This window comes from Lampris incognitus, chromosome 5 (assembly GCF_029633865.1).
Source record: "Lampris incognitus isolate fLamInc1 chromosome 5, fLamInc1.hap2, whole genome shotgun sequence".
NCBI lineage: Eukaryota > Metazoa > Chordata > Actinopteri > Lampriformes > Lampridae > Lampris > Lampris incognitus.
Window position 1 is genome coordinate 30,483,791 of NC_079215.1, and position 132,836 is coordinate 30,616,626.

The following is a 132,836-nucleotide window of genomic DNA, read 5'->3' on the forward strand; positions in this document are numbered from 1 at the left end:
TACTCTCCTCATGTAAACATTGAATAGCAATGACTCAGAGAAAGCGGCATTATCTGTTTTTGGTTTGCACAGTGACTGTTTTAAACATCATTACTGCATCATAGACTGTGCAGCCCAAGATCTCTCGCAGGTCTACCAAACAAATAGATAATCTATAGTCACTCATAAGACCATTGCATCCTGCAATGTGAACAAGTGTGTGTGTGTTCATGTGTGTGTGTGTGTGTGTGTGTGTGTGTGTGTGTGTATATGTACTGCTAGTATGAGTATAACTGCTTGTGCGCAGCACACCAGATTGCACATTTCAAAGGAAAGACAGCTCCTGGGCTCGCTGAACTTTTGCTTGTTATCAGGAGCTGGGAGTGAGATGGAGAGAATTGATCTTTTGTCTACTGGAGGTGCACTCCCTTGGGCTGGGCCGCTCACTTGCTTAGCTGCCATGCAAAGGGTTCTCCTTCTCTTCTCCCTCTCCCTCTCCCTCTCTCTCCGTCTCTCCATCTATCTATCTATCCCCCCCTTCTTTTGCCTCTCTCCTTGCCTTTCCTCTCTCTGCATGGCGGCTGCATCTCCTCCAGCTGACACTTGTCCTGCCGTTACTGGGAGAGTTGTACGCTAAGCTGCCGACACCAGGATTGATCTCTCTCCCTCTCCACATAAGCTCCATCTGAGGCTCCTGGAGACACTGAAGGAGACAAAGAATGGATAGAAGACGGGGGTGGTGGGCCAGGGGTGGGGGCGGGGGGTCTGTGTTGTCAATTCCCAACTCCACTTCACACTAACAATCTTTGGAGATGGCAGAAAGTTGACCATTTGATTGGTGGGAGAGGGCCGAAGTTATTTTCCAAGCTACTCAAATGGCAATTAAAGTAATACTAATATCAAATAAATAAATACATTTTTATAAAAGCCGACTGAGTTTTCTAACACCATCACATGGGTTTGTTCCAGCGAGTTTTAAATATTCAACCATCCATGTTTACGGCGAAAACTATTTTATTTTGTTTTATTGATTTTTTTTCTTCTTAAACCTAGGAAACCTCACGCAAAAGATACTAGCAAAACTACATAACATACATATCTTTCTTTCTGGCTGAAGCTAGGGATAGGGCAATTTAAATACCGGCCCTCTGTCGTCTTGCATGGTTGATGACTTAAACTTTGTTTGACGACCCAGGCGTCTGGTATATAAGAAAAAAAAATAATAACAAACACACACGCACACGCACACACAATGCACACATAACATCGCACAGGAGGTTGCCGTAAACCTTGGCTTCATACTTTTACTTGAAGCAACCTGTTCGTTCAAAGTCTCTTACTACTGATTCCAGCAGACATTTTTAAAATGATACGTAATATAAGAATAAACAACAATTACGCATTATGCATGGTACAGATATAAATAGATTTGATAAAAGCAATTATAGTATGAAATACATGATTTCATTAGGCATTGCGTTTTCATCATGTACCAAAAAAAAAAAAGTGACTGTAATGAAGACGGTTCAATGTCGCTCAGAAACTGTTGTAATGAAACCTCAGGGTGACTAATTGGCGTGTGAACGTTTTTTGGCTACATGACGTGTCATATGAGGTGACGGGATGTCTCCTCGGCTACCTTTGGCAGCGTCAAATCAAGTCAGCGCCTTGCAACATTGTGTCTGTTGGTGTTCTGCTCAATGAGGCACAGTACTGTACACAACAATGGTCGAATCAGAGCAGTTTACAATTTAATGCAACTTAAAAAGAACAAACGGTGCTATTTATGTTACTCAGCCCTAACAGTGAAGGGCTCGGTGCACGTGGCAGAAACAGATGCAGGACCTCCACGGGAGAAACAAGTTGTATTTTTGTGTTGTTTTTCCGTAGCAAGGTCCCACGCTGAGGCCTCGCAACCCAGTGTAGAGCCCTGACCTCTCCACCTCTTTCCAAAATTGAAACAAATTAAACCTTTGCCAAAGCCTACAGCTCATCAACGTCGTTTCTCCGCCAGCCAATAAGGGGTGAGATCAGAACCACGTCACGAACGCAGGGAGGAGAAACAAAACCAATCCAGCAAAAAATGAAGGAATCGACAGTGTCGATAACAGAAACCCCCGTTCGAGTTGACCTTTTTGTGTGTATTATCACAAAATTAATAAAGAGAAGACCTAAGGAACATTTCTTCTGCTGTGTAGCAACAACAGCAGTGTTTTTCACATTGCTGTCCACACAATCAAGCTCCCACAATGTTACTTTGAAAGAGGTTATCGAAGGACACAGGGTCTTTCTCTGTATATATATTTTTTTGGTAGACATGAGATTTATGAGGGCATATTTCACGAACATAGTAGGCGGGAAAATGGTGTGACCCATTTGAGGGGGCACGGCCGGGGGCTGAGCACTGAGTTGTTCATTTTTACAACTTGACATTGTTAAATATGCTCTTTGTAATTTATTTGTCTTCATTTTCAAGTTTTGGTGAGCAAATTTTTAACTTTAGAGCCCTATCTTTTTCTTTTTTCTTTTTTTTTGCCGCCCCCTAAAAAAATTATCTAGCTAACCGTCAGTAAGCAAATGAGTGAGTTCTTCTCCAGGTCAGTGTATTATTATGCATCTAAAAAGCAGATGTAACTCTAACAAACAAAGCATACAACACCACCGCTAACATAGTCTGGCGTCACACTTAAAAGCTAATTTTAAAAAATGATCAAATATACTGCCAGGGAAAATGTTGTTTACATAAACACTATATGATTATGATCTGAAATGTTTCTGTCCAAGGCAATTTGCAGACATCGGGGTTGCACAATATGTGCATCTTGAGGACCTCTGACTGTCAGGCCAGCCATTTGAATGAATCTGACTGGGGATCTTTACAGTTATTAGTGTTTGTTATTGGCATTGGGAAAAGGGCAATTTTGGGGATTAAGGCGTGGGGGCAGGGTGGGGAGGGGGTTTAGTCAATTTGAGGGGCAAGATGGCCTGATACTCTCAGTAAGCATCCAAGAGGAGTTGAGAGTGGAGAAGCGGGGCAGAGCGGGACGGGGATGAATCAAGTTTAATAACAAAGGGTGCTAATTGCCCCCTGCAACCCCACACCTCCACCTCAGAGCTGAGCTCTAATTACGGCGAGAGCACAATGCACTGTCACCCAATATTAAGTTGTTGAGAGGAGGGCCGAGATAATCAATAAACACTTAAGTTGTTGGGGGGGGGACTGTTGGAGGGGGCAGAGAGTAAGAGAAAGAGAGGGACCCCCCCTTCCATGCAGTGGGAACTAGCAACACCCGAAGCTCTCCCAGCTCATGAGAATGCCATTGGGATGGTCCAAGAGTGATTGCAGAGCAATAATCCTGAGCCCAGCCACCCACCCTCTGCCCCAAACATTCACTCTCACGCACACGCACACGCACACGCACACACACACACACACATACACACACACACACACACACACACACACACACACACACACACACACACACACACACACACACACACACACACACATCACAATGCAGAACAACCCCCCTCCCTCCTCATTCCCCGGTGGGCTCCCTAAGCACCGGTGCGTCTGAAAGGGAAAGGTGAACACGGTCACCCTAATTACAGGGGCCCCGGCTCTTTCACACACTCACACACACTCGCCAGGCATAACTAAAGACAGGCCAATTAGGGCGAGAGGGAGATAAGGGAAGTTTTATTTGTACACTAATTAAGCCCCTGATGAAATTCAAAAGGGAGGTGGCAAAGGGGATTGGGGGAGCAAGCGGACGGGTAATTGTGTGTTTGAGAAAAGGTTGCTTTAGGTGCGGTTATCTGAGAGGCCCAGCCTTGAGCTAGGTGCCCCCTAATCCTGTGCAGAGCCCCTGCGCCGCACCACAAGGTCTTTCATAATTTCATCTGGCACATGTGAAATTGCAAGCTTTGACGGCAGTATGATTCTCAGTGTTTATTGTCTCTTTAGTTCCCGTTTTAGTGAAAAATGAAAGGAGAAAAAAAAACAATCATAACAAGAGAAGCTGGCTTTCTATTTTTGCTGTTATTAAAGGCAAAAAAGAAAAAAGAAAAAGGAAGGATGTGAAGTGCCCCCTGATTTATACCACCTTGACTGACAATCTTTGTGTCATTTAAATTACAGTACAAATACTTTGTATTGTAAAAAGTATTCCAGTCACACTAACGACACAACAGTTTCAGCTGATAATAAAGTATGACGGCACTGATTCGACACCGATCAATTATTAAATTCACTGTTGTACAATGTAATAAATTATAAAACACATCATGTTGTCATGTACTAGTAAATCTGGACAGAGAAGAGTTTTGACCATCGACAAGAAATGGTTTGAGTGACAGCAGGCCATTCCTATTGGGTGAGAGGACTTTATCAACTTTTTTTTTTTGGGAACTGCGATCAAGGAAAATAAAGTATTCTGGTCTCTGTAGCTGGACTTCTGATACAGGAGAGGAAAGGAGGGAGTTGAAAAGCCTTGACTAGAACTGCTGCATAATAAAAAAATCCCTTTTTACCCAGCCAGATTGATCGGTGGGGTAATGGCATCATTAAACTGAACACTTTATCCCCTCAGATCAGAGAGCAGGGGGTATACTCAAGCGCGGAGGGTAGATCATTACCACTGCAACTACGCCCCATCTTTAAAGAATGTCATAAACAGCCAATCTTAAAGTAGTTCTCCAAAGATCAACCTGGCAGTCAAAAGCTTCATCAGAAGAAGCATGTCATCCCTCATTAGAGATTATCTTCACACAGACCCCCTGTGAGGCCTTGTCACAGCAAGCCATGTTGCCGGCAAATCAAAGTGGGTGTCCCCACAGAGCCCTGGTACAGCTCATGTAAAGAAGACCGTATGTGGCAGGAGCCTCAAAAAGTCACGTAATATTGAGGATGTGACAGCTCACGGCAGGAGGTCACAAGTCTCACAGAGTCCTCGATTATCCACTGTTTTGCAAAAAAAAATTTTCAAATTGAATGTGCTTGCAATATAAAAATATTCATGATGTAATAATGCAAGACCAAAACCTGTAGCGTGTGCTGCAAAGTGCATGTGCTTGTGATGCACAGCTGATAAAGAGAATAAGATATATAGATGGTGATATAGATATAGATATAGCTATAGACCCTAATCATTGAACAGGGGAGACAGAGGAGTTGTCGAACCGATGCAACGGCTCATGCCATGTAGAAGGCTGCAGAAACTTACGAAATTCATTATTTCGGTGTCGTCTATAATTCCTACAACAAAAGCACTGGGGGATCTTCAGATCTTGTTTTGCTGCAGAGCTTACTTTCAAGGCATCGTTCCAATCTAATGTAACAGTGTGGTCAGAAAGTAGACTTACATTTCCCATCAATTTAAATTTCGACTGACCCTCAACAGTCCAATTAAGTTAAAGAAATTATGGATCAACTTTCAAAAGACGGGGTGTCCTGAAAATTGATTTAAAGAATGATAACAAGACTGAATGATAACACTTAGCCATAACCAGCTGTGTGTTGTGAATTCACTTGGCTAGAGAGAGGCATTAGGGGAAGACCTGAATAATTCAGCCCAGTTAAACCCATTAAGAATATCTGTGTGGACACTTTTTTGATGTTACAGACAGTGTATGATCTCAGGGTGCTTTCAAACCAAATCTGGCTCTATTTATGGTATCTATTTTCCCCTGAAGCGACGAAGATCAACTGGTTCTTGTATTAATTCCTTAGAAGTGTACAGTAGAGAGGTCTGTGATACAGAGTTTGCAAGCTAATGTTCATTAGCATGTTACAGCTTTAAACATAGCTGCAAAATCTCTCTGAAAACCCACAGAATAACTAATAATTATGTATAATCTCTCCCCCCCGAAAACAAAACAGTAACGTGAAATTGTCAAATACTGTCGCTGACTTGCCCGAGTTGCCAGTTGGAAACTTTGATAAATATCCCATCATCTGAGAAAGCTCATGTGAGAATTGCCACCTCCCACATTTTAACTAATTCATTTGAAATTAATGTTGTTTACTGATTTTGTGCAAACACATCAGTCTAACCTTTATCCATCTGATGGCTTTCCTCTGTTGATTTAAATAAATAAATAAACACGTTTGGAGGTGATGCAAAACCCCAGCAACAGAAAGGGTCAGAACAGAGTTATGAGATCTTTGAGAAACAAAAATCACCAAAAATATCTCCAAATACTCCGCTGCGAGTACAAGACATAGAGCAGGAATATCAGTGTTTGAATGGATGGTAATTCAACACAGTATGTGTCCCCAAACCCCCCCCCCCCTCAAAAAACAAAAAACAATACAGTTGTTGCCTCCCACGACTGAAGAGCTATTAAAGCATGCTTTTCTTTTTCTTTTTTTTGGGGGGGGGGCGGGGGGTCCTCTTTTTCTCCCCAGTTGTATTTGGCCAATTACCCCTCTCTCCGAGCTGTCACGGTCGCTGCTCCACCCCCTCTGCCAATCCGGAGAGGGTTGCAGACTACCACATGCCTCCTATGATAATTGTGGGGTCGCCAGCCACTCTTTTTCACCTGACAATGAGGAGTTTTACCAGGGGGACGTAGCATGTGGGAGGATCACGCTATTGCCCCTAGTTCCCCCTCCCCCCGGAACAAGCGTCCCGATCGACCAGAGGAGGCGCTAGTGTAGTGACCAGGACACATACCCACATCCAGCTTCCCACCTGTAGACACGGCCAGTTGTGTCAATAGGGACGCCAGACCAAGCCGGAGGTAACACGGGGACTCGAACTGATGATCCCCATGTTGATAGGCAATGGAATAGACTGCTACACCTCCTGGATGCCCCACAAAGCTTTCTTTTGCCTTGTGTCCAGTGGCCACGTCTCTCCCCTAGGCAGAGGGTTTGTCTAGGAACCATACGGAGGTGCTGTAATAGGACAGACAGGGGTTTGGGGTGTGAACACATGGGTCAGACAGAGACTCCTCGGGCCCTGATGCCTGCCTTGAATATAGACTTTAGTTGTTCATGTCCCAATGTCAGTTTCCACACGATCCCAAAGAGCCCCACGGAAAAGCATCTTATAAAAAAGGCTTTACACCACCAGTAAGGCAACCCCATATGGCAGAACCCTTGATAACATCCATTCATTCATTATCCGAGCCGCTTATCCTGCTTTCAGGGTCGCGGGGATGCTGGAGCCTATCCAAGCAGTCCCTTGATAACAGTGTGTGTGAATTATTGCTATTATGGGTACTCAACTTAAACAGCAAGGAAGTTGGGTCCTTGTTTTGGGACTCAGCAAGCATTGATTCGAGGGGACGCAAACAATGCGGAGTCAACCTCTGTGACCTCCATGGTGACTTCTTCTTCATCTGTTATTAGCCACGGGCCTACAGGGAGGACTGTGCAGAGCTTCCCACACAAGAGCCAGCGACAGGCCCAGCAACCAAAAACTGCCAGGGCAGCACAATAAAGACTAATTAACAACAACACTATTGCCCCACGACCACTACTACATTCCCTGGATGCCCCCTGCCCCCTCCCATCTTAACTCACCCATCCCATTTCCTCTAATTCATTCAACCACGCATGGCGGCCTATCTCTAACACTGATCAGAGCCAGCAGCAGCCAGTTGTTTCACACTGAGAGAGTGGTAATAGAGGGTAAACACTGTAAGCAGGTGAGGTCTTCGGCTTTGTGGAAGGGCATATGAGCAACACACAGTATCAGACAGAAATCTCGGGCTTTCCAACTGCAGCACTTAATGTCAAGTCCCCAACCCAGGCTGGAAGGAGTGCGGGGGGGGGGGCATATGCAAAAAAAGCAAGCAACCCATTTCTGTAACCACCTCCACCTCATCTACTACCCCAGCCCTGTAGACATGTTACTTAGCTCTGAAAACAAGGCATTGTAATTTAGAATGCATTTCAGGGCAATTAAAATTTCTCAGGCACAATTACTTATTCCCCCAGTGGGGCTGCCTCAATCAGCCTTTGCTTGTAATGGGTTTATGGCCTTGACGTGGCAAACATGTCCTGCCTATCTGCCCGCGCTCTTCTCAAGGCTGTGGTTATTAATTGTGGCTAAAGTTGATAAATAAAATCACCAGTGCTGTTAATGCTAATTAGCATTTGAGATAAAATTTATGATTTCATAAGCACATATTTCTCCAAAGACCTGAAGCATTTTGCCCCCTATCCACTGGTCATAGGCTGTCTTGGATGAAATCTATCTTTGGGGAGGGGAGAGGCCGAAAGAGGGGCCTGTGGAAACACAGGTAGTAAATACTAATAGTACTTAGTGGGTACTTAGGGATCAGGAGAATTTCAGGCAATTTATTGAGCTGGGCTACTAAACCAAAGATACACACTCTTACAGAGGGTAAAACATGCTAAACAGACATAAAAAAAACCTCTTCAAAAGAAAAAAAACAGCTTTTTGTTAAAAAAAAAGTTAAAATACAAACCACATTTAAATTGTGTACATTTTGAATTACGAAAATATATGCATTTTGCAAATGTATAAATTTTGCATAAAATTTGAGCCACAAAAAGTGTTGTACAATTACAGACGTGATTGAGGGCTGTTCTTTTTGTACCTAAATTGATGTGCATCTGCCGTTTCCATCCTTTTATATAACATCGGTGCACGGCTTGATCCACTACTTTGGAGCCTGCAGAATGCTGTAGAGGGCATTTTGATGGGAGCCGCTTTCTCCCGAATCCCCAATGCACATGCATCAAGAAGCACATCAGCTACTTTTAACATCACAGCGTGCTGGTGCCATTGGCTCCCTGGTCTTACTATTGATCCAAGTCACCACATCAAGGTGTGCATCAGTGCAGGAGAGTCCACTGTGGGACCTCATCCTGAAAGAGCGGAGCTGTCCACAGCTCTAGGCGATGCCCAGAAGAGTGACAAGTGCTGAAACCACTTCAAGGGGGCCAACAGTGCCCTCAGCTCTTTCTAGTCCCTGCTTCAAAGCCAAGATCAGCCTCTGGCAGTTCATCCCTCTCTCCCTCCCTCCCTCCTACCACTTCTCCTCTTTCTCTCCTTCTCTATGGTCCTCTGGGGTGGCTGGTCCTTCTCTCCTCTCCGGGGCCCATCAATGTCAATGTCAAAGTCTGAGTGAGTCCAGTCAAAGCTAGCCCCCCTCTGTGACATCTTGCCCCCCCCAACCCCCTCATCCACCTTCAACCTGTTTTTTTTTCCTCTCTCTCCCTCCTGTTGTCTTTTTCTCTTTCCCTCTGATGCACTGGTCTCATCCCCTCTGCATGGCTGGCCCTTACTGACGAGTGTAAATCACAGTGATCCTACTGGCAAAAGATGGAGAACGAAGAAGACTTCAGAGACGTGTACCCTATAGCTATCAGTGTCCTGAGCTTAAGGAGGAAGACACCAAGTACATCTTCTTTGCCATGTACTTAAAAAACTAGCACAAAAACACCAAAGAATTTTTTTTAAAACCTCAAAACGGCTCACAAAAAAAGAAGGGTGTTCTGCTTGGTGATTTTTTTCCTTCAACTTTCTAAGATAAGCAAGTGAGGGGAAAAAAAAGAGGGAAGAGAGGGAGCTTTACTTTGCCAAAAGGGACCTTGAGTTTTACCCTCTGGGCATGGCAGCTTTCATTTTCCTCTTTCCTCCCTTCTTATTCCCAGTCGGTTTCTGGAGTTATGATTGAGTTTCACATATTGGAGTTATATCTGGCAGCCTGCCTTGTTTATCTGCTGGGGCTGATAACTGTTCTGGCCTGCGTGTGAAGCAGGCACAGAGATGAGAGCGAGAGCGAGAGAGAGAAAGACAGAGAGAGAGAGAGCAAGAGGGAGATATAGGTAGATGGTGAGGAAGATGGACCACTATAAATTCTCATCTCCTCCACTCTGCTCTAATTGATTTAGCACATATCCATTAACAGTCTGACCCAGGATCTGCTGCCTTTATCTCAGACTCCAGTTTGGACCGGTAGTATAGACTCTATGGAAGCACCTGCCAGGCCAGTGTCTGGCAAAACAGCCCTATTCTGACTAGTCAAGGCCAAGGAGATGATTCTTAGTGACATATCTCACCCTGTATAGAAACACATGTTGGTAGTTGTTGTTTTCAATTAAGACTATCTCCAAACCTGCACCTCTGATGTCTAAATTATTTTTGAGGGTTGGATTGCAATTCAATCTATTCAGTGTCTAAAATAGCCATCCATTTTTAACATGAGTAACAGGATTTTTTTTTTTTTACAACACAAAGCATGAATTTGGCTGAGGTGCAGCCCCTGTAGAGGCTGAAAGTAGAGGTGATGCTATGTTTTTTGTTTTTTTTGGGGAGGGGTTTTGGCATTGGCATTGGCTTGGGTGTAGGAGTTGAGTAGAGCATGAGGAGAGGCAGCTCGGTAATTATTTCACTAAGACTAGTGTGGCACAGCATCTCCAACACACACATTGTCAAGGACTGGCTGCTGAGTGCAGTTGGAGAGAAAAATCAGAGGGAAAGAGATTCAGGGAGGGTTGAAAGATGGAGACAGATAAAGATGAAGGACTGAGGGAAAGAGAAAGGGAGTGGGGGAGAGAGAGAGAGGGAGAGAGAGAGAGAGAGAGAGAGAGAGAGAGAGAGAGAGAGAGAGAGAGAGAGAGAGAGAGAGAGAGAGAGAGAGAGAGAGAGAGAGAGAGAGAGAGAGAGAGAGAGAGAGAGAGAGAGAGAGAGAGAGAGAGAGAGAGAGAGAGAAAGAGAAGCGCTTGCTGGACCCTGACTGCGTGCGAGACCTCAATTATTCATGCGGCAGTGCACATGTCAGGAGCTCACAGACGAGCACAACAGCAAGGCCGAGTGTAAATCAAACAGCGCATCTGTGAGCAATGCCCACAATGCACCTGGAGGTGCGCACTTAGGTTTATTTCTCTGTTGTTTTTGGATAAACAGAGAACAAGGCTACCTGAGCACTGGTTGATTCTCCTCAAGAGCCAAGAGCTGCTGGAATGTTATGTTTTGTTTTTCTTTTTTTTCACTTTTTTTTGGGGGGGGGGGTGTGGCAGAGGCATTGGTGCCAGTGGGTTCCATCTTTTCACAGCTCATTAGCTCACTGTTACATCCACTTTGTGTCTGTGGTTAGCTATCATTCCCTTAGTGATGTTTGAGGCCTCTGTTCCTGTTCACTGGTCCTCAAAATGTCTGCATTAAGTACAGGTGAGGTTAGCCTCTTCAGAAAGATGGAGCTGATAGCTAACTTCAGACTTTCATTATCATCCCATCTCGCTTTATCGTCCACCACCATGCTTTCTGCTTAATTTCCACTCTCCTCGCTATCCCAAATATGATCCCAGGGCCTTTTTAGAGAATTATTTCCCTACTAAGAGCCCTAAAGTGATATGGTAAATTTTAAATGAATCCTTGCCAAATCTGGCATTATTGGTTATTTTGTCACTGCACTATATAGCATGTTTAACTGTATAGTCCAACAAGTTCAATTGGTCAATGCATGAAATTAACAATTCTGTTAATATAAGATACCTGCTTTACCACTCCCAGGTAAAGCAGGAATTTTATGTGTCTGCTTAAGTCGTATGATAAACTAATATGTTACACCTGTTGTGTTGGGCCGCATCTTGATGTGAGTTAGTGGCTTAACGATAACCCATGGCCTGGTGAGGCCCACTAGCCTAATAGCTTATGTGGCGATATCCTCCACATCAAACTCACCCAGCTCACTGTACCAGCCCCCATCTGCCAGTCGAGTAAAAACTTCCTGACAAACAGGAGGCAGCTGGTGAGGCTGGAGAAAATCACATCCAGCACCCAGACAATCAGGACTGGCATCCACCAGGGATGTGTGCTCTCCCCTCTACTCTTCTCCCTCTACACAAATGACTGCACCGCTGGTGACCCGTCTGTTGAACTCCTGAAGTTTGTGGACGACACAACCCTCGTTGGCCTTCAAAGAAGGTTACATCAGTTCATCAGGATACAACGTTTACTGACAGATACATTTACGCTTCATCACTCAACTGAGTGGTGAAACGTATCTGTCAATAAACGTTGTATCCAGATGCACTGATTCAACCTTCTTTGATTCTCTTACCTGGATTTTTGAGCGTGCATCAAGATATCATTGGCCTTATCCGGGATGGTGATAAGTCTGCATATATGTAGATGGGAGGTTGATCAGCTGGCCCGCTGGTGCACCCATAACAACCTGGAGCTGAACACACTCAAAATAGTGGAGATGACATTAGACTTTAGGAGGAGTCCCCCAACACTGTCCCGTCTCACCATACTCAACAGCATGGCGTCTACAGTGAAAACCTACAGATTTCTGGGTTCCACAATCTTCCAGGACCTAAGGTGGACATCCAACATAGACACAATCATCAAAAGGCCCAACAGAGGATGTACTTTCTCTGCCAGCTCAAGAAGTTCAACCTGTCTCAGGAACTGCTGATTAAATTCTACACTGCAATATTCCAGTCTGTCCTCTGCACATCCATCATTGTCTGGTTTGGATCGGCCACCAAACAGGACAGGGATAGACTACAACAGACAGTTAAGTCTGCAGAGAAAATCACTGGTGCCAACTTGCCCTCCATTCAGGACTTATACACCTCCAGACTCAGGAAATGGGCAGGCAACATCACTGCAAAGTGCAGACCCATCACACCCTGGTCACAGCCTGTTCCAACGCCTCCCCTCTGGTAGGCGCTACAGAGCACTGTACCCCAAAACAACCAGATATAAAAACAGTTTCTTTCCATGGGCTGTCATTCAAATTAACACTTAACACTGTCAAATAAATCTATCCATTTTGTATATACTGTACTGTACATTGTACATATACTGGTACACTGTCATGTACATCTACCTCCGGAATGTTTGTAAGTAACCTACTAACATCTATTTCAGCATCTCTGATATATTCTCTGCACCATTGCACTTCAGCACCTCTTATTTCGCCTGTATAAGTCAATCCTTGTGTATGTATCTGAAGATTGTTGTGTTGTAGTATTGTTATTCTATGTTAAGTTCACTAAGAGGGCCACAAAACCGTAGTCAAATTCCATGTATGTGCAAACCTATATGGCCAATAAACATGATTCTAATTCTGATTCTACTAGCCTACTCTCATTAAATGTGAAATAAACATATGCATTAAACCAAACAATGTAACCAGTGTATCAGTGGTAGAGGGTAATACAAAGTCCAGCAGCAAACCAAGGTGAAAAGGCAGAGGAGAGGGTCTCAGATCCAAGTCGAAGAGGTAGACGATCTCAGTAAATCCAAGTCTCTATCTCACAGTTAACCAGCAAAGTGGCAAAGAAATCGGGTTCTCATGCTGTTTGTCCGTGCTTTCATTTTGTAGAGTCAAAGTCTTCCTTCACCTTAAAACGCTGTCTGTGCAGTGATCTTTCCCCACTCTTGGCCCTATTAGTATCAATCTCCCAAATTACATCTAGCACAGGGTGTCTTTCAGTGGCCTCTTTAAATTGCTTCCCTGACAATTGACATCTGTGACAAGGTGCACAGAGAAGTCACCCCTGGCCTGCCACAGGCACACTGGATTCTGGGATATCTGCCCACATGCTCACGAGGACCATGAGGCCTCAGTGCCAGCCATTCATAACTGCAATTCATATGTGTACTTGTGTGTGCTCACACGTATATTTATCCTAGTAGTGACAAATTTAATGCTAAATATGAACAGTTATACCCCATTATACAACACAGACACATGAGCTCACTACTACTACTACTACTACTACTACTACTACTACTACTACTTTCGACTGCTCCTGTTAGAGGTCGCCACAGCAGATCATCCGTTTCCATCTCTTCCTGTCCTCTGCATCTTCCTCTGTCACACCAGCCACTTGCTTGTCCTCTCTAGTGCCAACATTCAAAGTTCCGACTCTCACTTCCACACTCCTACCCTTCTTCCTTTCCCGCTGCCTCTGGACATGCCTTCTCCCTCACCTTCTCCTTCGCCCAACAGTAGCATAGTTTCCCCCTGCACCCTGCTGGCCAACAGTACCAGTGGTGATCTTTGGTAACCCAGGCCTCGACCGATCCAGTATGGAAATCAAATTTACGATCCGTGTGAGGGCAATTTGCATACGTATATTGCTTACTTTTAATCGTTGACCACAGATCAGCTATACCATGTTTACATTGTCTGAGTGGACGCCTGGAGGCTCATGTTTAGCAGGACAAAGGTGGTGTTAAAAGTGCCTCCTCATGTAAATATGGTAGGGGTCTGATAACAGAGGGAGGTGTGAAAGCCCTTTGAGTGTCATGGGAGGCGATCCTGGAGGGTCCTGGCAGAAGACAGGATGAGGGACAGACAGTATGCGCCATTGTGGTGGAAACCACCTCCTCTTAATGACAAAAGAGACTATGGGTACATATCATTGTAATCGAAACCATGAGCATTGTTCTACTGCATGGTATGAAGAGGGTGTGCTCCGAGATCGGGGCACGCACAAGCATCTGAGCTCGGGCGTCTGTCCATTTAACATATATAGAAATCATGTGACAACACTGTAAGAGATTTTTGTCTCACTCCTCATTTAATGTCAGAGTGAAATTAAATAATTACCACAACATCCGCATATTTGATTTGGCAAAGAGTTTTCGCCGGATGCCCTTCCTGACGCAACCCTTCCCATTTATCCGGGCTTGAGACCGGCACCAAGAATGCACTGGCTTGTACATCCTCATAAACTGAGGATAATCTGCTCAACATACAAACCAGTGATACAAGTAATAGCCTGCTACCCAAATTTGACAAGTATGGTTTCTTTCTCTTTTCCACAATATATTCTCATTTCCCCTCAGCATTAGCAGTTCTTTAAGCATGGCCTCACCTTGGCTCGAGCGCATTGCTCTGTAAGGTGGGGAGATATGTTGCCCTGAGAAAGAACGAGATGGGTCCTCCGTGCGTTGACTGGTTCTCAGGACATTGTGGGCTACACTTCTCCACCCCGCTGACAAATACATCATTGGCTCAATCCCTTGTGGGTTGTGCTCTAAACTGAATTTTCAATATCTTGACAGACATGAAATGTGTATTGCACAGGTTTAACAATATCTCTGATGTGTTCAAGATGAGAGCTAAGCAGCCCTGCGTGTACAAAAAAAAAAGTTCTTTCTTGAGACATCGTTTTACCGGTCAATGAATCCCATTTCATCCATAGTTGTGGATTCTGACCTGCAAAATGCAGCATGTATCCTTTGGACTTGCACTCCTCAACATCAATTTAAGAGTATTTGCAGGGGACAAGATACAGGCTGTCTACTCCATTCAATTCCCCTCTTTGTTTGCTGGGCCATGCACGATTCATTGTTTTGTTTTTTTGGGGGGTTGTTTTTTTGTGAGCGAAATGGGCTTTTATGTTAAAGGTTAGACTGTTGAGCAGCAACAAAAGGACAGTTGACATGGAGACTACCTGAGATTGTTAAAACTTGAAAACCACAGGAGATTTTTCTCTTTTATATTAAGTGCTTCTCGGCTGACCAAGTGTCAACTGCTAATATTACCCTCAGTGGAAATCACAAGCAATACGGTTCAATTCTGTGTGTGTGTGTGTGTGTGTGTGTACGTGCGTGTACGTGCGCATGTGGACTTTATCATCACCCTTCCAAAATGGATTTAGTGTTTGCTGAATGTTATAACAAACATCTGGGACTGGCTGAGGAATGTTTTTGAAAGCCGAAGGCTTCCAAGGACACAGTCACAGTCATGCTGGGTGCACCGGAGTGATGATCTGTCATCAGTCTTACAGTATATCAACATATGCGTTTGTCCAAACGTGCATATTGTGTGTTTGTATGCTTACGTGTGTTTGTCTGCATGTGTGTATTTCTATGCATATGTGTGCATGTGTGTGAGTGGATTGGTCAGACGTAAGATTTTACAGCACATCACAATCCATTTATTTTCTCTCACCGTCATTGTCAAAATTGCTCTCTGTCTCTGTCTGTTGGTGGTGCAAATTTTGTTTGATTCCATTTTGTTTTAGGCGTAAATTGATCCAGGGTTCAGTAATAACTATTTCTTTTCTCACAAATTTTTTCCGAGTAAATAGAAAATTAAACTCTTAATATTGGCAATATAAGCTACAGATAGAAGGATGGAAAGTTTGTGTTGAAATGATTGAAATGTATGGAAAAGCAATTAGGGTTTCTGCACCGCCAGGCTCGAGTTAATTACACTCCCACGGAGGTGGCATTGGCTGGGTACACACACACACACACACACACACACACACACACACACACACACACACACACACACACACACACAGCTCTTTTTCACATCCCTGCAAGCAAGGAAAGTAGACACAGACATAGACACACATACACACACAGCCCACAGTCCCCCACATTGGTCCGTTGTTTGGACAATGTAAAGCCAGTGCTGCCGCGGTCTGCCCTGAGATGGCTCCAGTGACTGCTTCATCAGCATCCCATAATTTATGTTGTGTTAATTAGGTCCCTGTGGCTAGGGCTGGCTGGTAGCAGTGGCTGGTTCAATGAAGGGGGAAAAGGATATAGAGAGAAAGAGGTGGGGGGTGGGGGGGACAAAAGGCGATCCACACAGACATCAGTCGCACTATCATGCCCTCAGCAATGGCACCAAACTGAGATATGGACAACTCATAATTAATGCTCGTGAATTATTGATGGGCCACTCCTCACTCTGTACATTTACTTGGTGTGCTAGGGTGCGTACGCGCACTTGTGTTTGTGTACATTAACTTCTGCTTCTGCTTCTGCTTTGAGACCAAATAAGACATCCCCTCCCATGCAGTGTCTCTCATATGTTTTCACACACCATACACATGCATTATTTTGCTGATAAGGACGAGTGTCGTCAACCGGATAAAGCAGGCCAACCACAGCTGCCGGGGCCCCAGCTCAGCCATCCTACCTGCTCATTAGCTCAGGCCGAGGTGAGGGGTCAGGAGAGGGGAAGAGCTGTGGTGCGCCGACGCCGCGGTGTACAGGGGCTGACACACAGGAAAGCCCAACAGGCCCTGCTGGCCTGTTATTAGCACAAGGTTGGCTGCCAGAAGCTGGCTCAGGTCGTGCACAATGGTCCACTGCAGCTCCTGTGAGTTTTTGACACGGACACAACCCCCCCCCCAAAAAAAAAACACACACACATGCACATGTGGTTACAAATGAGGACACTCTTTCATAAACAGATACAGCTGAAGGCATTAGAGCATGGGTGCAAATCAAGAAATGGAGAAAAATGTGTGCGTGTTCACGTGCACACACACACACACAACTTAAGATTTTCTCTTGTCTTTATTGTTGTCCAAGTGAAATACTGATTAACAAAATATTAACAAAATCCCCACGTGTGTTTTTAACAGTACCGAAAAACACATCAGGTCCAAGTCAAATCCGGAGAAACTGTTGACAACAACAGCATCATTAAATTTGCAGACAACCCCACAGTGGTTGGACTGATAAGTGACAGTGATGGAAGTGGAAGATTTAACCATATGGTGCCATAATAACAACCTCGCTCTAATGTAAAGAAGAAAAGAAATCATTGTTGACATTAGAAAGATCAGAGAGAATCACATTCCTATTTCCATCGATGGGTCCTCTGCTGAAATTGTGTTTTAGATTTCTTGGTTTACACATGACAGACACCCACACACGGTCTCTCAACACCAATTGCATCCTCGAGAAGGCACAGCAGAGACTTTATTTTCTGAGGCATCTCAAGAGCTTTGGTATGAGTACCAAAACTCTCATGAACTTTTATCGCGGTACCATGGAGAGTGTCTTGACAGGCTGTATCACAGTGTGTCCAAAGGAATTGAATCGAGTGCAACTGGACTTGGTTATATATCCGTGAAGATGTTTCGCCTCTCATCCAAGAGGCTTCCTCAGTTCGTGCCTTTCTGACTAGACCAAGCTAGTCTGACTGGCTGGTGATGAGACTCAGATATTTATCCTCTTTGGAGTCGTTATCAGAGCTAACAATGACCATGGCTGTTTGTGTTGCGATGTTTAGCAACGCCCGTCGCTACCAGATGTATTGATATCCGTGGCTCTTTGTGATCCGATGTTAATCAGCGACGGTCGTTGGGGGTTTCAGTTTCGACTTCATTATTCAGTGGTCATGAGAGTCGTTGGAGCCGTTAGTGACCGACTGTTGTTCTTGGAGGCTAGGCTTCTTGAGTCTCCTGGGTAGGGATGAAAGGACGGCATTGTAGGTGGGAGATAGGTGGTGTCGCAGACCTCCTCTTCTGTTGAGGGATGTTTTTTCCCGTTTCGCATAGATGGCTTCCTTCACCCCTCTTTCAAACCATCTATCTTCCCTGTCCAAAATGTGTACGTTGCTGTCCTCGAAGGAGTGTGTCTTCTCCTTTAGGTGTAGATAGACTGCTGAGTCTTGTCCTGAGGAGTTTGACCTTCTGTGTTGGGCCATCCGTTTGTGTAGTGGTTGTTTGGTTTCTCCAATGTATAGGTCAGTGCAATCCTCATTGCATTGTACAGCATACACCAGATTGCTTTTCCGGGTGTGTGGTACACGGTCTTTGGGATGAACCAGTCTTTGTCGGAGTGTGTTGCTGGGTTTGAAGTATACCGGGATGCGGTGTTTGTTGAAAATTCTCCTGAGTTTCTCGCCTGAGAACATCCACAGACACGTATCACAGTTTGGTTTGGCAGTCCGACTGCTCAGGACTGCAGACTGCTTCAAAGGTCTGTAAAGACAGCAGCAACAATCACTGGCATGGATCTACCGCAACTCCATTATATTTACACCACCCGCTGCAAAAGGAAAGCCCAAAACATCATTAAGGACACCAGCCACCCCGCTCATGTTCTGTTCTCGCTCCTTCCATTTAAAAAAACGCTACCGGAATGTGCGTCCGGGTAGCGTAGCGGTCTATTCCGTTGCCTATCAACGTGGGGAACGCCAGTACGAATCCTCGTGTTACCTCCGGCTTGGTCGGGCGTCCCTGCAGACACAATTGGCCGTGTCTGCGGTGGGAAACCGGATGTGGGTATGTGTTCTGGTCGCTGAACTAGCGCCTCCTCTGGTCGGTCGGGGCGCCTGTTCGGGGAACTGGGGGGAATAGCGTGATCCTCCCACATGCTACGTCCCCCTGGCGAAACTCCTCACTGTCAGGTGAGAAGAAGCGGCTGGCGACTCCACATACATCGGAAGAAGCATGTGGTAGTCCGCAGCCCTCCTCGGATCGGCAGAGGGGGGTGGAGCAGCGACCGGGACGGCTCGGAAGAGTGGAGTAATTGGTCGGATACAATTGGGGAGAAAAAAGGGGGGGGGGGGCCCAAAAAAATGCTACCTGAGCATCAAATCACACACACCCGTCTCAGTAATAATAGTTTCTTTCCAGACAGCTGACGCACCCATATACACCTTACATTGTTGTTATCGTGTACTGTGTGTGTGTGTGTGTGTGTGTGTGTGTGTGTGTGTGTGTGTGTGTGTGTGTGTGTATATATATATATATATATATATATATATATATATATATATATAATCCAGTGAGTCAAGTAAATTCAGTGAGTCAAGTAAATTCAGATGATTGCTTATGGCATGAAACAGACTTGTACTGTCTCATAAAGAATTTACTTGACTCACTGGATTAGTTTGCTCTTTCTTTGAGCACTTTCCCTACCGTTAAGTGTTTCTTTTAACAAAGTTTTATATATATATTGGTGGGGGGGTGGTATATTCTTAAGGCAGAGAGAGCCAGAGCACAAGAGTTTCATTGTATTCCCATACACATGGCAATAAAGTTGAACTTGCACAAAGGATCAACGGTCACTGGTGTGACGCTCTCAAGTTCTCGTCTACTTACATAAGTTCATTTGATCTTGTGCTCACTGTTGCAGCACTTATTTGCAGTGATGCAGTTCAGCAAATAAAACAGTTTCACACTCAGCTAAATGCATAATTAATGCATCCGAGGCAAGGGGGAATAAATATGCCTTTTTAACACACTCACACTAGAGAAGCATGTCCTGACAAGTAGCATTTTTTTACATATACGGCAAGCAATAAACTTCCCCTGTAGACATTTAAATTGCTAATCACTGCATAGCTTTAATATCATACAGACAATAAATAATTTAGACAAATGTCCACCCAGCATAGTTCATTAGTTCTTGCTCAAATTTTTCTTTTTTCCAATCTGTCGAACTGTGAATCACTTTAATCCAGAGATGTTAAATGAGATAAAATCCTAATTACGAAAGCAGTGCGTGTTATGTAAACCAGATCAAGGACAAGTAGGACCTCAGGGATGATGAGATGTACTGTGGACGACCCAGCGGGAGGAAGGAGCAGCTAAAGAGGGCAGCGACGCTATTCGCTTTAAATGGGTCACATGATCCACCACCCACCCACCCACCCCCAGCCCGAAGCCCCTTCTGAGGGTAGATTTTAAACCAGACAAGAAAAGGGAACAGAAGTTTTGTTTTGTTTTTTTTAAGAGAGACAGAAAAAGGAAAAGATGTCCCATCAAAAGCATAAAAGCAAACATCTGGCCTTTTAAATATACTAAGCTGAAAACAAAAGACAAGCACTTTTAAAACTGAAAAACCCATCAAAAGACTTTGTGGGGAGCTGTATAATGTGAACATACATTTTACTGTGGCAAAGACAGGCGTTAATCCACTGTGACGTTATCAGTGCCATTACTGATATGGGATTGGGTTTTTACAGCACTCGTTCTGTTTTTTAGGCAAGGGTTTGTTTGTTTGTTTGTTTGTTTTTCATCTGACAGTGAAGCGTTTCGCCGGGAGGACGTAGCGTGTGGGAGGATCACGCTACCCCCCCCCAACCAGGTGCCCCGACAGACCTGAGGAGGCCCTAGTGCAGCGACAAGGACACATACCCACGACCGGCTTCCTGCCCACAGACACGGCCAATACTGTCTCTAGAGACGCCCGGCCAGGCCGGAGTTAACGCGGGGATTCGAACCGGCAATCCCCAAGTTGGTATGCAACAGAACAGACTGGACACCCTTTAGGTAAGGCTTTTAATTCAATCTCGCTCTCCAGACCATCCACGCTGTCAGCCCCAAATACTTTGCACTCAGCTTTAACACCCATCATTTATCTGCAAGTATTACTTAAGTGTAATGTGGTTGTACACAAGTGTTTACCGTACTTATGTGCACTGGATGTTGATGCTGGGTAGGCACTGGGCAATTTTACTTCTCTCTTGCATCAGTAAGCTATGAATTAAAAATAGAATAAAGTTTTCCTCTCTCCCACGTGTGATGTGGCCTGAAGTGTAAGCATATAGGTGAAGCTGGGCTTTGACCATACACACACCATGCTGTTTTAATATTTATGATTCTGTTATCAGGGGTAACGTACTCATTGAAATGGAGAGAACACAGTGATTTGATAAGCAGGCTAACATGGGTCTAGATGATTTTGGCTCAGTTTGTGTGTGTGTGTGTGTGGTGAAGAATGATGGTCAGTATAGCTGTTGTCTGTGTTTATGTAGCAGTGCATGGGCCAAGAGGAGCCTGCCTGGGTCGTCATCAACCTTCAGCACCAAGCCTAGTCGCCGGCCCAGCAGTACATGCACAGGAAAACCACTGCAGGAATAACAAATCCAGGATGGCGGGGGAAATTGTGCAGAAAAAAAAAAAATCAAGGCTCTATCCACAAAAAAATCTAGAATCAACATGAAGAATATCAATGTTTGTGGAGAAAAAGAAAAAAGACATGTTAAAATATACATTTATTCAGAGCCTTGGCAAGATCAAACAGCAAAATTGATCTGCTCTTCCCTCAACCCTTCCTCTGCTCTCGTCTCTCAATCCCTTTTCTCCACAAGTATCGACTTTCTGCATGGGCCATCGCCATGCAGACTCCAGCCTGGCCTGCTGTCACCTCTCTTCAGCCCACAGCCTTTAATATTATGGGATAAGGTTCATTTTACGGCCTTGGGCAGACATGTGTTTCTAGCGGTGCACAGTGCCCTATTCATGCTCTCTCTCTCTCTCTCTCTCTCTCTCTCCCCTCTCTCTCTCTCTCTCTCTCTCTCTCTCTCTCTCTCTCTCTCTCTCTCTCTCTCTCTCTCTCTCTCTCTCTCTCTCTCTCTCTCTCTCTCTCTCTCTCTCCCTCTCTCTCTCTCTCTCTCTCTCTCTCTCTCTCACACGCACACGCACACACACACACACACGCACATGCACATGCACACACCAAAATATACATGTGATTGTCAGCTGGATTCTCTCAGAGACACAGAGGGTTCACAGGGTCTTGTGCACATCGTTAAATGATTCTCTCATCAGAATAAAGCCTGACTATAGATCTGAGTCGAACCAATATATTTACAACATTTCCCCAGTGTCTTCATACATTGACCCAACAGAAAAACAGATTACAGTCACTCACTTTGGCCCATCAAACGTGATTAGTGTGTTCTTCCGCATTAGTTAATTCCGGACCCTTTTTAGTATAGAAATGTCTCAAACCTTCCAAAGTGATGAAATATCTGTGAGGACAATTAACAAATTAAGATGCCACACTCAGTAAGAGATGGCAGCATGTCTTGCAGTTTGGTAATAAATGTGGCAGGACGATGAATGTGTTAATCAAATGGTTTCAGTTTGCATGCCCTTTGTGTTGAGTGTTCGGTCACAAATTTGCTTGTGTCAAATGACGCATTAGAAAAACATCTTAAAGTTATTATAATTCAAAATGAAATAAAGTCCTAAATCTCATGTGTGGCCCATCAACCATGAAACCACTCGTTTTCAAAACGGAAGATTATCATTTTTCCTCTGGTTAAACGAGAACACCCTTTTGGATCACTGGATCCATCAATAATGTGATGGCAAACATTTTGAGTTTAGTATTGCACTGAACCCATAGAAATCTGATCCGAATAGAAATATGTTTTCTCCCACACAAAGATGGATGTTGCACAGTACTACATTTTATATGGGGCAAGCCTGCAGACCAGATGTTTGTAATGACCGCTTAAAGAGTAGTATACAACTCGGGAATCGAAATCATAACTTGCTCACCTTCCTACTGTAGATATTTGCACTCTGATATGTTTGCACCAACGCCCTCGTATGGGCCTATACGGACGAGGAGCCGGCAGTCCACCAGTTAAGTATCAGATGCAAACACATTCCTACAAATGCCTGACAGTCTGAGGCACAATCCCCCTGTTACAGGGGCAAAACCATGCTCCTTGTGCTTTCACATTTGCATGCTCTTCACCACACTTCAGGGATCAGGAACATGTATTGTCATTTCTTTTGTGTACTTGCGTACACAAAAGAAACGACATTTCGTTTCTCCCAGCCCACAGCAGTGCAACACAAAAGACAAAAACACACATCCAAAATTTCCCAAAAATGACAACACCAAAAACATACAAAAACAGAGAGAACAAAGTAACAAAAAAAAGACAAACAGTTAAGAATACAGTCCACTCACCGCAACACAGTCCAAAAATTCCACTGTCCAGAGAACGAACTCCAGCCAGGATGACTGTCGGAACTGCCGGTCTGCATGGGCTAGCAGTTAGCTTAGCCTGCCCCGCTTCTGCATCCTGTCAGACCGCCCTGGGTGTTTTGTCTTCGGGCGGAGCTTCGGGCAGGGCCGTGGTCCTTGGGCCCACCGGATGAAACAGCAGCGCAAGCTCTCTCAGCCGATCCAGCACCAGCTCTCCCAGCCATTACACGAAAAAAAATCGACGATCAAAATAAAAACTTCACACGATGACACAAACTTAGATGCAGATGTAGACGTGGATAAAGACACTGCATAGTTGGTAGGGTGAGTTAGTGCCGCCATGTTGTTCACAGTTTTCACAAGGTTGTTTCAGTACTCGTTATAAGGATTAACTCTTGGTTAAGATGCAATGTAAAAAATTTTTTTTTTAAAAAGATAGTTGATGCAGAGAGTGAAGTCAAGTCAATTTTATTTGTAGAGCCCAATATCACAAATTACAAATTTGCCTCAAGGGGCTTTACAGCAACACAACATCCTGTCCTTAGACCCTCGCATCGGATAAAGAACAACTCCCTTAAAGAAACCCTTTAACAGGGAGGGGAAAAAAGGGAAGACACCTCAGGGAGAGCAACAGAGGAGCGATCTCTCTCCCAAGACGGACAGATGTGCAACGGATGTTGTGTTTACACAATTTACAGAATAGAACATTGAAAGATGATAACAGAATTATAATGGAATTTTAAGATATATGAAGAATATGATGAGCAGGGTGCCAAGCAGTGTCCAGACGCCACCGGAACAGCCCAGGACCTGAGCCACACAATCAGCTGACCATGTAAAAAAAATAAAAAAGAAACAGACAGAGAGACAGCTTCACATGGTGGTGCATTCAACTGTGCAACAAAGTACTTTTTGAATGCATACAGTGTGTTTATTTGTTACATTAAATGAAGGACTATTGTCTTAATGCAAGAAAAGCTTTGGACAAACAGTGCAGATACAGGTGCAACACCTGCAGTGGAGGTAAATCTAAAATGGGTCACAGAGGAGGATCGATGCACCAGGAAAACGATACAGAGAGGGCAGGCACTGCAGGCATCACTAAAGTAAATCACATTAGACATTGAATCATGATGAAAAAAAAGAGGACAGGACAAAAACACAGCCAGAGAGAGTTATTGTCAAGAGAAATTAACTGTAACATTTTTAAACCGAGAGCATGCAAGACATCAACCAGTCATTCATCTGAAAATTGTGTTTATGTCCTCAATAAAGGGCCACAGATTTGGGGGACCTTGAGCATGAAAATTTTAGGAAATGATCTTGTTTCTGTGGTTAAGCTGGAGAAAAAGAGGATAGGACACTTGAACTAAATTCCTTGGAGTCCACATCAGCGAGGAACTTTCCTGGACATCAAACACGCAGGCCCTTGTGAAAAAGGCCCAACAGTGCTTGCATTTCCTGTGGAGGCTGAGGAGCACCCGTCTATCCCCCAAAATTCTCACCAACTTCTACCACTGCACCATAGAGAGCATCCTGGCCAGCTGCATCTCAGTGTGTTACGGCAACTGCACATCAGTAGACCAGAAAGCTCCGCAGCGGGTCATCAAGGCAGCCCAGCATATCACTGGTACCCAGCTCCCAGCCATAAAAACATTTATTACAAATTCTGCCTTCGAAGGGGTCTGAGCATCAGCAGAGATCCCACCGACCCCAACCATAGACTATTCTCCCCCCCCCCTGCGCTCTGGGAGGCACTACAGGAGCCTCAGAGCCCGCACTACCAGGCTCAAAATCAGCTTCTTTCCCCAAGCTGTTGCCCACCTGAACCTGGCTACCCACTGAATGTCTGTGGATATTTTTAAATATTTTGTACTCGTGCTCTTTTTTAACTTATCTTTAGCTTTTGGTCTTCATCTGTGTATATCTTATACAGTGTTTGGTGTGTTTGTCTATGTCTGTCTTGTACTGTTTGGCAAAGCCGCAGCCCTTATTTCATTTTTAACATGTGCCTGCACATTGACAATTAATGAAAATAAATTGAATTAAATGTATTTGAAACATGCTTGAATCCTTAACTTCCAATGCATCCACATTAATGGATGTCACATTGGTGTGGTTAAATCTATCTGTGTTATGGAGCTGTAAATAGAAAGTTGATCAAATAAAACAATGGATCGGATAACTGAATATGTCAAAAAAAAAATTTTTTCAAATGATAGTCAACATATAGTCTATAAAATGCAACTCAACTCGAGGGTCAAAGCTTGGATGGCTGTGTAAATAAATTTGCAAAGACTTACCAACACACTCAGAAATAGAGGTACGAGAGGAGTACATGTTCGTACACAAAACTATGTCTTCCGCAGGCATACCATCGCAGGTATGTTTCAGTCACTGGCTCCTTAACTGTAGTTTTGGTGGTACAAATTGTAGGGGTGCAAAAAGGGACTTGCAATAAAGGATGTTGTACCTACTTAGGGTACAGCCCCAACTACAATATTTGCTCACCAAAAGGTAAAATTTTATTCTACCTTTTCTGAGTGAAGAAGTACTGAAACTAAAATTAAGTCCTCTGAAATCCATCCTCAATGGGTTTTTTTAAATATGGGCCATATCAAGTAAATATCTAGAGCGAGCAGAGGATGCCTGTACTTAAACCTCATGACCTGTGACTCTGCCTGTAGCCAGAGCCCATCAACCATCAACAACGATACTCCTTTTTAAAAGCTGTCTGTTGCTGACCATCATTTCTGGTCCCCTCCACTCCATCACCTGGGACAGATACAGTCCTGACCTGTCCTGTGATGTGACAGTGTAAATGTACATGTCCAGTGGGTGGTCCCACATGTGAGCCAGCCCAGAGGTCACTCAGTCACTGTCCCTACGAGGCAGTCCTGCCGTGGGTCACCTGCTGCCCGCTATCCCTCTCGTTATTTATCTCTCCCCGACAGTCCATTTCTCTTCCTGTCAGTTCCCCTCCTCTCTCATCCCCATTCTCACTTCTTCTCCAATGAGTTTGGCACTCATCCTCCCATCGTTGCGCCAGAACCTGCAACCCCCGGCCAAGTCCTGCTGAGTCGACCCTTTCCAACCGCCTTGGGCCGGGTCGTGGGACTTTCTGCTTCGGGGGCCTCCCTAACGATGGGGTCCGGGCCATGGGCCTATCAGTGAAAGTCCTCCATGTGTAAGTTGCTCTGACCGGCTGGCGGGGCTCCTCTCAGCGGCCCACCAGAGGGGTAATTACCTCCCTAGGTTGGGCTTGGAACTGGACTTCTTGGCCCCTGAAGTCTCCGTGGACTGGTCAGGATGCGGCACTCCCTTTCATTAGAAGAGAGGCTTACAGAGGCAGAGCCTCACTAGTGGACAAAGTGAAAGCCCTCCTTTTGCCAATGATAAATTGGTTTGGCTCGCAGACTGGGGGGGTACAGAATGACACTCAGAGGATATAAAGGGGATGAGGAAGTCACAAATACAGCACAAGAGAGGGATGATTTAGCAGATAAAAATAACTTAAGCTGAAGGTACAGCAAGAGACAAGACACTGGACCTCCATTGGTAGCTGCACAGTTTGGCCTCTATTCAAGTAATATCAGCCAAGGACCACACATCAAGGACAGAGCTCAAAGTGTGAGCAAGTGGTGGACATTAACATCATTAACATCAATGTAGACCACAGTAACGACAGGAAAATAATTGCTATCATCTCTACTAGGTCATTTAGATGGAATTCTCCCAAAGCCATTTACAGTTTTTTGCACCTTCCAATTACCTCACAGTGCTCATAGTCAGCTTAAAATGACATGGTGAGGAGAGAAAAGAGTGAATAGAACATGTAATTAGCAAGTGGTTTCATGTGAGTGCTCTTTGATTTATAATTCAGCATAGCGAGCACCCCTGCTACCCAAGGTTACTGCTCCTCTGAATTAGCTTTTGCGACTGGGAGAAACCAGTGTGTGTGTGTGTGTGTGTGTGTGTGTGTGTGTGTGTGTGTGTGTGTGTGTGTGTGTGTGTGTGTGTGTGTGTGTGTGTGTGTGTGTGTGTGTGTGTGTGTGTCCAAGGATAAGGGGTGCAACCTGACTAATTTGTGGTCTGTTTGAGGTGAGTTTAAAGAGGGAGGACGATGTGAAGCCCATACCTAGGCATGGCTATCTGCCTGCCAGCCATTAGATCTTTAAAAAAAAAAAAAGAAGTTTTGGCATATGGGTCGATGGGGAACTGTGATATGGTTTTCGCTCTTTCTCTTTTTCTCATGTGAAGCGATGAGACCAGATGATGGGTAAATCAGTCAGTCAGTTTGCAAAAGATCTGGAAAAAGGGCAGCTATCTTTGATGAAAACTTGCCAAACTCTAATAGTGGCGATAGCAGCGATACCACAGAATGGCTGTAGCTGATGAGCTGGGATAAAGTGACATACATAGAAGGAGAAAAAAATCTGAAAGCCATACAGATCAAACTTGTGTATGCAGTTACGTTCTTTGAAAATTCATTGGTGTTATTCTAACTCTAACAGTAAGTTTGAAGGGAAGGGTTTTGGGTTTTTTTCTGTCAGCAGTGGCCTCATTTTTCCTCAGCTCTGCCCAGTACATGCAGGATTCTTCCCACTTCCCCATGGGTCCAATGATCCCCTGATCATCTTATATTCTGACGCCCTTATAAAGCTAATGTGCTGATTTTACGTTTTCAACCTGCCATGATCCCCACAATCCCCTCTGTTGTCTCTGGTTCCGCTTTCGCGCGCAAGTGAGGATCCACTGCCGCTTTGATCACAGTCCCCCGTTAAAGGTTTAAAACGTCTCAATTCCTGACGATTGTTGGGGCCCCTGTGGTTTACTTTAAGCATTTCCCTATGCCCCCTGTCCAAATTCACAACTCCTAAATGAGGAACTTCTCTCCCAGCTTCCCATCCCAGCACCGCTTTCAAGTTCCCTCGATTGGGTGCCGTGGCAGTAAGCCCTAGATTTTGTCTCCTCCATCTTTGTCAAGCCCATTTGCCAAATACAAAAAAGGCCCAATAAGCTAGGTCTTCATTGCTGCTCTCAAAAGTAATCCCCAGCTCTACCACTCTTGTGAAAATCAATGCAAAGGTTGAGAGGAGGTGAAACTCCCTTCTTAACTCATCGAGCTGGGAAGTGATAGTCCTTGGATCATTCTTTTTTTCTCTTATTGTGGCTGAATGATGAAACTAATTGTCCAATTTCATGCAACCTTGCATGTTTTCTAGATGTCCTTTATTAACACTCCAAACCAAAATAACAGGCTAATGAAAGATTTGAGAAGATTTGAGGCTTTTCCTAGCAGTAGTAGTTGTCCGGATTGAGGACATTTTTTACATACTGTGCCAGAGCCCAGTTGTTTGTTGTGTTGCTGGAAGCACGTCCTCTGAATATTGTTGCGTTTCAGTTTATCCAAAGAGCTAGCTCTGCAGGACTGGTGTTTGTGTATAGAAAAGAGGGCGAGCGCTGGGCAAGCAGTAGATCTGCCAGCCACCTTGGCTAATGTCAGGCTAACGGAGGCTCCAAACCAGTGGGGTGGGATGTTCCACTACAACCCTCTGCCCTATGGTCTACCTTCATAATTAATATGTTGTTGTATCAAAGTTGAAGCATTTGCCTTCGAAATGTCCCGCGCCCAGCCCCCTTATTAAAGACCTGACCTCCAAGCAGCTGAAGGTTGCTCTACAAACTTGGCTCGCCCTCGAGTGAAAACATCTGCTTCCCTTGCAGGCAGGACAGCCACGGACCCCACGTCTCAGCTGGCTCCCACACCCCGGTGAGAGAGCCCTTCTCCTGTCCTCACACACTGACCCCGACATTTATAACCCAACTCCCCTGGACCCCTCGAGCCCCCAGGCTCAGGTCCGGTCCTCTCCGTCACCTCTCCTCTCCTCTGTCCACCACTGCGGTCACTTTACTGCTCAGAGGACCTCTCTTGTCTTGTTATCCCCACATCACAGCCTGTCTAGCGGAAGAGAGGGACGGGCGTAGGGAGGAGGGAGTGGAGGGAGGCAGACGGGGGAGGAGGCATCTGCGCTACTCCCACAAAGCGGCGACTGTTGGAAGGCTGACAGAAGCATCTGTCATCCCCTGCCTTCACACACTCACCTGCTGTCCGAGGGCCTGACTCTTTCTGTCTTGCTCCATCCCTCCCTCACACTTTTCACTCCTCCCTCCTCCCTCCATACGAGCGCTCTCAGCTATGATTCAATGCTCTCGTACGCCTCCTTTAGAGAACCCATTCACTTAAACCTTTCCCACCCTTGGCTTCATGTATTAGATTCCTCGGTGCCAACATACAGTCACAGAGCCTTCAACATTTAACACCGGTGCGTTTAATTTTCCAGTAATTTTATTGAAAACCGTTTCCTTATGCAAATCTAAAGGAAGAAAACATCTCTTTTCGTTTCAAAAGTGTGATCAACGGCTTGAATCGCTGTCCCTTTTCAAACGTGCTAATTCCAAAACATATATCAAACAATAAAAGTTGGCATCGGGGTTGTTCCTGCCAAACATCAATCAAGATGAACACGAGGTTGCACTTTGCTGAGTCCTTGGCACAAGAAGTAGTACTTCGTAAACAAATATTGCCATGGCGTTAATGAATATACTGACCTATCTGGTGACTACTTTATCATTCTCCAATGGCATCCTCACCCACCCCCAAATGGGCTGAAGGTTTGCCAGCAGTGAGGGGGAAAGATGCCAATCCATGCATATGATGACACACACACACACACACACACACACACACACACACACACACACACACACAACACACACACACACATGCACGCACAAACAAACAAGCTCAAGGACACCATTGCTCAACAAACTATGTGAAGGTGCCTTTCATTCAATGTCACACAGCTGTACCCACACCCAGAATCAACGATTCTGCTCATTTTCTAAAAGATTATTATTTGGTATCATGGTGGTCTTCCAGTTAGAGACTGCATAAAAGTTCTCTTCACCTCAGATGTGTCTTATCTACCTATAAGTGCGCATTTTCATTTCGATCAGAAATGACAGTGTAAAAGTTCTTTTGTAAATAAGTGCAACTGTGGGGGAAATGCTATTTCCACGTATTTACAAAAGCAGCTTTTTGATGAGCTGTAAATGACAAAAAAAAAAGAAAAGAAAGTAAAATAGAGCCTTTTTTGGTCCATACAATGCAATGCATTTGCAATTATGTGCATTAAGTATTGCTGCAACTGGAAAACTTGAAAAATCATTGTCAAAGGTTCATCCTGCATATACAGTCAATTGAAATATTGGAACACTAGTTGAAAAAACTTTGGTCATTTACTTTTGCTAACTGCTGGCATGATGAGCAGAGGGCATCACCAAAGTATAAACAGGTAATCTTGAATAGGACTGGATAAATATAAAATGGGTTGAATATAAAATAGAGTATGTGGGCAGGAGTGTTGCATAAAAGAGAGAGAGGTTAACAAATGAGTGAGGGAAGATGGCAGGACCTCGTTGGCTCTCAGGGACAGAGTGGGTTGGGGTTGTCTGCCAACACCTTGTCTGTAAGGGTGAAGGATAGTCACCACCACCACACACACATATACACACACCTACATATATCTATCTCTCCATTGCCCCATCCCTGGCTTCCACTCACCAAATGTCTTAACAAGAACCCCACTAAGCTGGCTGGAGTCCAACAGCAAGGTCTCTCACCTCACAGGCTGGACAGGGGGCCTGGTTGCTCCTGTGAGTTATTCCTGGGCATGGACCTGAGTTACTCCTCTCTCCCTTCTCCTTTTGTCTTGCTCATCCAAGTCTCCTCTTTTCCCAATTCCCCATCCTGGGACCCTGGGGTTGACAGGCCTGTCCTTCACATTCATCAGTACCTCCTCTTTGTGTATGTAACTCATGCACACACACACACACACACACACACACACACACACACACACACACACACTGGCATACAGTCACTTTTACCTATGTGTGTGAGGGAGTGTGCGTGTGTGTGTGTGTGTGTGTGTGTGTGTGTGTGTATGTGTGTCCTTGTGCCAGCTATGGGGGGGGGGCTAGAGTGTCCAAGCCCATGTGTGCGATCACATACTCTGCAATCACCTTCACATACCTCTGGCCTTTGTTTTTATTTGATGAGTTAGTCACATATTCAGTTATGTACTGAACAGTACAGTTTTACAAAAACACAAAGCAATTCAGTACACAGTTAATACAAAATCACAGTCAAAGTGGATCTTTTTTATGTCAGCTAATTTATTTCACATTTATTGTGATAAAATCTATAAATGATTTTGAAGTAAAGGAACAGATGGTAAGACTTGAAATTGTTGTTTTCGAATCTTTGTATCAAAGTAATTTGAAATGATGATGAAATAAAAAAGACTGAATCAGACTTGTCCGTAAACTTATGCTGCTGTGGAAGGAGAGCAAGCCCATCACTGGCGTTACAAGGTCCGAGTTATTGTGTTAGGTACGACAAAACCACCAGAGGACACTATAATCTACAATGTACAATGTATTGTACTGATCTCGGATAAAAGCTTAGGAATTTACAAGATTTCTCCACCAGATGCCCCCATTTGGTTACTGGTGAGGAAGTCTTGAACGCATCAGCCTAGAGACAAGAATACATTTCTTTTCATAGAACTAAATTACCGAAATTTTAACCATTAACAACTTCGGTTTATTGAATGGCATGCCACACTTTATCATCTACATACTAAGACCCCGTCTGTCGCTTTAAGTGTCTTTTTTTTCCCTCAAGCATAAAATGGAACGGGCCAGGTGCGATGAAAAGTTTGTATGATAACAAAACATAGCGATAAAACTATATTATCAATCAAGACAACAAACATTATGCGACTTTACAAAATCTAGCCTGTGGACCTTTTTTGTTGTTGGTTTTTTGGCCTGTGGACCTCCATCAGGGAAGTGCCGTAAGACTCGCATCAGTACCACCAAAGGGTCCCGACACGTTTGATTTAAAAGGAGGAGACACATATACCGCTTTGTCAACAAATGAACAAATTTAACCAGCTCTTCGTCCATCGAACAGTACGTGTTCCCTTTCAGGTCGAGTAAAATTGCCAGAACTAATAAACAACAGGCAAAACAGATGTATGCATGTATCGTAATTAAAACAAATACCTCCCCCTTCCCCTTGCTACCTCGACTTGGTATATTCCGGTGCGGCTCCGAGCGGGAGCGGAAAACGTGTGTACTGCGGGAAGAGCAGCGTGTCTCGCAGGTAAACTTTACAAAACTCTCCGTGTGTGAATCCACTACTGTTCCACACAAGTTAAGAATCAATATATGTGTTGTATGGGCTTCATTCAGTTGTAGCTGAGGTCGATACCCCGCAGTTGTTGCATTATGGATAACGTGGTATAGCTTCAAGCTAACTAGCATGTTCGCTGTCTCAGACGGATGTTGATTAGGTTAGGGGTCGATTTTGCTCCGTTTGTCGCCACGTAAGGCTCCAGGGGCTTCTTCGAGTGCATTTAGCTGGTTTAATCCATTTACATTTGTCATACTGAACATCGATAGTCGTGTTTGAATAGAGTAATAGTCGTTAAATGGAACTTGGTAGTGGGAGGGGCGCACACACACACTTACGGAATGTGTAAACTTGATTATGTATGACTGGATACTGCCCACCTTCGTTTAGGAAACACAAGATTCAGGGAGGCAGAACACTCAACATGGCTCGTGATTTCAAACCTGGAGATCTGATCTTTGCCAAGATGAAGGGCTATCCCCACTGGCCTGCCAGGGTGAGTCTTGGACATGGGAAGTCATTATCAAAACATATCCTGCTCATTGCAACCAAGCAACCTTTTTTCTCCTCTCTCTCTCTGCCAGATTGATGAAGTCCCAGATGGTGCTGTTAAACCATCCAATGTCAAGTTCCCCATCTTCTTCTTTGGCACCCACGAAACGTTAGTAACTGTTTAGGCCAGTCACATCAACTGCCATAGACCATACATACTTAAAGCCACCTAGAGTATTGGACTAGCTCTTACAGCGATTGATTGTACTGTCAGATTGGAATTTCATATTAAGGTTTGTCTGACTCTTCAGGTTATGAAACATTTTGTTGCTTGAACCATGGCTATTTAACCCAAGGTTGAATATTCAGGTTGATGGGAACACAGAAAAACACAATATAAAATAAGAATTTGGACAATTAGGGATTTAGACTATACTTTCAATTGAGTGATAATGATCTATTTAAACCTCAGTAGTTTGACATTTGAATTCTTAGCTTTCAGCTTTAAACTAACATAAGACATGTATTTCAGCATTGTACCCAAGTTCTCATGCACACAGCCCCAATGTAGTTTACTGTGCAGGACTGAAACAAGTAAAAGTGAATGGGGTAGTACTGTTCTTTCATTCTTGCTTTAATACAATCCACAAATCATCACACCACATGGTAGTATTGACAATAGGTTATATGAACAAAAATTCAGAACACTATCAAAAAATAACATCGAGTTTTTCTGGCTTTAGGAATTTGTTGCAAAACTGTCTTAAACGTTGCATGTGTACTACACATTCCATATCTTTTAAAACCGTGAAATAACTGGTTTTGTGGATTGAGCAGTGAGTCGGCCATAGCTACTAATTGTTTTAAATATGAAATTATTTCTTGTGTCATATTTTAGGATCATAGACAGGAAGTTCCCACAGGTGCACAATGTTTAAAAGATGTTCTTGTTGTAAGTTGCAGTGTTTCTTGACTCCTATGGGGGCTTTTCCAAGACTATATTTTCTGCTAGCTGTTTTTTGGCGATTGTCTCGCAGGAATGGCAGTGTTGCTCTACTGCAGTCTCTTTAAGTGAGTCTGCCCCAAATAATTGATTGATTTCCTGGATCATTCAGTAGTTCACTTCAAAATTCATAGATATTAAAATTTTAAACCTTTGTCTGTTTTGGTTCTGAAAGTAACAAATTGGCATGGTTTTGAAAAAAAAAAAACTTCTTTCTATCTACAGTGCATTCCTTGGTCCAAAAGACATCTTTCCTTACCTGCCCAACAAAGAGAAATATGCCAAACCCAACAAGAGGAAGGGTTTCAATGAAGGGCTTTGGGAAATTGAGAACAACCCAAAGGTTGAACTAACTGCACCCAAGGTACAACTTCCTCCTCCTTACCATCAAGATATTTGCAGGGTTTTATCGCCAGAAATTGACCTAAGCCTGGGATTGCTTTTGCCTCAAATATTGTGATACTGCCGCAGATTTAGGGGTTCTTGAAATTTGGTAATACAAATGAAAATTACAAAATGAGTTTCTGCTTTCTTACATTACCAATTTAAAATCTCTGAAAATTGACACAGTATCTGATTTGCAAGCCGTTCCATATATATATATATATATATATATATATATATATATATATATATATATATATATATATTGGAGCAGTATCTTTTCAAACATGAATTTTCCTTAGCTATTTATAGCTTATCTCTATTTCTAACACCCGTCAGTTGTACAAAATTACTGTAAGTGCATTCTGTGATAAAGGGACCAAAGTTATGTTGTTAAATAGTGTTGTTATGGTTTGAAGCCAATCTCCACAGAGGTTTTGACTGAAAAGGATTCGGACAGCAGCCCAGAAGGTGAAGAGGATGTAGAAGATAAGAGGATAAAATCCAAAGTAAGTAATGATTTTCCAAGTCAAACAGAAGTAACTACTTTCAAATATGTTGTCCTTTTGATAGCTTCCTCCTCCCTACATTGAGATACTACTGCTCTGTACTTGTGTTGTCTGTTTATGTTTCTACCTTTTGCTATGTTTGTGTAAGGTACTTTGCATCTCTGTTCTACACTGGAATTACTTACCATTGCATAGGGGGTTTGTCAAATTAATACCTATGCTTTTCAGACTCTGTATAACATAGATGTTTCTTAAGAAGATTTTTTTCAAGGCTTGTATGGCGATAGAAGTCTGTTAAAATGAAGGATAGATGCTAACTTTTGCCTCTTAAGTACCCTTTTAATGCCCCCCCTCCCCATTTCCTACTCTGGGTCCTATGCTATGTCTTGGGTGCATTCAGGTTCCAGGAAGTGAGGCTGAACATGACAATGAGGAAGAGGATGAAGGGTCTCTGGAGGTCACTGAACAGGGCTCTCAGAACCAGGATGTACGTACTTTGCATGATGAAGTATCATAGGAGGTTTATATAGGCTGGCCCAACTTGTACCAGGGGAGAGCATGTAGCTTTTGGTGGAGATTAGTTGGTGGTTTGTATCTGTTCCATCCAGCCTTGAGTGGAGATTCAAGGTTTGTTTTTTTATGTTTGTTGGTTTATCTCAATATTTTGTGCTAAGTCCCTGGTTTGAGCTTGCTATGCTAATAATGCTGGCATGATCACCGATTATAAAAAAGCGAGATAGAGTTTCTCAATTAATTTTCTCTTGAGTGAGGGAGATTAATGACTTGGACAGCAAGAATAATAAAACATTGAGGATAGACATTAAAAGTCAAATACATTTTGAAAATGGCACTAGATCCTACTGGTGTAGCTAAACTTTGCCAATTTCTGGTTACGTGTGATGTGTAAAAATCATAATGGGGTAGCATTTCTCTTATCTTCAATGTTAACCACCCTAACACCTCTTCAACGTGTTTACTGCTTTATGTTGACTATAACCATCATTTTCACCACGTAACTGCTGTACACGTTGGACTAACAAAGTGTGTTATGAACTGCATATGTTTTCTTTGCTTCACTTTGCAATCGGTTTGTTTGATTTTTATTTTTGCATGGCTTTCTGTGTACTCTGGAAAAAGGTAAGTTTTGTCTCTACTTTCACGGGTTTCCTTTTAATACAAGCTTGCACTTGAATACCTTGCTAAACTCAGGATAATTTTTGATGGGTGACTTTAACTGTTATTATTATTACTTGATATCACCCTATGCACCTTTGTAGTCAGACTAAAACTACTTTTGGATTTTGATATAACTTAATTTAAGTGCCGTGAATTTCTTTCCACTGTTATGCAGCAGGCAGGGCAAATGATCCAAAAATGGTTGTGTAAAAATTAAAGGAAGAATACGGTCGATAAAGAGAAGAATGAATGTCTGCTTTTGTATATACTGGGGTTTTTTTTCTTCCATTGAACGATATTAAAATAATACAGTTCCCTTTTTCATGTTTACTTTCACTGTTTATTTTCTTATTTAACTTTGCACCAACTACTACTACTACTTTTGGTTTCTCCCGTTAGGGGTCGCTACAGCGGATCATCCGTTTCCATTTCTCCCTGTCTTTTGCATCTTCCTCTGTCACATCAGCCACCTGCATGTCCTTCCTCACCATATCCATAAACCTCCTCTTTGACCTTCCTCTTTTCCTCTTCCCTGGCAGCTCCATATTCAGCGTCCTCCCAATATAACCAGCATCTCTCCTCCACACATGTCCAAACCATCTCAATCTTGCTTCTCTTGCTTTGTCTCCAAACTGTCCAACCTGAGCGGTCCCTCTAATATAATCGTTCCTAATCTTGTCCTTCTTCATCAGTCCCAATGAAAATCTTAGCATCTTCAACTCTGCCACCTCCAGCTCCACCTCCTGTCTTTTCGTCAGTGCCACTGTCTCCAAACCAGATAACATAGCTGTTCTCACAACCATCTTGTAAACCTTCTGTTTAACTCTTGCTGGTACCCTTCTGTCACAAGTCACTCCTGACACTCTTCTCCACCCACTCCACTGCACTCTGTTCTTCACCTCTCTTCTGCACTCCCTGTTACTTTGGACAATTGACCCCAAGTATTTAAACTCCTACACCTTCCTCACCATTCCACTGTTCTCTCTCTCATTCACGCATAGGTATTCCATCTTGCTCCTACTGACTTTCATTCCTCTTCTCTCCAGAACTTTGCACCAATTAATAATTCAAATATTCCAGAAGAGCTGTACTGGTAGTGAACTTGATTGGGGATGGGAGTATAATGAAATTGATAAAAAATGTCATGTTTTAGGACTCTGCACAGAAGGAATCTACAGATGCTCCTAAATCTAAAAGAGGGAGGAAGAAAAAGGTTGGTTATTTGAATTCATGAGTGTACAGGGGTATACTGGTCTTAAGAAAAACATAACCAGGAAAGTTATTTTGAAGTACAGTGAGTTGAAAACCTAACCAGATGACACAGTAACTTTCAGAAACAAGCATAATGTATTTGGAAATCATTCAACCTCATTAAACTGCATGCAAGTGCAGAGAAACATCAGCTAGATAAAGTGCAATATTTAATTCAGTGTAAGTGTTCAGAGAAAGCATTTGAGCCAACATAGTAGTCAATTGACCAGGAATACCCTGGCTAAGTTTATGCAATAATTTTGAATTTGGTTGTTGTTCCACCCCTTCCCCAGAGTGATGCTGAACAGGACTCTGATAAAGAGGATACCCCACCCAGTCCTACTAGTCCTTCAGGTATGCCCAGTGATATTATGGCTTGTCCATTATGTTGTTTATTATGCTTTGTGTACTAAGTAAGTAAAGTTTATTTAGTATAGCACCTTTTCATAGAGCAAGGTCACAAAGTGCTTCACAAGGGTCTTCTTCTTTTGGCTTCTTCCCTGTTTCTCAGGGGTCACCACAGCGGATTTTACAGTTTCCATCGATACCATGTGAATGTTTCACCATAGGTCCATAGGGTTAGTGGTTGTGTCAGGGAGGGCATCCGACATGACATTTTGCCAAATCAGTATGCGGATTGACAAGTGCTTCCCAAGAGTAAAATTTTTAAAAATAAGACCATAAAACAGGAAAAAAAAGACCTTAAAGCACAAAATTACAAATGCTAGGCAACACCAGGCAAGTTTGAATAAATTAGTCTTCAGCTACTTTTTAAAGGCGTCAACAGAAACTGAAGAGCGTATGTCTAAAGATAGCGTATTCCAGTGTCGGGGGCACAATCACCTTTTGTTTACAAACGAGAGTGAGGGATAACCAGTTAGCCCTGGTCAGCAGACCTAAGTGACCTACTGGTGATATAGGGATGGAGCAGGTTGCAGATGTATACAGGTGCCCGACTATGCAGGCCTCTTTGTGAAAACAAGAACCTTAAAATAAAACCTAAACTTAATGAGAAACCAGTGTAAAAAAAAATAAAATGGGTGTAATGTGAGTCGGCCTGCTGGAACTGGTCAACGGCCTTGCAGCAGCATTCTGGACCATCTGTAGACTGTCCAGGAATGACTTGCTGAGAAGGTGAAAAGGGAATTGCAGTAGTCTACCTGGGATGATATTAAAGCATGAAATGATCATTTCTAGCGCAGGTTGTGACACAACAGACCTGAGTTTGGCAATATTTCTTAAATGGAAAAAACGTGGGGGTCAGCAAATTACAAACCCCAATTCCAATGAAGTTGGGACGTTGTGTAAAACGTAAATAAAAATAGAATACAATGATTTGCAAATCCTTTTCGACCTAGTATATTCAATTGAATACACTACAAAGACAAGATATTTAATGTTCAAACTGATAAACTTTGTTTTTTTTTTTTTTTTTTTTGCAAATATTCACTCATTTTGAATTTGATGCCTGCAACACATTCCAAAAAAGCTGGGACAGGGGCATGTTTACCACTGTGTTACATCACCTTTCCTTTTAACAACACTCAATAAGCATTTGGGAACTGAGGACACTAATTGTTGAAGCTTTGTAGGTGGAATTCTTTCCCATTCTTGTTTGATGTACGACTTCAGTTGCTCAACAGTCCAGGGTCTCCGTTGTCGTATTTTGCGCTTCATAATGCACCACACATTTTCAATGGGAGACAGGTCTGGACTGCAGGCAGGCCAGTCTAGTACCCGCACTCTCTCTTACTACGAAGCCACGCTGTTATAACACGTGCAGAATGTGGCTTGGCATTGTCTTGCTGAAATAAGCAGGGACGTCCCTGAAAAAGACGTCGCTTGGATGGCAGCATATGTTGCTCCAAAACCTGTATGTACCTTTCAGCATTAATGTTGCCTTCACAGATGTGCAAGCTACCCATGCCATGGGCACTAACACACCCCCATACCATCACAGATGCTGGCTTTTGGACTTCCATGATTTCCAAAAACAATTTGAAATGTGGACTCGTCAGACCACAGCACACTTTTCCACTTTGCGTCAGTCCATCTCAGATGAGCTCGGGCCCAGAGAAGCCGGCGGCGTTTCTGGGTGTTGTTGTTATATGGCTTTCGCTTTGCATGGTAGTGTTTTAACTTGCACTTGTAGATGTAGCGACGAACTGTGTTAACTGACAATGGTTTTCCGAAGTGTTCCTGAGCCCATGTGGTAATATCCTTTACAGAATGTCATTTTTTAATGCAGTGCCACCTGAGGGATCGAAGGTCACGGGCATTCAATGTTGGTTTTCGGCCTTGCCGCTTACATGCAGAGATTTCTCCGGATTCTCTGAATCTTTTGATGATATTATGGACTGTAGATGATGAAATCCCTAAATTCCTTGTAATTGTACGTCGAGAAACGTTGTTCTTAAGCTGTTGGACTATTTGCTCACACAGTTGTTCACAAAGGGGTGACCCTCGCCCCATCCTTGCTTGTGAACGACTGAGCCTTTCGGGGATGCTCCTTTTATACCCAATCATGAGACTCACCTGTTTCCAATTAACCTTTCACTTGTGGAATGTTCCAAACAGGTGTTTTTTGAACATTCCTCAACTTTCCCAGTCTTTTGTTGCCCCTGTCCCAGCTTCGTTGGAACGTGTTGCAGGCATCAAATTCAAAATGAGTGAATATTTGCAAAAACAATAAAGTTTATCAGTTTGAACATTAAATATCTTGTCTTTGTAGTGTATTCAATTGAATATAGGTGGAAAAGGATTTGCAAATCATTGTGTTCTGTTTTTATTCACATTTTACACAACATCCCAACTTCATTGGAATTGGGGTTTGTAATATGTTGATCGAAGTACATAGCCTGATCAAAAATAACACCAAGATTTCTAAGATTAGACTGTACAGCTGAAGAAAAAGACCCAATACACTGAGCAACCTTAGAAGATATACTATCTGACGCAGTGATAAGGACCTCCATCTTATCTGCATTTAGCTTTAAAGAGTTGTTGGCCATCTAGTCCTTAATGGTGATCAGACAATTGTGCAAAACAGACAGTTTGTCATTCATTCATTCATTCATTCATTCATTCATTCATTCATCCATCTTCAGCCGTTTCTCCAGGGTAGGGTCACGGTGGCAGCAAGCTAAGTAGGGCACTCCAGACATCCCTCTCTCCAGCAACGCCCCCCCAGCTCCTGGGGATCCCAAGGCGTTCTCAGGCCAGATTGAACATGTAGTCCCTCCAGTGAGTTCTGGGTCTACCCCGGGGTCTCCTCCCAGTTGGCCATACCCAGTAAACCTCCAAAGGAAGGTGCCCAGGAGGTATCCTAATCAGATACCCTAACCACCTCAACTGGCTCCTTTCGACGTTAAGGAGCAGAAGCTCTACTCCGAGCTCCCTCTGGATGTCCTAGCTCCTCACCCTATCTCTAAGGCTGAGCCCAGACACCTCACAGAGGAAACTCATTTCAGCTGCTTGTATCCGCGGTCTGGTTTGTCAGTCATATCTGGCTTAAAAGAGATATAGCCGAATATCATCAGCGCAGTGAGATACCTTTACATTTGCAGATAATATAACCTAAGGGGAGCATATACAAAGGATGTAATATAGGACCGAAGACAGAACCATGAAGCACACTACAGGAAAGAGCAGCAGTTTCAGACATGTGGGACCAAGTGACACAGAAAAACTCCTATCCGAGAGATAGGAGGAGAACCAGTCCAGGGCGCTCCCAGAGACACCACCCACTGCCTAAGCCTTTCAGTCAGGATGCTATAATCAAAAGCTGTGCTTAGCTCCAGCAGTACCAAAACAGTGCATTCACTCGCATCAGAATACATAATTATGTCATTGCAGACTCTGAGAAGAGCTGTTCCTTCTGATGGAAGCCAGGTTGGACTTTATCTAAAATGTTGTGTGCAATAAAAACCGCAGCGAGCTGTTTGGCAATAACTTTCTCTAAAATATTTTGAGATAAATGCACCTTAGATAAGGGCCTATATATTTTTTGGGAAGGGATGGATCAAGGTTAATTTTTTTCAAAAGAGGCTGAACAACTGCATGTTTAAAATAAGCTAGGACACAACCAGACTACGGGGAGCTATTTATAATAGAGTCCACACATGGGCAATTAGACCGAGTACATTTTTGAGCAGGGAAGTTGGTAAAATGTCTACAGGGCTTGAGGAAGGTTTCATACTGCCCACCAAATCAGTGAGGTCTTGCAGAGAAATAGAAGGGAAACAGTCCAAAATTGACAGCCGAGTTGGATAAGTAAAAAAGGGAGTAGGAAGAGGGGATGATGCTAGCCCTAACATCTCTAATCTTATCCATAAAGAAAGAGAAAGTTGCAATCATTTGAAAAGACTGGCACATAAGGAGGTGTAGGAGTGACAATTTTATTGATGGTGTTTAACAGGACTTTGAGGTTGTGTTCACTGGAGGAAATTGGGTTGGCAAAGTAAGAAGCTCTCGCATCCTAAACCATGTTGCTAAAAACAGTTGAAAAAAATTGTAATAGAGATGGTGAACATGGAGCTTGGTGGATTTCCACAGTCGCCGGCTCTGCCCTCCGACATTTATGACGGAAACAACGAATAGTGTCGTTCAACCAGGGGGATGAACTGATGGAGGGAACAAGTCTCATTTTACTAGGAGGCACGTTATCCAAAACAGTGGAGCAATGTGTATTAAAGGAGTGGACCAGACAATTAACATCAGCATGAGAAGACAACACTGCACTTGGGTGAAAAGCTGCAGAAAACTTGGGTACCATTCACATTTGAACCAATACCTTTTTCAGTATTTTATTCTCTTTGTAATAACAAAGATGTAATTTCAGTTGTAAGAAAATAGGTAAACAGTCACAAAACCGTCCAGACCCACGGCACACCCACCAAGTGTGAAGTCGATTGGCTGAATGGTTGTCGAGCAAATCGAAGGACAGACAGACAGAGGCTCCTTACATTTTAGTTAGATTATTATTCCGAAAAATTTTGAACTGTATATAGTTAATGCACCAAAGATGAACAAGAACACATACTAAGGGTCCCTCTCAGGTTGTCCATTAGTGAGTGACCACAATTTGCAACACACAGCCCACGGCGGCACTTGCACGGTGCTCTGGGAAAAATAAGTCAGCTTTTCATTTCGCATCACAAATATTGCAGTGAGCATTGTTTCTGTCAAGTTTGGAAAAGTGTAACCACACTTGCAACTGTTTTTGGCTTGCCCTGACTGTATTGGACTTGAATAAGCTGTAAGTTTAGGTGAGGGGTAACGTAGTCTTGCTCTCTCTCTCTTTCTCTAACATATACTCTCTCACCAAAATGCGTACTTTCAACAAGTGGTAAATTCGGAGGAATTATTTAAAAGGCTCATAAGGAATCTTATCAGTATTTATTTTAATTCAGAACCCGCTCATTAGGTACCGAAATTTGGCACCGATTGATCTAACATGAATAGGTACTCGGTAGTACTGACGTAATTCGGTTGGTACCCTTTAAAGTATCAAGTTCGATACCCAACCCTCGTAAGCCAGTCAAGTTCTTCCACAGAAAACTCGGCAAACCATGTCTTTATGGACCTCGCTTTGGGCATGAGGATATTGTCACACTGAAAAAAGGGAAAAGGCCTTCCCCAAACTGTGTCCAGGAAGCTGGAAACATACAACTCTCTAGAATGTCATTGTCTGCTGTAGCATTAAGGTTTCCCTTCACTGGAACTAAGGGGCCAAGCCCAAACCATGAAAAACAGCCCCAGACCATTATTCCCACTTCACCATACTTTACAGTTGGCACTATACATTCAGGCAGGTAGCATTCCTCTGGCATCCACCAAATCCAAATTGGTACATCAGACTGCCAGATAGTTAAGTGTGATTCATCAATCCAGGGAATGTGTTTTCGCTTCTCCAGGGTCCAATGGCGGTGTGCTTTACACCACTCCAGCCGATGCTTGGCATTCCGCATGGTGATCTTAGGCTTGTGTGCAGCTGCTTGGCCATGGATACCCATTTCTTGAAGCGCCCATCAAAGTTCTTGGGCTGACATTGCTTCTAGAGGTAGTTTGGAACTTGTTAATGAGTGTTGGCAACCAAGGACAGGTGAGCTGTACGTGCGTCAGCACTCGGTAGTCCCATTCTGTGGTCTTGCATGACCTACTGCTTCACCGCTGAGCTGTTTCCAGTTCACAATAACAGACTTACGTTTGACCAGGGCAGAAATTTGACTAACTGACTTGTTAGAAAGGTGGCATCCTAATGACAGAGCTAACTTGAAAGTCACTGAGGTCTTCAGTGCAACCCATTATACTTTGTCTATGGAGATGATATGGCTTTGTGCTTGATTGTATGTACCTGTTTATAATGCGCGTAGCTGAAATAGCCGAACCCACTAATTAGAAGGGGTATCCACATTCTCTTGGCCAATAAAGAGAATAAAGCAAGAACATGAGTAGGGTAGCTGAAACCTACATGTGTGTGTGTGTGTGTGTGTGTGTGTGTGTGTGTGTGTGTGTGTGCGTGTGTGCGTGCGTGCGTGCGTGCGTGCGTGCGTGCGTGCGTGCGTGCGTGCGTGCGTGATCACATGTGTGCGTGCATGTGACCAGGTGGAGAGGGTCCCAAACGTCGAGGGAGGAGGCCCAAAACTGAGAAGATGCTGTTACTCCAGCAGTTGGAACACCAAGGCTCTGGCAGTGAAATGTAACTATATGAAAAACAACACATGCAAATACAGAAATGTTTTCAATTAATTTATGTGTTTGCACTACACAGGATAATCTCACATTTTTTAAAGCGAAAAAAAGGATATAAGCCTCCAGAGTGCTCAAAACCACAGTAGTAGTTGTACCTATTGTTTCGGTTTGTTTTAGTTTAAAGGGTGTCCTCCCTCCTTACATTTTCCTTTAAGGCTTTTGACAAACGATCTTTTTGTTTAGGGACTCTGGTGAATCTGAGAGGAAGAGAAAGAGGGCAGCAGAGGACAAATCCAAGAGTGGAGAGGAGGAAAAGAGGAAGAAAGATGAGAGCAAAGGAAAGGATGCAGATGGGAAGGAGCCAGAAGCCAAGAGGAAGAGACAGACTAAGGATGACAGCTCCTCTGGATCAGAGGATGAGGAGGTAGGTTGAGAGTCCACACAGAATTCTCCAAATTAAAATTTCTAACAAAGAATTGAATAAGGCCCTTCACTGATCAACTATTTATTCCATGATGTTGCAGTTTGGAAAAAAATTGGGTTCCTCCATATGTTGTTAGCATAGCCTGTCAGATTTTAATCAGGGTACCTCTTTTAAATTGTCTTATTTAAAGCTTCATCAAGCAATTTCCAACCACTAGAGGACAGATGGTAACTCTACAGAGATTCTAAAACAGACACTCACAACTAGGCCACTCCCCACCTCTCCCTCCATTTCTCTTGCAAGAAATTAAAGCCCATCACCTGATTGTGGCCGAACTCATTGTTTGTAACAGTTACAGCGGGCTGAGTAGAAAGGGAGGGACACAACCAGAGAGGGAAGGAGAACTACACGGGTGTTGTCTCTCAGTGGGAGCAGCAGTGCTACCAATCTTACACAGTACAGGGAGTAATTTGATTCACTTTTCTACTTCTACTACTACTTTTGGCCGCTCCCATTAGGAGTCGCCACAGTGGATCATACGTTTCCATCGCTTCCTGTCCTCTGCATCTTCCTCTGTCACACCAGCCACCTGCATGTCCTCTCTCACCACATCCATAAACCTCCTCTTTGGCCTTCCTCTCGTCCTCTTCCCTATCAGCTCCATATTCAGCGTCCTTCTCCCAATATACCCAACATCTCTCCTCCACACGTCCAAACCATCTCAATCTTGCCTGTCTTGCTTTGTCTCCAAACCGTCCAACCTGAGCAGTCCCTCTAATATACCCGTTCCTAATCCTGTCCTCCTTCGTCCCTCCCAATGAAAATCTTAGCATCTTCAACTCTGCCACCTCCAGCTCCACCTCCTGTCTTTTCATCAGTGCCACTGTCTCTAAACCATATAACATAGCTGGTCTCACAACCATCTTGTAAACCTTCGCTTTAACTCTTGCTGGTACTCTTCAGTCACAAATCACTCCTGACACTCTTCGCCACCCACTCCATCCTGCCTGCACTCTCTTCCACCCTACCCGTTACTTTGGACAGTCGACCCCAAGTATTTAAACTCATACGCCTTCGTCCTTGCATCCTCATCATTCCACTGTCCTCCCTCTCATTCGCGCATATATATATATATATATATATATATATATATATATATATATATATATATATATATATATATATATATATATAATATGCACACACACACACACGCATCACTGGATTATTTTGCTTCTTATTTGTTGAACACTTTCCCTACCATTGAATGTTTCTTTTAACAAAGTTATTTTTATATATATATCACATCACGCATATAGTCATTTGAGTCACTTTGAATATAAAAAATATTGGTTGATACAGCTGAAATGGCCAATGTTAGATTTTTTTATTTACTGATTTTCTCTTTAAATTACCAGTATTAATGTCTGTGGAATGTAATGTTTTATTAATTAATGAAATTAATCTAGTTCAATCTCAAGGTAGGTATATCCAAAAGTGTTTAAATTTTGTGTGAGGAGTGAGAAGAATACAATGTATGTTGGAACTTAAGCCCTCGTTCCTGAATTCTTACAGAGAAGCAGGGGTCGGAAGAGGCCTCAAAACTCCATGGAAACTGAAAAAGATGTGCGAAGACGTAAGGCAGAAGAATTTCGAGAGTAAGCGCATATACACACACACACACACACACACACACACACACACACACACACACACACACACATACACAAACAACCTGGTTGACAGTGATAACTTCATTTTGTGAACAAGGATAGAATTTCAAACACTTCAAGGCATATATACAATATTAGATTTCTCCACATACCACGGGATCTGTCTGCCCCTCACCCATAGGCCTCCGCTGTCCACCACTACTACTACTACTACTACGACTACTTTTGGCTTCTATCCCCCCTAAACCTAACACAGCCATGCTAGCTCCAAAGGAAAACATGTTGCATGTTGCTCTAAAGTCATTGATTTAAAAAAAAATGCTCATGAAAAAACCTTATGTAAACTGATTAGGTAGAGCATGGCAGATAATGACTACTCTGGCTTTTCATCAGCTAGATGCTGTCAGGCACTGCAAAATATCGTACAGTCAAGTCAGTTTTATTTGTATAGCACAAATTAGCCTCAAGGGGCTTTACAGCAACACAATATCCTGTCCTTAGACCCTCGCATCAAATAAAGAACAACTTCCTAAAAAAAAAAAAACCTTTAACAGGGAGAAAAAATAGGAAGAAACCTCAGGGAGAGCAAATGGGATCTCTCTCCCAAGACAGACAACGTGCAATGGATGTTGTTTTTACACAATTTACAGAATACAGCATTAAAAGAGGATAACAGAATTGTAATGGAATTATAAAATATATGAAGAATATGATGAGCAGGATGCCAAGCAGTGTCCAGACACCATCGGAACAGCCCAGGACCCAAGCCACGTTACCAGCATCACCATGTAAAAAAAAAAGTCACACATCTTAGTGAGAGAAGGATATAATGTTAAAAGAAAATGTGATGAGGGGGATGGCAAGCAGTGTCCAGGTGGCAACAACCATCACAATGGAGACCTGCGAGGAGGACAAGACTGCATGTGCACACAAGGGAGACTCACGTCACACCATTCACAAACACAAAAAGAGAAAGGGGAAAACATCATTTAGAGAGAGAGAAAAGAAATATGAGAGAAGAGAACAGTTTGCAATAGTCAATAATCTATACGCTGTAATGTCTATATAAGTATAGGACTATACCATAGTGGTAGCCAATGTCCATACTGGCCTGCTGTTTAACACACTTCCTAAATGCAATATGGAAATTATGATTATCACAATAATCATATTGAATTTTACACAATGATCTACATCATTCACATACATCATATATCATATACATCCGGGTGCTCCGGTTTCCTCCCACAGTCCAAAGACATGTAGGTCAGGTGAATCAGCCATACTAAAAACTTGTCCCTAGGTGTGGATGTGTGTGTTTGTGTCAGCCCTGTGATGGCCTGGCGGCCTGTCCAGGGTGTCTCCCCACCTGCTGCCCAATGACTGCTGGGATGGGCTCCAGCATCCCTGTGACACTGAGAGAAGGATGAGCAGTTTGGATAATGGATGGATATACATCATAGGGCATTCATGACTGCTGCATTTTAGTAGTTGTCAACTGCTCCCAAAAAGTAGTCGAGTAGTCAGTTAATCGCGGGAGAGATACCTTTTTCTTTTCCAATCATTTTTTTCACCCAATAACAACGATCAATTCTTGTCAAAAAGGGCTCACGATGGATCACTTTGTAAAAGTATCCAACTAAAGATGATTATGCAAAAATGCTGTTAATATGTGATTCCAAATAAAAAAAATTTAAAAAAAACAAAAAGGTCTCAACTTGGGGGTAGATGAAATAGCAGAGTCCTCGATTGGCTCTGAGAGGCTGTTTACAAATGAGCCGCAATCTGATTGGACTAAACCCCCAGCAAGCTTGTCTGAGCTGGAAATACTGTTTGACTGCAGTACAATTTAAAATTTTGTAAATTGTCCTACATTACGTAAATTGAACAGGGTCGCCAACAAGAAGCTTTCACATTTCTTGGAAGTTACTTTTAATGTGGGGGAAAACATAGATTAGCAGAGCCGCTAGCATCTAATGAGGATTTTAACATTTTAATGTTACCGGGTAAATGATTGAATGTGGGTCATTTTCCAGTTGAGGATAACGATATAAAATACAGCTGCACTGCCAACTGTGGTGTTTTTCCCACATTATAAGAAATGGTACAAGTGAATGAGTCTTGCTGAGCACAATTTAATTTGCATAAATGATTAGCATAAATATTAAACACAGATGAGTGTGTATTTAAAATTGATTAAAGTAAAATTAAAGGCTTTTAGGGCGACACTACGTGTTCTGTTAGTGTTTTCAATAACTGCTGTCACTAAATTCACAAGTTAATATGATCACTCGTTAAGCTGAAACACAGGGATAGTGGGAGTCCTTCCTTCTCTAAATACCTTAAATTCTGTTTATTTAACATGGCATAACATAGAAAATGATTCTGTTTATTTAACATGGCATAACATAGTTCCATCCATCTGTTATCCAAACCGCTTATCCTGCTCTCAGGGTCGCGGGATGCTGAAGCCTATCCCAGCAGTCATTGGGTGGCAGGCAGGGAGACACCCTGGACAGGCCGCCAGGCCATCACAGGGCCCACACACACACTTCCAAATAAAATCTATGTTGGAACCACAGCACCCCCCAGCTGCATATCTGCTGTAGATGCATTGCCACTGCTTTATTACTGCACAGTGCTATAACCACAGATGAACCATTAGTCTACATCTATGCACAGTGTCGACTAATGGTTCTGATAGTCGACTATTCTGTGAAACCCATAATACATCACAGTATTTTCTTATATATGCACAAATATAGTTAAGAATCCAGCTGATATTCATCACATGGAACTGTTCGTATGTAAAGTGTATCTACTTTACATACACCAGAATCACAGTCAGCCAATACCAATTGCAGATCACAGGGTGCATGGGGGGATGGGGATCTTCCATTTAAAGTGTTCTATTTACTGTGTAGCATTATTTATTTATTTACTATTTATAACAATAAAATTAACTATTCTTAAGAGCTGAGAAAATATCATAAATAACGACTTTGTTTATTGGAAGAACACATATACAACATATTCCATTCTCTTATTAAGTCATGTAGATTATGAAGAAACTGAAACAAATATAATAGCCTATGCTCGGCTAAAGAGTAGTTTAGCAAACATTTTAGCCTTCCTATGCAATAAAAGCTAAATGTGCTCAACACTATGCACTATGCTTCAAAGCATAAGAAAGCATTTATTCATTCATTCATCATCAGCTGCTTCTCTGGGGTCGGGTTGCGGTGGCAGCAAGATAAGTAGGGCACTCCAGACGTCCCTCTCCCCAACAACGCCCTCCAGCTCCTCCTCCTCCAGTTGGCCGTGCTCAGTAAACCGCCAAAGGAAGGCACCCAGGAGGCATCCTAATCAGATGCCCGAACCACATCAACTGGCTCCTTTCCACGCGAAGGATCAGCGGCTGTACTCTGAGTTCCCTCCGGATGTCCAAGCACCTCACCCTATCTCTAAGGCTGAGCCCAGACACCCTACGGAGGAAACTCATTTCAGCCGCTTGTATCCGCGATCTCACCCTTTTGGTCACTACCCAAAGCTCATGACCATAGGTGAGGGTTGGAACGAAGATTGACTGGTAAATTGAGACCTTTGCCTTCTGGCTGAGCTCCCTCTTCCCCACAGCGGTCCAGTACAACATCTGCATTACTGCTGATGCTGCGCCCATCTGCCTGTCAATCTCCCGCTCCATCCTACCCTCACTTGTGAACAAGACCCCGAGGTACTTGAACTCCTTCACTTGAGGCAACAACTCATCCCCAACACGGAGGGAGCAATCCACCGTTTTCTGGTAGGGAACCATGGCCTCTGACTTGGAAGTGCTGACTCTCATCCCAGCCATTTCACACTCAGCTGCAAACCACCCCAGTGCGCGCTGGAGGTCGTTTTCTGATGAAGCCAACAAAACCACATCATCTGCGAAGAGCAGAGATGCAATTCTGAAGTTCCCAAAACGGACACACTCCTTACCTTGGCTGCGCCTTGAGATCCTGTCCATGAATATCACAAACAGAATTGAAGACAAGGGACAACCTTGGCAGAGTCCGACACACACCGAAAACATGTTTGACTTTGTGCCAAGAATGCGGACACAGCTCTCACTTTGGTTATACAAGGACCGGATGGCTTGTAGCAACTGCCCCAGTACCCCATACTCCTGCAGTACCCTTCACAGAGTGCCCCAGGATATACGGTCGTAAGCCTTCTCCAAGTCCACAAAACACATGTAGACTGGCTGGTCAAACTCCCATTCCCCCCTCAGCACTGCCGCAAGGGTAAAGAGTTGGTCCGTTGTTCCACGGCCAGGACAAGAGCATAAGAAAGCATAAGAAACCATTATTGCCTATATAAGGCAATAAAAATCAATTCCAGTAGACGGAACAAAATACAGAGCCTTTCTAAATTTAGGCCTACTATAAATTTAGAAAGTATAAAATGGCAGCAAAGAAAAGCTACAGCCAAATACTGTATAAAGCATTTCTCAACATTTACATGTTTGTACAACCTGCCATGGCTACCATTTCTTTAGCTTAGCCTACTTCTCAAGTATGATGGCAAGTTTTTCCTTATAAACATAAGCATCTCCGCATGTTGAAAGTAAGCCTGTTCCTCTTCTCATCTACAACATTTGCCGCTGTGCTGAAAAGTCACTGCTATCTACACTTGTGCACGGAGCGCAGAGGTAGGCTCGTGCTGCTTCTGCGAGTGCAGGGAAGCGGCTTTTATTGTCCTGCTAGAAAGCAAGTGGCTGTCCACTACATGTGATAAGTGGTTCTGACAAGTAGAGGTTCATCTGTGATGCGGTTTGGTTGCTGGTGTCACCGCCATGTTCCACATCTTCATCCAGCAATTCAGCATACATAGGCTGCAAAAAGCCAGTTTGTGGTACTTTCTTTGGGGGCTCGGAGCCACTCGCCTCCGAACTGTTCTCATCAAACTGCCGTTCCTGGCCGGGGCCTGAACTGGCGGCCGGGGCCTGAATGGGCAGCCAGGATACCCAAAAGCAGAACACATAGCTGGGGCTCGAGTGTGTCTGGGAAATATCGGTCTTTATACCTTTTTATTAACAAAAAAGCAAACATTAGGTCTATTTTATGCATTTTCGTAGGTTAGGCTATTTGCGTTTTTATACCCTATCTTATTAAATTGCACAACTCTTACAAGTGTTTCTGCTTATTTTTAAAGCAAAGTTAGATTAATTTTAAGAAAATGACAGATAGCATTCCTTTTACCAATAGCCTACTTATTTTTTTATCAGTCACGTGGCCTACATAACAGAATTATTTACATAGTAGGTCTGTTTGTTTTCTCGGAATACGTATGTGTGAATAAGATCGAGGACAGTTGAATGGTGAGGATGTAAGGAGTTGAGGTGACAAAGGCGTATGCATTTAAATATTCGGGGTCAACTGTCCAAAGTAATGGGGAGTGTGGAAGAGAGGTGAAGAAGAGTGCAGGCAGGGTGGAATGGGTGGAGAAGAGTGTCGGGAGTGATTTGCGACAGAAGGGTACCAGCAAGAGATAAAGGGAAGGTTTACAAGATGGTTGTGAGACCAGCTGTGTTATATGGTTTGGAGACAGTGGCACTGATGAAAAGACAGGAGATGGAGCTGGAGGTGGCAGAGTTGAAGATGCTAAGATTTTCATTGGGAGTGACGAGGAAGAACAGGATTAGGAACGAGTACATTAGAGGGACAGTTCAGGTTGGACGGTTTGGAGACAAAGCAAGAGAGGCAAGATTGAGATGGTTTGGACATGTGTGGAGGAGAGATACTGGGTATATTCAGAGAAGAATGCAGAATATGGAGCTGCCAGGGAAGAGGAAAAGAGGAAAGCCAAAGAGGAGGTTTATGGATGTGGTGAGAGAGGACATACAGGTGGCTGGTGTGACAGAAGACAGAAAGAGATGGAATCGGATGATCGGCTGTGGCAACCCCTAATGGGAGCAGCCGAAAGCAGTAGTAGTAGTAGTAGTAGTAGGTCTGTTTGTTTTCTCATCTCGGATTGAGAATTGTAGCAACTGCATACAAGCGCTCAGATCCAGTGTCACTGAATTGCTTCTGGATCGCTTCCAGCAAAGCGGCTTATGACATTTTCTTGCCTTGGTCTGTCTCTGCTCTTTTCTCAACGCGTAAGAACTCTAATGGATGTTATAACATCTGCAGCCGATGCAGTTGATGAGCTGCTCTGTTGCGTGAGCTCTTCAAATGGTGCGAGCAGGGAAATCATATTTTCGATTAATTTCCACTGATTGCCGGAGAACGTTGAAGGCAAGTCATCGTCAGCTGCATAAGCAGATAGTGCCCGTTTCTGTTCTAGTAGGCTCTGTAGCATATACAAAGTACTATTCCACCTAGTAGATCCATCTTGCTGTAGTCTTTTTGTAGGCTGGCCCAGTTGTTGTTGAATATTTTGGAGTCGGAGTATGCTAACGGGGAATGTTTAAAATAACCAATGATCCGTCTCCCTGCAGCTATACTCCCTCAGCCACAACAAGCTGGAGTGTATGCGCTATACAGGGTAGGCTGGATAAATCCGCATCCTTCATGGCCTTCGCCATGTTCTTTGCGTTATCCCTCAGAATAGTGTGTACCTTTTCTCTTGAGATTCCCCAGGAGTGGAACATGTCACTGAATATGACAGCCAGAGCATCCGCTGTGTGTGACCCTGTGAATTCTTGACAATGAAGAACAATGTTGTGTTGTTTGAAGTTTTGATCTATAAAGTGCGCCGTTAAGTTTAACAGGGACATGGGACATGCACTCGAACTCCAGATGCCACTTGTAAAACTAATTGATGTGATGTCCTTTAAAATGCTGTCAATATGTGTATACACTGTTTGGTATAACTGCAGCAGGCATACGACCATGAAATATTTACGCCCTGGTAGGATATAGCATGGATCCAAGTAGGTAATAAGTCGTCAGAACCCTTCATCTTCCACTATAGAAAGAGGCTGCTGATCAAGGCCATTGAATTCCATTATCTTGGCTGATATTTCTTTTGACTTCTTACTGTCGCTGCTGTAGGGTTCCTGCCATTTAAATGTCTCCCTAACTGACAACTGAGTGACGGAAGACTGAGTTGCTAAATGGTTAATTCGCTTTACTGACTTTGCGCTGGCTTGTCTTTCATACTCGCCATATTCTTTGATGTGACGAATTCTCAAATGTCTAATGAGGTTTGTGGTATTAAAATGTTGTCATTGCATTCCACCGCGAGGGATTTCTGCTTCACACACATTGCATATAGCGATTTTATTGACTTTTTTGGACACGTTGTTGAACTGCCAGACTGATGAAGCCATTTTAGCGAGCTTCTTTTGCCACGCACAAAGAAATGTCTGACATATTTTGCATCCATCGTCTGATTGGCTCTTCTGATCGGCCATTATAGAGAGTTCAGGTCAAACTACTTAGAATGAAAATCGGCCGATAATGATCGGCAGCTGATCGATTGGGGCATCCCTAGCTATTGATGAAGTGTCTATTGCCAGCACATATCGTTCTATTGCCCAGGCCTACATTAAAGTGACAATCTTGCATAGTATTACTGTTAAGCAATGATTCTTTTGTGATTGGACTATACCCTTTCTCAAATGAAAATGCTCTTACTAATGGCAGAAAATCCCCTTGGCCCTATTTTCAAAGGGACATATTTGTAGGGACATGCTGTAGTTTTAACAAGTTTGATACAACGGAAGGTGTGGATTGAGGTTATAGAAGAAATAAATCGTGTCATAGATATGTATGTGATGTCAGCTCTTGCTGGGTGTCTCTCTCACAGACAAAACAAAGAAGATGGCAAGAAAAGTGAAGAGAGGAAAGGAGAAAAGAAAAAAGGTGAGCTCAAGATTTCACATTTTAGAATAAACAGTGTTTGAGAGTCTTTAATTCTCTAAAAACATATTTAAATTCCGTTTTAAGGTTGAATAAGTTTTCTTTCCTCAGTTGTAATCTCAGACTGTCAGTTATGTGAGTCTATATGAATGAGAAAACAGAAAACCAGTGTAGTGCAGAGTCATACTTTTTTGAAAGTGGACTACATGGGTCAATTAATGCCATATGTAATCTGCAGACAGAAAGGCATTCATGTAGGATTGTTGTTGTTAATTGCACAAGGAATCCTATTCATTTGCAACAGTAACTGTTTCAATACTGACCTTTCAAAAGTCTGAAGTGGGAGATATGAGAGTGTGGCTTCTCTTGTGGGCTGAGGCACATTCATCCTAAGGTCTTAGGCCACAACTTTCCACTTACAGATGCATATTTCATAATGATCAGATGATAGTCAGACCCTTGAGAAAACATGATCCATAACAGAAACATAACAGTTTTCTCTGACCGCTGAACCCAATTCTAGGTTTCACTGCCATGATAGACTAATTTGGATCTCAATGCTTATAGATCCTGAAAATATCTTTGCCTAATCAGCTTCCTACTCTTAAGTTCCTGGGTGCTGCGTGAACATATTACTGATTGCAAAAAGAAGATCAATTTTAGCCATTTAAATAAGAGATTTCTTCGCATTGTTTTTTTCTGTTATGCTCTCACTGGTTTGAGTTTTGTGGGATTGCATTTGAGGTTACTGACATCAGGTTAGTGGAGTCATAAAATGTATCATCAGAATTGAAGATGCCTATGTCTTTGCCGTGCACTATTGAGACACTTACCAATACTTGTACTGTTGATATACAAAGAAGGTCAGTGATGAACATTGTAAACATTCTAAAACAAAAGCATTACAAGCAAATGGTTATCAAAATTAGATATAAAAATAGTCTACAAGGAGGGGCCCTCAGATTTTGAGGTACCCCTACCCGAGTTAGAACAAAACACAACCATGTTTTTTCATATCCCATATGTGTCCCATTAATGAAATGGATGGTTGTGGAATATTTTTGTGGGAAATAAGTTTTTTGGACTATTCTTTAAACCTACCCTAATATCTGAAAAAGAGCCAAATTAGGCCAGTCCGGATAGGGGTGATGTGACAAAAAAGCCCATAATTTCATAATACTCACTCAAATTTGCATCGAATTTGCTGTGGTTTGACCTAAGTAACTGTCCAACAACACCAAAGAGTTAAAATGTAATTTTTCCAAAGAAATACTAGAATATTGTCCTGCAAACATGACTTTGGTGTAGGCAGAAATTGTTAGTCTAGCAGGAGGGGCCCTCAGACTTTGATGTACTGTACCCCAACCCAAGTTAGGACAAAACACAACAATGTTTTCTTTTTATCTTCAGGGTCTCCCATTCAAGAAATGCACTGTTGTGGAACTTTATTTTTGTGGGAAATTAGTGAAATCAACTGAAGAAGTGATGCACCCCATAGAGCCAATAAAGATCTTTCTGAGGGTGCAAGGGTTACAATGCACAGTCTAGTTTTCCAAAGGAAGCTCTGATCCACCTATAGTTTTGTGTGAGAGTAGTCAGGTATCTTGTGCACATGGATTACCTGAATTTATGTTGATAATTTGTTTTATTTATGTACTGTTGACCTCTAAACACAGTGATGAATAGGTGGAAAGCATAAGTAAATTATTTTTCATGGTGAATAACACAAAACCTTTTAATTTGAACAAAATCAGAAGGTTTTGGAAGTCAATATCCTTTTCATTTACCATAAGCTATCCCTTCCTGAAAGAGATATATTCATTGTTTAGTGTTAATTTGGGATATGCAATCCATATCACCCTCTGAAGTCAATAGGGTAATGAACAAAATACAGCACCACATTCCATTCACACTCTCAAACATGGATTGATTGCTCTTTGGTGTGCCTCCTTGTTTTTTCCCTTGTTTGTTAAATTCCAACTGCCATTTTTAAACTGCCTCATCCAGAGGATTGTCAATGTTATGTGGCAGAAATAAAAAAAGAAAGAAGAAACCATCACCACCAGTCTAATGACAGATCAGGTAACACAAATGTCTAATTCATTTTTATATATTCCTAAATTGAGTATAACATGTATTGTGTTGAAAGAATTATTATTATTTTAGCTAGCTTAGCCAGCTTACTATTCCTTTAGCTAGCTAGCATACCACTGCACAGTGCTAATGGCAGTTATGCACAAAGCTAACTCTTGACAGTGTGTGTGTGTGCATGTGTGTGTACGTGTCTGTGCGGCAAATATGTTAACTGTGTTTTCCGTATTCACCAGCTGTGTCTGAGTCCAGCTGTGCACTTATGGAACCAACAGAGCCAGCACAGTCAACAAGCCAAACACTGTCACTAAATGAAAAGCTATGCCTGATATGTGGAGAAGATCTGCGAGATGATAAAAAAAATCCATATATTAAGAACCCCAAATTGGAAGGACTAAAAACAACATTGAAAATTGCCCAGGAACGAAATGAAGAGGTTCACAAGAGACTCTCTCCCCACTCAAGTGACCTACTCTCTCTTCAAAGTGAAGGTGTCATACCACAAGTCATGCAGGGCAAATTACTCCAGCACAACCAACCTGGCCTATTGCACTACTTCCACCGTGACTGTGCAAGACCCAGACAAGGATCAGTCCCTAATCAAAAAACCAAGACTGAGCAGAGACACCGAATTTGACATCCGCAATCAGTGTTTCATTTGTGACGAGAAAGCCCACTACAAAAAAGGGCCATTGACCTCAATAAGTACTGGAACAGGTGAAAGCACAAGGTTAAAGGTCCTTAGTGCTGCCTCAGAGAGGCTTGATGAAAAAATACATCTTCGCATGCTGACACATCAAGATCTATTTGCTTATGATGCCAAGTACCACAGAAGCTGCCTCGGACACTACATTTCTTTTTTTTTTCTTTTTTTAATAAATTTATTTCTGATTTTCCCCTTTTTTCTCCCAATTTAGTGGCCAATTGATCCCTATTTTAATTCAAACACCCACCCTCGTATTGCATGCGTTCGCCAACTGCATCTCTCCGGCCGGCAGTCTCGAAGGAAAGCGCCTCCCCACTTTCGTGACAAGGCGAATCCAAGCCGAACCACTGTTTTTCCGACACACACAGAGACGCATTCACATGACGAACACAAGCCGACTCCGCCCCCCTCCCGAAGACAGCGTTGCCAATGATTGCTGCTTCATCGAGTCCGGCCATAGTCGGATCTGACGAGACCGGGGCGCGAACCCCAGTCCCCAGTGGGCAACTGCATCAACACCAAGCCGACGCTTAGACCGCTACGCCACCGCGGACCCTGGACACTACATTTCAGCAAATAATATTTCAGCAGCCAGAAACAAGCATCTGCCAGAAAAGAAGTTCACCGAACATCAAAGAGCTTTCATTGAGTTAACTGAAGAGTTAGATGAGACAGTCTTTTCAGATAATATGACTGTCACAACACTGAGTGCTGTAACTGAGAGCTATGGGAGAAAACTCGGTAAAGTGGAAAACTCAGTAAAGTCATGGAAACTAAAAAAAAAAGTTGGTCCAAAATTATGGAGACAGGCTAATTTTCATTAAACGTCCTGGAAAGTCAAATCTCATTTGTTCCAGCGGCATTACTGTTGGTCATGCTATGAAAGAAGCATCACTCCTCAAAGAAAAACTAGTGGAAGGCAGGGAAGCCAACATAAGAAAAGCCCACATACATTTCTGAATTATAACCGAGCATTTTGGGTTTACCTTACTTGGCACTTAATAGGTTGAAGAATTAACAATTTACAAGTAATTCCGTTGCGCACAACATCCAAGAGGGGTGCACATACACACACCATTCCTGTCTAATGCAACCCCCGAGGAAAACAAGAAAAACACTACATGGGGCAACCCTGCTTACTCCTACATCATGACTTTGCTGTCACGTTGAGTCTATCATATCAAGATAGCTAATGTAAGCTTAGCTGCCATGTATTTTCTGCCTTGTAATTCACCATTCAGCGATGTTTGAGTAGTGCACAGATTTTTTTTTGGGGGGGGGGGTTAGGGGGGTGACCGAACCTCTAGTTAAATGTGTGGCTGCACTATGCCAATCTAGCATGCTGCCAGCATTGCTAGCAGAGCACTAATTAGCTGTCACTGACCAACATGTAGCCAGGCTGTTTGTTTACATTACTGTCAATAATTATGTGATTGGACATAGAGTCCTGGAAGGTCAGTTAGAACCTATTAGTCTCAGAAAGTTGGATCAGTTCACCTGGACACAACGTTTAGTGGGAGAAACCTTTCATCACTCATCTAAGTGACTTCATCAGTCGTCAGACTGCATGTATCCCCAACCTTATAAACAGCACAGTTGCATTAACTGTAAAGCACTTTGTAACTATGTTTTTAAAAAGTGCTATATAAATAAAATGTTGCTTGCTTGCTTGCATAATGACCAAAACCGGCAAAATTGCATCACAACCGAAACCAGTTATCAGTTTTATATGCAAATTGTCGTGACCATTAACTAGCCTTACAATGGCCATGTGTACTATTCACACAGGATTAGGGAATAGTTGCAATCACAGCAAGAAGGTCACCTCAATAGGTCGCCTCACAGCAAGAAGGTCCTGGGTTCGAGCCCCAGGGTAGTCCAACCTTGGGGGTCATCTCGGTTCGTCCTCTGTGTGGAGTTTGCATGTTCTCCCCATGTCTGTGTGGGTTTCCTCCGGGGGCTCCAGTTTCATCCCACAGGCCAAAGACATGTAGGTCAGGTGAATCGGCCATACTAAATTGTCCCTGTGTGTGTGTGTGTGTGTGTGTGTGTGTGTGTGTGTGTGTGTGTGTGTGTGTGTGTGTGTGTGTGTGTGTGTGTGTGTGTGTGTGTGTGTGTGTGTGTGTGTGTGAGTGAGTGAGTGAGTGAGTGAGTGAGTGAGTGAGTGAGTGAGTGAGTGAGTGAGTGAGTGAGTGATGGACGGACTGGCGGCCTGTCCAGGATGTCTCCCCGCCTCTTGCCCAGTGAGTGCTGGGATAGGCTCCATCATCCCCGTGACCCTGACTAAGGATAAGCGGTTTTGATAATGAATGAATCACAGTATTGTAAGATGGTGACAGATGTACTCTTAGCCCCCCCCCCCCCCCCCGGTTCAGGGATGGTTGTTCCCTCTTCACATAGATGGCCTCTTTGACTGCCTGTTCAAACCAGCATTCCTCCCTATCAAGGATGTGCAGAAGATCCTCATCCTTGAAAGAGTGGCCACTGGCCTGTAGATGTGTGTAGACTGCGGATTCCTGGCCTGATGAGGTAGCTCATATGTGTTGTGCCATCCTCTTTGCCCAAGTCCGGTTGGTTTCCCCGATGTACAAGTCACGGCAATCCTCCTGACACATAACAGCGTACACTATATTGCTCTTTACCGGGAGACCCGATCCTTGGGGTCGACCAGTTTCTGATGCAGCATGTTTCGGGGTTTAAAAGCAACTGAAACATGGTGTTTGGAAAATATGCATCTCAACTGTTCCAACACTCCTGCTACATACGGAATCACACTGGTTTATGCTTAGGCAGCTGTTGTTCTCTCTTTGATCGGTGGGTGCACTGTTTGGGCATCTTCCTGGCTTTGACAAATGCCCAGTTAGGATAACCACACATAACCAGGGCATTTTTATTGTGGAATTTCTCCCGTTTCGTGGCTGCTGTGTTGGTGAGGACATTGTCAGCTCGTTGATCCAGGGTCCTGATGACTTTTAGTTTGTGCTCCAGTGGATGATGACAGTCAAACCTTAAGTACTGATCAGTATGTGTTGGTTTACAGTAAACATCAACAATCAAATGTCCCCCATCACCAATTGCAATTTTACAGTCTAAGAAGTCTAACCAGTCATTTTTCACATCCTCCCTGGTGATCTTTATGTGTTTGTCCACAGAGTGAGGAAACAACCATCCCTGGGAGTACATTTGTCACCATTTTACAGTGCTTACAATTCTGTGATTGCAATTATTCCCCAATCCTCTGTGAATAGTACACATGGCCACTGTAACTCTAACTCATGGTCATGGCAATTTGCATATGAAACCAATTGCTGGTTTTGGTTGTAACCCAACTGTGTCGGTTTCAGTCATTATGCAACTATGCTGTTTATAAGGTTGGGTATACCTGCAGTCAGCTGAGACAGATGAAGTCACTGAGATGAGTGATGAAACGTTTCCCCCACTAAAAGTTGTGTCCAGATGAACTGATTCAACTTTCTGGGATTTCTTTCCCTGGATTATTGGGCGTGCATCAAGACATAGAACCTGTTAGGCAGAGTTTTTTAGTGCATTTAATGCACTTTAAAGAAAATAACTTTTAGTCCTATTATCCAGATTGTACATCTCTTTAACTAAAAGATGGCTGGTTTGGGTTTTATTTAAACTTTGGATTAGAGTTGTCTGTGCTCACAACAGTTTACTTTTCAGTAAATATACAGTATGTGTGAATGACATTTAATATAGCCCAGCATACTCCCAGTATCTATTACATTTCATGTTTACTCATTTGCGTTTTTGTAAGTTTATCATTAATAATGTCATTAGTTTATATGTTAAAGTTGATGCTCATATTTTGAAAGGTTAATGTCACGCAGTGCCAGAAACCTGTTAAATGAACCGTAAAGGGGTGGAAAAGACGTAAACAAAAGAAAGGTGTACATATCGTCATGTGTCTGCATAAACCAGAGTTCTCAGCTAATCATGAAATAGCTTAAACGTTTAGCACCTGGCTGATAAGGGCACAAGGTTGTTCATTTCTTTGTTTACTGTTGTTTAATTATGAATTGTTTTGCAGTGTTTTTTGTTCATACGTTTAACGAAGGTATGCTGAAGCCCATAAGATCACAATATTAGCGCAATACTAAGCCATTCTGTCAATCTTGAAGGAGTAGGTATAAAGTTTAAGTTGCCTGCCAATATATTGAGATTACTCATGTGTTTTGCAGTAATATGGTCAAGGCTAAATATGTGTAGTTATTCTCTTTAAGTATGTTTTGTGTTGACTGCATATATTGTGTCCAAAGGAACGGTATGTGAAGTTAAACATGATTATAGCATTCTGGTAGAAATTGTCAAAGGTAAAGGGTTAAAAAGGGTGTAAATTCATGGAGTTAGTATAAAAACTGTAAAAAAGATTTAAGGTTAAAAAGATGATTCTATTTTTGATGATAATGAATATTGTAAGGCTACATTTTTTCTAAGGTTTTGACATAATGTAAAAGATGGTATGGATTTTCTTTATTTCTTTGTAGCTGTTACGGTGTGTTCACTAAGCAAAAAGAGATGAGGAAAGAAAAGGGCATTGTATAATGCAAATAAACTTCTGTGAACCATCAGTGGAAGAGTCAGACCATCATTCAGCTGGGAGTGCTACAGTATGTGTGAAGTTTTCAACTGCGGTATATAGTTGTCGTTTTATTGGGCACACCCGCCAGTTTCACACAAATGGTACATAATTGTATGTTGGAATTGGCAAAATGAGTGACCTTAGTGACTTTGAATGTGGCATGATCCCAAACCCCTGTCGTCCTGGGCTTTTCACACACAACCTACTACTGCTACTACTACTCTTGGCTACTCCCGTTAGGGGCCGCCACAGCGGATCATCCGTTTCCTGTCCTCTGCACCTTCGTCTGTCACACCAGCCACCTGCATGTCCTCCCTCACCACATCCATAAACCTCCTCTTTGGCCGTCCTCTTTTCCTCTTCCTTGGCAGCTCCATATTCAGCATCTTTCTCCCAATATATCCAGTATCTCTTCTCTGCACATGTCCAAACCTTGCCTCTCTTGCTTTGTCTCCAAACTGCCCAACCTGAGCTGTCCCACTAATATACTCGTTCCTAAACCTGTGCTTCTTCGTCACTCCCAATGAAAATCTATACAACTTCGACTCTGCCACCTCCAGCTCCGCCTCCTGTCTTACGTCAGTGCCACCATCTCCAAACCATAATAATAATAATAAATTAATCTCATATAGCGCTTTTCTAACACTCAAAGTCACTTTACAATAAACGGGGTGAAACAAGACAACAGGTAAACATAGCAAAGACTTACAGGGGTGGATGGGAAGGGGGGGGCTACAAGAGGGAGAAGCAGCAGCCACACACCACACCAGCAGTACTCTCCCAATTAGACAGATACAAAGGGGCAACAACAACAAAAAAACAGCACTGTAGACATTGATTTTCTGTAGGGGTTTACTCCTGTAGCCTATTCCTCTCCCGTGGTATCCACTAGGCAGTGGCACTATTTAACCCATAGCTGGGAGGCTGGTTCGTGGGCATCAGGGAATATCCACACACAGGTTGGCCTGGCTACCACACGTCTAGGGGCCAGACCCCCTCCGAGTCCCTTGTAGTTCAGCCAGGGTCCAAGGTGTACCCAGTTACCATGTGTCGCCATGAGGAGGCACTACATAGGGCTTGCTGTTGGAAAGGCTATGTACTGGCAAGGAGAGACTTACGTGCTCGGCTCTCCTCTTCGCATTTCTGCTAGCCAGCGGTGAAGGTTAAAAGTGAGACGTAACAGGCACAGAGCACTACACCAACACACTAAACGCTTCACAACCCGACTTCCTACACAAGAATGTCAGACACACACGACACACAACATAGTTGGTCTCACTACCATCTTGTAAACCTTCCCTTTAACTCTTGCTGGTACCCTTCTGTTGCAAATCACTCCTAACATTCTTCTCCACCCTACCTGCACTTTCTTCTTCACCTCTCTTCCGCACTCCCCATTGCTTTGAACAGTTATCCCCAACTATTTAAACTCATCCACCTTCGTCACCTCCACTCCTTGCATCCTCACCATTCTGCTGTCCTCATTCTTGTTCACGCATATGTATTCCGTCTTGCTCCCACTGACTTTCTCCACAGGTATGTCAGAGGCATGGAGGTGTTTAGGAGAGATGGCAGTGGAGTTTTTAACTAGATTGTTTTGCACATCTTGGAAAGTGAGAGGATGCTTGAGGAGTGGAGAGGAAGAATGCTGGTACCAATTTTCAAGAGTAAGGGTGATGTGCAGAGCTGTAGCAACTACAGAGGTATAAAGTTGATCAGCCACAGCATGAAAATATGGGAAAGAGTAGTGTGGCTTTTCACACACAACCATTTCATGGCTTTACCAAGTGTAGTGCTTAAGAAAAAAAAAACTACCAATGATCACCAATCCTATGGACAAAAATAGCTTGTGGATCAGAGAAGTCAAAGGAGATTGGCAAGAATTGTGTAAGCCAACAGATGGGCCACAACGACGGAAATCACATCTGAATTCAACATTGTTGTGCAGAATGCCATCTCAGAACACACCACTTTTCAGACTTGGTCTCAAATGAGCTACAACAGCCGAAGACCATGTCGGATGCCGATGTCATTAGCAAAGAACAAGAAAGTGCGTCTCCAGTGAGCACAGGAGCATCAAAACTGGACAGTTGAGGGGTGGGAAAAAATTGCCTGGTCAGATGAACCCAGGTTCCTTTTGCATCATGCTAATGGAAAGATCAGAATTTGGTGCAGGCAACATATGAGTCCATGGATCCATACTGTTTGGTGTCAACAGTACAGGCCGGTGGTAGCAGTATAATGGTGTGAGGAATGCTTTCCTGGCACATGTTAGGGACCCTAATACCCATTGAAGAACATCTGAAACAGCACAGCATATCTGAAATTGTTGCAGACCAAGTTCATCCCTTCGTGACTATCGTTTATCCACACTAAGACGGACACTTCCAGCCTGATAATGCACCACCACAAGACATGTATAGTTACGGAATGGTTCGAGGAACATTGACCACAAGTTTTAATTGCTTCAGTGACCTGTGCTGTTCCCAGATCTCAACCTCATTGAGCATCTCTAGGATGAGGGGGAAATGGCTGTTCACCTCAAGACTGCAGCCATCCAATTTGCAGCAAATGTGCAATTCAATCATTTCTGCATGTTGCAACATTCCTGCAAAACTCACCCAGCATCTTGTAGAATCCATGCCCAGACAAATTCATGCTGTTCTGAAGGCCAAAGCAAGTGCAACATGCTACTAGATAGGTACACCTAATAGACTGGCAACTCAGTGTACCGTAGAGGCCAATGTACTCCTTGTTACAATTCAGTATTTCTATATCAGTTCAATTTTTCCTCCATTTTTTTCAACTGAGAATAAGTGGTAGCTCCAAAGTGAGAATAAGTGGTAGCTTTTTTGATGGTCTGGCAGACAAACAACGGTTTATTCAATGACTTTGAAAGAAACGGAAATCTGCTGCTGTTTATGTTGAAAACTAAAATGTGTACATTTTTTTTTTAAATTTGACTTCTTGTTTTCACAGAAATCTCTACGGAATCAAAACTCCAACGGTTGCACAGCGAAATAAAAATCTCACTGAAAATTGACAACCCAGTAAGTTCAAACAAGATGTGAGTTGGTATGTCCAATTTACATGGTATAATGCCTACTGTCTGTACTGATGCTGTACACTGCATAACTCATGTCTTAATAGATTATTAATAGGGATACTTTGTCCTTTGTTAGCCTGCGTAAGGCTTGTAAGCCAGAAATTATTCTATCAAATTTCCTGATTTGAGACACCCAAGCAATCTATTCTTAACTTTCTTTACCAACCTCAGTGTTCTTCTGTTCTCATGCTCTTTCTTCCTACTCTGCCTTTATTAGGATGTGAAGAAAGCATTAGAAGCATTAGATGAGATTGGGACCCTTCAGGTTACTACCCAGCACCTGCAAAAACACAGTGAGCTAATTGCTACACTAAAAAAGGTAAGACTCCTGGTTTCAAGATACTCTGGAAATTTGATTCAGTTTCATTGTGAACACTTGTGATGCGATATGATTTAAATATAAGACTTATTGGCAGGAGTAGTGTGGAGATAATATAAGAGACCACAAAATGAATAGTTTCTGATTCATAAACATTTTTCATTCTGCCAGTTTGAACATTGGGGTTTTCCCCCCTTTTTTTTTCCTTTGCATATTTCTCAAGTGATAGATGTTCTGGTCTGGTCAAAATTTTACCAATATTTCTGAAATTAATCTTAATGCCATCTTTAACATTACAAATATCAAGATTTTCTCTCAAACAAGATCCTCAGATGAGGTTGGAAAACATTGATCAACATTGACATTGTAAAAATGGTACTGCTTATGGCGCCTTGCCAGGTACTTTGTCTCTGGTTGATAAACTGATGGCAGTTTTACAACTAGGTCCTAAATAACTTTTTAAATATTATTTTTATACTGTGTGACCTTCCAATAATAAGTTTCCAAATTGATACATAGTCTTATGTGCGAAGATTACATGGTTTGATGTCTGTATGTGAAACTGCCTGCCTGCCTCCGTTGTTCTGATGCCATGTTGGATTTTACAGCTTTCTGTAAATCAGGTCTTGACATTATTTGCAAAATAGCAAGCACAGGTTTAATCCTACCCTTGGGCTATATTTGAAAGCATATCCTACTCAAACTACTCGTACTAACAGTAAAATTAAATTAGAAACTAGCTTTTAAAAAAAAAACTTTTTAAGCTTTCTATTTTTACTATTCCTAGTTCAGACTAATTAGTTTAGAATTAAACAGATAACAGCTTTGTCAGAGGCATGCATCTTCATGAAATGAAAACAACACAAGTGAAACAATAGATTTTCAACACAAATCTTGGCTTATATCATGGTAACTTTTAAGGTTTTCCATGTGTGCATTTATTTTTATTATTTTTTTTCTATAAATGTATTTCTGATTTTTCCCCTTTTCTCCTAATTTAGTGGCCAGTCGATCCCTATTTTTAGTTCAAACACCCACCCTCGTACTGCATGCGTTCGCCAACTGCGTCTCTCCGGCCGGCAGTCTCGAAGGAGACGCCTCACCACTTTCGTGACAAGGCGACTCCAGGCTGAACCACTGCTTTTTCCGACACACACACAGACGCATTCATATGACGAACACAAGAAAACTCCACCCCCTCCCGAAGACAGCGTTGCCAATTATTGCTGCGTCATCGAGTCCGGCCATAGTCGGATCGGACGAGACCGAGGCGCGAACCCCGGTCCCCAGTGGGCAACTGCATCGACACAAAGCCGACGCTTAGACTGCTACACCACCACGGACCCCGATGTGTGCATTTATTAAGATATACACAAATAGCAGCTGTACTAAATGGAATTTTACTGACAAAATTCAAGCATCCCTTGTTTTATATAGTATAAGAAATCCGATAAATTGTTACATGTTAAAGCCTCGCTGTGTCTTTGTGTGTTTGGAACCATGATTGTGTCTTTGCGCAAAATGGTGAATACATGAAGAGTGCTTTTTATATGCCTGTGCATTCCAGATCCGCAGATTCAAAGCCAGCCAGGACATCATGGATAAAGCCACGATGCTATACAACAAGTTCAAGAGTATGTTTCTGGTTGGAGAAGGCGACTCAATCATCAGTCAGGTTCTCAACAAGTCTATTGCAGAACAAAGGCAGTATGAGGAGGCTAAGAAGGGTGCACTGAAGAAGGCTGAACAAGCCAGGGAACACAACTCAGGTATTTCTCATGGCCTTCTTTTTCTTATTTCAATTATTTCACAGTGCCTAGAAAATCAAATGGAGACATAAAGCTGAGGATTTGCATGCCATGCAGACAGATCATCTTTTTGTACTTTTTATCAAATTCAGTAGGTAATCTATGAATATCTAAATCATGAACGCTTCTTTCCTTGCTCATTTTAATGGTTACTGTCAGGTAGCACTTTCTTGAAAAAGTAATAAAACAAGGTTTTATGTCTTCACCATAGCAGTCAATTGTGGAAGGATAGGGCAGTTAGCAGAGTTTAAGGAAGAAAAGTTATGTCTAACAAGCAGATATGGTAGACCAAGCTCATAGAAGAACTTTATCAACAGATGACAATAATAACTAATAACCACATTATGCTAGTGTTAAACCAGTGCTTAAATATATCAGCCAGACTTGACAAAACAATAGACTTATGCTTTGGTAACTTCAGTAGAGCCTTTACAGCTAGAGCTCTGCCACCCCTTGGGTCTGTTGACCACAATATTGTTTTCCTACTTCTGGCCTACAAACAACTACTGAAACAGTATAGGCCCAAGACACACAGTGTCTGCTGGTGGTCAGAAGACACTACTGCAAATCTCCAAAGCTGTTTAGTGTACATCGACTGGAAGGATTTTAATTAGATAAGCAGATATTGGTTATTATGGGTCTTAGTTTTTGGGTTGATAGTAAGTAAATTGCTTTAATTATTGATTAATCGCTCTTCGGTTTGATTCAAAAGGAAATTTTGTAAACATAGAACAATTCTATTTGATATACTGAACAGTGATTTTATTTGATGTGGCCTTTGATCTTGTGGCGTTTTCAGGAAGTTGCTGGTCAAACAGTTTTGCCCTTGCTTATTCGGAGCTTGCACTAACAGTTAATGTAGTTGACAGCTGCTTCCATAGTAATACTGTGGCACCATTGCTGATGAAATATTTCAGAAATATTTCATCTTAACTTTATGTCTGCACACCTTCGATAATTTGTCAAGGTTACTTTTCTTTTTATTAAAGCCAAAGTGTTCCCATATATTTGACTTCATAGTCAGCAGTGCCTTGCAAATCTTTGTCTTTCTCCTGTCATAATCGCATTCATAGCTGCCTTGAGAATGCCATCTGCGAGCCACCAATGAACTGTTGTGGAATTTAACACTAGAACGACCAAGGCAGTCATTTTGACCATTTTGGATTTTCAAAGTTTAATAACTTTTGGGAAAAAAAGATATAGACCTGCCGCTCCCTAAATGATCCTAAAATTGCATATATTTGCATTAAAATTAGTTTAAGATCAATGTACAAAAAAGTTATAAGATCTACCTAAAACGACCATGAGCAGTCAAAATTACCGCTCATAATTTGCGCGTCATTGTGCACATCATGTCACTATTTATGACATGTGTCGGTCGCATAATTTCCTTTGCGAAGTTCATTGCTCTGTCCTAGAAACACACTAGCATTCTCCAGTGCAGAGTAATAGTCTCAACTTGATTTTTGATTATTGCAAACATGTCTGGTTACAGACACCGTTTCAGACGAACCATGACTACCACCAAGGCATTGCAGAATTTACAGGTGTTGAACAGCAGCGATTTTAAATTGTTTGAAGAATGGTATTAAAGTTGTTAAAATGTTAATTTTGGTGTCAGGCATTTCTTAACAGACATACTAACATATGCAATGCATTAATATCTCAATTGGGTATTTATCTTGACAGAATATAGATTTTAAAAACCATGGCAGTCATTTTGACCACCCATGGTCGTTCTAGTAGTTTTTAAGTTTCAGTCATTGTTTGGGACTGTTGCAATGGTTATTTTCAGTTCTTTTTTTTTTTAATATATTTCACGTTTTGTAGGCCTTGTTACGTTTGTTAGATTAGCAATATGTGTTTTCCACTTTGTTTTTCGGGTAATATTTTCCCTTTTTCAATTTTGCTATTATTGTAGTTGTTAAAAAGTTAATTTTGGTGTCAATTTTTTACTAACACACATACTAGCATATGCTATGCAGTAATACCTCAATTGGGTATTTATCTTGACAGAATATAGAGTTTAAAAACTGGCGGTCATTTTGACCCCATGGTCGTTTTAGGTAGGAGTGAAATACCAGTTGTTCTAGTGTTAAAGACCAAATACAGTCAAAATACTGATTTCCACAGCTTCTTTGTTGTATTTCTGCAATAATTTAGGTCAATAAACACTTCTCTATATAAAATGTCTTGATACACTGCCATGGGTAAAGGGCAAAATCCATGCTACACTTAAAGTGCAGACCACCAATTTTAATTCGGGGGGGGGGGGGAATTTGAACAAATACAGGAAAACTTGGTATGAACTCCATAAAACAATCAACACTGCTAAGGGACAATATAGGGACAAAGCTGAGTCACACTGCTGTGGCTCCACCTCCAGAGACATGTGGAATGGACTGAGAACTATCAGGGACTGTAAAAGGAATATCAAAATTGTTCTAGAAGTGTCTGCATCTCTCCCAAATAAACTGAACACTTTTTATCCACGCTTTGAGGACGTCACTTCTGCCTCTGCCACGGACACACAGATGGTCCAGGACTCCTGCCCAATGGAAATAACAAGGACAGTTGTGTGCTGTGTGCAAATCCGTCAAAAGGATTACTCTACGCAAGGTTTCTGGTCTAAGTGATATCCTGAGCCGAGTTCTCCAAGTGTGCGCAGACCAGCTGATGGGTGTGTTCAGACATTTTCAGTCTCTCCCTGTTCCAGTCTACAGTTCCCATGTGCCTCAAAAAAGACTATCATAGTCCGCGGTGGTGTAGCGGTCTAAGCATCGGCTTGGTGTCGATGCAGTTGCCCACTGGGGACTGGGGTTCGCGCCCGTCTCGTCAGATCCGACTATGGCCGGACTCGAGGAAGCAGCAATCATTGGCAACGCTGTCTTCGGGAGGGGGGCGGAGTCGGCTTGTGTTCGTCATGTGAATGCGTCTCTGTGTGTGTCGGAAAAACAGTGGTTCGGTTTGGATTCGCCTTGTCACGAAAGTGGGGAGGCGCTTTCCTTCGAGACTGCCGGCCGGAGAGATGCAGTTGGCGAACGCATGCAATACGAGGGTGGGTGTTTGAATTAAAATAGGGATCAATTGGCCACTAAATTGGGAGAAAAAAGGGAAAAATCAGAAATAAATTTATTAAAAAAAAATTTAAAAAAAAGACTATCATCATCCCTGCCCCGAAGAAGCCAAAGGTGTGCCGCCTAAATGACTACCGCCCGGTAGCACTCGCACCAGTCATCATGAAGTGCTTTGAATGGCAAGTCAAAACTCACATCACCTCACTGCTGTCTGACACCCTGGACCCACTACAGTTTGCCTAAAGGATTAATAGATTAACTGATAATAATAATAATAATAATAATAATTACTTAATTTGTATAGCACTTTTTTTAAAACAGTGTTACAAAGTGCTTTACAAAGAAATAAAATCAGACAAGGCAAAAATAATAAGACCAAATAAGAGTAAAAATAAAAACATTTGTAAAAGCTTTCATAGAAAGAAAAGTTTTTAGATGAGATTTAAAAGAAGGTAGAGACTTGGTTTGTCTTATTTCAACAGGAAGAGAGTTCCATAGTGTGAGGGCTCTAACAGCAAAAGCCCGATCACCCTTTATAACAAACCAAGACCTGGGAATAACCAGCAGAGCCTCATCTGTAGATCTTAATGGCCGAGAAGGCATATACCAGGTCAATAAATCACAAATTTAGGTAGCAGCAAGACCATTTAAAGCCTTAAACGTGAGCAATGAAATTTTAAAATCAAAATATAACAGGGAGCCATTGTAGGGAGGCAAACACAGGAGTGATATGGTCATGCCTCTTTGTCCCGGTAATGAGCCAAGCAGTGGCATTTTGTACCAACTGCAGACGGTGGAGGGAGCCCTTGCTGATAGCAGAATAAAGTGCATTACAATAGTATAGCTGAGAATAGATAAAAGCATGTACAACTTTTTGCAGATCGGCAATTGATAAAAATTGCCTAATTTTGGAGATTAGCTTGAGTTGGAGAAAGCATGACTGAACAACATGTTTGATTTCATTATCAAAAGTGAGGTTAGCATTGAATATTACCCAAGATTCCTAGCAGCCTGCTTAAGACTACCTGACAGACCACCAACAATAGTAATAATAAAAAAAAAAAAAAGGCTGGTGGAATTTTCAGGACTGAACAAAATGACCTCAGACTTATCATCATTAAATTGTAGAAAAATTTCAGACATCCAGGATTTAATGTTACCTCAGACTTATCATTAAATTTGAGAAAATCTTTGGACATCCAGGATTTAATGTTAGAGGGGCAAGTTGTGAGATTTGTTAGGGCGATGGGATCTGTGGGTTTTAGTTGCATGTATAACTGAGTGTCATTAGCATAAAAATGGTAGCGCACATAGTGATTTTTGAATGACCTGGCCAAGGGGCAGCGTGTATATAGAAAAGAGAAGGGGGCGAAAAATTGAGCCTTGAAGCACACCACAACTCAACTGAGCCACCGAGGAAGAAGAGTTACCCAGAACAGCAGAAAAGGTTATGTTGTTGAAGTAAGAGGGTAAAAAGCTAAGAGCCAAGCCCTTGATTAAATATTGTTAAATAAATACATTTATTTTATGCATTTATTCATATTTTGTGTATGCTGAATGTTATCAGCGCATATGCCCCGCAAGTTGGGTGTGAGACGGACGAGAAAGAAGAATTCTGGAGTGAGTTGGATGACATGGTGGAGAGGGTACCCAAGGAGGAGAGAGTGGTGATTGGAGCAGACTTCAATTGGACATGTTGGTGAAGGGAACAGAGGTGATGGGTAGATATGGAGTCAAGGAGAGAAATGTGGAAGGACAGATGGTGGTCAATTTTGCGAAAAGGATGGAAATGGCTGTGGTGAATACATATTTCAAAAAGAGGGAGGAACACAGGGTGACGTACAAGAGTTGAGGAAAGTGCACACGGGTGGACTATATCTTATGTAGAAGGTGCGATCTAAAAGGGATTGGAGACTGCAAGGTGGTGACAGAGGAGAATGTAGCTAGGCAGCACCGGATATTGGTCTGTAGGATGACATTGGAGACCAAGAAGAGGAAGCAAGTGAAGACACAGCCAAAGATCAAATGGTGGAAGTTGAAGAAGGAAGACTGTTGTGTGGAGTTCAGGCAGAAGTTAAGACACTGGGTGGTAGTGAAGAGTTGCCAGATGGCTGGGCAACCACTGCAGAAATAGTGAGGGAGACAGCTAGGAAGGTACTTGGTGTGTCATCAGGACAGAGGAAGGAAGACAAGGAGACTTGGTGGTGGAATGAGGAAGTACAGCAAAGTATACAGAGGAAGAGGTAGGCAAAGAAGAAGTGGGATAGTCCGAGAGATGAAGAAAGTAGACAGGAGTACAAGGAGATGCAGCGTAATGCGAAGAGCGAGGGGGCACAGGCAAAGGAAAAGGCATATGGTGAGTTGTATGACAGGTTAGACACTAAGGAAGGAGAAAAGAACTTGTACCGATTGGCTAGACAGAGGGACCGAGCTGCGAAGGATGTGCAGCAAGTTAGGGCGATCAAGGATAGAGATGGAAATGTGCTGACAAGCGAGGAGAGTGTGCGGAGAAGGTGGAAGGAGTACTTTGAGGGGCTGATGAATGAAGAAAATGAGAGAGAGAAGGTTGGATGATGTAGGAATAGTGAATCAGGAAGTTCAGTGGATTAGCAAGGAGGAAGTGAGGGCAGCTATGAAGAGGAGGAAGAATGGAAAGGCAGTTGGTCCTGATGACATACCTGTGGAGGCATGGAGATGTTTAGGAGAGATGGCAGTGGGGTTTTTAACTAGATTGTTTAACACAATCTTGGAAAGTGAGAGGATGCCTGAGGAGTGGAGAAGAAGCATACTGGTACCGATTTTCAAGAACAAGGGCGATGTGCAGAGCTGTAGCAACCACAGAGGTATAAAGTTGATCAGCCACAGCATGGAGATTTGGGAAAGAGTAATAGAAGCTAGGTTAAGAGGAGAGGCAACGATTAGCGAGCAGCAGTATGGTTTCATGCCACGAAAGAGCACCACAGATGCGATGTTTGCTTTGAGAATGTTGTTTGAGAAGTATAGAGAAGGCCAGAAAGAGTTGCATTGTGTATTTGTAGATTTAGAGAAAGCATACGACAGGGTGCCGTGAGAGGAGGTATGGTATTGTATGAGGAAGTCGGGAGTTGCAGAGAAGTATGCAGGAGTGGTGCAGGATATGTATGAGGGAAGTGTGACAATGGTGAGGTGTGTGGTTGGAATGACAGATGGGTTCAAGGTGGAGGTGGGAATACATCAAGGATCGACTCCGAGCCCTTTCTTGTTTGCAATAGTGATGGACAGGTTGACAGACAAGATCAGGCAGGAGTCTCCATGGACGATTGTGATCTGTAGCAAGAGTAGGGTGCAGGTTGAGGAGAGCCTGGAGAGGTGGAGGTATGCACTGGAGAGAAGAGGAATGAAAGTCAGTAGGAGCAAGAAGGAATACCTTTGCGTGAATGAGAGGGAGGACAGTGGAATGGTCAGGATGCAAGGAGTGGAGGTGACGAAGGCATATGAGTTTAAATACATGGGGTCAACTGTCCAAAGTAATGGGGAGTGCAGTAGAGAGGTGAAGAAGAGAGTGCAGGCAGGGTGGAGTGGGTGGAGAAGAGTGTTAGGAGTGATTTGCGACAGAAGGGTACCAGCAAGAGTTAAAGGGAAGGTTTACAAGATGGTTGTGAGAACAGCTATGTTATATGGTTTGGAGACAGTGGCACTGACGAAAAGACAGGAGACGGAGGTGGCAGAGTTGAAGATGTTAATATTTTCACTGGGAGTGATGAAGAAGGACAGGATTAGGAATGATTATATTAGAGGGACCGCTCAAGTTGGATGGTTTGGAGACAAAGCAAGAGAGGCAAGATTGAGATGGCTTGGACATGTGTGGAGGAGAGATGCTGGGTATATTGGAAGAAGGATGCTGAATATGGAGCTGCCACAAAAGAGGAAGGCCAAAGAGGAGGTTTATGGATGTGGTGAGGGAGGACATGCAGGTGGCTGGTGTGACGGAGGAAGACGCAGAAGACAGGAAGAAATGGAAACGGATGATCCGCTGTGGCGACCCTTAACGGGAGCAGTTGAAAGTAGTAGTAGATTCATATTTTGTGTATTGAGTGTAAAGCACTTTGTAATTGTATATTTTTAAGTGCTCTATAAGTAAAATTTTGCTTGCTTGCTTGATGCCAACCCAAGTCTCTAAGCGATGTAAGAGGATGTTGTGCTCGACCGTGTCAAAGGCAGCACTTCAGTCTATAAGAACTAAAATCGAGCGGTCACCTCTGTCTGCAGTCAGCAGTAGGTCGTTAGCAACCTTAACTAGAGATGTGTTGGTACTATGAAGTGCTCTAAAACCAGACTGGAAACTATTAAAAACGGTATTAGTGTTCATAAAAGGAATCAATTCAGAAGAAATTACTCCAGAACCTTAGATAAAAAAGACAATTTGAAGATTGGTCTGTAGTTACTAAGGGACAAGGGATCTAAGTTAGGTTTCTTCAGCAATGGGTGAAAAATGGCATGCTTAAAACTGTCTGGAAAAGAACCTGAATGAAGCCAGAGAATTATTAAGAATTTGCAGAATAACGGGACTGATAGTTGAAAATAAATACCTCCTTGAGCAGCTTAGTGGGAATGATGTCTAAGATCCAGGTGGAGAAGTTCGTATTGGAGATTGTACTTTCTAACACTGAAACTGTAATTGATTGAAACTGGGTAAAACAGGCAGAATTAACATGGGAAATGGAACGAATGCAAGAGCCTGGCTGGATTAGGGACCTAATATTCTCCACCTTGTTTACAAAATGAGTGAGAAATTTTTCCGACAACTCAACATCAGGTTCAAAAAGAGAAGTGGAGGGACCATTTATAACAGAATCAATTACCCTTAAGAGAACTTTAGGATTGTGGTTATTTCTTGATATTAATTCAGAGAAATATGCTGATCTTGCATCCTTAACTGCCAACTGCCTTCTGGTAAATTAACATTTGGTTTTTAAGGGTTTTATGTGCTAATTCGGACTTGTTGACCTTCCATTGTCGTTCTGATTTTCTAGAGTCTTCTAAGGGCACAAAGTGTGATCATTCCAGCGGAGGTTATTTGATTTTTGTTTCCTAGTTTGAAATGGTGCAATTTGGTTGAGAATGGATAGGCACCGATTATTGAATCAATTTAACAGTGCATCTGGATTGAGGGGGGATAAGAGGGATAAAAGGATGATGAATTAAAAGCAGCACAGAATTTAACTGCAGACTCAACGTTGCAAATGCGAGAGCATGTTTTAGGATAGTGACTAGGAATAGCAAGCTTTAGTGGGACTTAGAAAATGACAGCTTTATGGTCAGATACAGGCATATCCACCAGATTAAGACATTCGAGAGAGAAACCAGATGAGACAGCTTTATGGTCAGATACAGGCATATCTACCACATTAAGACATTCGAGAGAGAGACCAGATGAAAGTATAAGGTCTAAGATGGGGCCTTTGGAATGTGTGGCCCCTTTAACAGATTGAATGAGGTTAAAAGAGTATAAAATCCACACAAAAAAGTCAGGGAATGGGAAGGACAACACACATGAATATTAAAATCGACAAAAATAAGCACCCTGTCATAGTTTGGCATGACAATAGATAAAAGGTCAGAAAACTCAGAGATAAAACTAACTGAATTAGCTAGCGTATAAATTAAGATGCAGAGTAAAGGGGGAGGGACAATGATTAAAAAACATAAAACCTCCCTCTTGACTTCGGTAACAGAATTAGATCAGTCAAAATGAACATTCTTCCCAGATTACTATATCTTTTTCAATCACTTCCAGTAGAAATCCCTCAGAAACAATTTAGAGGATAGTATAAACATATTTCATGATTCATTTGGGACAAAAAGAGGCCAAGGGTGAAATGTTCTAATCTCCAACTACCGGAGGAGGGGGGGGGGCATGGCCCTCCCATCTTTAAGGGATTACTACTTATCAGCTCAGCTGAGACCCCTTATATACTGGTGTAACCCATTTTATGTGGCCAATTGGAAGACTATGGAGTTATCCTCAACTGATACACCAAAAGTCATTGCTTGGCTGTGTTGGCAAAGAGAAAGAAATATTACAGACAGCGAGTCAATGGGTGATTTTTTTCATTGAAAATATGAGGGGAAATGGTTAAACGTTTCCAACTCGAGAGAGAAGCTAACCTGCTCAGATGGCCAGCATATGATTCTGACTTTACACTGGCATCTTTAGATGGTAGATATAAACAATGAGTCTATTTTGGTATCACTTCCATATGCAAGATTGTTAAAACCTGGGCGCTTGACAGTTTTGATAATCTATGTCAGACATATCGGTTGGGGAGGCAGGACTTTTATAGGTATTAACAGCTCTGTGATTACTTTTCTAAAACGATAAAAGATATTAACCCAGAGAGATTCCAGCTGTTATTCATGTATTTATTGATGCATATAACTCAGAAAGCAACAAACATCTTATAAGTAAGTTATACTATGGCATCCCATCACTGAATAAGGACTCTACAGACCATGTGAAACAACAATGGGAAAAAGAGCTGGACACTGACATAACTAAGGACATGTGGTTGGATGCCTGGAAAACGCAATCGTCCTCCACCAACTCCCGGACCTGGAGAGACTTCTGCTGGAAAAACCTGATTCGCTTTTTTATCACCCCTAAACAGAAGTCCAAACAAACTGCCACTCAGCTGAGCTGTTGGAGGGACTGTGGAGAAATCATGGCTGACCATGCTCATGTTTTTTGGTCGTGTCCCACCATTCAGACTTTTTGGAATGAAGTATCAGTTATCATCTCAAAAACCCTGGGTTTTAGCATTAGTATGACATTCTCATCCTTGTTTCTTGGACATATCCCTAATGGACTAAATAAAACTAATGTCTATCTTTTGAATATCTTGCTGGCAGCAAGTAAAAAGGCCATTACAAAACACTGGCTTCAGAAAAATAGTCCTACTGTTGGACTTTTCATCAATATTGTCAAACAATTACAGCTTTCAGAACAGATGACTTACTCTATTCAGCTCCAAAAAGAACTGGGAGAAAAATGGAGGGAAAAATTGTGTATTTATTTGGCCAATGAGAAGGATAGCTCGCAGTTACTGTAAGTATACTGTATATGAGACATTCTACTTTGGCGGTTTTTTGATTGTCCCATGACCTCCCATTTTTTTTTCGTTTTTTTTTTCTGTTTGTTGTTGTTTTTTGTTTTTTTTTCTTGTTCCTGTAATGAAGAAAATACCCAGAAATAAAAGTTTAAAAACAAAAAAACATAAAACCTCAAATGAGATAAAATTACCAAAAGTAACAGGGCGGCACTTATAAAAAAAAAAACAGCTAGGCCACTCCCTCTATCAGAGAGCCTAGGAATATCAGGGGGCCTAGCCTCAATCAGGGGAACAGTGTCCCCTGAGGATGCCATGTCTCAGTAATCATAAAGTCCAGATTATTAGAAATAATGAAATCATTAATGATAAAGGTCTTATTACCCAGAGATCTCACACTCAAGAGGCCAAAATTGTTTGGCGTCAAAGCAGAATTAAAACCAATGGGAATAAAACAAATAAGACACAAATTGTGGATATTTGCTCCAGACAGACGCTCTAGACGGTTGTTGTTGTTCCTACTATTAGATATGTCGTGTGGATGAGAGGCACAGTGCCTGATAATAGTCTGTATGGGGAAAGGTAAAATTTAATAACTACATTTCTTACCCTAGAATCTGTAAATTTGAGTAAAAATGTCCTCAAATATTCTAATACTGGTGCCCATGGCTAATATATGTGGATTTGATTTGTTTTGTATTGAGGTGTAAATAGCTGAAGACAAAGGAAATGGCAAATCTTAAGAAACATTTTCACATGAGTAAAGAACTAGATTTATTACAATAACAACGTGAAAGTGTATAACAATTTGTGGGATATGGCTCAGTCAAGCTTTAAGATTATGTCAATGACATAGGACAAGTGTTGTGATTTTCACCGTGTAATGGATTATGGTCACTTATGTCACACATGTTGACCTAGATGGAAAAAGATTGACTGAGTCACTTGCCCTAAAATCACTTTCTCCTCTACTTCTCATGTTACAGGATTCCTGTGGTTGACAGAAATGTGTAGTAATGTGTGATCATTGGGCTGTGACCGTTTCATTTATTTGCATAGTAGCATGATAGGGTGTTAGAACCTCAACGTTTGTGACTTTGAAAAAGAGTGAGACAGTTGATTAACTGATTAAAATTTTTATTATCGGTGCATGAAATCTTGAAATGACTCACTTATGCCTGTAAAAATCGTTAAGCATTCTGCTAACTTGGCTGAATTCGAACCGGCGATGGTTGTGGCCATATGGTATGCACTGTAACAATTCAGACACGGAAGCATCCCCGCTGTTCACTTTCTTCCATACCACTCCTGCACTATGTAGATACAATTAACATAGTTATTACAATTACATACTGCTTTACATACTGTGACATTTAATAATAATAATAATGATTTTATTCATATAGTGTGGCAGGATGAGGAAAAACACAGGAGACGAAGGCGAGTTTGATGTTTATTCCTCAACTCCAAAAACCAAACTGCGGCAGGAGCAACCCTGCACCAGCGAGCCCGGGAACGTAAACCACACCCCCAGCTCACAGTCCTGCTGGGTGAGAGGCACAGCCCCCAGTGTCCGCCACAATAGCACTTTTCTAAAACAATGTTACAAAGTGCTTCACAAAAAAAAAAATCAAAAAAAAACATAAAACCAGACAAGGCAGGAATAAGAGTAAGATCAAATAGGAGTAAGAATAAAAACGGTAAAAATAGAAACAAATATCAAACATTTGTAAAAGCTTTCATAAAAAGAAAAGTTTTAAGATGAGATTTAAAAGAAGCTAAATACTTAGTTCGTCTTAGCTCAGCAGGAAGTGAGTTCCATAGTGTGGGGGCTCTAACAGCAAAAGCCCAATCACACTTTGTAACCAACTGAGACCCGGGAATAACTAGCAGGGCTCCATCTGCAGACCTTAATGGTTGAGGGAGGACATACCAAGTCAATAAATCACAAATGTATAAAGGAGCAATACTATTTAAAGCCTTAAAGGTGAGCAGTAACATTTTAAAATCAATTTGAAATATAGCAGGGGGCCAGTGTAGGGAGGCAAGCACAGGAGTGATATGGTCATGCCTCCTTGTCCCTGTAATGAGCCAAGCAGCGGCATTTTGTACCAACTGCAGACAGTGGAGTGAGCCCTTGCTGATACCAGAATAAAGTGCATTACAGTAGTCGAGTCGAGAAAAGATAAAAGTGTGTACAACTTTTTGCAAATCGGCAATTGATAAAAATGACCTCATTTTGGAAATTAGCTTGAGTTGGAAAAAGCATGACTGAGCAACATGTTTAATTTGATTGTCAAAACTGAGGTTAGCGTCAAATATTACCCCAAGATTCCTAGCAGCCTGTTTAAGACTACCTGACAGACCAACAAGATTAGTAGCAAATGGACTAATGGAATTTTCGGGACCAAACAGAATGACCTCAGACTTATCATCATTAAATTTAAGAAAATCTTTGGATATCCAGGAGTTAATGTCGGTGAGGCAAGCTGTGAGATTTAATAGGGCGCTAGGATCAGTGGGTTTTAGTGGCATGTATAACTGAGTGTCATCAGCATAAAAATGGTAGAGCACATCGTGATTTTGAATGACCTGGCCAAGGGGCAGCATGTATATAGAGAAGAGAAGGAGGCCAAGAACTGAGCCTTGAGGGACACCACAACTCAACTGAGCCACTAAGGAGTTAAAGTTACCCAGAACAACAGAAAAAGTTCTGTTGGTGAGGTAAGAGTGTAATAAGTTAAGAGCCGAGCCCTTGATGCCAACCCAAGTCTCTAAGCGATGTAGGAGGATGTTGTGATCAACTGTGTCAAAGGCAGCAATTAAGTCCAAAAGAACTCAAATTGAGCAGTCACCTCTGTCTGCATTCAGCAGTAGATCATTAGTGACCTTAAGTAGAACTTTCTCAGTATTATGAAGTGCTCTAAAATCAGACTGGAAACTATTAAAACAGTATTTGTGTTCATAAAAGAAATCAACTGAGAAGAAATTACTCTCTCCAGAACCTTAGATAAAAAAATACAATTTGGAGATTGGCCTGTAGTTACTTAGGGACAGGGGGGCTAAATTAGGTTTCTTCAGCAATGGGTGAATGATGTAATGCTTAAAAATGTCTGGAAAAGAACCGGAGGCCAGAGAATAATTAAGAATTTGAAGAATAATGGGGCTGATAGTGGAAAATATCTCCTTGACTAGCTTAGTGGGAATGATGTCTAGAATGCAGGAGGAGGAGCTCATATTGGAGACTGTAGTCTCCAACACTGAAATTGTAATTGGTTGAAATTGGGTGAAAGAGGCAGAATTAACATGGGGAATGGAACGAAAAGAGCCTGGCTGGATTTGGGACCTAATATTCTTCACCTTGTTTACAAAATGAGTGAGAAATTTTTCGGACAACTCAACATCGGGTTCAAAAAGAGAAGTGGAGGGACCATTAATAACAGAATCAATTACCCCGAAGAGAACTTTAGGATTGTGATTATTTCTCAGTATTAGTTCAGAGAAGTACGCTGATCTCGCATCCTTAACTGCCTTCTGGTAAATTAACATTTGGTTTTTAAGGGTGTTATGTGTTACTTCAGACTTGTTGGCCTTCCATTGTCTTTCTGTTTTTCTACAAAGTCTTCTAAGGGCACAGGTGTGATCATTCAGCCAGGGGAGATTATTTAATTTTGTTTCCTCGTTTTAAATGGTGCAATTTGGTCAAGGATGGATTGGCACTGATCATTGAATGAATTTAATAGTGCATCTGGATTGAGCGGTGATAAAGAGGGACTAAAGGATGATAAATTAAAAGCATCACAGAATTTAACTGCAGAGCCAGCGTTGAGAATGCAAGATCGTGTTTTAGGATAATGACTAGGAGCAGCGAGCTGTAGTGGGACTTTGAAAATGATAGTTTTATGGTCAGATACAGGCATAGCCACCAAATTGAGACATTCGAGAGAGAAACCAGAGGAGAGTACAAGGTCTAAAATGTGGCCTTTGGAGTGTTTGACCCCTTTAACAGAATGAGGTTAAAAGAATCTACAAGATCCAAAAATCTGAGGTGATGGGATGGGAAGGACAGCACACATGAATATTAAAATCGCCAAGAATAAGCACCCTGTCATATTTTGGCATGACAATAGATAAAAGATCAGAAAACTCAGAGATAAAACTAACTGAATTAGGGCGGCCTATAAATTAAGATGCAGACAAAAGCGGAAGGGCCAGTAATTAAAAAACATAAAACCTCAAATGAGATAAAATTACCAAAATTAACAGGATGGCACTTAAGACCTAACTTATAAAAAAACAGCTAGGCCACCCCCTCTACCAGAGGGCCTGGGAATATGAAAATATGCAAAATCAGGGGGGCTAGCCTCAATCAGGGGAACAGTGTCCCCTGGGGACAGCCATGTCTTAGTAATCATAAAAAAATCCAGATTATTGGAAACAATAACATCATTAATGATGAAGGATTTATTACCCAGAGATCTCACATTCAAGAGGCCAAAATTGTTTGGTGTCACAGCAGAATTAACACCAACAGGAGTACAATAAATAGGACACAAATTGCAGATATTTGCTCCAGATATTTGGTTGTTGTTGTTTCTGCTATTAGATACATCGTGTGGATGAGAGGCACAGTGTCTGATAATAGTCTGTATAGGGAAAATTCCCGGCGAGAGGATCAAAGAGAGATAAGGCCAGCGGAGGGAGACAGTGGGCGGAACAGTACCTTCAAGTGCCACCACAGACGGAAGCGGGGGCTCCGGGAGGGAAGAGTGAGATGTAAGTAGTCAGTCACATGGAGAGGACTGTATTGCGTGCTGCAAGTTGGCTGCAAGCATCTGGCAACCCAGACTGTTTGGGTGGACTCCGTCAGCTCTGAAGAAGGAGAGACGATCCCAAAACTGATTAAAATTATCAATAAAGCCAATATTGTGAACTCTGCGGGCAGAGATGAGCCATGTGTGCAGGCTGAGGATTCTGCTGAAACACCCCGCTCGGAATAGGGCCTGAGATAAAAACAGACTTTCCGCACGTACCTAAAAACCTCAAAAGATCAATAAAATCCTTTTTGGTTAGTTCAGACTGCTGACAAGCTGCATCATTAGTCCCAACATACACTATCACGCGGTTGGTAGAAGCTGGGAGCGAGCTAAGCAGCCCCGGCATGTCAACTGTTACATTTTAGATTTTAATGACTCAACACTGAATTTTTAGGTTTTTTTTTTTTTCTCATGCTGGACTGTAAATACTGCGCTTTTGTAATTTTATATTTTTTCGCTAATTTTTAGATTTTTTTTTTCTTTAGTTCTAATTTAATCTTGTGTCATATTCATTAGCTTTTTTGAGGTTGAACTGATGCCTAAGCTTTTCATTGCCAGCAATGCCTGCCACAGTGTATTGTTGTGCATTTGACGAATAAAAGAACTTGAACTTCAACTACTTTAGTTATGTCTTGACGTTAAGACCTGCAGACCAATAACATTCCAAACCGATATTCTGCAAATAATATTTTTTAATACACTTAAGGCAAAATGTATCCACTACATTTCTTCCCCTAGAATCTGTATATTTGAATACGAATGTCCTCTCGAATATTCTAATACCAGTGCCCATGGCTAATGTAGACTTTATTTGTTTTGTATTGAGGTGTAAATAGCTAAAGACATACAGAGGAAATGGCAAATCTAAGAAACATTTTCAACATGAGTAAAGAACTAGATTTATTACAATAAATGAACGTGGACGTGTATAACTGTTGGTGGGAGATGGATTAGTCAAGCTTTGCTGTAATGTCAATGTCATAGGACAAGCTTTGTGATTTTCACCATGTCATGAATTATGGTCACTTATGTCACACTTGATCTAGAGAGAAAAGGACTGACTGAGGCACTTGTGTTAAAGTCACTCTCTCCTCTACTTCCCACGTCATAGGATCCCTGTGGTTGAAAAAATGCATAGTAAAGTATGATCAGTGGGCCGTGATAACTGCGTCCTTCATCTGCGTAGTAGTATGGTAGGCTGTTAAAACTAGGGGTGGGTACTGAAACCCGGTATTAAACGGACACCGGTGCTGAATTATTAAAGACCATAGTATTGATAAGCTCCGATGTTAGCGGTTCTGCTATCAGTATTGGAGAAATGAAGAAAATAAATGTCCTATTTATTTAGGCTGCATAAACGTTATCTTGCACCTTTTATCTCACCAACTCTGTTTCTAATTTGCAATACGTTTAAGACATTTGACTATAATGCTTTTTTGCTATTCCCAAAAAAGAAGAGAGATCTCTGTCTCGAAGCCTGTCATTTGTGCGAGCCGAGGGGTGGGACCAGCTGTCTGCCTCTCTCAGACACACACACACACACACACACACACACACACACACACACACACACACACACACACACACACACACACACACACACACACACAGAGCCTGCTCTTAGTGGCAATGGCGGAGAGAGAACTAAACAATCAAAAGTCTGGTTATACTTCACTAAATTCAATGCTCGTTCCCACAAGTCTTTTGCATGTAAGGGCAGAAAAACAAGCAATCTTTTGAAACATCTAATGACAGTGCATCAAATACAGGCGGAGAAATGCAGTTTTTGACTGCCTAGCTCATAGTTCATCTCATGTTGGCCCATCCACCTCAGGTATGTTATGTATGCTAGTAGCCTAGAGCCCACACGGCGTTAACTACATTATATAAACATGGGTTAATGATTAAAAGTAATGCTCTTTCCAGATGGGAAAAAATAAAGCAATGTTAATTCAGTTCTTTTCTTTTAAAGAACCAAAAGAACTGATAAAAGTACTGTTAAAGTATCAGCTCAATAAGCAATTGTGGTAAGAGTAGTAATACCGTTAAAATCTTAACGATACCCATCCTTAGTTAGAACCTCAATGACTGTGAATTTGAAAAAGAGTGAGACAGTTGATTAACTGATTAAAATGTAAGCTTATTATTCAGGGTAGGACATGTTGAAATGACTCACTTATGCCTGTAAAAATGGTTCAGTGTTCAGCTAACTTGGCTGAACAGAATATCATGTCTTTACAGTTACAGATTAAGCATGAAACTGATTTACCATGAGTCATGGAAAGATGATTGCCTCATGGATCATAGCACGGTCAGTTGACAGGCTGGCAGGATCCATGCTTAAGTCACCTGTTTTGGGTGATGAGATTTCGGAGTCATCGCTGAAGATAGACTGGGCTTGACTCATTGTGTTAGGTTGACTTCCTGGACAAATTGTTTACTCCCAGCTACGTGCGTATCAAAAGCTTCTGGAGGTCAGAGAAACAACATCAGTCAGCCTCAAGAAGTGTTGGACTGTTTATCATTTAGGTCTGACAAATTATGGAGTGTAGTATTTAACAGTGGTTAGGTATGTATTATATACGGTGTGTTTATTTTGTTCATTGTAATTTTTAATTCTATAGAAATGTAAATGTTTTAAGGATTACAGAGAAAAGTAAATGAACATTGGGTAAATTTTTAAAAAGTATTATTTTTAGAGCTACTTAAAGTGTTAAAAAGATTCTCAGTGCCAAGTCTTAATCATGTGATAGATGAATTGGTCAGGGTTCAATATGGTGCTTGATGCCTGCGTCATGATTTTCTCCATGTTAATTATGATCAGTTAAGTCTCACATGGAAACTTTCAGAAATGGGTAGATTGAATCATTCTCCTCTGCTCCACAGGACGTCATAGGGTCCTTGAGGTTAACCTCAGCTGGGAACACACTAGATAATTTAAAAGCAGTTTATAACCACAATTTGACCATAATGACTAATTTTCACGATCATGGAAAATCTGCAACGGTCTGTGAAAAATCCAGCATGTCACCATGGACGATCACTTTATCTTGTAGGGCGCAGGGGTTTAAGATTCTCATTGCTCGCCAACTGATTGAGCCTTCAACCAGTTAGAACTGTCACGATGATACACTGATGAGCCAAAACATTATGACCACCTGCCTAATATGCTGTTGGTCCTCCATGTGCTGCTAATACAGCGCCAACCCACAGAGGCATGGACTCTACAAGATCCCTGAAGGTGTCTTGTGGTATTGGGCACCAAAACATTAGCACCAGATCCTTCAAGTCCTGTAAGTTGCGAGGTGGAGCTGTTGTGGATCAGACTTGTAGGTCCAGCACTTCCCACAAATGCTCAATCGGCTTGAGATCTGGAGAATTTGGAGGCCAGGCACTTCATCATGTTCCTCAAACCATTCCCGAACAATGTGTGCAGTACGGCGGGGTGCATTATCCTGCTGAAAGAGGCCATTGCTATGAAGGGGTCTACCTGGTCTGCAACGATGTTGACAGGTGTACGGCATTCATGACTGCTGCATTTTAGTAGCTGTCAACTACTCCCAAAAGCAATTGATTAATCATGGGACAGCTATCATTCTCGTCAAAAAGGTCTAAAGGGTTAACTAATGGAGGCGGGACCAACCTGGAGGTAGATGAAATAGCGGAGTCCTTGATTGGCTCTGAGAGGCTGTTTACATATGAGTCACAATCAAATTGGACTAAACCCCCAGCAAGCTTGTCTAAGCTGGAGAGTTTGACTGCAGTAACAAAGTGACTGCTTTCTTGCCGGTGTTTCAGTTTAACTAGTGACTGTGTTCTGATGACTTTCAGCCAAGTGCACCCATGGTTGTGGTAACAGCAGCTGTTGAACAGTCTTAAATTATCTTAAATTGAATGTTCAATACAGTATATATTTGTCTGGTCCTTTTTGTCCTACATTATGTAAATTTCGCCAACAAGAAACATTCACATTTCTTGAAGGTTTTTTTTTCTCCCTCTTTTTCTCCTTGATTGTACTTGGCCAATTATCCCACTCTTCCGCGCCATCCTGGTCACTATTCCACGCCCTCTGCCGATCCGGGTAGGGCTGCAGACTACCACATGCCTCCTCCAATACATGTGGAGTCACCAGCTGCTTCTTTTCACCAGACAGAGAGGAGTTTCGCCAGGGGGACGTAGCATGTGGGAGGATCACGCTATTCCCCCCAGTTCCCCCTCCCCCCAAACAGGTGCCCCGACCGACCAGAGGGGGCGCTAGTGCAGCGACCAGAACACATACCCACATTCGGCTTCCCACCCGCAGGCACTACCAGTTGTGTCTTTAGGGATGCCCGACCAAGCTGGAGGTAACACGGGGATTCGAACCGGTGAGCCTCGTGTTGGTAGGCAACGAAATAGACCACCATGCCACCCGGACGCCTGGGAAGTGGCAGCTGTTGAAAACACGAACAGAACACAATGTCCTCCTGAAAACCGATAATTTTACTTTAATCAATTTTAAATACACACTCATTTGTGTTTAATATCTACGCTAACCATTTATGTAAGTTAAATTGTGCTCGGCAAGCCTCATTCACCTCTCATAACATTTCTTATAATATGGAAAACAAACTGTAGCTGGCAGTGCAGCAGTATTTTATACCGTTATCCTCAATCAGAAAGTGACCCATATTCAGTCACTTAACCTGTAACGTTCTAATGTCCAATCCCTCATTAGATGCTAGCTGCTCTGCTAATCGGTGTTTTCCCCTACATTAAGTCACCAGTCACCATGTTCAGTTGTTAAACTGAAAAAAGGGATAGCATGAGTCTTTCCTTCTCTAAATACCTTTAAAAAAAATTTTTTTAGTTTGATATACTTTATCAATCCCTGTGGGGAAATTCTGCTCTACATTTAACTCATCCTAGCTATGTAGCTAGGAGCAGTGGGCAGCCGCCGTGCAGCGCCTGGGGACCAACTCCAGTTCATCTTGCTATGCCTCAGTCAGGGGCACAGACAGGAGTATTAACCCTAACATGCATGTTTCTTTTGACGGTGGGGGAAACCGGACCACCTGGAGAAAACCCACTGCAGACACGGGGAGAATATGTAAACTCCACAGAGAAGACAACCTGGGATGACCCCAAGGTTGGACAACCCCGGGGTTCGAACCCAGGACCTTCTTGCTGTGAAGGGACAGCGCTAACCACTGGGCCACCGTGCCGCAACATGGCATAACATAGATAGCATTACGTAGAAAATGATTGTTCCAACAAATCTATGTTGGATCACAGTGCCCCCAGTTGCATATCTGCTGTAAATGCATTGTCACTGCTTTATTACTGCACAGTGTTAAAACCAAAAAGGAACCAACACGGGGATCGGCAGTTCAAATCCCTGTGTTACCTCTGGCTTGATCGGGCATCCCTACAGACACAATTGGCCGTGTCTGCGGGTGGGAAGCCGGATGTATCCTGGTCACTGCACTAGTGCCTCCTCTTGTCGGTCAGGGTGCCTGTTCAGGGGGGAGGGGGAACTGATCCTTCCACACGCTACGTCCCCCTGGCAAAACACCTCACTGTCAGGGGAAAAGTAATAACTGACGACTCCACATATTGGAGGAGGCATGTGATAGTCTGCAGCCCTCTGCAACTCAGCACCCTGTCACCGGTTTGTTGTTTGTCCCTCCTTGGACCACTGTCGGTAGGGACTCACCACTGCTGACCGGGAGCACCCAATAAGCCTTGCCATTTCAGAGATGCTCTGACCCAGTCCTCTGGCTATAACAATTTGGCCCTTGTCAAAGTCGCTCGGGTCTTTACTCCTGCTCCATTTCTCCTGCATCCAACACGTTAACTACAAGACCTAATTTTTCGCTTAACATCTAATCTATCCAGACCTTGACATGTGCCCTTGTTTGGAGATGATCAACATTAATCGGTTTGCTTTGAGTAGTCAAAATGTTTTGGATCATTAGTGTATTAAATGTTTGATTTTTACAACTGGAATCTAGAAAAGTCTAAGCTCACTGGCAAGAATGTGAGCTGCTATAACTCCAGTCAGAACAAGTCTGCTTGTCTTCAACTGTATTTCAGTCATCACGTGTGTGATGCGGAGTCTTTTCCCAGTCGGTCAGGACTTTTAATGTGTTACTCTTTTAGTTTAAGTTTTCTTGTGTTGCCTGGCTCTAGATTTATATATAGTTTGATCAGGAGGTTGCAACCGTTTGCCTAATCCACATTCTTTTTCACTCACAAAGGCAGTTGTGTTGATGAAAAGTCCTGTATTAAAGCAAGGCATATCAAATAAATCCATAATCATATTTCTCAGTATGGTTTGCGGTTGGGTGTGTCATCATGTACCCCTGTGAAATAACCTCTTTGAATTAACTTTGGTTTAGATGTCCTATTAATAAATGTCTTGTGTTTTTTTCCAGACAAGACTACAAATGGCGATTTCAACCCTGAAGGTAGAAAGCAGGACACAGATAGGGAGAAGTTTCCAGAGGATGCCTCAATGGAAGAAAATGGAAGGTAACAGTGATGGCATTTGACTTGGTTTCACATTAATACAACAACAATGAACCTCTGTGTGAACACTGTCATATGTCATGAGCTACTGGTACAATCATCTGATCCTCGCAGCTTTCCAGTGTGAAATTTTTTTTAGAATCATGAAAATTCTCAGAATTTACTTTTTTTTTTCTTTTTTTTTTACTTCTCTACGTAGCCTTTGTGGGGAAAAAAACATCTCTAAAGACCCCAATCTTAAGTGAAGGTTGCTTTTTGTTTTGTTTTTGAATGTGTAACTGATTTGATTACCCTTTTATTTTTACTACAGCAGTAAAGCTCCAGAAGCATCTAGCTGATTCTACTGCATGCCTAAAGAAAAGTAACTTCTACAAACTGGGCTCAACAACTAGTTCTTGTTCAGTGGCATTTTTAAGGGTGTTTTGACAGTTTGTCAGTGTTTAATTCTGTTGCATTGAAACCTTTGAGTGTAGCGCACGCGGTTTGAGTGTAGCTCTACTCCCTTTGGTTTATGCGTACATGCATTTTCTTATCTGTACACATGGAGTAGTGATACTAAAATCTTGACAAGATGTTTTAGCTGTCCATATCATAGGTGTAGCAAACCGGCTTCAGAAAAAACTTGAAACTTTTTTATGCTATAAACCACTCATTTTGGATTTTATCTCAGATCAGTTGTATAGCATGAAGCCAAGAAATGTCTCAGGAGAATCTGAAGCATCGTTTGTTCTCAGTAGTGAAGTAAACTGTATTTGATTGTATACTGGCAACTCACATGTTTAAATGAGTCGTAGGGTACATTTACTTCCTCTGAAATAGATTCTGACCAGTTTTAACCTGTAGAAGTATTTTCATTTCCGTTGCACAGAGAGGAAATTTTACTTCAGTTTGCCAAAGTTTATTTTTTCAAGTGCTTTATTCAACTATGTTTAAATGTCCATTTACGTGTTGTTTTTTTGAAAAATGTAAATAAGAGTATTTTTTTGCCCGTCTGGAGACTCATAACATTAATCAATAAAATGATGACTCCAAGTTCTTTTTCAGATTGGTGTTTTTAAACATTCGGGAATTTATTTTTTTTCTCCCAAATTGTACCCGGCCAATTACCTCACTCTTCCGAGTTGTTCCGGTCAGTGTGCCACCCCCTCTGCAGACTACCACATGTCGTCTCATACACGTGGAGTCACCAGCCACTTTTCACCTGACAGTGACGTTTCGCCAGGGGGACGTAGCACGTGGGAGGATCACGCTGTTCCCCCCTAACAGGCGCCCCGATCGACCAGAGGAAGCGCTTGTGCAACAACCAGGACACATACCCCACAGCTGGTTTCCCACCCGCAGACACGGCCAATTGTGTCTGTGGGGACACCCTACCAAGCCAGAGGTAACATGGGGATTCGATCCAGCAATCCCCGTGTTGGTAGGCAACGGAATAGACCGCCACACCACCCAGATGCCCCCATTCGAGAAACATTCAGGAAAATTTAAAGGGGAAAACAACAGTATTTTTTAAAAATAAGTCCTATTTTCCCATTATTGGGCATCAAACTGAGCGATGGGTGGTAGAATCATTTAACATGGTTTAGTATTGAGCAAGTCGGCACCAGTCCTAAGCTGCAGCGTAATCCTTCAGGGCAATAGCACATGCAAATGTCTGCCAAAAGAGCTTTTTTTGCATCAACGTACAGATATTTTGAGAAGTTTATAGAGCCTTAGCTAAAATATCAGTCTTGGCATTTTATTATCGGTTTCTAACCCAGAGCAGAAGTCTCTCTGTAATTCCGCGAGGAGTGAATTTTTGCTAGAACAGTGGTAGTTTGGGAGTTGTTAAAAAAACAAAAAACATATTGATTGGCTGTACTTGGATTGTCTTCATTAAGAAAAGTGTTTTCAGAAATTTCTTAAAAAGATTGAGCCCGTTTGTACCAGAAAAAAAAGCTCTTTGTGGAAGTCATTTGATGAGCGCTATTGCCCCAAAGGATTACGTCACAGCTTGGTGAGGAGCTGGCTGATGCTAGCTTGCTCAATACTGAATTATTTAAGATTCTGCTACACATCATCCAGTTTGACTCTGACAAAAAAAACAGGGATTTTCCTTTGAGAAGTGACTGTGGCTATACAAGTTAGACCAAATGCAAAGGAACGAATAAACTGACACTGTCCTCTGAAACTCCTTTCCTGAATGTCCTCTGTTATCTTTAGGAATCTTAAGTAGGGAAAGCCAATGTAATTTCTACTGAGACAGGAAAGCTATTGGTATTTAACAGAATTTATTACTGAAGGACAACTGGTTAAATTCATACTTCACGAACAAGATATGTGGATGATACAATTACCAGAATTCCACAGCCAGGAAATTAATGAATACAATTGGGTTTAAAGTGACAGTATTTTCCAACAAAATGCAGGCATGGTGCCTACTGTGAAAGTAACAAAGCTCCCTTCTAGTTTTAAATGTTACACCAGAATTTATACACTTGACAATTTACAGTTACACCCCTGCAAATAAAAAGTTAAGTAAATATTTAAGTCCAGGTATTATTGCTGAGAGTACTTAGGGAAATTCAACCAATTTTTAAGGTACAAAATAAATGTAGATTTACAATATGTCATCAGTTCAATAAATGTAGAAAAAGTTCACCTTCTTAAACTCTTAAGTGTCAGGATGTATCCATTAAAAATGAAAAACCAAAATGTATCTGCATTGCACAGCATTAGAGTTGTTTCCAACAGGCCAGTGGTTTTCAATAAGGTTCTCGGGACCCCCAGTAGTGTTTTCTGTTCTGCCTGATAGTTAATAAATCACCTGTTGTGGCAGGGTTTCCATCTGTCTAATCAAGTTTTTAAGACTTGACTCAACAGTTGAATGTAATGAACTACCTGGGAGAACAGAAAACCAGCAGCAATGAAGTTTCCTGAGGACCAGAGTGAGAACCACTGCTCATTATTGCCCTGTGTATCAGTGGTTCTCAAGCCAGTCCTCGTACCATAAGTACTGCTTCTTTTCCCTTCTGCCAGGTAGTTCATTGTATTTACCCATGTGTCAGGTAATCCATCCATCTAATCACAACAGATGAATGTATTTAACTACCTGGCAGAATACAATACCAACAGTGAGGTTCTTGAGGATCGGATTGAGAAGCTCTGGCTTAATTGAATGCACCAGGGTCCACATAAGCATAGGCCATGAAATCTCCCAGCTTGTTGCCTTGAGTATCGTAGTGAAGCATTCGGAAGCACTTGTCACAGAAGAGACAGGGGTCACTTGGAGCAAACTGGTCATTAACGGTCATCCATCTGGAGAGTTTAACAGAATGTAAAATGTGTGTTCACAATTTCATCAGAGGTGATGGCATAATATTGTCATGTAATGTCTTTAACCCACCTGCCAATATAGACGTGGCACACACTACATTTTCGTGTGCTGACCCTGTGCTTATGGATGAGTAGCGGGTAGAGAGTTCTATCCAGGCAGTCATTCTTATGGGATAGTCTTGAGTTTCCAAAGAAAAGGTTAAAAAAGAAAATCATCACTTGAAAGCACATCAGATGAGATGAAAGCTTTGAATTTGTATGTTACTAAAAGTGGTTGTCACACTTGGTTATCCCGCTAACAACGAAACCTAGTACAAACTGACCTATCATTTTGTTACGTAAGTTTAAGTAAATCAGCTGACGAAATAAAGCCTCAAGGAAACCTCAGTTTGGAAGGTGAATGGAAACAGGCCAATCATTAAAATCTTAAGCAGCTGTCTGACAATGAGGTGCTTTATTTGACAGACCTTTTCCAGAAAAGATTGTTTAGAAAGTGTCAGTTTCCGAACAGAAGCAAAGTGTAACTTTCATGTGTTTCAAGGCCTTTTCATCTGTAGTCAAATTGACATGGTTTTACATTAAGGTTTATGATAAAGTTAGCATTCAGTCTAGCATTGCCAACATTTTGATAATATCATTAAGGGAGCAGTAATGACGAAAATTTCAACAGGAACTTATCAAAATTAGAAATTTGGCTTAATGGATGGGGGCATTGCTAGAGGACACCTCTGTCTGGTAGCGTGACCCACCCCACCCAAAAAGCCCGGCATAGGCTGAATTTTACAAGACTCGAAGCTATTTTACCTCAGTGTTGATGTCTTACTCATAGTAAAATGTTATCATTCAGTTGATTCTAGGAATGCCATCTCACATCAACTTATCACACGTGGCAAACCCATTAATGCATGGTATTGAGCAAAATACAAAATCCAGGAACTCTGGAAACAGGCAAAGGGGTGCAACTACATGGCTACAACAGGATGTCCAGGATTTGTCCCTGAAAGATTGGCACCCATGCCATACATTTTCTTCTTGGGAATTTTGTTTTGACTCACTTCTGAAGTACAATGATACATAGGCGTTTCAAACAACTAGGCATCAACATTGTCTGTGCTAGTTACACATTTAACCAACTAGTTAGCATTGGCTAATTGCAACTTGCTGTAAGTATACCGGCGACTAGCAAAGGGCAGTGTAGTGGAAAATTTCCAATAACCATATAACATCTGGGACAAAACTAGTGAAACTAATTTTATTTCATCTTGTGATGTAAAAATTGTCACAAATTTGACTGTACAGCATTAAAAAAAAATCTGAAATTTCAAGTTTTGATTTTTAAACTGCCTGAATGCCCCTAAACGGTGGCCCTTTAAGATAATTACTTTCCTGTCATTAGTCTGCTTCACCCCTGGACATGGAGTCCACGATGTGTGACGGTTAAACGGGTGCAGTCAGAATTAACTGTAAATACAGCACTGACCTGACATCTGTGATGATAACTAGGTGTTCACAGTCTCCCTGATGGCAGTAGAGATAGGGGAATCCCACTTTGACCGTCAGATCAACAAACTGTGTGTCCTCCATCTTGGCTTTACGAAAAGGGGGATGGTTTCGGCCCTTAGCCCACTCTACGGTGGTCCTGCATGAAACGACAAAGAATATATCTGACGGTCAACTCTTCTAAAACTAAGGAAGTTGATTTTATCTCAGATTCAGATTATCAAGAATTAATCAAGAAAATGTCCAGTGTTTCTCAGATGTGGTTCAGACTTGTGATTGAATCCAGCGTATGTAATCACATAGGAAAATAAAACTAAGGGATAACGGCTGCAGCAATCTGATGTTGGTTTGAAATTTAATGGCTGAATGGATTACTGATAAATTTAATGGCTGAATGGATTATTCCAGTAGGCCATATTCCAATGCCGGTTTGTTAAATCAAAATTCTAAAGGTGATATGCCCCCCCCCCATTCCACATACACACAGACAGGCATGGCAAACATTTTTACATTTCAAGAGCTACCATTTCCAGCGGCTGCATGAAAATGCAAAAAAATCAAATTCAAAATCAAGGCACCCATTTGTCACTACGCTCTGCATCCCCCAGGCAAATAAATAACATACTGACACAGGTGCAAAATGAGCATTACAAATCTTACATGTTAAGTTTCTTTTTTCTTTTTCACTTTATTGCCAGTCATGTAAGTTAACAGGCAATTAAAAATGCAGAACATAATCACCTTGAAATTGGGCTTCACTTGACATACATGCACGTATAGATGACATAACACCATACGCGGATAGAAAACATACATACATATACGTACCTGCATAAATTATGCATCAAAACAAAACAAGTTTCCTAGATAAGGTAGCTAATAACTGGTGTCCATAAAAATAGGCAATTTAAGTTGTAGCTGGGCAGTCGTGTGTTCCATCGTGTAGACATGTTTGACTTTTTGTAACCAGTGAGTCTGTGGGGGGGTTAGGCTTCATCCAATTTATCATAATTGTTTTGTTTTTTGTTTTGTTTTTTTATTGCAACCATCAACAAAATATGCAGTATATAGCACTGGTCTGTGGTAAACAAGTGCTTATGTGATATTTCCAATAGAAACAACAGTGGGTCTAGGGCAGGGGTGCCCACAATTTTTTGACTCGTGAGCTACTTTTAAAATGACCAGGTCAAAATGATCTACTCATATTAAAAATAATAATAAAAATACTCAATACATGTTTTACATATATATGAACATTTATATGCAGTGTGTGTATTTATATACACATGTATAGTATTGCAATGGATTTGCATTTATATTGAACCTTACACAGGCAATAATCATACCAAGCATTTGCTACTACACTATGTTGAAATTGCATCACTGCATGAACCTTTACAGCTGTGGTAAATAGATTTGTGATCTCTACCTCTCTACTCTGAGGATGACCTGCACTGGAGGGAGTCAGACAGGTTGCATAGTTCGGACAGTAGCTGCTGGTAGCCAGCCTCAAGCAGGCCTCCAAATGATCATCTGTCATGGCGGAACGGTATTTGGACTTGATAATCTTCATGTGAGAAAAGGCTGACTCACACAAATAAGTAGAGCTGAATAATGCCATCAAGGAGGTTGCGCATTTCCTCATGTTTGGGTACTTGTCCTCTGTAAGTAAGTTCCAAAACTCTCCATGCACCCTGGACTTAAGCTGAATGTCAGCCTGTACTGTCAGCATCTCATCCTCCACTGCAGACGAGTTCAGGTGAAACAGTGTTGCCATTTTTGAGGCGAGAGAATCCACCTCTGTATCTTCCCCAAATGGGTAGCACATAAATGTAGCGATTGGCTCAAGCAAAGCAAAGTCTTTAAACCGTTTGTCAAAGTCTGACCGGACATTTTCAATCTGCTCTGTGTAGCGTGCACTGTCAAGTTGTGCACACGCCCTCCCTTGCTTCTCCAGCTCTGCTGCGAGGTTTCGAAGTTTCCCAAATCACAGCGCTGCAACTTTGAGGACAGAAGTTGCATTTTCCGTTTGAAAGCGTTAACTGAGCTGATCATGTTTACCACGCTGTTGTCTTTTCCTTGCAGCTCTAAATTAAGCTCATTCAACATGTTGGTTAAATCAGTTAAAAACGCCAAGTCTAGCAGCCACTGATTGTCATTAAGTTGCTTGTGTTCCGCATGTTTAGTGATAAGGAGAAACTCCTTAATCTCCGGACAGAGCTCTCGAAATCTCTGCAAGAATCTCCCTCTACTAAGCCATCTCACGTCAGTGTGTAGCAAGAGGTCAGAGTAGTTACAGTCGGCCTCTTCCAAATGTGTACGAAACAACCGTCTTTGAAGAGACCTCGCTCGAATAGAACAGGCGATTTTGGTTGCCACATCCATGATCTCTTTCATGTTTAGCATTTTTGCGCATAATGCTTGTTGGTGTATTATGCAATGGTAATTAAGGAAGTCCGGGAAAGCATCGTCCTCCCTGCACTTGGCAATAAATCCATTGGAGCGGCCCACCATAGCAGGCGCACCGTCCGTGGTGATTGACACCAGTTTACACACTGGGAGCTGGATTTTATCCACAAAGTTTTTGAAGATCTGAAAAATGTTCTCTCCCCGCGTGTTCCTTCATGGGTAGTATTGTTAACAGCTCCTCTTTTGTGGTCATATCTTGAAACACCATGCGAATGAAAATGCACAATTGGGCCGTATCACTTATGTCCGTAGACTCATCCAATTGTAGTGAGAAACACTCGCAGTCCACGATGTCCCTCCAAAGCTGCTGTGTCAAATCATCGCCCATCCCTTCACAGCGCCTTGTGACAGAATTTCTTGATAACTGGAGAGCTTTGATTGAAGATATTATTTCTGATTTGTTTTCAAAGTCCCGAAACAACGAATCTGCTGCCTCAAGGAAGGCCTCTTTCATCATCTCTCCATCTTGGAAGGCTTTCTTATGCTTAATGATGGCGTGACTCACCCGTAAAGATGCTTCGGTGGCTGCCTTTGCCTTTGAATTCGGCTGTGTGAAAAGTGACTGCTGGGCGATTAACTGTGATTTTAGTTCCCTCACCTTTCTCTTTATCAGCTCGCTTTTCGGAGGGAAGTCATTGTCATAGTTTTTATGAACAGTTCGAAAGTGCCTCTCCACATTTCCTTTCTTTGGGATAGCAATGCTAGACTGACAGATGAGACAAACGCATTTGGAATAAGACATGGTGAAAAAAAAATCTTCCTCCCATTCCACATGGAAATGGTACGTTTTTTGTTTCTTGTTAGGTCCGGCTCCCCCACTCATTTTTATTTTGTTTCACTTTTTAGTAGAATGTTTTTTTAGAGAGTTGAACTAGCTAGCTCGATACAGTTCTGTGTTAGCTCACGTTGTGGGCATGTGAACTTCAAGGTACGTTCGAGAAGGGCTCTGGTTGTTATGGTAACCTAATGTAACAAAGTTTTAGGTTCCGCTCTAGAATCTTTGGTTTTAGGCAACAGCAGACTGGCCGTCCTTTACGTCAATCAAAAGGCAAATGCCAAATGGAGGACAGATGATAGGCTAATGTCTTGGGAAAAAAAAGAAGTTTTTTTGGAATGTCATGGAGATCTACCAGCACTGCCTTCGCGATCTACTGGTCGATCGCGATCGACGTAGTGGGCACCCCTGGTCTAGGGGAATGTCCGTTTCCAAGATTTTCTCCATTTCTTCTTTAACGTTTTTCCAGAATCCCCTATTTTTGGGCAGTCCCAGAATATGTGAGTATGGTCTCCAACCATATCACAGTCTCTCCAGCATTTGTTGGTAGAATTGTTTTTAAAGACACAAGCTGTCAGTGGGGTCCTAAAGAACCTCATTATAACCTTCCAGTCAAAATCTTTCCATAACTGGCTTCCAATCCCCTTATGACAACTTGAGCACGTCTTCCCAATCGTCATCGTCCACTGTTGTCTTCAACTCCAGTTCCCATTGTCCTTTGATATACAGTGCATCCGGAAAGTATTCACACCCCTTCACTTTCACCACATTTTGTTATGTTACAGCCTTATTCCAAAATGGATTAAATTCCTTTTTTTTTCTCATCAATCTACACACAATACCCCATAATGACAAAGTGAAAAAGGTTTAGTAGAAATCTTTGCAAATTTATTAAAAATAAAAAACTGAAATATTGCATGTACATAAGTATTCACACCCTTTACTCAGTACTTGGTTGAGGCACCCTTGGCAGCGATTACAGCCTCAAATCTTCTTGGGTATGAAGCTGCAAGCTTGGCACACCTATATTTGGGGTATTTCTCCCATTCTTCTCTGCAGATCTTCTCGAGCTCTGTAAGGTTAGATGGGGAGCGTCGCTGCACAGCTATTTTCAGGTCTTTCCAGAGATGTTCAATGGGGTTCAAGTCTGGGCTCTGGCTGGGCCACTCATGGACATTCACAGACTTGTCCCGAAGCCACTCCTTCATTGTCTTGGCTGTGTGCTTAGGGTCGTTGTCGTGTTGAAAGGTAAACCTTCGCCCCAGTCTGAGGTTCTGAGCACTCTGGAGCAGGTTTTCATCAAGGATCTCCCTGTACTTTGCTCCATTCATCTTTCCCTCGATCCTGACTAGTCCCCCAGTTTCTGCCGCTGAAAAACATCCCCACAGCATGATGCTGCCACCACCATGCTTCACTGTAGGGATGGTATTAGCAAGGGGATGAGAGGTGCTGGTTTCCTCCAGACGTGACATTTGGCATTCAGGCCAAAGAGTTCCATCTTGGTTTCATCAGACCAGAGAATCTTGTTTCTCATGGTCTGAGAGTCCTTTAGGTGCTTTCTGGCAAACTCCAAGCGGGCTGTCATGTGCCTTTTACTGAGCAGAGGCTTCCGTCTGGCCACTCTACCATAAAGGCCTGATTGGTGGAGTGCTGCAGAGATGGTTGTCCTTCTGGAAGGTTCTCCCATCTCCACAGAGGAATGCTGAAGCTCTGTCAGAGTGACCATCGGGTTCTTGGTCAACTCCCTGACCAAGGCCCTTCTCCCCCGATTGCTCAGTTTGGCTGGGCAGCCAGCTCTAGGAAGAGTCCTGGTGGATCCAAACTTCTTCCATTTACGAATGATGGAGACCACTGTGCTCTTCAGGACCTTCAAAGCTGTAGAAATTTTTTTGTACCCTTCCCCAGATCTATGCCTCGATTCAATCCTGTCTCGGAGGTCCACGGACAATTCCTTTGACTTCATGGCTTGGTTTCTGCTCTGACATGCACTGTCAACAGTGGGACCTTATACAGACAGGTATGTGCCTTTCCAAATCATGTCCAATACATTGAATTTACTACAGGTGGACTCCAATCAAGATGTAGAAATAGCTCAATGATTATCAGTGGAAACAGGATGAACCTGAGCTCAATTTTGAGTGTCATAGCAAAGGGTGTGAATACTTATGTACATGCAATATTTCAGTTTTTTATTTTTAATAGATTTGCAAAAATTTCTGCAAAATCGTTTTCACTTCGTCATTATGGGGTATTGTGTGCAGATTGATGAGAAAAAAAGGAATTTAATCCATTTTGGAATAAGGTTGTAACATAACAAAATGTGGGGAAAGTGAAGGGGTGTGAATACTTTCCGGATGCACTGTATGTATAGTAGTATCTGATGTGTTTAGCACTAGCTTTTTGTACAAATGGGATATTTGGGGGGGGTTTTTGTTAATACAGGGTGTTCAAACAGCTGTATGAAGTGGGTTTCTATATTTATTGGTTCTCTTTTAATATCATCCCGGTCTGTGTTTTCTGTGTCTAATTTGTAAATATCTATATAAGTCACTTGAGGGTAGAGCAAACTTGTGTTGGAGCTGTGAAAAAGATTTAAATGTATTCCCATCAAACAGTTGATTAATTGTCTCCAACCCACTTTCAGCCCATCTTTCATAAGCATTATCCCACAGAGATGGGAGAAACTCTATATTTCCTACTACGGGTATGGCCCTTGACAAAGCTGCAGCTCCCTTTAGTTGCTTTTGGATTGAAGTCCAGACCGTGTATGTTTAATACATACATTATTTATTTTGATCTTTTTCTGAGGCTGTTGGTTAAGAAATGGAAGAGTAGATAATGCTGCTCCTGGTAATGAGTTTTGTTCACTAGAAACCCCTCCAGTCTCTAGATCCTTGACAGCTGGGCTGCCCAATAGTCGAAGTTTTAGGTTGGGTAAACCCAGATCTCCTTTCTCTTTTGTTGACATCAATATTTTTAATCTAACTCTTGGTCTCCTGTTTTGCCAAATGAATTTTGATTTTCGCTTTTCCATCCATTATCCAAACCGCTTATCCTGTTCTCAGGGTCACGGGGATGCTGGAGCCTATCCCGGCAGTCATTGGGCAGCAAGCAGGTAGACACCCTGCACAGGCCACCAGGCCATGTGGATTGTGGTACTAATACAGGGAGGGATTGAAATAAACCAAGTAATCTTGGTAGAATATTCATTCTCACTGATTCTATCCTGTCAAAAAATGACAGAGGCAGCATATCCCATCTGTTTAAATCTTTATTAATTTCTTTAATCAATTTGTCATGATTTGAGGAGAATAATCAGAATCAGAATACTTTATTTAAATTGAGTTTTTTGAAAATTACACAATTGAATAATTGTGTAATTTTAGGTGTGATAACTACACCAATATATCTGAATCCCTGTTTGGATCTTCTGAAAGAGACCAAGTCATCTAATTGGGAAAGCCATTCCCCAGCTATTGTCATGGCTTCGGATTTGTTCGTATTGACCTTATACCCTGACACTGCACTATACTCATTAAGGCTATGTAAGGGCGGGGACAAAGGTAACAGGGTTTTCTAAGAATAATAATATATCATCTGCAGATAGTGTGAATGTGTGTTGATCATTCCCTTCATCAAATATTCCTTGTATGTGGGGATTAGTTCTTGTTAGTTCAGCCAGTGTTCGATGCGGTGTGAGAACAAGGATGGAGATAAAGCATCCCCCTGGCGTGTCCCAGGAAAAAATTCAGAACAATGTCCATTTACCCTAACTGTAGATCTATGGTTTTTATAAAATATTTTAATCCACTTAACAAATGTATCATTAAAGCCCATATAGCTAAGAGTCTGTTCTAAGAAAGTCCATTCAACCCTGTCAAATGTTTTCTCAGCATCTAAGCTGAGAAGCATTGACAGGGTGTTCCATATTAAGTTTCAATCTGTTTTTCACAACGCAAATGTTGTTTGAGAGTAGTACATTATATTTCAGATTCTGCCTATGTAGACATGTTCATTAACTGAGGCATGGACAAGCTGAATTATACTAGAATTACCAACACAACTCAACCAGCCATAAAATGTACGATGTCTAAGTTGTACTAAAGTAACTATCACCTAAAAATATGGCTTGAAATCACATCTGCTTGCTCTCTCGCATGCACGCACACACACCCCTTATTTAATTCAACTTACTCACTGATGTCTTGACATTCAGGGAAACGCATGTCATTGTAGAAGACTCCTTCAAAAAAGAAGAATGCCGACTTGTAATGATCCTATAAAGAACACATAATATACATATTCTTTATGAAAACAGCTTTCCTCAAATCTGTTAATATATCTTTGATCATAGTAGTCTTTTGAAATTTGATTTTTCACAACGAGGTATTTTTACTATGTCCCCACATTTGATTTAACTGGAAGGAATGTAGAAATCAAAATTGTATAAAATGACTATATATATATATATATACATATACACACACACTGATAAAACATGAGATACCATTAAAACCAGTGAAGCTCCAAGGTACTGCCTAAGGAAACCCCGTCTTTAAAACTATCAGCTGGGTTTATTCCTGGATTAACCATGTACCAACATTAAAGGATTAAAAGCTTGTCTTGCTTCTGGTGTTGGATCATTCATGTTTCAAACTGCAGGATGAATGTGACTGCTTATTCCCAAAATTACAACATTTCTCACACAAAGCAGTTCCTTTTCAATTCAGCACTATCACGGGAATTGCATAATTGACATTTACACACTTGGATGGTACCACCATAACAATAAAATCCAACAGACTGTTCTGAAACGTCAGTTGTAGTCTAGGTCTGTACTTTGCTGATGAAATCCGGAGCCAAGTCAGGTGTGTGGCTGAACTCTCCAGATATTTGCAAGTCACTGATACAGCAAATGCTGTCCCTCAGGTCTGCAAGGCTCTGTGACCCTGTCACCATCAGAGTCATATGAGGTCGGATGTACTTAAACTGTGGAGACATTGATAAAAATAGTTGGTACTCATAAGACCCCACCAGACAAGCAGTCATTAGTGAAAGCTACAGACACAATATTCAGCAACCTATTTCGTGTGCCATGCAGGTGGGGAGGTTTTGGAACCCCGTGAAAATGTCAACTCACTCTTTCAAAAACGGTTGGATAATAGATGTTAACGCTTATGATAACTTCGCCTTCAGGAACCACGTTGCTTTCTTCTTCTGCTGTCTTCCCGACAACTAATCTTGCCTGGGAGCCAAAACCGAGGAAGAAATGTAAAAAAACAAAACAAAAAAGCATCTGTTCAGCATGTGGCCAGCCCGATCTATGCTAACAGTCATTTGTAGTAAAGGTGAGGGGGTCATTCAGAATGAGGGAGAAACCATGCTAATGTGTATAGACGTTATCGTAGCCTCTCTTCGTTGTTTGACGAGGGAATCGACTCACCAGTTCATCAGCGTAATCATGTCGACAAAGCCTGCTGATTTTCTGGCTGTCTTTACAATCTTGTCCCTTCTGCCGTTGTCTGTCGAAAGAAACAGCGCATTCAATCGGATTTCTGTCTGTCATATATTAACTGAGACGTATGAGTGCTTCCGAGGTAGTTTTACTTTAGTGTTTTTAGAACGGGGTCTGGGGGCACAACTTCTGTTGTCGGTAGCTGGTCTGCAGAATGGCAGCGAAGCGAATCGATGCTTTGAGGGAACAAGAAAGACAAGAGGTCCTGTGAACACGTTGCAGGACAGGAACGATTTTGCACAAAGAAGGACACGTGTAGTAACCAAATGCAATACACCTGTAAAAAGACGCAACGACCGGTTGATTACCTGCAGGTGGTTTTTATTTCACTCATGGTCTCAGCGGTTATCCCGGATTTCTCCGCGAAGTCCGCATCAAACGCGTCCTCTTCCTGGTAGGAGTAGTCTGATGGCCTCAGTCTTTCTAACCATGCGTTTCTGAACGACCCAATATGAAAAGGCTTGGTGTTAACCTCGATATACTCATATTCCGGGATGTTCGAGCCGCCGGTGCTGAAGGAACTGCAGGTCGCCATCTTGCTCACCAAATCACGTGGTCGATGGAGGATTGTGGGAAATGTATTTGTTTTATTTTCTACGCTCTCCGCTCTTTCCACCGTAACAGGGATGAATAATTGGGAAGAAAGGTTAACTATGGCAAGCCATGATTAACTTCGAGAGAATGTGGACCTGTAGGTGTGGCATGATCGTTAGAATATGACGATATCCCACAAGCCTTATAAATATTGTGGGATGCAATGTTAACCTACTGTTACTGCATCTAAGCAAGGACGCTTTGGTGCAGGGTTAATATTATCTCCTTAATTTCCAGTTGGGAAACCAGCTTTTATATATTCCTGTATTATTTACTGCATTTTACTCAGGCCTACTTGTCTACATTACTCTTATTTACGACACAAATGGAGGATAAGATACAAGATGCTGGCAAACAGGTATGTGGTCTGTATTCTTTTACAGTTGTTCATTGGCTGTAAGGTTGTAAGCAATCAGCTGCGATTTACTGAGTGCAATTTGTGTGACAACGACTGAACTGACCGAAATACTTCGAAATGAAACTTCAAATCCGTCTCGTGAAATGACAAGCCGTAGACTTTGAGTACTTGGCAAATAAACTATTTGTTATCGTTTCCTTTAATTAAACGAATAAAACGTGAAAATTACAACAAATCGACGCGCATGGCCATTTTATCAGAAAAATGAAGGAAAGTGAATTCTTTTGATTTAGAATTGCATGTCTTTGTATTCCAAAACATGAAAGTGGTTGCAATGGTTGGTGTGTGGTGATACAGGTGATTAAATTTGGTGTTCACTACGTCGGATTTATGTTGCTATAAAGCCCCTTGAGGCAAATTTGTAATTTGTTGACGTTGGGCTTTACAAATAAATTTGACTTGACTTGACTTGACTTGTTCGTTTCTGCTCGTAACAACATACCACGATTAAATGATCACTTGAATTTATTTTTTTCAGGCGGATCTTGGTGGCCAATGTGTCGAGAACACACAGTGAGTATGCACAAAATAATGTCGTCTGAAAGTAGGGATGTCATTATGATTGATTTGCTTGACTGTTTCTTGCACCGTCCTGACCAAATTGTCCGTCGTTGTGCAAACGAAAACGAAACCGCAGAAGTTTAGTTTGTCAAATGCACAATACAGTCGTCTGAAAGTAGGGATGTCATTATGATTGATTTGCTTGACTGTTTCTTGCACCGTCCTGACCAAATTGTCCGTCGTTGTGCAAACGAAAACGAAACCGCAGAAGTTTAGTTTGTCAAATGCACAATACAGCGTGGCGGACATTGCTGGCAATGAAATGCTTAGGCTTCAGGCCAACCTCAAAAAGCTAATGAATGAATAAATAAATGCATGACGTCAAATTTTAAAATTAAAAGTAAAAACATTGAATCTAAAAATTAACAGTGTAAATTTACCGGTATTTACGGGCCAAGTAAAGCTTCAAATTTAAACCCTGAAATTTTAAGTCTAAAATTTAATAGTTGACGGCTTAAATGTAACAGAGGTAAATAATTTGTAATAAATATGAATGAAAAATGTAGCGAGAGCGAAGTGTGTGTGTGTGTGTGTGTGTGTGTGTGTGTGTGTGTGTGTGTGTGTGTGTGTGTGTGTGTGTGTGTGTGTGTGTGTGTGTGTGTGTGTGTCCAAGGATCCAGACAAATGTTCAAGAGTCTTATGGCTTGCGTTAGAAATACTTGTTGTCAAATGTTTGGGAACATTTCCATTTAATAACTCCTGATAAATTATCTATACAATACATGTAACTATGGGTTGTTGTTGTTTTTTTCGTTTGTTTGTTTTTGGGGGGTTTTAAGGAGATGTTGTATTGTAGTATAAATCGTATAGGAATCTAACCGTTATGACTTGGCTTTGGACTAACGTTAAATTCGCTCACAAATTAGAAGAGCTTGCTGCGTTAACCTGACATGAACTAAAATGTAAATGAAACACATGCATGCATCCCCCTGGATGAAACCAACGTTAAAGCGGCTGTCCTCGTCATATGACTTCGAAGGGGAGATCTGTGGTGGAGGCCAGATGGGTGTGACGCTGACTCCACAGTGTAGTCCTACATCCAGTCCTTCTTATCAGAGGAACCATTGAGATACTGGTTACCACAAAAGCCGTTGTATCTCCACTTACTCTATAAAAACTGGCTTGGAAGTTATCCAAAGGAGTTGATCAAGTGCAACTGGACTTGGTATATATCCGTGAAGACGTTTCGCCTCTCATCCAAGAGGCTCCCTCAGTTCGTGCCTTTCTGACTAGACCAAGCTAGTCTGACTGGCTGGTGATGAGACTCAGAATTTATCCTCTTGGAGTCGTTGTCAGAGCTATAGATGTCCATGGCTCTTTGTGTCCCGATGTTTACCAACGCCCGTCGCTAACAGAGCCATAGATATGAGGGGCTCTTTTGTGTACCGATTCTGAGTCTCATCACCAGCAGTCAGACTAGCTTCGTCTAGTCAGAAAGGCACGAACTGAGCAAGCCTTTTGAATGAGAGGCGAAACGTCTTCACGGATATATACTGTAATGACCTACTTTTCACTCTCACAGATGATAACACCGTTTCTGACTTAGCCGTGGAACTTCGGCATGTTTATTTCGCTCCATGCATAACGTGCACATAATCCGACTGACCCTCGTCTACCTTCCCGCTCCCTTGGCTGCTCTGTTTACTATCCCATAATTCCCTGTGTCCTTAAAGGTGTATTCCCCTAATACTGAACATCACATATACCAAGTCCAGTTGCACTTGATTTAACTCCTTTGGATGACCATGACCTGGATGAATGAGAACATTCACAGACATCTGGCTTGGAAGTTGTTACGGCTGGTATTGCTGCGACAATGCTGTGTTCCGATCCTGTTAAACGTTTTACCTGAGTCACGTGACTGACGTGAGTTGTGTCGTTGATTAAATGGAGTGCGCTCAGACTAGAGCGCCACCTGTCGTCTTTTTCACAACATCACATCGGCGACGAGAGATGGCTGACTGTTCTCCACCCTCCCCTTTCCCGGCTTTACTCGGGGAACCACCCGTGCCATGGAATTGCTGGATATCCTCGTTGAGCCCTGTCTCCTCGCCGCCGTCTTGGACGACGTGTCAGACGGGAGAAAGCTGCACTGTTGCTGCACTGTCTCGGTGCAGAGGGACAGCGCGGGTTCGGAACTTTCACAAAATCCACCAAATATGAAGAGGCTGTAAATCTACTCAAAGAGCATTTTGCCACTCCACAGAGCGCTCTTCCCCGTCGCCTTATATTCAGGCGCCGACACCAACGAGCGGGCTAGTCTGTATGCCAGCTGTGATAGGAGTTAATACTAATATACTGTAGCGAATTCGGGGGACAACGCAACCACAGGAACTGCCGCGGCCGGGAGGCGAACCCGTATCGCCCGCACCGCAGGAGCCATCGCTAACCGCTCGACTAAAAGTTCGGATCCGTCAGCCAGCGGCCAGCGTGTATTCTTATCCATGCACGTTACAATACTTACCACCTGAGGGCAGTAGCCATAAAAGTACCTACCTGTAAGCTATACCAATATTTTCTTTAGTAGTCTATAGGATTCCGGCAGAAGAAGACACCACACGGTGCTTGATGCACATGTTAGCTGAGTTGTCACAGTACCTTAATAAGTAGTTGTAATTGTTGAACCCAAGTTTCTTCATTTATAATAAGAAACATTACATGGTACCAGGAGTGGTCCAGAGACAGCCGTCATGGAAAGTTTGAAGCCGCCTGACGCTGTGAATTGAACTGGAAATGTGGACTACGAGTGGCGGACGTTCAAAAAGCGATTCATGCTGTACCTGCAAGCCCTCGGACTGGATGACAAACCGGACGCACGGAAGATCGCAGTGCTGCTTACCGTCACGGGACCTCAAGCATCGGAGCCATACAACACGTTTGTTTACACCGACGCAGCTGATGAACATTGTTCGCCTAAAAAAAAACGAGACATTCGAACGGTACGTGTTTCGCATGCGCACGCAGCAAAATGGTGAGAGCATTGACATTTTTTTGACGGACTTGAAACTGAAAGCTACGACGTGCAATTTTGGAGAGCTGCATGATTCAATGATCCGGGATCAATTAGTGTTTGGCATTAATGACAAAGTGAGAGAGATTACTACGGGAAACGGACCTTACCTTAGCTGGAGCTGTGAGGATATGCCATGCTAGTGAGGTAGCCCTGCAACATGCTAGAACGTTCGGTGGTGGCGCGAAGGAAAGTGAAAAAGGCACCGCAGCGATAGCCACTGTGCCTGCACGGGCACAGAAACAGAGAACATAATGGCAGTCGAAACAGCAAAAGGGCTTAGAGACTTTTAATTGTAAACGGTGCGGCACTCGACATGCACCAAATCAATGCCCAGCTTATGGCAAAGTCTGTAATAAATATAAAGGACAGAATCATTTCGTGAAACTGCTTTTCCAAGGGGAAACTAAGCTGAGGTGAACGTGTGCATGCACTGGAAGAAACTGATCTTTGTGATTCATTCTTGGTGGGAATGGTAGCGCAGGAAGATGTCACGCCTAAAGGGACTGAACAGTCAAGTGTGAACCGAATTGAGCAGGACAAGTGGGCTGTTCCATTGCATATAAACCGAGCTGTCGTTCCTCTCAAGCTGGACACAGGAGCAAAGGCTAACTTGATGAATGAGCTCGACATCAAAGCCATGAAGGTAAAGCCATGCATTCTTCCAAATTCTATTCCACTCAAAGCCTACAATGGACAGCTCATCAACACCAAAGGCACATGCAGACTCATGGTGAGAGTTAAAGGAAAAGAACACAACCCCATGTTTGTAGTAGTTCCAGAGGGACACGACTCACTGCTAGGTGACCAGGCATGTGAAAATCTAGGCTTAGTCAAGAGGGTGTACCGTATCAATGTCAGTGCACAGAGCAGCGTAGAGTCAATAGTGGATCAGTAGCCAGACAGCTTCAAAGTGTTTGGTGTCTTACCATTCACCTACAAGGTACAGCTAAAAGATGATGCACAGCCAGTCATTCATGCTCCCAGGTGGGTTCCAGCACCTCTACGAGACAAGCTGAAACAAGAACTCGACCGAATGACGTCACTGGGAGTCATAAAAAAAGGTAGAGGAGCCCGCAGAGTGGGTGAATTCGATGGTGTGTGTCAAGAAACAGAACGGCGACCTACGTGTATGCATGGATCCAAAAGACCTGAATGCCAACATAAAGAGGGAACATTGCCAAATTCCAACCAGAGGAAATAACAAGTGAGATGGCTGGTGCAAAGTTCTTCAGCAAGCTAGATGCATCCCAGGGCTTTCGGCACATAAAACTGCACGTGATAACACAAAGTACTGTACATTCAATACACTGTTTGGCCGCTACTCTTTCTAAAGGCTGCCTTTTGGATTGTCCTCTGCTCCCGAAGTTTTCCACAGGACCATAGAGCAAATCATAGAAGGTATTGACGTGTGTATGTGGATGACATCATGCCATGGGGATCCACACTGGAGCAGCACAATGAGAGGCTCATTAAAGTGCTCCAAAGCACCCAGACGTATGGACTAAAGCTGAACATAGCAAAATGTTTCGTTTTGTGCGAACGAAATCACCTTTCTGGGAGACAAGCTGTCAGAAACAGGTGTGGAGCCAGACAAGAGCAAGGTGACTAATACTGGAGATGTCCAGGCCCGAGGATAAAAAAGGTGTGTTGAGAGTGATGGGAATGTTCAATTTCGTTGGCAAATTCATACCAAACATGTCCTCAAAAACTGTACACCTGAGAGAGCTGTTGCACGATAGAACTGAGTTCAAGTGGACTGAGTATCATGAAAAGGGATGGACAAGACTGAAAACCACTCTCACAACAGAACCAGTGCTGACGTTCTTTGACCCGTCCAAAAAGATAAAGATATCCACTGATGCATCGAAAAATGGGATTGGAGCGGTGTTACTACAGGCTGATGGAGAACAATGGAGACCAGTTGCCTACACGTCAAGAACAATGTCCATGGCTGAACGTCGCTTTCCACAAATTGAAAAGGAGTGTTTGGGACTGGTATACTGCTTTGAAAAATTTCACAGTTATGTCTATGGCTTACCAACGTTCGTGGCAGAGACAGACCACAAACTGTTAATAGCCATCACCAAGAAAAACCTCAGTGAGATGTCACCGCAAATTCAAAGACTGATGATGACACTACAACGCTATGATTTCGACCTGATCTACACACTGGGTAAGCACATTGTGCTCGCTGATGCTCTGTCCAGGGCGACGACACAGAGTGAAGCACACAGTGGGAGCTCCACAGAGACTGATGTGACTCTCCACATAAACCTGATTACTGAATCACTACCTGTGTCTGACATGAAATCTGACATGAAATGCTGGTCTCAAGCTGTGAAACCTGTCTGAAGTATCACGCAAAAAAGCCAAAAGAGCCAATGGCAATCACAGACCTACCAGGCGAGCCATGGCAGAAAGTTGGGACTGACCTGTTCCACCTGGATGGAAAGAATTACCTGTTGGTGATCAACTACCTGTCAAATTATCCAGAGATGGCGCTGCTTCCCAGCATGTCTGCTACTTGTGTGGTTAGATATATGAAGTCAATATTTACAAGAGATGGAATCCCACAGATCATCTACAGTGACAATGGAGCATGCTACAGCAGCAAAGAGTTCCAGGACTTCGCCAAAGAGTATGACTTTCAACATGTGACCTCAAGCCCCCTGTATGCCCAGTTGAATGGTAAAGCAGAAAGGGGAGTTCACATCGTCAAACAGCTGCTCAAGAAAGCACAAGAGAGCCGCTCAGATCCATATCTAGCTCTGTTGAGTTACCGAGCTTCGCCGCTTGAACATTGCAAGTCTCCTGCTGAGACTCTGATGGGACGTAGGCTATGCACCATGCTTCCCTGCACTGAAGAGCAAAAGAAGCACAAAGAGGTGAAACAGAAACAAAAGCATCTGCAAAAGAGACAAAAAGCAAACTATGAAAAGTCATCGAAAAGCTCAGTGCCGCTGGCAAGACATGACACAGTGAGACTCAAAGATTCCAACAACTGGACTAAGAAAGCCACTGTTCTGGGGGAAGTAAGTCCAAGATCCTACACTGTCAAAACAGGATGGTCAAACCCTGAGGAGGAAGCGAAGGAGCTTGCTGAAAAAACAAGAGACACTGCAAGAACAAACAAATGAAGAAGATCCAATCTGCTCCACATCAGCTGAACTGCCAGCTGAGCAGAGACACACATCACCTGCACACTCACCTGAACACTCATCTGTGCTGAGAAGATCCACACGCAAGGTCAAAGCACCTGACCGATTGAATATGTAATTGTGGTAAAAAAAAAAAAATTTAAAACCAAGCTGTATCCTTGTGAGTTGTCTTGAAAGATAGACTGAAATCAAACATGAACACTTAGTAAAAGGAACCTGGTTATGTTGTTAAAAATAGATATATATGCTTGTTTATGCTGTTGAAAAAAATAGATATATATGTTTGTTTGTGCTACTGGAAAAAATGTTGTTCATGCTTGTGGGTGACAAGAATGTTTTTATTACATTTTGGAGTTGCTACTAAGGCTAGATTAATAGTTTGTTTGTGTATAGCTACATCTAAAGGAAAGGGGATGTGGTGATAGGAGTTAATACTAATATACTTACCACCTGAGGGCAGTAGCCACAAACGTACCTACCTGTAAGCTATACCAGTATTGTCTTTAGTAGTCTATAGGATTCCGACAGCAGAAGACACCACACGATTCTTGATGCACATGTTAGCTGAGCTGTCACAGTAACTTAATAAATAGTTGTAATTGTTGAACCCAAGTTTCTTCATTTATAATAAGAAACATTACACCAGTATGTGGCTGATCTATGAGGCCTAGCTAGTATATGCAAATTTGAGGTGCTACAAGATGAAATGGTATGTGACCAACTCTTTTTACACACAAACTATGACAGAATCAGGGACAAACTTGCTCGAAAATGATGACCTGACACTAGCACAGGCTCTTAAGATAGCGCTGCAGGTCAAGTCTGCATTGGAATGCGCGGCCAGTCTGTCTTCTCCCACCTCGCTGCCCCTGAATGATCAGCCAGTGGGTACAACCCGGCCACAGACAACAACTCCCCTCGCCAGTGCTGTTAGCAGCCCAGACAGTGTACAAGCAGTCTCACAACCCCATGCTCGCTCACAGCAGTAATGTGAGAACTGTGGCTCTTTCACACACAATTCAAGAGCACAAACCTGTCCTGCTCGTGGGAAAACCTGCTCCAACTGTGGAAAGCTAAACCACTTTCACAAAGTCTGTAGGTCTGCCCCAGCCAGAGCCCACCAATAACACCCAGCCATGCCTGTTCCTTCAACAATAATCCATGACAAATGTCATTTAAAACATGTTCATTGATGGTTGACAACATCACTCTACCCCTCCTCCTCGACACAGGGGCCACAGTATCACTGCTGAACTTGGCATATTGGAAACAATTCTTCTCCCATAAGCTGCTGGGACTGCCCTCCATGACCTTACATGGCTAAAGTAATGCTGAAATTGACATTGTGGGCTCTCTTCAGCTGCCCGTTAGGTATGGGGACAGGACTCTGCCGATGATCATGTTTCACGTGTCACATCACTGGGCCAATCTCCTTGGCCTTGACCTCTTCAGCAGCCTAGATTTCATCCTGCTAGACACTGCTGGCTCAGAGATTCACACCGTCGCCAACCCCTGGCAGCAACAGTGGCCTGCGCTCTTTGATGGGCTGGGCTGTCTCACTGCCTTCACCCACCAGCCCCTGTTAGACCCAACAGTAATGCCTATCATGCAGCTGCTCCACCACTCTCCTCTGGCCCTGCGCGATGACATCTCCTCTGAGCTACAGCGCATGCTTGATGACAGCATAATTGAGCCGGTGAATGCTTCACCTTGGATATCCGATTTGGTTGTGGTTAAGAAGAAGAATGGGGGTTACCCAGCTGCATGGACCTGAAAGTGGTGAACAAAGTCATAATACCTGATAGATACCCCTTGCCAACGACAGAGCAGCTCACTGCCCAGTTCCATGGGTCCACCATTTTCTCAAAACTTGATTACTTTCACCTCCCGAGCACTCAGCCCCACATAATAAAGGTACTCAGTAGGGGAGCGAGAGGCTCTAGCATACCTCTGGGCCTGTGAACGCTGGCACACATACCTTTATGGATGTGAATTCACCTTGAGGATGGACCATCAAGCACTCACCGCCCTCCTGGTCACATCAGGCACTGGCCACAAATCATTCCTCCTTCACCGTTGGGCTGACCCCTTACAGCAGTACAGCTATCACCTGCAGTTTACGCCAGGCCGGGACAAAGTTGTGGCTGACCTGCTATCACGTTCGATCCCCAACCTACCCACAACCCTGGTTCTGGCCTCTGAGCATGGCCAGGCAGAACATGACTTTGTCCAGCTTCTCTACACCCCTTCAGGAGACGATGTCACTGAGGGAGCTCCAGGATGCCTCAGCAGCTGACCCTGTCCTCTCCTCAGTTTCAATGTACATCAGCCAGGGCTGGCCTGCGAAGGTGTCAGATGAGCTGTCTCCCTACTTCAGGATCCGGGAGGAGCTGGCATGCTGGCATGACACTTGTGTTGCCAGAGGGCTCGGCACTGTGGTCCCAAGTGCCCTTCATGCACGTGTCCTTGCTTTGGCACATGAGAGCCACTTGGGCATAGTCAGGCTCAAACAATGATGCCGGGACCTCGTATGGTGGCCAGAGGTCAACAGAGGCATTCAAGAACCTGGTCAAGGACTGCAGTGCCTGTCTGCTCAGCAGTAAGACCAGGGCTCCAGCCCCACCCCTGCCCATGCAGCCACTGAACTGGCCATCCCAACCCTGGAAGCATCTACAACTCGACATCTGTGGTGAGCATCATGGGGTACCACACCACCAGCGGTTTCTTGTTGTGTCCTATGACCTCCACTCTAATTGGCCGGCGGTAACACCTGTGGGCTCAGTTACAGCCAAGGTCTTAGTTTATATTTTAGACTCCCTGTTCCCACGATGGGGTTTGCCCAAGAAAATCACAACCAATAATGGGCCCCAGATGGTCTCACACAAACTGTCGTCCTACCTGGAAGAGAAAGGGATCCACTATATTCGTACAGCTTTCTATAACACAGCTGCCAATGGCGGGGTGGAACGGCTGAATCAGTCCTTAAAGAACGGAATCAGGGCGCACCTCGCCCAAGGGTGCATAGTCAATATCAGCCTCCTCCAGACACCACTACACTATTGCGCCACCCCACATGCCACCACTGTAGTCTCCCCAGCCTCCCTCATGCGAGGACGGGAGCTTCAGCTACCTCTGAATAGGCTCTACCCTGCCCTGTCCTGGCCCACGCTCCAACTCACCCAGTTCAAGCCACAGCCAACACATGTCAGAGCCAGATGAAGAACCAGTTCAATCGAACACAGTGAGCCAGGCCTCCTGCCATTGCCACTTACAACTGGGTCCAAATCCAACGACCTCACTGCGACAATAAGCTGCATTCAATCTGGTCAGAACCTGTCCAGGTCAGCCGAGAGCTCGGCCCAACAACATTCAGGCTCATTGATGGCCCTCATTGGCATGCTAGCCACCTGCACAAGGTACAGGCCCCTCTTGGGCCAGGATTGGGTGCGGCCCCTACAGTAGCCCTACCAGCCTCACAGCTTGACACCTCAGCATCCCCAGTCCCACTGCAGCTCAACACCTCAGCCCCCACTGTCCATGGAGCCAAACCCTGAGGCTAGTGCTGCACCTGTGGCCCACTCAGCCCATGCACGTACCTGGCTTGTGCACCTGCATGACTTTGTGACTGAGTATCACACTTAGGTTCTTGTTGGGGGGGGGGGTTACGTCTAGCATTGCTGCAACAATGTTGTGATCCGATCCTGTTAAACGTTTTACCTGAGTCACGTGAGTGAAGTGAGTTGTGTTGTTGATTAAATGAAGTACAGTCCAACTAGAGTGGTACTCCGATTAAATGGAGTACAGTCCGACTACAGTCCGACCTGTCGTGTCTTTTTCACAACATAACAAAAGTATTTTGCAGTCCAGCCTCGGCTCCATGCATGCAAGCTAATTTTCTCCAAAGCAGGGCTTTTTTTTGGTCGTATTTTGGTTCAAATTAAAATTTGAAAGCCTCGGTAGCGCCTCACCTCCCAGTTACAGACACTTATTTAACCCTTTTTGTATGTGTGCCAACTTTGAAGGATCCACAGGCCTCTTTGCTCAACCATTAAAAAAAAAATCCAACAACAACCATAAAGTGGTTTAAAACCACTGGAAACTTGGCTGAAATTGCCTCACTGCTTGGGAAAATCGTTATTCTCTATTATTTTTTTCTCCAGATCAAATTTTACAGAAACGATGAAAATTATCAAGAAATGACTTAGTATAACTTATTTTTCCACTTTGCTTCAACATAGATTTTGCAATTTTATTACAAATTTTCCTATCATATTGCTCCAAATTAATAATAATAAGAAGAAGAAGATGGTTGGTTCGCTTAGATGTTTTTTTTTTTACTTTGGAAGAATAGTAAAATTACTCTAATTGTATGACAGGTATTTTTTTTTTACTTCATATTAAAAATTATGTTGGTTTAACTTGATGCAAATGATAACTCCAAACACCATTTTCGAAAGACCTTTATTGTGATGTTTTCAGTACATGCAGCAGCAATGAAAGGTTTTCAAACCTTGAGTGCTGAGAACATTTATGGAGTCTTTGGTGGGCAGCTATTTAAAATTAAAGGTTTGTTTGCATCTTCAATTAGTCCAGGTTTCCACAAAAAGTGTAAGAGCCAGTGGCAGCTGGTGATACAAATTTTTTGGGGGTTGCTGGCGACACTTTGAAATAGCACACAGGGAAAGCAAGAAAGGCATAACTTTCACCCCATCCAGCTAGCTAACTCAACAGGCACGGGAGAAGCCTCAGGTGTAAGCTCATCCTCGATCACTTGCCTGCTGCTATATTTGTAAATCGGGTCAGTCCAGTCCAAGCTCCTTTATCCTCTTTTGTTCTTCCAGTGAACATCTTGTGAAAGGGTGTTATGGTAAGGAAACAGCCGAATTTTCTTTGATTACCACGGTTTCACACCTCCTGAACATACCGCTCAGCTAACTAAGGAGCAGGAGTGACAGTCACGCATCCATAGTTATATTAATGGCGGGTGTGAACATGAAAGACAGCATCAAGAATTTTCCAGTCATATTGCAGGCCAATTACATGACCAACAGTTCACCATTTGCACAGTGCTTTTGTCTCCAGAAATGAAAAAAAACTGGCACTGATAATGTCTTCACCCAGAATGTGGTGGATTATCAAAACACTGAAGAAATTGTCTGGGCCCTGAAGTCAAAGCAAGCAATGACAATCTGATGCTGTAATGTCAGAGTAAAAATAATCCTAATCTGTTAGGTATGTACAACACTGATTGTGCACAGTTGTTGCACAACAATCCCAAAAAAATATGGATTTACTTATCAAAGACAAAATGTTGAAAACCTCGATGCTGGGTTACCCCCATTTGGGAATCATAGGTGCAGCAATGTGAAAATATACATATGTGTATATTTTTATTAACACAACTCTGCTATTCTGTTTGTAATTCAGATCACCCAAAATGGATTTAGAGACTACATTGAAGGAGTGCTCTGCTGCCCTTGACTTGTTTCTCAATAACAAGTTCTCTAAAGCACTGGCTGTCTTAGAACCCAGGTATACATCACTTCAGGATTGCTCTCTTTTTAACTTTAGACGACTGGTAGAACAAACTATGAGTTTTCCTTTCATCAATGTATTTCACCCTTGGCATTTTATTGACTTAAAAATCTCCTATTGGATTTAACGCTGGAAATGCACGCTCATTGGCCAAGAAATCCTGTCCCTGGTTTGTTTACAAAAGGGCCTAATGTGTATTTCTATTCCTCAGAAAGAACGAGAGTATTTACCATGCAACAGGCTACAGCAGTATCTTGGTGATGCAGGCAGGCATGACCTTTGAACCAAAAGACATAGAAGCCGCCATGACGTCACTGAAGGAGTCTCAACAAATATGCCAGAGGTACCCTACTGCATGCGTTACTTTCTCCTGATTCTGCAAATCTGTAGTCTTATGAGGAGAAAATAAACATTGATTTCAGTACAAGGTCTCAATGACGTCCTAAAGGCAACAGTAGCAATGGGTTGAGAATTTTTTTAATGACAAAATTACAATTCTTTGCATCGATTATTTCAGCAACAGGCAGCACTTTCAAGAGTTGGTGACAGAATCTTACACAGAAATTATTTAAATGTTATTCCCTTTTTTTTTTGTAAACAGATTTCGAAAAAAGACTGGAATTATGGAAACCATAACAAACCTGTGGAATCGGCAATCAGACGACAACCAGACAGAAGGTGAGGGAAACATCTGGCAATCTAGCCACTCTGTATAGGGGAGTGACTCTGTCTTGTTGAACTGGTTATTGACACAACCTTCCAGCTTTAACCAACTACTTTGAATATTTATTGATGAATAAGCTTGAAATGAAACCTGCACATGAGCTACATTCAACCTTTTAATTTGTCACCAATATTTTATTCTCTGGAGCTGCAACATACGTACCCATCCTGTTTGCCATTGTCTCCATTGTTATGGACAGTTTGAGATGATCGCCTTATTTACACACAGTTACAGGAATTGTCACTTTATACTTCTTCCAAGAAAGACACACAAAGCTTACAAGATGCTGCCCTCCCCTGCACTCTGTTACCCTTAGAGCAGTTTTTCTGGTCCAATGCCTTGCTTAAGGGCACATTGTCCAAAATGGATATAAATGCTTCAATTTTTCTTGTCCTTTCATGTTTTATTATTATTATTATTGTTATTATTATTATTATTATGACAGGGTTATAAACAGCTAAAAGTTGGAATTTTTCTTCTCACCTGATTGGCATTTTGTCTCAAACGTGTCTTTCCAAAATATCTATGTAATATTATGTGTATGCCCTGTGGATGTCCTGTGATAGCCAACTGAGTGTTTACCATGTGATTTTTTTTAATTTTGTGTTAACAGAGGAGATGCATGCAGAGCTGTGCTATGCTGAGGTTCTTCTGCAGAAGGCAGCTCTCACTTTCTTAGATGAGAGTGTAATTAGCTTCATCAAAGGAGGCATGTGGATCCGAAACAGTTATCAGATTTTTAAGTAAGAAGAACTTGTCTCATGGGGAATAAATGTATTACACATAGTTAGCATGAGAGGAGAAACCCCCCCCCCCCGCATTTTTAGCGTACGATTAAAAAGTGTGTATGGTCTCTTCGATTAGGAATTGCCAAGCCATGGCTGATATCTCTGAAAACAGAGAAGACTGTGGGAAAACACACATTCATTTCAGAGGTGGTGTCAACATGGGCATTGGATCATTCAACCTGGTGAGAACTACAGACCTACCATTTTAATGGTTCAAGCATGTCATTATTTAAAATACACTCTGCGGGATTTTATATTGGGGTGTAGCACTGGAACCCATGCACAGACCAGTGACTATAGGCCAAATGGTAACAGCTATTAAGGGATAACGTAGTTTTGTGTTTATTAAGTAATTATTTTGCCAAGGTTTTATCTCTCGGTGTAGCTGCTTTAACAACAGTTATTTTGTTTGTCAATCAGATGCTGTCTATGCTCCCATCCAGAGTCCTCAAATTGATGGAGTTTTTGGGCTTTTCTGGAGACCGGGTAGGTTCTTTCAGGACACAAAGACAATGCCCTCATTTGACGTGTGCCAAAAGGAATTAGTTTCCAATAGTTGTATGTTTAACATAAATACATAATAAACAAGCACTCTCGAGTGCTGGTTGTTGCATGTAACACTGCACCCACAACAAAGGCGTCTTGAGCACTAGCAGTCACTTTTGAAACTAACTACTCACTGCCCGAGTAGCTGGTCCTTCAACCTGCGCTGCTGACACGAAGTCTGGTTGGATCTAATATCAAACCCATGCCATTGGGGTGATATTAGATCCAACCAGACTTGGATCCAGACACCCCCATGCCATGACATGGCATGGGGGTGTCTGGGTAGCATAGCGGTCTATTCCGTTACCTACCAACATGGGGATTGCCGGTTCAAGTTCCCGTGTTACCTCCGGCTTGATTGGGCGTCCCTACAGAGACACAATTGGCCGTGTCTGTGGGTGGGAAGCCGGATGTGGGTATGTGTCCTGGTTGCTGCGCTAGTGTCTCCTCTGGTCGTTCAGGGTGCCCGTTCAGGGGGGAGGGGGAACTGGGAGGAATAGCGTGATCCTCCCACAAACTACATCCCCCTGGTGAAACTCCTCACCTGACAGTGAGGAGTTTCACCAGGAGAAGGAGAAGGTAGTCTGCAGCCTTCCCCAGCTCGGCAGAGGGGGTGGAGCAGCGACCGGGACAGCTCGGATGAGTGGGATAATTGGACAGGTACAATTGACAATTGGGGAGATAAAAGGGGGAAAAATCCCCCCCCCCAAAAAAAGAAATTCCTGTCTGCAAATGTCCAAACATGTGCCATGGAAGCCCATGTGTCTGCAGATTTTCATTCCGGCCAAACATTATACCAGCAGATTTCACTGTTTAACACATCCTCAACCAGAAATCAGTAAAATCATCTGGTACAATTTTGGGCCGGAATAAAAGTCTGCAGACACACGGCCTTCCATGGCACATGGTTGGACATCCCCAGCGTAAAAGTTACCGAAGCTAAACTTTGAATATACATCATAGGCACTGATATTGTACTGGTCACTGCTGTCACAGCATTGGCTGCTCCCTATCACCAGCTTTCGATGAAAACCAGTGACCGTGAGCTGCTTTTACTGCTGGTGACGTCTTTGGTGTTAGCACAGGGTCAGGATTTAACTGCTTACTGTTTTACAGGAGGTCGGTTTGTCACAGCTAAGAGAGGGGGCAGCCAGCAACAACTTACGCTCCATCCTCAGCACCCTAACTCTGCTGATGTTCCACCTCTACATCAGTGTAATACTAGGTACAACGTCAACATACTCAAATTTATCTAGCCCATGATGATGAGCAGTGTGCTCTCCTAAGCAAAGTGGCCGCATTTTCAACCAGGTTCAAAACAAATCTTTCATCTTTTGATCGTTTATCCTTAAGGTACTGGTGAAGTTGATCTGTCAGAAGCTGAAGCTCTGCTTCAACCATATGCTACAAAGTTCCCTAATGTAAGTATACTTGACAATTCAATTCATGACCGATGGCCGGGGACAGGCCAGTCTTTAACCAGAACCAAAATTCAGGAATGGACCTGTGTCCATTCCTGAATGTGTGATCATTTAGCATTTAGCGCAATTGTTCTCAACCTTTCTGTTCCCAAGCCTCCCATATCCAAGGAAATATTCCAGCCCCCCCCCCCCATAGGAGACAGACATATCTGCCTGTCATCGTCACAACTTCATCTGTACACACTCCAATGCAGTTAGTCAAGCTAAACTACAAAAGTGGTTTAGAACATTTTTTAATTGTTGTAATCCTCACATATTTACTAAGCAACACTCCCTCCTCATTTCTTTTTCCCCATTCATAACAAACATATGTGTGACATCTCCAAAAAGCAAAAAGGCTATGATATATCATATAATAATATTTGCTTACTTTGTGTCATTCATTAAGTTGAATGATGACTTATGTCTTGATGTTTTGTGATTTACATTTTCAATAATTTCCTATCACCCCCCCCCCCCGTTGAGATCCACTGATTTAGCAGACTTATAACACTTAATACAACAGAGTGTGTAGTCAATTTCAATTAAAATTTGAAATTATATGTCCAGACGTGTTTTACAGCACTGGTATATGAGTGAAGTGGGGCTTTTAAAAGCTTATTATCCTTTTAAAATCCCAAACTGCACAAAACTGAAGAACAAACATTTTGCTTTTTGATGATTATTGACACTTATACCTGAGTAGACATCATTTAAATTTCTTTACCCTAACTTTCCCGTGTGTTCCTCACTCATATAGATGCACATAGTGATGTTTGTCTATCTTTATAGGGGGCCCTTATTCTTTTTTACACTGCAAGAATTTCTTTGCTTAAAGGAAACTTCACATTTGTGAGTAAACGTTTGCTTAATAAAGTCTCTACGTCAATTCAATTTTGCTTTATTGGTCCCCCCCAAGTGTCGTAAAAACCAAAGCCACTAAGTCTTTTACTGCTCCTTAGGCCCAGGAAATGTTCTTGGCATGCATTGCAGCACAGCAAGAGTGGCGTCAAATTCACCATCTGTGCTACTGGGAGCTGACATGGGCCTACTGCTTTGAGCAAAACTGGAGCGAAGCCTACCGTTACGCTGACGTGCTCTGCAAAGAGAGCAAATGGTCCAAGGTAAGTAAGCAATCTGAATAACAACCTTGAATTTCCTCTGTACTTGAAATTCCTGGGATTTTTTTGGGGGGGGGGGTTCCCTCTGTGGGATACATACATGTAGATAAGGTGAATTAGTCACACTAAATTGTCCCTAGGTGTGAATGTGTCAGCGCTGTGATGGACTGGTGGCCTGTCCAGGGTGTCTCCCCACCTGTCGCCCAATGACTGTTGGGATAGGCTCCAGCATCCCGCGACCCCGATTGGGATAAACAGCTTAGATAATGGATGGATGGATGGATGGATGGATGGATGGATGGGATTTTTTTCTCCCCAATTGTGCTTGGCCAATTACCCCACTCTTCCGAGCTGTCCCGGTTGTTGCCTCACCCCCTCTGCTGATCCGGGGAGGGCTGCAAACTACCACATGCTTCCTCCGATACATGTGGAGTTGCCAGCTGCTTCTTTTCACCTGACAGTGAAGAGTTTTGCCAGGGGGACATAGTGCATGGGAGGATCACCCTATTCAAGTAAATTTTATTTGTATAGCCCAATATCACACATTACAAATTCCCCCAGTTACCCCTCACCCCCAAACAGGCGCCCCGATCGACCAGAGGAGGCGCTACTGCAGCAACCAGGACACATACCCACATGGGAAGTTATAACTTTGCTGACCTCATCGTATATTCTCTTGTCTTGTAGGCCATCTACGTATTCCAGAAAGCTGCAATTTTAAGCATGCTCCCAGAGCAAGAGGTAAAGAGGACGGGAGAAAATGTAGGAGAGTTATTCAGGTGAGTTCAGTAAAGGACTGCTCCCTCTGTATTTCCCTCGTCTTGCAAAATATACAATAAGTCTGAATGCCATGGTTTTAGACAGGTGGATAGCCTCAGACTGAGAATTGCTGGGAAGTCTATTCCAACGGAGAAGTTTGCAGCAAGGAAGGCACAGCGATACCTCTCTTCTAACCCCGTGAAACTAGTCGTCCCTGCCCTGGTGAGGATACACTTGCAAACAATTTTTGCCAATTTTTATGAGATAAATAACAAAGAGGTGTGAACAAAATCCTTATTGTTTGTTTTTGTAACTGTTTCTGACAGGAAATGATGTATGTATGGAATGGCTTCACAATAGTTGGCAAAAGATCAGAGTTGACTGGGAGCATCCTGGCCACCATAGAGAGAGCAGAGCAACAGCTTAAGGATGAATCAAGTGAGTTAAATGTTAAAGTTCTGTGGAACACACTGGAAAGTATCTGCAAAATTACCTTTTGAACATCCTGTGAATATTTGTTGTTCATTTACCAAATCTTGATATGAAAGTAATAACACTGTGTTGCTGTGCAGACCCTTCAGAGTATCACCTTGATGACCGATGTGTCGTCCAGTTACTGAAGGGCCTGTGTCTCAGGCAGCTGGGACACCTTGTCCAGGCTGAGCTCTGCTTTAAGCATGTCATTTCCAGGTGAGGACAAAACAGTCAGTTTTCTTGGGATCCCTCTTTCAGTAGGGCAACCAGCATATTTATTACCACTGTAGGTGTTCTCACAGTTAAACCTGTCTGATTTTTTTCTCTGTTATTATCAGCAATAGCAATTATTTGTCATTGCTAATAAAACATATGCGTGACCACTATGTGAGTAAAATATCATAGCAAAAATACACGATGGGGAAGTTTTATAAAATAAGACCCAGGTTGTAAAAAACAAAAAACCAAAAAAACGAATCCTACATCTTTTAAAAGCTTCTGTGAGATAGGGAGGTGCTGTGCTATGGCTTGATTTAAAAATCAACGAAAGAATCTTGAAATCTATTTTAATACACAGAAAAAAATGTTTGTATGAGAAGATTTTCTAGAACTGTTTCTGAGACCCATGGCATTAACTGAATGTTTTCAATTTTACAGTGAAAATGATATTAAGTATGACAAATATCTGGTGCCATTCGCCACATATGAGATGGGCCTGCTTCATAGGGACAAAGGTGATACAGATAAGGCCATCTCACTGTTGGAAAAAGCCAAGTAAGTGCTCTGTCGGGTCCTTTGTATGTCAAGTCAGAGTGTTGGAGACAAACAACTATCTTTTCTCAATGTTTGCATGTGTCGAGGAAAAACTGGGGCCTCAATCTCTATTTCAGTGTTGTTCATCAGTCAGTGTCTTTATGCATGCTCAATAATCCAGGTAAGGAAATCACAGAAAGTTGAATCAGTTCATCTGGACACAACGTTTAGTGTCAGAAACGTTTCATCACTCATCTAAGTGACCTGTTCAGGGGTAAGAGTACATCTGCCACCATCTTACAATGCTGTGATTGCAACTTTTCCCCAATCCTCTGTGAATAGTACACATGGCCATTGTAACTCTAGTTGGTGGTCACGTTAATTTGCATATGAAACTGTTCATTGGTTTCAGTCGTTATGCCACTGTAGTGTTTATAAGTGTGGGGATACCTGCAGCCTGTTTAGACTGAAGAGGTCACTTAGATGAGTGATGAAACGTATCTGTCAATACACGTTGTATCCAAATGAACTGATTCAACTTTGTGATTCATCAGTCGGTGTATAGAGATGAGGCACAGGTCTACCAGAAAAACCTGAACTCAACAATAAAGGAATGACTATTCAAAATATAACCAGATGGGGGGAAAGGTGTAGGAAAGTTAAAAAGGTGTGTAAACAAAAGGATTGGATGAAGATGATGATGGGGGGGGGGGGGTTACTGCTGGATACTGCAGTACTACTACAGTACTTTCATCCTTCGGCTGAGACATTAAACCGAGGTCCTGACTCACTGTGGGGATTAAAGATCACATGGCACCTATCGCAAAGAGTAGGGGGTTACCCGGTGTCCTGGCAAAATTCCCAACCTGGCTCTCTCCATCTGGCAACCTAATCATCCCCCCATGTAATTGGCTCAATGATTCTCCCCTCTCCATCTCAAGCTGATGCGTGGTGAGTGTTCTGGCACAAAATGGCTGCCGCTCATCACCCAGTTGGGTGCTACACATTGGTGGTGGTTGAAGTGAGTTCCTCCCTTCAATGTGAAGTGCTTTGGGTGTCTAGAAAAGTGCTATATAAATGTAATTATTATTATTATTATTATTATTACTACTACAAGTGGAGCTCATAATGATTTTTTCTCTTTTTTTTTTGTAGAATGGACTACAAGGACTACAACATGGAGTCAAAGTTACACTTCCGCATTCATGCAGCACTCAACACCATGGGCTCTTACCCCAGTAACCTTCCAGCCTTGCGTATGCCAGCTTGAGAGACTTTGTTCATATTAATGTGCAAAACATGTCTACATCCTTTTTATCCCATGCACCCCTCTTTTACTATGCTGCCCTTTGATTACATTAAATGGTCACTTCAGCTAACTGTAAGAATGGGAAATTAGATATATTTTTGTTCAAGGTTTGGTTTACGGGAAATGTATTGATTAACTAAAAGTGTAAATAAAAAAAAATCAACCAATGAAATGATTAAAAAGATTTGAAAATTACACTGTTTTCTATTATCATCGTATTTGTTCACACTATAACATTGGAAAAATATATGAATGTTGATCTCTGGTTTTAATTAAGTGGTACAAAAATGAGGCCAGCCTGCCCAATGAATTTTCCTAACACACATCCCCTCTTGGCAATAATGTCAAACTGAAGGAAAAGATGGGTGGATGTATTTGTTTCTTTGGTTTTTCTTTTTTCTTTTGTATTTAGATACATTATGACCTTTATATCCTTTAAAAATAATCCATGTACCATAATGGCAGCACTGTGGCCCAGTGGTTAGCACCGTTGCCTCACAGCAAGAAGGTCCTGGGTTCAAACCCCAGGCTGTCCCAGGTCCTTTCTGTGTGGAGTTTGTATGTTCTCCTCGTGTCTGTGTGGGTTTCCTCCGGGTGCTCCGGTTTCTTCCCACCATCAAAAACACATGCATGTTAGGGTTAATACTCCTGTCTGTGTCCCTGACCAAGGCAATGGAAAGAAGAACTGGAGCTGGTCCCTGGGCGCTGCAGCTGCCCACTACTCCTATACAATAGGATGGGAAGACAAATTTCGTTGTAACTGTACGATGACAAAATTAAGTGGCTTTCCTCTTTCTTCTTCTTCTAATCCAGAGCAAGCATTTATAGACTGACTGAAACCCAGTTCAGACAAAATCTTAATGCATTAGCCACGGTCCTGATACAGTGCACTTAAATTTTCAGTAGAGTCTGTAGAAGACATCAGGCTATGGGATCATCATCTCAAAGGCACCATTATTCACTAAAGGCCCTAAACTTGTTAAGGTTGTTTGTGGCTGCAGGTATGTCTCACTGGGGTTGTTGAATGGGCACCTTTCCTTACCAATGGTTCCTAGAGATAGGCACTCAAAGGGGAATCCTACCATCGTTGAACTACTATCTTCCAGTCAAATATGCTGCTGCTCTCTGAAGCTGGTTTGGCCATGAGCACATGAAATATGTTGGTTTTGAAGATTAAATATCAATCATGGTTAGAGTAAGGGGCTAGTCTATCTATGATTTTTTTTTATAATACACTTTATTTACACAGTTGAACTTACAGAATGTTCACAATTTCAACAGGGCAGTGCATGCTCGAGGTATTGATAAATCATAATATATAAAAAGAAAATACATAAAAGGAGAAAGAAATGCAGACATAAAGTTAAATTAAAATAAATTACAAATTAAATTAAACTAAATACATTACATAAGGCTCTAGCTTTCACAGCTTTTGAGTTTGTGCAGAATTTTAGTGTGTCCAGGTAGGATTTTAAGTAAGACACAAAAATAGTAAGGTTGGGTTTCTGTTTTGAAACTTTGTTGGCATGTATGTGGAATTTTGCTAATAGAGAAACAATGTTTCAAATTTGATGAGAAAATGATCTAACACAGCAGATGTGGTTGGCAAGACATTCAAATCAGAAACAGCTATCCCTTTAGATAAAACCAAATCAAGGGTGTTACCACTGCAATGAGTCGACTCTTGAACAAATTGAGTGAACCCAAAAGTATGAACTAGTGCCAGAAAGGCTTTACTTAGAGGATCAGCAGCCTTATTCAGATGTATATTGAAATCACCTAGAATTAGAATCTCATCAGAGTGAGTAACAAGGCCTGAGACAAATTCTTCAAATTCTTCAAGAAATAATGAGTAACAGCCAGGAGGCCGATAGAGTATCACAATTTGGACTGAGCCGAGTCTATTCATGGCTGAGGGAGATGGACCAAGAACAAAAGCCTCAAAAGACTGGAATTTAGATTCAAGTCTAGAAGTCAGATTGAAAATAGATTTATATATTAAGGCAACACCTCCACGTAGTTTATTTGCCCGAGCTACATGGGCATAAGTATAGTCAGGTGGGGGAGCTTCATTTAAGGGAAGGAAAACATTTGGTTTCAGCGATGTTTCACATAACCCGATCATGACATGATTTTAGAATCCAGGTTCAGGATTTAAAAAATCAACCTATAATAACACATGGGACTATCAGCCACATGCAATCTCCAAACACAACTGCAGGCTACACGGCAACAGCATATAAAAATCAACCCATACACATAGACCTATCAACCACAATCTCCAATCAAAAAATATATAATTGTCTTGCCTTACTGCCAGCCTGCATGCAGAACTCTAAACGTGGCCTTTCTCTCCGGGTTGGCACTGATAAAGTCCCTCATGAGGGCATCAATGTTCAAACTGTCCAATATATCTCCATGAACATGCATCAGAGCCATAGTGGTGCGTAACCATGTCTTCAGACGGTGGAGAGCGGAAAATGTCCTCTCTGATGAAGCAGCTGAGTGGGGAGACTTAAGCAGAGTTTGATGAGGTTTTCAACTTCGTTGAAAAGAGCCCTTGTTTGTGGATGGAGTTTAGACAGGATCAGTATTTGATCCATTTCCTTAATATAATCTGCACAAAAGTCAATACGCATAGTGTTAAATGAAAAATCTGTCTTTTCAGGTTTGAGAGAAGCACTCCACGTATACAAGTAGCACATACAAGTAGCAAAAAGGTGATTTCACTTCAACAGAAATTAAAACTCAATTTAACGTTCCCAATATGATTCAAAGCCTCCTTGATAAATGAGACATTTTTTTTCTGTATACTCATTTATCCAACAATGCTCCCTACACTACTAAAGAGTACTTTAGAGCCCAAAATAGTCAAGGTAGACTATTCAAAGATGCACTGAGATACTAACAGAAAATATGGGAAGAGTGCAAATTAATATTGGAGATAGTGAATGTCCTTGAATTGTTTAAACAAAGCCCTGTGATGGCCTGGCGGCCTGTCCAGGGTGTCCCCCCACCTGTCGCCCAATGATTGCTGGAATAGGCTCCAGCATCCCTGTGACCCTGAGAGCAGGATAAGCGGTTCGGATAATGGATGAATGGAATGGAATGGAATGGAGTTTAGACATGGTTGTTGTGATGTCTTTTACTGTCTTGGGAGAATCACTTCAGAGGTCTCCCATCATTTTCAGCTGGATCTCCAGTCGGGCTTTGTCAAAGTGCAAGGGAAGGTGAAGGGAATCTATAGCCACTATTTGTTCCTTGCTGGCTGCCTTAATAAGCACCTTTTCTCTGAGAGCTGCTGTTTTCATACCATCTTAATCAAATCTTCTCTTTACTTCTGCTGTGACCAAGTCCACAGCGTCATAGAACTATCATCTCCATGAGTGTTGTGCAACTTGTGCGTCTGCCTCTGGCTCTGCTGTGTGTCGATAACGGGCTGCAGTTTTTGACACCCTGTGCTCACCTGTCATTTTAAGTCCCGCTGTGGATACAGTTTGTTGTAGCATGTTATCCACCACTGTATCATGCCGAAGGGCCTCCATGCGCCTTCCAAGCAGTTCGGCACACTCAAGTTGCGCTGGCTTTGGTATGCTGCAAACTCCTGGCCACCGACTGACACGGCTCGAATATTGCTTCACAACAGAGGAGGCCATAGTAGGTTTTAGCCTTCATTGCTTGCTTGAGCAGGCCTCCGATCTTAGCTCTGGTCTCTTCCCTCACACTTTTGTCATCCTTAAGCTGCTTCAGTGTTTTGATGATTTCTCTGTAGGCACTACACATGTTTGATAGCTATTGTTCGTATGCACCATCTTGTTGTACATATGGCCAGTATGGTAACTATCTCATTGCAGCCAAACATGGACTCATAGAGCTCCTCGTGTTTTGCTGATTCACGGATCACCACAGCTATGCCCAGAACAAAGTTCATTGAATCAGCGATGAGACCCACCTCACATGCAGCCTCCTGAAGAACTAGGTCAAGTGAATGGTTGGCACAGTGGACGAAGAGGGACTCAGAGCATGTTTCTTTTAGCCGTGCCTGAACACCTGAAAACAGTCTTGACATGTTAGAAGCTCCATCAAAACAATATCTATGAAGACGCTCAATTGGGATGTTCAGCCTGAGAAATACATCTTTGATGCACTTGAACAGGGTCTCTCCGCTGCTGTCGGAGGCATTGTAAAATCCAATTTATTCAGAGTGAATCTCCAATTTCTCATCCACATACTGCAGCGTCAATGAGAACTGCACTGTACTGGAGTCAGTGGTACCATCAGCTGTGAGTCCACAGTATGGACTATTTCTGGCACGGGATACAATCTCAGGTTGAATAACACAGGCATACTGTTGAATGACTTCATTCTGGATTGTGTCTGAGAGCCAGTTATCTCTCCTCTCAATCCACTGTCTCTCTGCTGGGAGGTTGTCGGTACGTTCAAGCATCAGTTCATACAAAATGCCATCACGGGTGCTGTCACCTCAAAAAAGCCACCCCTTTCTTTCCCAGGAAGAGCACTGACCTGCACATCAGCTCCAAAACATGCCTTGCTGTGTCTTGAGTTCGGCGGGCAGCGTCAGATAAAGGGGCAGTAATTGGGGTGTTTTGTAGAGCAGCGATTTTTTTAATGACATCACTATGAAGTTTAGACTTTTCATGCTTGTTGAATTTTTCTATGGCTTTCTGTCAGTTTGTGAAGCCTCCCTTGACAAAACTGCTGTCAAACCTTACGCTGTCTTCATTGATGAAACGTTTCTCCACTGCTTTCACAGCTAAAACAGACAACGCCATCACTTTCCTCAATATAATGCAGCCACCTACATTTGTTGAACCAGTTTGCATTGAATGAACGAGAAAACATCTCTTTTCCAAACTGCCTTCCAGCAAAACTGAAGTTGATTGGTTGGTGTGGAGTGATTGCCTCGACTGAAACCACGTTAACGCTAGCATTTTGTCCTGGTACTGCCGCGACGTTAGCTTGAATTAGCGCGGCTCCTGGGCCCGGGGCAGGTGTGGCGGTCGCTTCGGAGGTGCTGCAGCTGCTGCTGGTAGGCCTATTCGGCTTAGGCCACTTACTTTTTACAGTCAAGTCATTAATGTTTCCAGTGACTTTTAATGAATAGACGAATGAATAAAATGAATTTATTTATTTATGTATTGGGGTTGAAACATTTGTATTTATTTATTTTTAACCCCCACCCCCCAAAAATTGTTTTCTTGGGCTCCACGCCAGGGGGTGCTGCAGCACCCTCAGCACCCCTACTTCCCGCGGCTATGTCTATCCGTCTAATTCAGCGGTCGGGAACCTATGGCTCGCGAGCCATATATGGCTCTTCCGGTGACGGCATATGGCTCCCAGACAATTTTGAGTTGAAAAAAAATCAGTTTGGAACTGATTTTAAAATACTTGTGATATTTCTTAATAATACTGTGTCATTTTAAAGTAAACAGAAATTAGTTTTGAAGATAAATTTCACGGGTCACCCGTGGGTCGGGTCGGGAACCAATGGCTCGCGAGCATGTCCGGGTCATTGTAAAGGTGAAGAAATCAATTTTATCAGATAGCCAACTAGTTTATCCGCTTCAACCCTTGTAACGGAAAAGATGGCGAAAAGAAAAAAAGACGATGATTACCGTGCATTCCAGGCTGCGTGGACAGAGGAATTTGCATTTGTGGAGAGCGCAGGATCTGCGGTATGTCTAATATGCAATGATTAAATTGCATCGATGAAACGGTCAAATATAAAGCGGCACTTCGATACGCACCATGCTTCATTTGCATGGAAATATCCAGCGGGGGACAGCAGGAAAAGGGCACGCGAGGAGCTACAGCGGAGAGTGCAGACGAGTCAGCAGCAACTACGTGTGTGGACCAAGCAAGGTGACGGGAATTCCGCTAGCTTTCCGGGGGCTTTGGCAATAGTAAGGAATGGAAAGTCATTCACAGATGGCGAGTATGCCAATACATTCATGCTTGATGCGGCCAATGAACTGTTTGATGACTTCCCAAATAAAGACAAGCTAATCAAACGAATAAAAGACATGCCCCTGTCAGCAAGAACTGTGCACGATCGTAGCATCATGATGGCAAATCAAGTCGAGGAAACACAAATTAAGGACATAAACGCCGGGACATACTTTTCTCTCGCGTTAGATGAGTCAACAAACGTTAGCCATCTATCTCAGTGCAGTATAATTGCCAGGTATGCTGCAGGTGACACACTGCGTGAGGAAAGCTTGGCTGTTTTGCCAATGAAAGGGACAACAAGAGGAGAGGATTTATTCACGTCTTTCATGGAGTTTGCTAAAGAAAAAAAACTACCGATGGATAAACTTATTTCTGTCTGTACTGATGGTGCACCCTGTATGTTGGGGAAGAACAAATGATTTGTAGCGCTTCTCCGTGAACATGAAAAGAGAGCCATCCTAAGTTTTCATTGCATCCTGCACCAGGAGGCGCTTTGCGCTCAGACGTGTGGCCAGGAGCTTGGTGAGGTGATGTCTCTGGTCATTCGAGTGGTCAACTTTATTGTTGCCCGAGCTTTAAATGATCACCAGTTTAAAGCTCTGTTAGAAGAAGTTGGGAATCATTATCCCGGTCTGCTTTTACACAGCAACGTGCGTTGGTTGTCAAGGGGGAAGGTGCTCAGCCGTTTTGCAGCTTGCCTGAGTGAAATCCGGACTTTTCTTGAAATGAAAGGCGTCAAGCATCCTGAGCTAGACAACACTGACTGGCTCCTGCAGTTTCACTATCTCGTGGACATAACTGGCCATCTGAACCAGCTCAATGTGAAAATGCAAGGTATTGGAAATACAATCTCATCCCTTCAACAAGCAGTGTTTGCATTTGAAAGCAAGCTGGAAGTCTTTCTCAGGGACATTGAAACAGGTCGTCTTCTGCACTTTGAAAGACTGCAACAATTTAGAGATGCATGCTTAGCAAGTGACTCCACTCAACATTTGGATCTCCAGCAGCTAGCTGGCTTTACGTCCAATCTCCTGCAGTCATTCAAAGCACGTTTTGGGGAATTTCGTTCGCGCACTGGTCTTCTCAAGTTCATCACTCATCCACATGAGTGTGCAGTGGACAAAATCGACCTGACATGCATCCCCGGGGTCTCTATCGGAGACTTTGAGCTGGAAGTTGCTGACCTGAAGGCATCAGACATGTGGATGAGTAAGTTCAAGTCACTTATTGGAGAGTTGGAAAGTCTTGCGCGACAGCGAGCAGAGCTGGCGAGGGAACACAAGTGGACAGAAATGAAAAATCTTCAACCTGAAGACCAGCTGATTCTTAAAACTTGGAACGAGCTTCCTGTGACATACCACACAGTGCAGCGTGTGAGTATTGCCGTATTGACCATGTTTGGCTCTACATATGCATGTGAGCAGTCATTCTCGCATATGAGGAACATTAAGACCAACCTACACTCACGTTTAACTGATGGAAGCCTCCACGCCTGCATGAAGCTCAACCTCACCACGTATGAACCAGACTACAAGGCCATCAGCAAAACCATGCAGCACCAGAAGTCGCATTAAAAGTAAGACATTTAATTTATTATACGTTAAAAATACTATATGGCTCTCAATGAAATATATTTAGAAATATTTGGCTTTTATGGCTCTCCCAGTCAAAAAGGTTCCTGACCCCTGGTCTAATTGAATGCATTAAGACAGACAGACACAACAGATACCTGTGGGTTTTTTTCCCCCTTTTCCATCCATCCATCCATTCATTCATTAGCTGAACCGCTTATCCTGTTCTCAGGGTCGCGGGGATGTTGAAGCCTATTCCAGCAGTCATTGGGTGGCAGGCGGGGAGACACCCTGGACAGGCCGCCTGGCCATGACAGGGCAGACACACACACACACACACACACACACACACACACACACACACACACACACACACACACACACACACACACACACACGCACGCACGCACACATTCATAGCAGGGGCGTAACCACGGGTGGGCCTGGCCTGTCACAGGCCCACCCATTTCAAGCCCAGGCCCACCCAATCACGCTGGCTTACAAGCACGTAGGCCGGCCCCTTTTACGTACGTAGAACTGCAAAATCTGAGAGCGCATACCATCACGCTCTGTATTTTTCACTGCTGCTAACTAGCCAATAGCCAATAGTTAGCTATAACTTATGGAATGGCGAAACAAAGTTCAATCTTCCGCTTTTTTAAAAAGCCACGGATGGAGGAGGAGGAAAGCACACCTGCTCCAGCACCGACTGAGCCGCCCAATGAGAGTGAGATACCGCCGGAGAGAATGACAGAGGAGGCTACAGCTTCTCCGTTGCAGGCAGCTTCTCCTTCCCCCTTTGACGACGGTGAGACGATTCCCTTGACCATGCCACCGTCAGATTTGTCTGCTGTGGATGAGCCACCCTCGCAGCCTAAATTAGTGTTCCCCGCAACCAACATTTCAGGAAAATTACGTTCTTTTTTCCCATAAGTGGTATGAAGAATTTAAGTGGCTTGAATACAGCTCAGCAAGGAACGCTGTTTTCTGTAAAATGTGTAGGCATTTCCCCGAGCCCCATATGGAAAACACGTTTTTTCGAAGCGGGTTTGTAGATTGGAAGCACCTCCGCCAGGCGTGCTCGAAACATCAGGCTAGCAAACCCCATTGTATTGCACTTGGTAAATTTGAGGGTTACAGAGCAAGCCTGCAAGGTCGGGAGACTGTTCTAGACCAACTAAACCCTGAGGCAATGGACCGCTCATTTGTGGAAAGAAATCGTGATCACGTAAAGGTGGTTCTGGACATTGTTATGTTCTGTGCAAAACAAGAACTGTCATTATGTGGACACAAAGAAAGCGAGGAAGCAGAAGCACTAAACAAGGGACCTTTTTTAGAATTGTTTAAATTCATTTCCAAAAACGACCCAGAAATTCAAAGTCGCCTTCAACAAATGCCTAAAAATGCAACGCTCATGAGTGAAAAAATTCAGAACGAATTGCTTCGATCTTCAACGCTCGCCCTCGGCGTCTACACATTGTGCTGTAAAACGTGTACTATAGGCCTATAGTTTACATGTTGTATCATGATCTTTTAGACTGAGTCGGGCTGTTTTCCTCAGTGATGTTTAAATGGTTGTGTAGAGCCTGGCGAGAATGACTGGCGTGGTATTTGTTTAAGTGGGTTTTTATTAAAGTTTTAGTATGTTTCTTGGTCACGTACTAAAATCCTGTGTTATGTGTTTACTGCTGTAATGTGTTCGAATTTGCGTCTTGTTTGAAAGATATTGCTGGAAAATGTTGGCCCACCCATTTTCACTCAGGCCCACCTAAAAAATATTCGTGGTTACGCCACTGAGCTAGGGACAATTTAGTATGGCCAATTCACCCGATTTACATATCTTTGGACTGTGGGAGGAAACCGGAGCCCCTGGAGGAAACCCACGCAGACCATGCAAATTCCACACAGATGACAACCCGGGATGACCCACAAAGGTTTGGACAACCCGGCGCTCGAACCTAGGACCCTCTTACTGTGAGGCGAGCGCGCTAACCACTGCGCCACCGTGCCGCCTTTTTCCTTTTCCTTTTCCTTTCCTTTCCTTTCCTTTAAAGAAAAATAAACCCCACAGATCTCCAACTCCGGCGTATGTGTCTCACTCAACCACACAACGCAAAGACAGAAAGCAGTATTAGTCAGTTACAGGTTGTTGTTGTTTTTTGTGTTTTTTTTAATCTATTTTTTCTTTTCCTTTTTGTAACGTAGTAGCTGAATCAACTTAAGAGAAGGTGAGAGGAGAGAGT

The 132,836-nt window shown here is 42.6% G+C and overlaps 3 protein-coding genes across 3 annotated transcripts; 2 read left to right on the forward strand and 1 right to left on the reverse strand.

The window, feature by feature from the left end:
* The first annotated feature begins 32,612 nt into the window (after positions 1-32,612).
* Positions 32,613-89,261, forward strand: psip1a (PC4 and SFRS1 interacting protein 1a). Its single transcript, XM_056280271.1, has 17 exons — positions 32,613-32,658; positions 33,079-33,184; positions 33,273-33,349; positions 34,409-34,547; positions 34,987-35,076; positions 35,477-35,563; positions 37,406-37,465; positions 37,797-37,857; positions 44,110-44,203; positions 44,440-44,620; positions 46,196-46,278; positions 54,091-54,146; positions 64,523-64,593; positions 64,867-64,968; positions 66,536-66,737; positions 88,172-88,268; positions 88,576-89,261. The coding sequence occupies exons 2-17, from the start codon at positions 33,113-33,115 to the stop codon at positions 88,601-88,603; spliced, it is 1,500 nt and encodes a 499-aa protein (XP_056136246.1). The 5' UTR covers positions 32,613-32,658; positions 33,079-33,112; the 3' UTR covers positions 88,604-89,261.
* Positions 89,262-90,536: 1,275 nt separating this feature from the next.
* Positions 90,537-102,374, reverse strand: snapc3 (small nuclear RNA activating complex, polypeptide 3). The gene is made up of 9 exons (XM_056280466.1): positions 102,148-102,374; positions 101,932-102,015; positions 101,768-101,846; positions 101,465-101,569; positions 101,164-101,313; positions 100,519-100,601; positions 93,061-93,219; positions 91,651-91,758; positions 90,537-91,562 (listed from the first exon to the last, which is right to left on the reverse strand). The coding sequence occupies exons 1-9, from the start codon at positions 102,372-102,374 to the stop codon at positions 91,415-91,417; spliced, it is 1,143 nt and encodes a 380-aa protein (XP_056136441.1). The 3' UTR covers positions 90,537-91,414.
* Positions 102,375-112,454: 10,080 nt separating this feature from the next.
* LOC130112946 (tetratricopeptide repeat protein 39B-like) lies at positions 112,455-123,013 on the forward strand. Its single transcript, XM_056280468.1, has 18 exons — positions 112,455-112,787; positions 112,914-112,999; positions 115,011-115,115; positions 115,330-115,461; positions 115,720-115,796; positions 116,456-116,585; positions 116,707-116,812; positions 117,051-117,116; positions 118,293-118,401; positions 118,530-118,597; positions 119,429-119,488; positions 119,599-119,760; positions 120,445-120,536; positions 120,618-120,738; positions 120,843-120,954; positions 121,089-121,206; positions 121,648-121,764; positions 122,899-123,013. Exons 1-18 carry the CDS (start codon positions 112,455-112,457, stop codon positions 123,011-123,013), a joined length of 2,109 nt encoding a protein of 702 aa, XP_056136443.1.
* The last annotated feature ends 9,823 nt before the right edge of the window (positions 123,014-132,836 follow it).

Coding starts and splice junctions, on each gene's coding strand:
- snapc3 (XM_056280466.1), bottom strand. CDS start 102,374: ATGGCGACCTGCAGTTCCTTCAGCACCGGCGGCTCGAACATCCCGGAA. Junction 101,570..101,767: donor ATGATTACGCTGATGAACTG/GTGAGTCGATTC, acceptor TTTGGCTCCCAG/GCAAGATTAGTTGTCGGGAA. Junction 91,759..93,060: donor GTTATCATCACAGATGTCAG/GTCAGTGCTGTA, acceptor TGGAAACTCAAG/ACTATCCCATAAGAATGACT.
- LOC130112946 (XM_056280468.1), top strand. CDS start 112,455: ATGGTCTCACACAAACTGTCGTCCTACCTGGAAGAGAAAGGGATCCAC. Junction 116,586..116,706: donor AACAGTTATCAGATTTTTAA/GTAAGAAGAACT, acceptor CTCTTCGATTAG/GAATTGCCAAGCCATGGCTG. Junction 118,598..119,428: donor ATGCTACAAAGTTCCCTAAT/GTAAGTATACTT, acceptor CTATCTTTATAG/GGGGCCCTTATTCTTTTTTA.
- psip1a (XM_056280271.1), top strand. CDS start 33,113: ATGGCTCGTGATTTCAAACCTGGAGATCTGATCTTTGCCAAGATGAAG. Junction 54,147..64,522: donor GAAAGGAGAAAAGAAAAAAG/GTGAGCTCAAGA, acceptor TTGTTTTCACAG/AAATCTCTACGGAATCAAAA. Junction 64,594..64,866: donor CACTGAAAATTGACAACCCA/GTAAGTTCAAAC, acceptor TGCCTTTATTAG/GATGTGAAGAAAGCATTAGA.